A 144,179-nucleotide genomic window follows, 5' to 3' on the forward strand; every position below is an offset into this window, starting at 1 on the left:
ATCAGTGGTGTCCAAACTTTTTTCAAAGAGGACCAGATTTGACGAAGTGAACATGCGTGAGGGCCGACCATTTAGCCTGACATTTGAACCATTAAAATTAAATATATATATATATATATATATATATATATATACATACATACACACACACATACATACACGTACATACACATACATACACACACATAACACACATAACATATACTGTACATACACACACACACATAACACATACACACACACAAATACATACATACATAACACATACATACATACATACATACACACACATAACAGATACATACACGCATACATACACACACATACACACATACATACATACATCCACACACATAACACATACATACATACATACACACACACACACATACATATAAACACACACACGCACACACATATACATACATACGTGGGACTCAGCGGGACTCAGGAGCAGCCGAGCTGCTGAGGGAGGCCAGAGGCCCCGCGCCGCGAGCCATCGCATCGGGGAAGGGATGTGAGCAGTCTCAGAGAGAAAGGCATTGACTAAAGTCAGCAGTGTCTCAGGGGGCTGTATAAAACTAAAGGACGGGCCGTAACTGGCCCGCGGGCCGGACTTTGGACATGACTGGCTTACATGATATGGGGGCTCAACTGTGGCCCCTGACATCACCAAAGGGAACATCATTTGCTAAAGGAATATTGAAGACTGGGGATATGCTTGTGGATGGTGAAACGGATGTATCTTTGCCGACTACTCCAAGCTGTAGGCTCACAGGTAGTGCATGGGGTCACTCGCCCTCCACATGGGGTACCCTTCTGTGTGTGCATGTGCTCACGAATGTCCGGGACAGGCAAACCCTGTGTTCAGGTGAGATCACCCTTACTAAGAGGTGAGCAGTGCACTGTGTGCAGCAAAGTGCTCCTCTGTGAAGCACTACGCCCCATGTCACTGCATATCTTGACTATAACTGGTGCCAGGACTGCTGTTAGAAACGACCCCATACAGCCAACATGACTACCCCCCCTCCCCACAAATAATCACAGTTTACTATGCTTAGTTATGAATGGACACAGTGAGTTATCAGTACTGATCACTCATTGTGTTCATTCAGGAAAGGAAGTGGCTGGTAAATATGGCTTGTTTTCCAGACCCTTCCATTCTGAAGGATCTTATTATGTGCAAAGAGTAAACCAAGCCTAACAGGGAAAAAATAAATCATGGGGATCAAAGAAAACATGGGGATCAAAGAAAACATGGGGATTTTAATGTGCCATAAAAACATCAGATGGAAAAAACAAATTATAAAAGATTTTGTGTCAATTTTATTAAAGCCATAATGAAAAAAAACAAAAAAAAAAACAAAAAAACAAATAACAATGCAACATCTAAAAGGTGTATCATATAAAGTAACACATCCTGTAATGTGATGGATCGACGCGTTTCGCCCACACTTTGGGCTTTCTCAGGATCCGGATATGTAGCACACTTTTCCAGAGATAATATATACACCTTATAATAAATAGAATAATATAAATGATCAATACACACATATATATCAATATGCATAGAATCTTTATCTACATATTGTAATGATATACAAATAACATCATCATATACATTTAGCAAAAGGGGAGCAACCCAGGAGGAGAAAAAGAAAAAATCCTATTGTGTGCTTGCAGCTAACAGCCGAAAGGAGAGGAGGGAAGCCTAAAGCACTGCGGGGGTAAAGGGGGTCACACAGGAGGGTCTGGGCAGCAGAGGGAAACATATGGTGCACAGGGAGGGGGATCAGTGCACCGGGGGGGGGGGGGGAATTACTGGAATTGATCCCCTGTATGGCTCTCTCTATAGCAGCTGAAAGTAGGCGGGAGGGAGTGGAGAAGAAGCCAGTTTTCAACTGATGTAGAGAGCCATACAGTGGATTTGTTCCAGTAATTGGCCGCCAGCGCACCGATCACCCTCCCTGATCACATCCGAATCACCATGCTGCCTGGGCCTCTCTACTGGCATGGGCGCTATACAGAAGGTACTGGTGGTACCCCCTTATCCACAGCCCTGACTGTTGCATTTAGGAGCCTGTTGGTTCTCCATCTGTCCAGTGTACCTCTGCCACCTCACTCCCAGTGACAGAATAGAGTACCACTGAACACTTTCATGGACCTCATACATGCACTTTATTACCTTTGTACTCTTTCCTGTACCATACGTCCAGGCCTGGGTCTCCATAACGTGGGTTCAGTCCAAATTGCTACAGGAAACCAACTGCTGGGGAGAGAGCCTGATCACTGCCCCCCTCACTACAGGAGAACCTTCTGTCATGTCCACGCTTCAAGACAGGCTGCTGAAAGACTTTACACCAGTCCTTGGTTACCCGTAGCAACTGCTTGCTTCCCTCACTCTTGGAATTAATCCTTTGTAACGATCTTTATTCATACCCCAATGTGCTTTACTGACCCACGTTCTTTTATTTGCCTTTCACCTTCATGCACGCCTTTTTAGTAATTTCAGACCAGGTTTAGGAAATAGTTACCGAACCCAACTGAACTTTTGTAGTGCAAATACATAGCGTGAACATCACAGTCCAATGTATCCCATCACTAACTCACTATGCTAGTATGTGGCTGCCCAGGCATACCTTACAAGGTGAGAGTTCATAACTAGTGAAAGTCCATGATGTGGCAATTCTCTGTTAAGCCAGTGTCTTTGGGCAGACTGCAGGACCAGCGGTCCTCTTCTGCAGCACGGTATTACAGCACCTTCCAAAGTTCAGAACCCAAAAGACAGAGCAAGCCCTGGGAAACTGGCCCTCCCCCATTTATATATGCCTCACAAGACGGGTAGGCTGGGTCCAAAAAGATCAAGAACAGTACCAAAATAATTGAACCCTTTGCCCTGCCTGGGCCAAGCACTATCTAACTGACTAATGTAGGCAACCTGCCTACATTCTACAGAAGACTCCCGGAGATGGGAGACTGCTAGAGATCCACCCCTCTATAAATAAATACTTCTACATGTTTTGCTCCCACAGCCCCTTAGAATTGCCAAAGGACCACATATAGCCCCTGAGCTGCCAGCTGGACAGTAGGGTGTTAGAGGAAGGAGAGGGCATCATCTGATACCCATACCAAGAACTACCCAGTAGTTTTATTTCTTCCTGGCTGCCTGGAGCCCATAGCAGGGGACAATTAGTTCTTAATAGACTCTTGCCAACCTGTAATGGCACAGTGCCCCCTTCAGGTTAGTGGATTTCCTGCAGCACATACCTGCTTACACACTATTTAAAATCCCCTTTCATTTAATTCAAGTAAAAAAAAGGCCAACTATATAGAAGCCCAATTTGTAGGCAGGGCCTAACCTGTGTACCCAAAAAATGCGTAAACATACAATGATACCTCAACTTTCAGAAATTGACTGTTCACAGAAATAAGGCAACTTACCGCAATGACACCACATATGTTGCAAGTCATATACTTCTTCAGGCAGAAGAGGGCGCTGTTTATCCCAAAGCCCTTTCCAATAGTAATATATCAGCCACCAGGAGGCTGGCAGAGGGGACATCCTGAAAGGGAAAACTTACTTTTCTGTCCTTGACAGATGCCTCTTCCTAATACTATTCCTACTCTCTCTATACAGCAGGACTCTGTCCCTATCTCACTCCCACACTGCAAGCACACACAATTATGCAGAGTCACTTATTTATATTATTCTCTGTCAAGATTGCTGCCCAAATCTTGTACAGTTTTGGCATCCAATAAGATATGCCATCCTCCCCAAGATGGCTGGCTGGAGCCCATAGCAGGGACAATTAGTCCCCAATGGTCTCCAATCTGAAGAAAGGGCACAGTGCCACCTTCAGGTGGGGGATATACTGCAGCCCACACCTGCCTACAAAATTTATACGAGCCGCTTTTATTTCAGGTCAAGCTTCAAATTTATTTTATTCTTCAATTCTGCCAACTCAATTACCGAAAGGTGTCATCAGTGCAACAAGGTAGCTGAGAGCTGCAGTGGGATTGGCTGATCTGTGAAGGGTGGAAGGTGGACTTATAAAATTTAACTAATGTCAATCTAATCATAAAACTCCCATATAAGATTTAACCACTTCTGGACCGGAATGATTTGCCCCCTTAATGACCAGGCCATTTTTTGCGCTTCGGCATTGTGTTATTTTAACGGAAAATTGCGCGGTCGTGCGACACTGTACCTAAATAAAATTGATGTCCCTTTTCCCCACAAACAGAGTTTTCTTTTGGTGGTATTTGATCACCTGTACGATTTTTATTTTTTGCGCTATAAACAAAAATAGAGCGACAATTCTGAAAATAATATATATATTTTTCACATTCTGCTATATAACATTCCCTCCCCCCCCCAAAAAAAAAAGAAATTAAAAATCTAAATTTTTTAAAATTTTAGGCCAATTTGTATTCTGCTACATATTTTTTGTAAAAAAAAAATGCAATAAGCGTATTTTAATTGGTTTGTGCAAAAGTTATCGCGTCTACTAACTACGGGAAAGATTTATGTCATTTTTATTGTTTTGTTTTTTTTTAACTAGTAATGGCGGCGATCTGCGTTTTTTAGCGGGACTGCGACATTGCAGCGGACAGATCGGACCCCTAACTGACATTTTTGACACTTTTTGGGGACCAGTGACACTAATACAGTAATCAGTGCTAAATATTATGCACTGTTACTGTAATAAAAAAACACTGGCAGAGAAGGGGTTAACACTGGGGGTGATCAAAGGGGTTAATGTGTACCTAAATGTGATTACTAACTGTGTGGGGGAAGGGTTCTGTGACAGGCACAGAGAGATCTGGGTTGTAGCTTAGCTGAAACTTCTGATCTCTCCCTGCCTGTCTCACAGAAAACTCGCCTGCTTTGTTTACATAAGCAGGCGGGTCTTCTGTCATTTTATCTCTCTTCCTTCCGCGGCCCATCTAAACACCGAAGGCTCGTGCATGAAATCACGTAGTACTACGTGATTTTGCGTAGCCGAGCTGCCCTGCTGCAGTAATACTATGGTGGGTGGTCGGCAAGAGGTTAAACAGCTTGTCTGAGAGTTCAGAAAAAAGGGGGCGGAGAACTAAAATTACACGCAGCAGAGATCAGTGAGGAGAGCTCTGGGAGCTGATTGGAGGGAAAAGACACACCCCCTCCACTCAGCTAACAGGAACAGAGCTGAGGCTATCAATCTGCTGGAGGTCCCTCCTCTGTCATTATTTTTCTTTTGATGTCAGGAAAGCTTGCAAGAAGAGATTCAAGCAAATAGCACAGGAATGAAGCAGCAGACAGAAATTACACTTAGTGCTCTGGATTGAGACAAGTATGCACTATAGAGCGATATGGTTTATTCATATTTCATGTCTGAGGTTTACAGGTTAAATGTAGGATTATATATTCATCTTCAATCCATCTTGTATTTCAATTATTTATAGCCTATCCCTATTGATCTAAACAATCTTGAAGTTTGTAAACTTAATTGTAAAGATTCCCCACACATTTCCTTCCTTAAAATTCTGTGACACGTAGTCACTATGCCCTGTGAATAGGCACTGCTGTTTCAAACATTTCACAGAGCCTGCCTTCTGAACTACAGAGGAGCTGAGAAGAGGAGTTTCAAGAGGCGGAGTCAGTATGGAACCATGGGATATGTAGTCCTTAGAAATTAAGGAGAAACTGCAAAGCATGCAGGGATTCCAGGAAGTTGTGGGAAGAGATGGCCGGCAGACAGGCAGAACTCAGGAAATTAGATTTTTCATGTAAAGCTATTGTTGGATTGCCAATACAATGGTGATGTTATAAAAGTGGCAAAAAAAAAAGTATGTGAACCCCCTGGAATTAACTGGTTATCTGCAGTAATTTACTATAAAGTGTGATCTGATCCTCATCCAAGTCACATTAACCACTTAAAGCGGAGTTCCGGGCAGAGAAACGTTTTTTTTTTTAACATACCCCCGGGACAGTCAGGGCTAGCACATTCCACAATGGCTAGCCTCTGATCTGTCCCGGTTCGCACTTACCTGCAAGAAGAAATACTTACTTAGAAGTTTTCTTCCACAGCGTTTCCATCTCTCTTGTGGGCAGCTGAAGCCGGCGCGGTCCTCTTCTCTGTCTTCTTCCGCGTCTTCGTGTCCCAGAATGCGCTGCACCGGCCCCTCTCGTCACTTCCGGTGCGGCGCCGCATTCCTAAACAGCTTCTGGGCATGCCCGGAAATGACGAGCGGGGCCGGTGCGGCGCATTGATTCCCGGGAGCTATGACGTTCAGCTCCCAGGAATCATAGCGAGACAGGAAGTGACGGGGTGAGCCGCGGCTCCGAGGGAGGAAGCTGTCATAGGTGAGTATTTACGATCGTCAATTACAAGGTGAGTTTTAAAAAAAAAAAATCTAACTATCCAATTCCTTTTCAGGTTAGGTTAAGTTAAAACCAGTATTTTTTCCTAGAAAACTACTTAGAACCCCCAAACATTATATGTATATATTTTTTAGCAAAGACTCTGGAGAATAAAATGTCGGTCATTGCAATATTTTTTGTCACGCGGTTTTTGCGCAGCGGTCTTTAAAACGCCATTTTTTTGGAAAAATTTTGAAAAATCACATTTCCCTGCATTTAAAAAATACTAAACAGTAAAGTTAGCCCATTTTTTTGTATATTGTGAAAGAACATGTCACGCCGAGTAAATAGATACCCAACATGTTACGGTTTAAAATTGGGCCCCCCGTGGGATGGCGACAAACTACGGTCAATAGAGATCTCAATAGGCGACGTTTTAAATTTATTTAACGGTTACCAGTTTAGAGTTAGAGTGTAGCTCTTTTTTTTAAATTATTGCTCATGCTCTGGCAATTGCGGCGATACCTCACATGTGTGGTTTGAACAGCGATTTCATTTGCGGCTCGACTTCCGTATACTTTTGTTTTGTGCGCGAGCTAACGGTGACGGGGCGGCTCAATTTTTTTTTTCCCATTTATTTTATTTATTTTTTTAACTTTATTACAGTTTTTTAAAAAAAAATAAAAATCTGATCACTTTTATTGCTGTTACAAGCAATGTAAACATCCCTTGTGACACCAATATGCAGTGACAGGTACACTTTATGGAGGGATCGAGGGTCTAAAAGACCCCAAACCCCTCCACTGCACTTCCATGTATTCAAAACGCTGAAAACTGCATTTTTGCATACAGTCGTTTTTTAAATTTGCCGCCTTTTGCAGCACAGTAACCCGGAAGTGACGTCATGGACGCCGCCTCTGGGTTACGTCATCGGAGACCCGATCTAAGCCGTTTCCGGCATTGATCGGGACTCCATCCAGCCGGCGGACGTGCCGGCTGGGTGCTTGGGGCTCCAGGTGGGACAGGAGCCCCTGTAAAAGCCACGGAAGGCTGCGGGAGGGGGGGAGGACGTCCCCTCCCGCCCCACCCCCCCGGGTACCGATCGAGCAGCTCCCGAGCCGCATCGGTCGGTACCGACGGAAAGCCAACCGTCGGCTCTAAACAACGGTACCGGGATGATGCCTCTAGCTAGAGGCATCATCCCGGTATAACCCCGCGAAGTCTGCCGACGTACCTCTACGTGCGGTAAGTGGTTAATAGACAAACACAATGTGCTTAAGCCGATAACACACAAACAATTCTAAATTCCCATGTCTTTATTGAACACACCCATTAAACATTCACAGTGCTGGAGGAAAAAATAAGGGAATCCTTGGAGTAAATAGCTGATCAAATGTCATTTGGCAGCAATGACTTCAAGCAAGTGCTTTGGGTAGCTCTGGATGAGACCTGCACAACGTTCAGGAGGAATCTTCAAATTTTCCTTTTTACAAAACTGCTGCAGCTCAGAAACATTTGTAGGATGTCTGGTGAGAACAGCACTCTTGAGGTCATTCCACAGCATCTCTATGGGGTTAAAGTCTGGGCTCTGTCTGGGTCACCATAAAAGGTGCATTTTCTTTTTTTGAAGCCAGTCTGGGTTACTTCGATGCTTGGTGTCAAACTTCTACTAAGCTTCAGCTGGTGCACAGCCACCATGACATTATCCTGTAGGATATTTTGGTTCACTTGGGAATACATTTTCCCCTCAATGATGGGAAGTGGTCCAGGCCCTGAGGCAGCAAAGCAAGCCCAAACCACCATACTTCACCTTTGGGATGAAGTTTTGATGTTGGTAAGATGTGCCCTTTTTGCGCCATACATTGTGCTGAGTATTCTTTCCAAACAATTTAACTTGTTTTCGTCAGTCCACAAAACATTTTCCCAGTAGCATTGCATTTTGCCAAGGTGACACTTTGCCAAACTTCAGGCATGCAGAAATGTTTTTTTTTGGAAAGCAGCCACTTCCTTTATGAAGTTCTGCCATGGACACCCTGCTTGTCAAAGATTTACATATGGTAGATGCATGAACAGTGATGTTTACCAGTTCCAGTGATGTCTTTAAGTGTTTAACCACTTGCCGACCGCTCACGTTGCTGCTACTGCAGCAGAGCGGCTCGGCTGGGTCCAGCGTCGTAGACCTACGTCGCTGGATCCTTCCACCTCTCGGCGGCGCACGCGCGGCGCCGGATGCTCACTTCTGCTGTATTCAGACACAGCGGGAGTCAGCCAGGGGAGGAGAGACGTTGATCACCACCGCTCTTCCCCGATCGTCGGGGAAAGACTGAGGAAATCCGCCCGCTTGTGTAAACAAAGCGGGCGGATCTCCTATGTGACAGGCAGGGACAGATTAAAGGATTCAGCATAGCTGAACCTGCGATCTCTGTCTGTGTCACACAACCCCTTCCCCCCACACAAGTCAGTAAGCATGAGGCACACATTTAACCCCTTGATCACCCACAGGGTAAACCCCTTCCCTGCCAGTGTCATTATTACAGTAACAGTGCATATTTCTAGCACTGATTACTATAGTAATGTCACTGGTACCCCCAAAAGTGTCAAAAATGTCAGTCAGGGGTCCGATCTGTCTGCGGCAATGTCACAGTCCCGCAAAGAAAAATTGCAGATCGCCGCCATTACTAGTAAAAAATAAATAAACAATAAAAATGACAAATCTTTCCCGTAGTTAGTAAACGCAATAACTTTTGTGCAAACCAATCAAAATACGCTTATTGTGATTTTTTTTTACCAAAAATATGTAGCAGAAAACAAATTGGCCTAAAATGTTAAAAAATTTTAATTTATAAAAAATGTTTGGGGAATGTTATATATCAGAATGTGAAAAATATTGTTCTTTTTCAAAATTGTCGCTCTTTTTTTCAAAAATTAAAAATCGCACAGGTGATCAAATACCACCAAAAGAAATCTCTATTTGTGGGGAAAAAAAAGGAACATAAATTGCATTTGGGTACAGCGTCGCACGACCGCGTAATTTTCCGTTAAAGTAACGCAGTGCCGAATCGCAAAATATAGCCTGGTCAGGAATGGGGTAAAATTTTCCGGTCTTAAAGTGGATAAAAATACGCTCATTGAGAATTTTTTTGTCGAAGACATGTAGCTAAATACATTTTGGCTACATATTACATACTTACATACATATTTATACATATATATATATATATATACACATATAATACATATTTAGATATATGACAAAAATTTAATATATTGGATATTTTTTAACTGTCAAAGTAGAAAATGTCAATTTTTTTGCCAAATTTTTGCTCTTTTTTTATTAATATCGCCAAAAATGAAAAGCGCAGAGGTGATCAAATACCACCAAAAGAAAGCTCTGTTTGTGGGGAAAAAGGACGTAAATTTTGTTTGGGTACGGTGTTGCATGACCGTGCAATTGTCAGTTAAAGTCGCGCAGTGCCAAGTTGAAAAAAGTGGCCTGGACATTAAACAGGAAAATCCTCCGGTCCTAAAGTGTTTAACTGTTACTTGGAGGTTCTTCTTTACCTCATTGAGGATTTTGCGTTGTCTCTTGGGAGTCATCTTGGGTTGGTCACACAAGTGGCTGCACAGAATCACAGATCTATCGGCAGGTTTAACAGTTCCCATATATACTCTTCATTTGTACATTAAAGTGGTTGTAAACCTCAGACATGAAATATGAACAAAGCACATATCCCTCTATAGTGTGTACTTGTCTAAGTCCAGAGAACTAAGTGTAATTTCTCTCTGCTGCTTCCACCCCGCTGACGAAGTCGATGACGCAACGCGTACGGGAGAGGAGCCTGCACGTCACTACGCCGGTCCGGAGGTTCCAGGAAGTGTTTGGAAGGCTTATGTGAGCTGGCACGGCTGAAGTGCCAAACAATGTAAGTGCAATTTCTATGTATACCAATAAATAGCCCCTTTACAAATACAGAGAGCACTAGATCTCCTTTAGTATGTTTTTCATCCACCACGTGCTTGAGACCTGAGGGATTGGTTGGAGGTGAAGGCAGAGGGGATCACCAGGCGACCGTGGATGTTAGCCTTTGTGCCCATTTTGACTCATTTGAGTCTCTGTCTGAGGTGAGCTGCTAACCTCACTATTTGTCACTGGAGTACCTGGAGTGAAGCATGCAGCACGTTTTTGCACAGATGAAGATTGTTTTATTTATCTGTCACTGAGATTGCACTGTGTATTGGGACTTTTTCACATACAATATTAAGTCACTTTATTTTTATTGGGATATTTATTATCTTGGTTTTGTTTGATTCATATTAATTTATGATCATCACCATATTTGTATATTACTTGTCACAATTTTAAGCGATAGTGGTTAACAGTTATTCACTTAGCGCAGCAATATTATTTATTGATTATAGTGTGTACTTGTCTAAGTCCAGAGAACTAAGTGTCATTTCTCTCTGCTGCTTCCTTCCTCTGCTATCTGCATGAGTCACTTCTGACAAGTGTCCCTTCCCTCCAATCAGCTCTCAGAGTTCACCTCACTGAGCTCTGAAGAGTGTAATTTCGAACTCTCCACTCCCTTTTTTCTGAACTCTCAAACAAGCTTTATAAAGTATGTAGAGAAAAGAGGAAAGTCATATCACTGGGTATACTGTATGTAACGGTTTACACAGGGGCGTAACTACAGGGGTTGCAGGGGTCTCAATCGCTACCGGGCCCCATGCTCCAGGGGGCCCGGTAGCAAACCAGGATCGCAAAGGTCACACTTGCGACCGGACGCTGGCATTGCACCACTGTGGGGAGGCCCCAAGATTGCAGGAAGGGGGCCCACAAGATTGCAGGAAGGGGGCCCACTGCAGAACCTGTGAAAGAATCCTGCTGCGGGACCGTAATAAAAGGCCATGCAACGAGTGTAAAGAGCCCCAGGATTAGTGGGAAGAGCCCTGGGCTTGAAGGTAAGGGCCCCGGCCAGGGGTCTGGGGGGCCCTTCATGGTTTCTTGCATCAGGGCCCTGAAGGTTCTAGTTACGCCTCTGGGTTTACAACCACTTTAAGTTCTTTGCTGGGATTTGGGCTTTACATATTTGATACTTTTTAATTGTCTTGCTGTGATGCAGATAATGATAGTAAGATTAACCTGGCATAGAACAGGCAGGAACTTCAGATTGCACAACAGAGAGTAAATAGTTACAAAAATGTCATAAATTCCCCTTCCGTGTTACCAGAATTGTTTTTTGAGGAAGTCAGTTCAACAGGAACATTTCATACTATGAGTGTTCTAATATCTGGATTAGGAAACTTTAACCACTTATGCTCCGTAAGGTTTTACCCCCTTCATGACCAGGCTATTTTTTGCTATTCAGCACTGCGCTACTTTAACTGGCAATTACACAGTCATGCAACACTGTACACAAATTACATTTATAATTGAGCTTTCTTTTGCTAGTATTTGATCACCACTGTTTTTTTTTTATTATTATTATATAAACATAAAAATAATTAAAACAATAGTTTATTTTTCTTGTTATAAAACATATCCAATAGAGCTTTCTTTTGCTGGTATTTGATCACCACTGTTTTTTTTATTATTACAGTAGGGCCTTATAAGAGCAAATGCTGGTTAAAAGTGGTAAAAGTGCGGACATGGTACAGGAGGGGGTCAGAGGCTGTGTGGACATGGTACAGGGGATGCCAAGGCTATGGACATGGTGTAGGAGATGCAGGGGCTGCGGACATAGTACAGGAGATGCAGAGGCTGCGGACTTGGCACAGGAGGAGATGTCAGAGGCTGCAGGCATAGTACAGTAGATGCAGAGGCTGCAGAAATGGTACAGAAGGAGATGGTCAGAGGCTGCAGACATGGTACAGGAGATGTCAGAGGCTGCGGACATGGTACAAGAGGACATGTCCGATACTACGGACATGGTACAGGAGATGCAGAGGCTGCGGACATGGTACAGGAGATGCAGATGCTGTGGACATGGTACAGGAGATGCAGGGGCAGCGAACATGGTACAGGAGGAGATATCAGAGACTGAGGGCATGATACAGGAGATGCAGAGGCTGCGGGCATGGTACAGGAGATGCAGAGGCTGTGGGCATGGTACAGGAGGAGGCTACAGGCATGGTACAGGAGATGCAGAGACTGTGGGCATGGTACAGGAGATGCATAGGCTGCGGGCATGATACAGGAGATGCAGAGGCTGCAGGCATGGTAGAGGAGAAGCAGAGGCTGCGGGCATGGTACAGGAAATGCAGGGGCTGTGGGCATGGTACAGGAGATGCATGGGCGGCAGGCATGGTACAGGAGTTGCAGAGGCTGCAGACTTGGTACAGGAGGAGGCAGAGGCTGCAGACATGGTACAGGAGGAGGCAGAGTAAGCAGGCATGGTAGAGGAGATGCAGGGGCTGTGAGCATGGTACAGGAGATGCAAAGGCTGTGGGCATGGTATAGGAGATGCAGAGGCTGAGAGCATGGTACAGGAGATGCAGGGGCTGTGGACATGGTACAAGAGGAGGCAGTGGGCATGATACAGGAGATGAAGGGGCTGCAGGCATGATACAGGAGATGCAGAGGCTGCAGGCATGGTACAGGAGGAGGCAGCGGGCATGGTACAGGAGATGCATCGGCTGCGGCCATGGTACAGGAGATGCAGAGGCTGCAGGCATGGTACAGGAGATGCAGGGGCTGTAGACATGGTACAGGAGGAGGCAGCAGGCATGGTACAGGAGATGAAGGGGCTGCGGGCATGGTACAGGAAATGCAGAGGCTGTAGGCATGGTACAGGAGGAGGCAGCGGGCATGGTACAGGAGATGCAGAGGCTGCGGGCATGGTACAGGAGATGAAGAGGCTGCGGGCATGATACAGGAGATGCAGGGGCTGTGGACATGGTACAACAGGAGGCAGTGGGCATGGTACAGGAGATGCAGAGGCTGCGGGCATAGTACAGGAGATGCAGGGGCTGCGGTTATGGTACAGGAGATGCAGGGGCTGTGGGCATGGTACAGGAGATGCGGGGGCTGCAGACATGGTACAGGAGGAGGCAGTGGGCATGGCACAGGAGGAGACAGTGGGCATGGTACAGGAGATGCAGGGGCAGTGGGCATGGTACAGGAGATACAGAGACTGCAGAGGGGTCTTAATGGGCTGTGATGAGGCGCCGACGGAACACCACTGCTGCCTTACATTTAGAAATGGCGCCGCCCGGCGCCACTACTTCACTGCATATGCTCCTGCCTGCCCGAGAATGGTCGAGCGTGTACGGGCTTTCCCGAGCGGCATTTGACATGTGTGCTTGTGCAGTTGACATGTCAGCTCGGACCCAGCCGCAGCCATATTTTTTATGCGCACTGCTTCCCTCAAAGCAGCCCCAGGGCAGGCGGCCGCGCCGGTCTACCAAGAAATTTCCCAGCATCCTGGTAGGCCAGTCCGGCCCTGTGTACAGCTTGTATAACAGTGTAAATTTGCTGTCCCCTCAAAATAACTCAACACACAGCCATTAATGTCTAAACTGCTGGCAACAAAAGTGAATACACCCCTATATGACAAAGTCCAAATTGGGCCCAAAGTGTCAATATTTTGTGTGGCCACCATTATTTTCCAGCACTACCTTAACCCTCTTGGGCATGGAGTTCACCAGAGCTTCACAGGTTGCCACTGGAGTTCTCTTCCACTCCTCCATGGTGACATCACAGAGCTGGTGGATGTTAGAGACCTTGCGCATCTCCACCTTCCATTTGTGGATGCCCTACAGATGTTAAATAGGGTTTAGGTCTGGAGACATGCTTGGCCAGTCCATCCCCTTTACCTCAGCTTCTTTAGCAAGGCAGTGATCGTCTTCAAGGTGTGTTTGGGGACATAATCATGTTGGAATACTGCCCTGTGGCCCAGCTTTCGAAGGGAGGGGCTCATGCTCTGCTTGAGTATGTCACAGTATATGTTGGGATTCATGGTTTCCTCAATGAACTGTAACTCCCCAGTGCCAGCAGCACTCATGAAGCCACAGACCATGACACTCCCACCACCATGCTTGACCCAAACACTTACTCTGACACTGACCTAGATCAAATGTTGATCTAGGTATTATTATTTCTTTTTTTTTTTTTTTAAACACTTTATATGTCTTTTCAAGGAGAGAGAGAGAAATATACTAAGTATCTCTCTCCTACATTCACAGAGAACAAAAACACAGGGGCGGGCTTCACAGTGCCTGATCACTGTGACAGCCAATCAGAGGCTATCACAGCGATCAGGTGACCTGGAATCTGGAGACCCAGGTCTCAATTGTTAGTATGGGACCCAGGGGTCCCGCTGAGACCCGGTCTCTGTGCTGGGAGCATGCCATGCGTCAGCCTCCCAGCACAAAGGGAATATGCGGCCCCACGGAAAAAAGTCCAGTCCAATGGGGCCGCATATTTGTGTACGGTCGGCGTCAAGGGGTTAAAGTAATGTTTGCCTGTGTTTTGGTTCCATGTATAGTTCAATTTGCATGTAAAGACCAAACTGATGCTCCCAAGAGACACTGGCTCCCAGTATCGTTGACCTCATTCTGTTGTTCTACAGAGGGTGTTTCAGATCTAATTATACCTAACCAAAGAGTCTTAGGGTATTGTTGAAGATGGGCTGGAGTATCTTAGTATGCTCAGGAGGGCCATAATAGTAGAACACAGCAATGCACCCTTCAACAGGAGACAGTTCTCCATTTCATTAACTTTGCAAACAAATTGTCAAACTCATGATCTCTTTGCAAGAGATGTAGACATGGTATTTCACCCTGAGGGTCACCTTCAGCCCTTGTCCAGTTCAGCTATGCCTCCGCACTGGTCCATTAGCGGCTCCAGCCTTATCCTCTTCAACCACTATGGAGCCCAAGGTACTTTTACTAGATTGTTTTTCCATAACAGATTGGTGCAATGTCTCCTGCATTTTGGTGCTGATGGTGGACCTGTGGATTAAATGGCATGTGGAATTCCATCGCTGATCAGTAGATTAAAACCTTTTTTTAAATTAATTATAATTCTAACTCTCACTTTTTTGTGATCTCTTAAATGCACGCCAGAGTAAACAGGACACAGATGTAACAGGGAAGTCATGCTTTCAGAGAAAGGATGCAATTACTCAAGATGCGGTGTCCAAACCAACATCCTATTGTGACATACGCTGTATATATAGAATGTGTGTTAGCAGCTAGAGTTCAGACCAAGGACACAACCCAACATATCGACTGACCCGTAACCAGGACACAGCCCAACATATCAACAGACCCAGAACTAGGACACAACCCAACATATCAACGGACCCAGAACCAGGACACAATCCAACATATCAATGGACCCAGAACCAGGACACAACCCAACATATCAACGGACCCAGACCTAGGACACAACCCAACATATCGACTGATCCAGACCCAGAACAAGAAGAATACAATCCAACATACCGACTGACCCAGATCTAAAATCAGGACACAAGCCAACAAACTGATTTATAGAGTCTCACACAAGTTGCAGGACACAAATTTAAAGGAAACTACACTTTGATTTCTGTGAGTATTTACAGTTATTTTTGCCATTATTGGCTACCTTGAGGACTGGCACAATACTAAACGTTTCATTTCTTACCAGGTTAAAGATGGGTTTAAGGAGGTCATTTCTCACCCCTATTACTGTGTTCTTCATCATGCACATAGCCTACCAGGCTGCTGAAGAGGTGCCAAGGAACCAAGACAGAAGTATGTGAAATTAGATATTTATGATATGGTCTTTATTACATTTGCCAGTATCTCCTTTAAACATTTGCTGCCTTCAGTTTTTAAATAAGCCGTGTGTAACATGGCTGATATTCTAAAACTGAACACCCACAATCATGTTGTCTATGCTTGTTACATTTTTATACCCAAATCCAGCTACAACTATAGAAAAAGCCCCATAGCATCTCAATAGGGGTATTTTTTTAAACTGTATGTAAAGCCAACATTTACACTTTAACAAATGGTTTCTGTTTCTCAGGGTACAGCTTATGTACAATAAACGTTTCAAATGTTCCATATAACTCGGCAAAATTCACTTTTTGAGTTGAGGTCTACATTCATGCATTCTGCATCCTCTGTTTCCAGTTAATATTTGTTCCGAAAGTTGTTACCCCCATGACTGCTCTGATGTGTGGGCTCAAGATCTGAAGGCAAATGGAGTATATCTCATCTACCCCGGGGGACTCAAAACCCCCATACCTGTGTACTGTGATATGACGGGAAAAGATGGACCCTGGACGGTGAGTACTCACTAACCCAACTCTGATCCCAACCGTTATCATCCTCTCAACTATTTTGAATTGTGTTGACTTTGTTGGATGTCTTTGAAGTTTTCATTCCTCTAGATCCCAGTAAAGCTAGCAGTGGTTATTCCAATTCAACTAGACTTGTTCTGTAATGTTGAAGACAATTCCCTGCTCATCCAAGCGTTTTCCTTGGTGCTAATGAGTGTCCAGTTCCTCTCAGGTTGAATTCTTGTCCTCGCATTGGTTTAAATGATGCCACCAGTCACTTTTATTTTTGAAGGTCTTTTTGGGTTTGAAGGTTTATTGCACATGTGCACAGTGGCGGCTGGTGCTAAACATTTTTTTTTTGGGGGGGGAGGGGGCGCAAACAGAAAAATGTAATAGGCATTGCTTTGCGGCAAAAAACGCTGTAAAGAATTGCGTGACTTTGAGGTCACAAAAGTGTGAAAGGGGCCCTCAGTAATTAAGGTATAGTATTCCCCTTTCAATGCAGAGTGACCAGCGTGCCCCCTTTCAATTTAGAGAGACCAGCGTGCCCCCTTTCAATGCAGAGTGACCAGCATGCCCCCTTTCAATGCAGAGTGACCAGCGTGCCCCCTTTCAATGCAGAGTGACCAGCATGCCCCCTTTCAATGCAGAGTGACCAGCGTGCCCCCTTTCAATGCAGAATGACCAGTGTGTCCCCTTTCAATGCAGAGAGACCAGCGTGCCCCCTTTCAATGCAGAGAGACCAGCGTGCCCCCTTTCAAAGCAGAGAGACCAGTGTGCCCCCTTTCAGTGCAGAGAGACCAGCGTGCCCCCTTTCAATGCAGAAAGACCAGCGTGCCCCCATCAATGCAGTGACCTGCGTGCCCCCATTCAATGCAGAGTGACCAGCGTGCCCCCCCCTTCAATGCAGAGTGACCAGCGTGCCCCCATCAATGCAATGACCATCATGCCCCCTTTCAATGCAGAGACCAGCATGCCCCCTTTCAATGCAGTGACCAGCGTGCCCCCTTTCCATGCAGTGACCAGCGTGCCGTGCCCCCTTCAATGCAGAGAGACCAGCGTGGCCCCATAAAGTCAGTGACCAGCGTGCCCCCATCAATGCAGTGACCAGCGTTCCCCCATCAATGCAGTGACCAGCGTGCCGTGCCCCCTTCAATGCAGAGATACTTACCTGCAGCCGCGGCTTCTCCTCAGTCCCCCGCGTCTCCTCAACTCCTCCCGCCTCCTCCTCGGCCAATGGCATGTGTTCGCATTTCGGCCAATCAGGAAGCGGGTCTCGGACCCGCTTCCTGATTGGCCAGGAGGAGGATCCGTGTGACAATAGCGAATTTTCATTCGCTATTGTCACACAATGGGTGGGCTCGGGCGCACTGCTCTGCGCCCCGGGTCCACCCTTTTCTGAAGCCTATTAGAGCCTCTGGCTCTAATCAGGTGATTAAAAAAAAAACCATTGAACTCCATGCGTCCAGCGCCCTGCATGTAGATTAGGGGGCCGGACGCATGGATAGGGGCGCCCCCAATGTACCAGCAGCCACTGCATGTGCATGTCTCTGATCTTCTTGACTTTCTAGCTTTCTGGATCTCATCATCATTAGGCGATATTGGCTGGTTACTGAGGGGTTGATTTACCAAAGGTAAAAAGACTGCAAGTGCAGCTGTTCCAGAGCTTAGTAAATGAAAATGAAAAATGAAATGAAATGAAAAAAAAAATGAAAAAGCTCTAATGACTTCCATCATCCAATAATTTGAAAACAAAATGCTGTTTTTTTTTTATTTTCCTTGTACGTGATTTGCAAAGTGAAGCCTTACCTCATTTACTAAGCTCTGGAGCAACTGCACTTGCAGAGGGCATCTGCACTTTGCAAATTGCACAGTCTATTTGCCTTTAGTAAATCAACCCTTGAGTCTTTGTTTGGCTCCTTGACATGTGAAGTTCTAGTGGTATCTCAGAGGCAGGACAGCAATAGAGAGGTTCCTGTGTTACTCTTCTACTCAGTCTCTCAGCACCTGTATATGGGGGACCTCTGCAGTCTGCATCCAACAGGCCTCTAGCACACCACCACAGCAGCAAATATCTTCAGGAAGGCCTCCCATAAGGGGAGATCCCAGTAGCTCTCTACACCCTTGACCCCAAGGCCTAAATAAAGACTGGTGTCACAGCAGCAACCCTGGAGGAGAAGAATCTTTGCCAGGAAGTGCCTCCGGTACTTAATAGCTCTCCCAACATGCACAGCAGGCTCTCCAAAGCTTGCTGATGGGCCAAGTGTTAAATATCCTTAACACAGAAAGTTAACTCTAGCACACCCTGCCATAGGAAGCTCAATACAGCTTGTGATTGAGTTAAAGTAGAATAGAGTAAGGAAGGAAAAGGTTGTTTTGTTGTCAGTAGGCTGCCCACATCCCAGAAACTCGGAAAAATTGTAAGGTTTGTCCCCCTTGGGGTGGGATTTTCAGGGCAAAAAAAAAAAAAACAATAGTTTAAAAATTTACAAATTTTATTTCATAGATAGCACAATGTACAATCATAAAAACTGATGCGGTATGAAGCTTGATGGTACAACCATTTCTATATGGGCAACCCGGTGACTAGAACAGGCAGGGGAAAATCCAACGCGTTTCGATAATTTTTGTTGGGTTCAATCTCTTCATCAGGGGTACCAGACTACCTTATACATTAAGTCTGTCCGGGACAGAGCAAAATTCAATTACATATTCATTATATTCACATTATATTCACATTGTGTAACATGTATCACATTTACCAAAACATGATATGCACAAGGTTGTACTAACCAATAGAGGGAGTACCAAGCAGAGAACCGCATACTGTTAGAAACAATATTGCTGATCCTTGGCCACACACCACACCATGAAAAAACAGCCCCCCGGATGGAACACCAGCGACCGGTGAAAACCTGGCCCACAAGGGGTACAAAAAGGGACCCACACCACCTGGTATAATGAAGAGAAAACTTAGCTGTAATCAGGGCATATTTTCTCCGAGAATAGGTGCAGGAACTCCCCCTTTCAGAGTCACCCCTTGTCTCCACCCCCTATCCACCTCCGAACACCGTCCCTTGGTTCCAACCCCTACCCACCTTTCAATACTGCCTCTTTTAGAGAATACAAACATTTGTGGTGCTAGGTAATTTGTATGGAATTTGTCGATGAGCAGCAAGCAACAATATACCCCCCCCCCATCAACAATAGATCCCCCCAGCAACTATGGACCGCTTGCAACAATATACTCCCACCCCCCAGCAACAATAGACCCCAAGCAGCAACAAAAAATATACTCACAGAGAGCATCAATAGACCCCCAGCAGCCAGCAACAAAAGACCCCTACCTCAACAGTAGATTCCTCCTAGCAACAACTGACCCCGCAGCAACATAAGACCCACCTTCAGCAACAATAGATCCCCCCACCAGCAACAATAGACCTCAATCAATAGACCCTGCAGCATACCCCAGAAAACCTTGCCATTACATGCATTCAGTGCTGGAGGTGCCGGAACTGCGTCCCCCTGCGTTGCCGCTGAAAAAAGGCCCTGGCTGTAACAATCAAATTACATGGATACTCCCAACATCCTCTCTAAGGAATCTGAATATAAATCCAAAATCTCTGAAGTGAAAATGGATCTAAAGCTGGGTATACCACAGTAACAGAGTATAGAGAATGGTGCAGCCTTTCTAGAAATAAAGATAATGAAGAATGGCAAGAATGAGCATAGAAAAAGTCGATTGTATAAGCCACTGTCAGCAAAACCAGCAGGGGTTGGGTATCTTCTACCCTAACGCACAATAGGAAAAGGTGCTCATTCTTGGCTTATTCTTGGCATTCTTCATTATCTTTATTTCTAGAGAGACTGCACCATTCCCTGTACTCTGTTACTGTGGTATACCCAGCCTTAGACCCATTTTCACTTCAGAGATTTTGGAGGTGGGTTCTTTTATTCAGATTCCTTATAGAGGATGTTGGGAGTATCCATATAATTTGATTGTTACAGCCCAGTTTTCTCTTCATTATACCAGGTGGTGTGGGTCCCTTTTTGTACCCCTTGTGGGCCAGGTTTTTACCAGTCGCTGGTGTTCCATCTGGGGGGCTGTTTCTCCATGGTGTGGTGTGTTGCCAAGGATCAGCAATATTGTTTTTAATAGTATGCGGTTCTCTGCTTGGTACTCCCTCTATTGGTTAGTACCAGGGCTTTTTTTCAGCGGGAACGCGGGGAACGCAGTTCCGGCTCCTCCAATGGGTGCTGGAGGGTCTACTGATGCTGGCTGCTGGGAGATCTATTGTTGCTGGAGGGGATCTATTTTTGCATGGCAATCTATTGTTGTTCGTGGAAGATCTTTTAATACTGAGGGTTAATTGGTGCTAGAAGGGATCTACTGTTTAGGGAGGGGTCCACTGTTGCTGGCTTCTAGAGAGTCTATTGATGTTGGCTGCTGGGAGATCTTTTGCTGCTGCTGGGGGGTCTATTGCTGCTGGGGGGGGGGGGTCTATTGCTGATGGCTGTGGGGGATCTATTTTATTGCTTTTCTTGTTATCATAACCTAATCCTATACATTCCAATACAAAATTATACTTGCCTCTATATTCTCTAAAAGTGGCTGTACTGGAAGCTGGGTAGGGGGTGGAACCAAGGGTCAGTGCTCGGAGGTTGGAAGGGGTGGAACCAAGGGTCAGTGCTCGAAGGTTGGAAGGGGTGGAACCAAGGGTCAGTGCTCGGAGGTTGGAAGGGGTGGAACCAAGGGTCAGTGCTCGGTGGTTGGAAGGGGGTGGAACCAAGGGTCAATGCTTGGAGGTGTGAAGGGGGTGGAACCAAGGGTCAATGCTCGGAGGTTGGAAGGGGTGAAATCAAGGGTCAATGCTCGGAGGTTGGAAGGGGTGAAATCAAGGGTTAGTGCTCGGAGGTTGGAAGGGGTGAAATCAAGGGTTAGTGCTCGGAGGTTGGAAGGGGTGGAACCAAGGGTCAGTGCTCGGTGGTTGGAAGGGGGTGGAACCAAGGGTCAATGCTTGGAGGTTGGAAGGGGTGAAATCAAGGGTTAGTGCTCGGAGGTGGGTAGGGGGGCGGAGACACAAAGTAACTTAAAAGGGGGAGTTCCTGCACCTATTCACTGAGAAAAAAAGCCCTGGTTAGTACAACCTTGTGCATATGATGTTTTGGTAAATGTGATACATGTTATACAATGTGAATATAATGTGAATATAATGAATATGTAATTGAATTTTGCTCTGTCCCGGACAGACTTAATGTATAAGGTAGTCTGGTACCCCTGATGAAGAGATTGAACCCAACAAAAATTATCAAAACGCGTTGGGTTTTCTCCTGCCTGTTCTAGTCACCGGGTTGCCTGTGGTAACCAGTCATATAGAAACGGTTGTACCATCAAGCTTCATACCGCATGATTGTACATTGTGTTATCTATGAAATAAAATTTGTAAATTTTTAAACGATTGTTTTTTTTTTATGAGTCCATCCTAATCCCATCCTGTGTTGAGCCCCAATGAAGGGGGAGGGGTGGTCTTGCTCCTAATAAATGCTGACTGTTTTTTTATTACTTTTTTTACCAACAATTAAAACAATCTTGGACTCTTTTATCTGGTTTTGACCTGGTGCGCCTTTCTGTATTACTATGGTTTGGGCTACAGTCTGGTGTCAATTGAGGAAAGCCGTGTTGTTTGGGAGCCGCCTCACCAGAGCTATTGAGCTTGTTTAAATTTTTCCTTCATCTGACTACACATGCAAGTTTAAAAATGCTCAGCACCTCTTTCAGTACGTTGTTCTGGAGATTTGTATTGCCGTATGTGTCCCTGTTGCAGTTTTTCCCCTCATTTTCTGTCTAGTAAAACTATTGTCATCAGAAGTGAGGGGAAATCTCTTTGAAGGAGCCCCATGTAAAAACTCAGCTGGAATGCTAATCCTTCTTCAACTCATAGGTGTGCGCACAGGGTGTGCCAGGTGTGCCTGGGCACACCCTAATCATTCTATGGGGCGCAAATTCCCCCTGTTTAGACTCTAAAAATAATAAAAATAAATAAAACTAAAAAATTATTTTTAAAAAATTAATAAAAAAACTACAGTCACCATCCACTGCCCTACTGACACCAATCTCTGCCTACGGACACTGTCAGTATATATACACATGCACACACACATATGTGTTTGAGCTTTGGGGTGCACACCCTAATGCCATAGGCTGCGCACACCTATGCTTCAACTATAAAATTATAATCCATCTATCTGCAGCTAAAAAAAAGTTTTTTTTTGCTTAAAATCTACTTTTATGCCCATGTGTTGTTGCAGGTCTTTCAGAAGAGGTTTGATGGAAAGGTGGACTTTTATAGAGGTTGGAAAGACTATAAAGCCGGGTTTGGAAAAGCGGATGGAGAGTATTGGCTGGGTAAAGACTAAAGTCTTAATCTTTTAGGTTGCTTAAAGTAGAGTTCCACCCATTTTTAATATGTTGGATTACATAGCTGCATGTAATCCCCTTTAAAACGACTTTTACCAATGGAAACTTTTTTTTTGCTAGTAAATACCTTATTTTCTGGTTTATTCCTCCTCACCTCACTTCCGGGTCCGATCGGCGATGACGTCATTTGGCGATTCGCAGTGTCTGCTGGGATGTATTCCATGCCAGAAATCTCGCAGTATTACACAGGAGCTGAGCTGTACTGTGCGTATTCAGGCCGTTCTCTGCCCCGCCTCCGCCCGCCTCCTCTCAGTGAGTTGTACTGTATGTATTGTATTCAGGCCTTTATCTGCCCCGCCTCCGCCCCGCCTCCTCTCAGTGAGCGAGGACTGAAAGCATTATATCCTCACTGAGCTCACTGAGAGGAGGCGGGGCGGAGGCGGGGCAGAGAAGGCCTCAATGCACACAGTACAGCTCAGCTTCTGGGTAATACTGCGAGATTTCTGGCATGGAATACATCCCAGCAGACACTGCGAATCGCCGAATGACGTCATCGCCGATCGGAGCCGGAAGTGAGGAGAGGAGGAATAAACCAGAAAATAAGGTATTTACTAGCAAAAGAAAAAAAAAAAGTTTCCATTGGTAAAAGTCGTTTTAAAGGGGATTACATACAGCTAAAGTTACGAAAATGGGTGGAACTCTAACATTCCTATGCATCATAAAGTATCTGAGCTGACATAGACAAATTTTAGGTGCTTGGTTCCATTTAAACAATGACTTTAGGTAATAAAAACATTCAGCTTCAAAATCATAAATTTCTGTTGAATTTCTGCTGCCTTTCCTTCTCCATCCACCAATAACTTCTGACATCATGGGGTCTATTTATGCAACTGTCACAAATAATTCCTGCAGAGTGTGTAAAATATTATTTCCTATGATTGTTAGCCCCATCGAGTGACCAAAATTTGATATTTTCTTGATAGAGATGTAGCACTGCCCCTTTGAGGACTGCTGGATATTACACCTTCAAATTCCCCTGGGTTACCATTGCAGCATGCACAATTTAAGGGCTCTTTCACACGGGCGGTCCGATCAGATCCGCCTGTCAGTTTTATAGGCGGATCTGATCGGATCCTCCATGCAGCTCTATGGGGCAGCGGGTGTCAGTGGAGGTCACCTCCGCTGACACCCGCTGCCATCCGCATCCGATCCTGTGCTGAAATCTGGACGGATGGAAACCCTATTTTTCCATCCATTCAGTAATCGGAGCGGAGCAGATCTGATGAGAGCGGACAAGCGGTCCGCTCTCCTCCGATCCCCCATAGAGGGCAGCGGGTGCTGAGACACCTCCCTCTCCGCTCTGCAAGCGGAGACGGAGCTCTCATCCGCCCGGCTCAGCGGGGATCGCGGATCGATCCCCGCTGAGCAACACGGATCCGCCTGCGGAGGCGGACCGTGTGAAAGAGGCCTAACTCTTTTCTTCTGGCTCAGTCAACAAACAGTCTAGGGCAGTGATGGCGAACCTTGGCACCCCAGATGTTTTGGAACTACATTTCCCATGATGCTCAAGCAGAGTGCATGAGCATCATGGGAAATGTCGTTCCAAAACATCTGGGGTGCCAAGGTTCGCCATCACTGGTCTAGGGGTTGTAGTTGTTTTTGTGGTTTTATTTTAAATAGGGATAGGAAAAGGGAAGAGTAGGATGCTCCAGAATTGAACTATTCACAAAAGATGAGTACTCCTATCTGTAGATGCAGCCAGGCTGCTGGTTCACCTTGCCACTAGATTAACTTTAAGATTAAGACTTGATTAGATAACTATCTTCAGGGTACTCGCCTAGCACCCCCTTTCACTCCACCAGCTGACACCTGCCCTCTGACTATTCCACTCTAGGGTGGCCCCCCTCTCAGGTCAGGCCCATAGAAACGATCCCCCTCTACTCACGATACTGTTTTTCCAGGGTCTCCAGTGTATCAACCCCTCCAGTCAGTTCTCCTGGACCTCTGGGTTCAGCTCCTTCCTTCTGGTCCACCAGGCGGACTGCCTGCGACCACACACCAACAGCTACAGAGGAGGAGGCAGCCACCACCCTCCTTTCCGGGACTATACATGAATGCACCTAGACAACCAGTCTGTGCCAATCACTGAGGCTGTATCAAAGCCTGTGTACTAGTGATCGACCGATATCGGTTTTTAGTTTCCGATACCGATATTTTGGCCAATGCATATCGGTATCGGCCGATATGCGCCGATATTTTCGTACATTTAAAAAAAAAATGTTTTTAATATTTTTTTCCTGACAGGTACTCTTGTGGAGGGATCTGGGGGTCTAAAAGACCCCCAAACCCCTCCTCTGCACTTAAAAGCATTAAAAATGCCAAGTTTGGCCGTTTTGAATACTGTGATTTTTTTAAATCTGGCGCCAGACAGTACCATGACAGTCATGACATCACTTCCAGGTTTTTGCATGGAGACCCAATCAGAGCCGAATGCGACTTTGATCGGGTCTTCAGCGGCCGTGCAGGCTGGTTGCCCGGATATCCCGGTGGGATGGGAGACCCGCTCCTTGTAATGACAGCCGAGTGGCTTCTCAGCTGCATCAGTTGTCATTAAAAGGCAGCCGACCCTCGGCTATGGTCACCGGTACCGGGGTGATGCCTCTAGCTGCAGTCATCACTCCGGTACATGCACTTTCCCAAAATATCGGCAATATCGGTAACCTCTGGGGCTGATTCCGATATATCGGGGAAAGTGCATATCGGCCCTCGATATATCGGCTTTGCCGATAACCGGTCGATCCCTACTGCGTACCCATTGGCCTGGTTCCTTTCACTGTCCAATATGCCTCCCTATTGGACCAGTGTGGACACTCCCCTAGACCAGAGGAATCACACACTGAGCACCATGAGCAGACCTAACTCACAGATCCTGGTCCCTGTTAAGCAAAGAGCAATTTAGAATTTGCCTGCTGCTCCTCTGATAAGCAGACAGAGCCAAATACTATACTCTCTCTCTCTAGCACCTACCTAGGAAAGTGCTACAGAGATAATTAAGAAAAATATCACATTATGGCCACTAGTGGAAGCTGACCATTTTAGGAATTAAACATTTGATAAATAGACACATTACAGTGGTTATTTGCAACAGCTGCATAAAGTTTAAATTAAGGGCTGTCAAATCATTAACTTAGACTATAAAGTCATTAGCTTGTGGACACCTGACCATAACACCAACTGTATATGAGCTTTTTGAACATCCCATTCCAAAACAATGGACATTAATATGGAGTTGCCCCTTGCCCCTTTAACAGCCTCCACTTTTCTGGGGTGGCTTTTACAGAAGTGTGTCTATAGAAATGTGTGCCTGTTTGTGAGGTCAGGTACAGATGTGGACAAAAAAGACTTGGCTCACCATCAGTTCACCAATTCCTACCAAAGATGTTCAGTAGGGTTGAGGTCAAGGTTCTGTAGAGGCCATTCAGGTTCCTCCACATCAGTCTGATCAAACCATGTCTTTATGGCCCTGGCTTTGTACAGGAGGACACTGTCATGATGGAACAGAAAGAGCCTTCACCAAACTGTTTTCACAATTTTTTACCATGTCTTTGTATATTGTAGGATTAACAGTACTCTTCACTGTACACACCTGAACTCCGTGTAGTCATGGGCCAAGTAGTCCAGAACAATAAGTACAATTCCTAGACGTGTAGGCTGGGCAACCTCACGTGTTTTCAGACCACAATTCTCAGGGTAACTGCTTGTGTTTTTCCACTTCAGGTCTGCAGAACATTTACCTCCTAACCCTGAAGAAATCCTATCGTCTTAGGATAGAGCTGGAGGATTGGGACAATGTCACTCGCTATGTAACCTATGACAACTTCTCCCTCTCCCGTCTGGCCATCAATCCAGAGGAAGATGGCTACAAACTGCACATTGAGGGATTTACAGAGGGAGATCCAACCAAACCTATTGGTATAGAAAATACTTTTTTATGATTACATTCTACATTGTTACTGTTTCCGCAGTTCAAATGGGGCTCAACCAATATTTGGATACATTTCTACCAAAACACTGGCTGAATGGAGAGTATTCTTTTGCATGGAGAGTGTTCTTTTTATATGCATAATAGACATCACCAGATATACAATACATTTCAAATGGGGCAGGGAACCCCTATATATTATTGCACAGATTTCAACCTAAAAGCACTTTTTTCGGTTTTAGAATGAATGTGTAAGTCTTGCTTGTATCTTTTCAGCTACTTTTCAGTAAAGCAAGGGAACAAAAAACCCTGTAGCTTATTCGTGTGCTTTTACTAAACAAGAATGTTGCTTATACAAATAACTTACAGTTGTAGGAAAAACAATAGGGGATATACAGAGTCTCGCAAACATGCATACACATACACAAGTTAACTAGTCTTTACTAGCAAATGAACATTGTGTAAGTGGTAGGGGGACACGAAAATCACGTAGCTTCTGTTATAGCTGGTCCACAATCACCTCCTTATACAGGACTCCAGGCATAAAGCATTCCAAAGAAAGCGGTATGTTGACCAGGTTCTCTTATAGTGTGGATTTGGGATCATTCCCAGGTAAAATCAACCTTCCAGTTGGTGCTGCTGGCTTCTTAATGTTAGCATTTGTCAGCCATTCCCATATTGGCATAGCCCTATCTATTTTCATCATCTTCTTACATCAGTTTCTTTGAGGAAATCTGTTTCTAACTGCAAACCCTAGATGGCACTGTATTATCATACATGCCATAGGCTGAATGTGTTAAAAGATCACGCTATTGTTTGTCCCTATTGACAGAGCTTGGGTCCCATGTTTGACAAGAGATCCTGTAAGGCCACATTCAAACTTATGCTGACAACGTTTACATGTGAGAATCCCAGCAGGGGTTCCGGCGATAAGCTGCAGGAGGCAGCCCCACTGAAAGCAATGGGAGGCTGCCAGCTCCGGCAGCTAATCGTGGCCACTTCCATGTGATCGTTCATACAACAATCACCTGTGAGTGATTGCATCTCGTACTTGGTAGCAGAGCCTGATATGATGAAAAAGGCATCTGTTACACCTCTGACTTGGTGCCCCTGATAGTGTGAACACAAGGCGTAGGAGTGCAGAGTGGCTCCAGTGCTAGCAGAGTGTCCACACCAGGCAATGGTAGTCATCAGTGGTCCTTGCATTGAGAAAGCATAGGAAGTATATCGTTCTCACCCAATTCAAAGTAATGTAGACCCTGTCACTGTATCAGCCAGGGGCGTAACTACAGGGGTTGCAATTGCAACCGGGCCCCATGCTCCAGGGGGCCTGTGTGGCTCCCCTATACACCTGGATAGGAGGGACGGTGGGGGCAGCATGTCGAGAAATCACTGTCCTCCTTTTTCCTCCTGTACCTGAAGGAAGAAAATGAAGGAGATTGGTTCCTCTGTATGCTGCCCCCGCCACTCCTCCTATCCAGTTCACTTGTGTTCTGCTGTCTCTGGGCCCCTGTGTGAAATAAAATATATAAGGCTGCTTGTTTTGTCCTTTCTTCCACTATACTTTTAGAAGACAGGAGGGAGTAACCGATCATCAGCCTGTAAAACACTGAGCAGCCCTAGATAATCAACCCCTGCTCCTCTGATTACAGGAGAGCCAAACAAAGAGGGTGCTACATGTGGAATCCTGTATCTTTGGGAGGTATGCTCTACTGTACAGTGCATTTGGGGGAAGGGGGGGAGGGCAATCTGAATTAATTGTACTGCAACACACTACACATAGAGCTGCACATGTGTGAGTGGACCACAGAAAATGTTTTGATTGGCCTGCTGGTATATCTGCATCTACTGATCATCCTAATTTGCGCTTTGCACCAAAGTTAAGTTTACTCATTTGTTCCATCACATAATTTCCTGGAATAGGTGAGGTTTATTTATTCCATCACATAATTACCTGGAATAGGTGAGGTTTATTTATTCCATCACATAATTACCTGGAATAGGTGAGGTTTATTTATTCCATCACATAATTACCTGGAATAGGTGAGGTTTGAGACAGGACCATTTTGTCTTTTCAAGCATGTTTTTTAAACGTTGCATTTTTTTTTCTGCAGGAAATGCAATGCATAGTCACATTGGCATGAATTTCTCCACATATGATAATGACAGAGATATACACACTATCAACTGTGCAGAGAGGTATCATGGAGGATTCTGGTACAGCAATTGTCACGGTGCCAACCTAAATGGAAAATATCAGAATGGCACCACCACGGAGTACGCTACGGGCCTGGTTTGGAACAGTGCTAAAGGATACTACTATTCCTACAAGAAGACAGTGATGAAGATAGCGCCATCTGTGCCGGCAGCCTGAAATGGTTCCGTCCATGGAGAGGTTTCAAGTTGGCGCTGCTTGTGTCATCGTTATAAAATCCAGTGGAATTTGTGTCAACAAAATCTGGTTAATGGTGTAAATAAATAAATAAAAAAAACGCTCATATGACTTCTATTTACGCCTGTCAACAAACAACTCCACGCATGGAGCTTACATGTGTCTGACTGAGGACCCTTCCCCACCTCCATGTGAAAGAGGCCAGAGCTGTCTTGATAGAGCAATTGGGGTCAACTTACTTGATATGGGGCCTCAATTGAACCCCCTAACATCACCTAAAGGCACATCATTTTTAGTTATACTAACAAAAGTTGTCAGCAACTGCAGAAATACTATAGGAATATTGGAGACTGGGGATAAACTTCAGAGACTCATAGACTGGAGACTGCCAGAGATAATGACTATTACCACCCCTTTACAGATCAATGCTTCCACATTGTTTGCTCCCAAAGCCCCTTGGAATTAGGTGCCAAAGGACTGCATGTAGCCCCTGAGCTGCCAGTTTGACAGTAGGGTGTTAGAGGATGAAGAGGATATTCATACCAAGAAGTACCCAGTATTTATATTTCTTCCTGGCTGTCTGGAGCCCATAGCAGGGGACAATCAGTCCTCAATGGTCTCCTGCCAACCTGTAATGGCACAGTGCCACCTTCAGGTTAGGGGATTTCCTGCAGCACATACCTGCCTACACAATATACACAATATAAAAGCCTCTTTTAATTCTATTCAAGTGGAAAAAAAAGGTCATCTATATACAAGCTACCTATACTCATTTTTTAATGTTTTACTCGAGTATTGATACCCATACCTTTTTGCTGGCTATCAATTTTCTCCTTGCCATGCATCCTATTATGACATATAAAACCTACCCTTTTTACTTGTAGATTGGAGATATATATTCAGACTATCACCTTCTTATGTCCCACATCTACTCCCCGCCTGGTCTCCAGTGGGGCAATGGTTTGGTTACGTCCCTTTGGCTTCTGAACCGGACACGTTCACTGCCGCCATGTGTTAGCGCTGTTCCAGCACAGATGGTCCAACTGCGGTGTAAGTATGGTTTTCCCCATATGGGCTCTTTTGAGTTACCATGCATCACTCGCTACCATTCCACTTTACATATACCCTTACATCTTTTTCAGATATATGCATCTACTCCTGATGAATGGGCATACTACGACCCATGAAACGCGTAGAGTTCTAACAATGCTTTTTACCCCTGTACCCATCATTTTCTATTGCTACAATGGCATACTAAATCTCTATATCGAGTTGTGATGTTACTTTTACTAATTACGCTATGTACTTTTATTACTATATGACATGACTACTATGTATTGTTTATGGTGCAGAATCTACGTAATTCTCTGCATCATTGCTACAGTGACAATTATTTGTGATATATTTTCAATTAAACATATATTTTACAACTTAAATGACTCATGTGTGCACCTCATATAAAGTCCCACAGGGCAACCTTTCTCTTTTTGTTATATATACAAGCTTGTAGGAAGGGCCTAGACAGTGTACCCAAGAATAAAGTAAACACACAAGGATACTTAAACTTTGAGAAACTGACTGTTCACAGAAATAAGGCATTTTACCGCAATGACACCACATATACAGGTCAAACACTTCTTCAACTGGTAGAAAAGACAAAAAAAAAGAAAAAAGAGGGGCGCACCGACCTAGTGCATTACCATAAAACCATTTATTTAAAAGAATGTACAAAGTACTCACAAAGCTGGTGTGATACAACACACATCAACATAGCATATACAATCTCCAAGGTAGCCAAGGTCCCAAATGTAGCGAATGGACATGCAGATGGTCGCATGGGGCTGCTGTGTCTGGGCTGACGCGTTTCAGGGGCGAACCCCCTTCCTCAGAGCCAGAAAGAATGCTGCTGGTTCACATGCCGGACGGCTGTAGACTAAATGGGAGCTGACCCCACCTCTTCCTGCTCCGCCCCAGACCCAAAGGTGGGACAATGGGAATAAAGGGAGGGGAAGGGGGAGGGGGAAGGGGAGGAAAAGATGGAACACATAGAAAAGAAAAGAAAGGAAAAGAAGGCAAAAGGGGAAGGGGAAAGGGGAGGGGGAGGGGGGGGGGGTTATGGGACAAGGGAGGAACATGGGCGAGGAGGGCAGGGACATTTGTCCAGCCCGGGCCAAAACCACCCATCATCCCAGGCCAGCCCGGACTATGTGATCAGCAAAAATATATACAGCAAATGAAACACTTGTTAGAACACAAAAGGGAGGATAAAAAACAAACAAAAGTTTGTTCTGGATACCCTTGATCCTGAAGGGGGCAGCAAGACCCATAGCTCTTTCAACATCTTAGTTTGTAGTGCACCTCTTTTTACTCCATCAAGATTTTACTCGAGCGCAGGAGATTTGGTCTTACTACCCAAACACTTCTTCAGGCAGAAGAGGGCACTGTTTATCTACAAGGTACTTTCCAATAGTAATATATCAGAAACTTAAAGATTGCTAAATGCCAGAGGAGCACTTCTCCATACTGCTTGGTCACATTAAGATCCTCACGTCACGTGTCCTTACAGATATCTGGCTGCCAATTTGAGACTATTCCATTAGGCTGGCAGAGGGGACACCCTAAAAGGGAACAAAACACTCTCTCTCCACGACGGGTGCCTCTTCCTAATACTATTCCTACTCTCTCTATACAGTGGGGCTCTGTCCTTATCGCACTCCCATGCTGTGAGCACACAAAATGACACAGAATCAGGTATTTATATTATTCTGTGTCAAGATGGCTGCCCAAATCTCATGGGATTTTGGCATCCAATAAGATATGCCATCCTTCCCAAGATGGCTGCCTGGAACCAATACCAGGGGACAATTAGTCCTCAACGGTCTCCCGCCAACCTAAAGAAAGGGCACAGTGCCACCTTCAGGTTGGTGGATATCCTGCAGCCAACACCTGCCTAGAAACTTTATACAAGCTGCTTGCTTTTATTTCAATTCCAGCTTCAAATTTATTTTATTCTTCAGTTCAGCCGGCTAAGTTACCCAAAAGTGTCATCAGTGCCACAAGCCAGCTGAGAGTTGCAATCAGTCTTGTAGTGGAAGTGGCTGTTCTGTGAAGGGTGGAAGGTGGACTTATAAAATATGATTAATGTCAATCTAATCATAAAACCCCCATATAAGCTTTAACATGTCAATGGCAATTTTAGAAATCAGTTTTTAATATTTTTAAACCTGCATATTTCATAAAAAAATCTCTGCTGATCCTGCGATGAAGGACCTCGTTCAGGACTTCCTGTAATGCGGTGATAACGCTGTGGCCCTTTCTCCTGACTGCGCTTCTGTATTCAGCATGTCCAATGCAATGCATTCTAGCACATTATGCCTTTACCTTGCAGGCCAGAAAAAACAAAAGTAACCAGCGGTTTACAACCGCTTTAACCACTTGCCGACTGCTGCACGACTATTTACGTCGGCAGTCAGCCCCTCACAGGCAGAGCGACGTAGGGCTACGTCGCTAGCCTGTGAGGGTCTAGGGAGCAAGTGCGCGCCACCGGAGGCGCGCTCCCGCGTGGTCACGGACCCCCCCGCGCGTGTGTCACGGACCCCCCGCGATCGTCCGTTACACCGGGAGAAAGGCAGGCGGCTAATGTAAACAAGCCGCCTGTCATTCTCCCCTGTGTATGAATGGTGATCACACGGTTCTACTATGTAGGACCGTTGATCACTGTTCTTACACCTCAAGCCACAGCCAATCACAGTTAGAATCACGCCCCTAGAGACACACTTAACCCCTCCCTCTCAAAAAAAAGTTAACCCCTTCACTGCCAGTGTCATTTTTACAGTAACAGTGCATATGTATAGCACTGATTACTGTAGTAATGTCACTGGTAACCCCAAAAGTGTCAAAAATATCAGTCAAGGGTCCGATCTGTCCGCCGCAATGTCGCAGTACCGCAAAAAAAATCGCAGATCGCCGCCATTACGCGTTAAAGAAAAAAAAAACAACAAAAATGACAAAAATCTTTCCCTTTGTTAGTAAACGCAATTACTTTTGCGCAAACCAATCAAAATACGCTTTTTGCGATTTTTTTTACCAAACCTATGTAGCAGAAAACAAATTGGCAGAAAATGTTAAAAAATTTAGATTTTTACATTTTTTTTGGGGGGAATTTCATATAAAAAAAATGTGAAAAATTTTATTATTTTTGCAAAATTGACGCGCTTTTTTTGTTTATAGCGCAAAAAGTAAAAATCGCAGAGGTGATCAAATACCACCAAAAGAAAGCTCTGTTTGTGGGAAAAAAAGGACGTCAAATTCGTTTGGGTACAGCGTCGCACGACCGCGCAATTGTCCGTTAAAATCACGCAGTGCCGAATCGCAAAATAGGCCCTGGTCAGGAAGGGGGTAAAATCTTCCGGGGCTTAAGTGGTTAAAAGGCACAAAAAAAGAGTGACTGTATTTTGAATATTCAGTGCACTCTATAAACAAGGATATCACCACATGCATCGAATATCAGTATATAATCAGCTTAATGCCTTCAGGGATCAGATTGCTATAGTATGAACATGCAATGCAAGTGTAGCACCCTCCTAGATAGGCGCTAGGTAAGGAGTGTAATTGCTCTGCCTGCTTATCAGGAGAGTGGCAGGTAAAACCTAGTTGCTCTTACTGCTTATCAGGTGAGCAAAATTTCTAGTCAGGCCTGTTGCATGTGTGATTTATCTGGTCTGAGGGAGTGTCCCCACTGTGTCCAATAGGGGAGCCTGTTGGACAGTGGAGGAAACCCAGCCAGTGACACACAGGCTTTTGTGGTTGTCCCAGTGGGTTGGCACAGACAGTGGTGCATCCTGGGATATGTTATGAAAGCCAAAGGCACATGTGGCAGGGGGTCTTTGGGCGGGAAGCCAGGTCGCAGGAGGAGAGTACGGCTGTTTTTCCTTCTGCAGCTGGGAAAGGTGGTCACAGGCAGTCGGCCTGGTGAATCTGAAGGCGTTGCTGAAGCCAGAGGTCCAGTGGATGCTGACAAGTGGAGTTTGGAGGCAACGGTGACTCTGGAAAAACAGTGTCCGTGAGTACAGAGGAACTTGCCCAGGGGTCTGCCCAGGAAGGGGACCACTCCAAAAGCAAGGGTCAGCGAACAGGTGTCAGCACACCAGTATTGAGAGGATAGGGGGTGCCAGTTTCAGAACCCTGAAGAGAAAAATTAAAGCAGGAACCTTTCAAACTATATTTACTTCGGTGACAAGGTGAAGCAGCGGCCTTGCCGCACACTACAGCTAGTTGTCCCAAAGATTGTGCATAGTTACTAGCTGGAGTATTCCACTCATCCCTTTTCCTATCCAAGTTGTCAATAAAAACACAAAAACCAACATCCCCTGACTGAGCCAAAAACTTTCAATGCCATTTTTCTGCTATCAGTAGCTAAGGGTAACCCAGGGGAATCCAGAAAGTTTGAATCTCAGCAGCTCTCTAGGGGGCAGTGCTACATTTGGGGGCTCATCCGGGATATCGCCCTGGGTTACTGGAATTGTTGCTAACGGCAACAGCCGAAGAAAAATTCCAAAAATGTAATTTTTCTCTCTGTTCTAATGCTCAAGAGAAGTGTGAGGCCTGCTCTACAGGAGATAGGGAGAGTTGGATGAAGAATCAAATGCACAGTGATGGTTGCCAACGGCAGCAGAAGAACCTTTGTCAGAACTGTATATTGTCTACTTAAGTTATGTGCTGGAGAGCGGGAGAGTTGCATCTTACTGTGAAAATGGACTGTGCCTGCTTAACAGTAGATGGTGCAAGTGTGGACGAAGAAAATGGCGGCCCAGGGCACGTGGATCGGTATGCCGGGAGTGATGTGTGTGCCAGAGCTATACAGGAAATGTTGACCGTGCATCCAATGACAGCGGGACATTCTTCCAAAGTAGTGGCAGTGAGCATGCTGTGAAGAAACTTGTTGACTGTGCATTTAATGACAGCGGGACATTTTTTCAAGACAGTATGGCAAGTCTTGCCTGTACAAGTGCTAAGAAGAGAAATGTCGGCCGTGCATCTGACAGCGGGACAATTCTACTGAATAACAAAGTTGGCTCAGAGTGATGGAGGCGCAGCTGGAGCCCTAGTACAGGCAAGGATTGGATGCGTGCACATTGAAGAGCACGGTCCACTTTGCAGTAACTTCCATGCAGGCTGAGATGGAGCGGTATTGAAAAGGTTACTGTACTTCGCGGTAAAGCGCAAGCTGGAGAAATCTGCCTAGCAGGAGGAGCCACTGCCAATCCAAAGTCGTGGGCGGAGATGCCGCCTACGCACAGCCAATTCGGAAAGAGGTAGGGAGTCCATAAATGACTTCGGCATTTGGGTGGGGTTGAGAGGGAGACACATGTGAGGAGGAGCAAGATGGCGAGTACCGGAGTGAGCCGAGCATGGAGGCTATCCCATGTGTTGGTGGAGATCCTGCGGCGCATACCGGAAAGCCGACATCGACCCTGTGGGATACAGGGGTGCAGATGGTGCCCAATGGAAGATTAACATTGTGCACCGGAGGAGGCGTGGAGCACTTGGACCTGGTATGTAGTCAGTGTCTGAGTGTTACCATGCGGATGCAAGTTTGGGGCCAGGGCAGGCACTGCGGCAATCTGCTGCTGCTGGTAGAGAGGAATGAAGGTCAACCCAGAAGATTGAGTGTGACATGGGAGACCGGGGTAACTCATGCCCTGTCAGCTGCGGGAGCGGGACCCTTTGTGGGCAGAGGAAGAGGAATCCTTAGAGTGCTACGGGAACTAGGCTCTATGCAATCTGCCGGTGATATAGTGTGCAAAGTGAGGGAAACCTGAACTTCCGAGTCTGTGTGCATGCAGGTAGTGCGGGCCGGGGAGCGGCCACCTGATGTACAGAAAGCTGCAGTGGCAGCAACAAAGTCTGCTCAATCAAGGCAGAGGGGAATAGATGGCCTGCGGTGACCGGGGCTGCAAGTGTGAGCAGTGAGGAAGAGGCTAGGGTCATCAATGTGGGGTCTCCCAGTTTCCAGCATCAGTATGGATCCTTGGAGGAAGGGTTGGATGTGTGGAAATCAGAGGAAGAGACCGAATGGGACTGGGGGTCAAGTGACCGGAGCAGTTCAGCCAGTCCAAGTGTTCCTGATGAGGAGACCAGGGATTCCGTGGTGCGAGGACAGTGCGCCAGGAATCTGGGGTTCTGTGAGGCCTATGCTAATCGGGTCCCAGACCTATCCCCACCTCAAAACTATGCCCTGGCTCAGGATCAAAATGAGGCCTATGCCTCCCTCATCAAAAGAGAGGAGACCCTATATTCTCCATCTGGGAGAGGTAACCGGAAATTTCTCCCCAGATTCTCCAGAATGCAAAGATGGATATAGCGGAAGGTGGCCTTAGAGTATGGGTATGACTATCCCTATGCACCACGGGAGGTCATGCTAGAGATAGAGGCCAAAAGAGAAGCCTGGTGTGATGAGGCTGTATGGGACTTTCTCTTTGTCCCCAAACCCTATCGCAATCAGTCTAAGCTGGACTTGTGGAAGACCTTCCTGTCGGTGAAGGGGCAGTGGAATCATGGGCGGGCTATCTACATAGACCGGATAGAGGTCCGCCGCCCAGACGGATCTGGCCAGGCCTGGTCAGTCAGAGTTCAGGATGAGGAGGGGAAAGTTGTGCGGATCCCCCATCTAGATTTCTACTGTTGAGAAGAAACTGTTGAACCAAATTTAGGCTGGATAGCCTATGCTCATTGGCTGAGAGACATACAGAAAGAACAGTTCCAAGTTCAGTTGTTGCTGGGGCTTATGCCCTATTCCCGTTATCCCCTCCCCTTCTATTCTTACAGAAGGGGCTGAGGAAGATAAAACACACCACTGGCTAGTGGACTCATTCCAGGTGGCCGACCCTCTAATTTTCCAGGAGAAAAGGACTGCATGCTGCTCAAAAGATCCCTTGGGCCATCGGGCCATGATCACTGATTTCAAATGGTACAGAGTTCTAAGTGAACTACCTTGGGCCAGTGACAGAACTTTGTGAGGGGCTACCCGGAAGAAGTGGGCAGCAACCTGAGAGTCTTTTGGTAGGGGGTGTCCTGGTGCCAGGGACCCCTAAGGAAACTACTAACCTCTACAGGACTGATGGGTTGCTCGGGCTTCGGCAATGAAGTTCCTGTTGGAGGGGAAAACTGGGTGCTGAGTGTGCCAGGAAAGGGACACTGCATAGTAGGTAGTCAGTGGCAGGGTTTAGGGTCCCCTCGGAGGAGCGATGCTGAGCGCCAGGTTAAGACTGACGGATGGAGTACCTACTGGATCGCCTAGTTAGGGATGCTGGGTGAGAAGGCCGCCCACTCGGAGAGGGTCTTCTCACCGCAATAAGCTAGACCTGAGGTTATTCCAATATGTATTTGCAGAAGTGTCTAACCCTTTCCTTTTCAGGTTGCTTAGGACTGTAGTTAGTCAGTCAGGATGATGTGTCCGCCCACCGGTGCAGAGTTTTGCTTGGTGGGGGGTGCATTGCTTTAAATGCACCCAATATGTATTATGTTTGTACAGCAGAGATACTTATATTTTTTCATGTAATTTATTTCATGTACATTTGTTCTTTCCTTTTCCCCCATTCCAAGTTAGTGGGATACTCCGTGGATTTTTTACGGTAGGAAATGTTTTCAGGGGGCGGCTGCCCCAGAGCCAATGGGACATGGCTCATTTTTGGTGGGGGGTGGATGTAGCACCCTCCTAGATAGGTGCTAGATAGCGAGTGTAATTTGCTCTGCCTGCTTATCAGGACAGTCGCAGATAAAACCATAGTTGCTCTGTCTGCTTATCAGGGGAGCAGGATTTCTAGTCAGGCCTGTTGCATGTGTTCATGTGTGATTTATCTGGTCTGATGGAGTTTCCACACTGTGTCCAATAGGGGAGCCTGTTGGACAGTGGAGGAAACTCAGCCAGTGACACACCGGCTTTTGTGGCAGTCCATGTGGGTTGGCACAAGCAGTGGTGCATCCTGGGATATGTTATAAAAGCCAGGGGCACATATGACAGGGGGTCTTTGGGTGGGAAGCCAGGTCCCAGGAAGAGGGTATGGCTGTTTCTCCTTCTGCAGCTGGGAAAAGTGGTCACAGGCAGTCGGCCTGGTGAACCTGAAGGTGTTGCTGAACGCAGAGGTCCAGTGGATGCTGACAAGTGGAGTTTGGAGGCAATGGTGGCTCTGGAAAAACAGTGTCCGTGAGTACAGAGGAACTTGCCCAGGGGTCTGCCAGGAAGGGGACCACTCCAGAAGCTCCGGTAGAGAAAAGGGGGTTTCTACCCGCTGAATAAGAGTACCATATGCGGTATTCTGGTTCCGAGCCCGGGCATAGTTTGTAGGTGGGGACAAGTCAAGAATCCTTTTTACATATGCCTCGCAGAATTCCAGTCTTTGCGCCAACTCCCCTCTTTCTATGGCCTCCTTGGCCTCTTTATCGATAGCAATAATAACTTCTGGACCTGGGGGGCTGCTCCCAGCATCTGACCCCCAGTCATCGATCCCTTCCTCAATGGATCCATATTTGTGTTGAAATGATGGGGATCCTAGATTAACAATTCCAGCTTCTTCCTCACTACTAATATTGGTAGGTAAGTCCGCAATGGCGGCAGGCCGCACTGGTTGTGGAATTGTAATAAGGGCAGACCCTGCTGCAGCTGTGACTGATGCACCCCCTGGCCATCTCCCGGCCGCTTGTACCGGCATGCATCCTCTTCCCAGAGCTCCCAGTGACCCAGTCCCTCTTACTGATAATACTGGCCCACTGTCAGTGTGCATGGCCTCCAGCTTCATCATGACACGTGTCATGCCCCTTCCACCCCTGCGGAGGAACCTAAACTCCGATTCGGTCACCTCCTGAGTGAACCCTGACTCCCAAGAAACACGTATCTTCTTAGGCTGCCCTTCACTCCACTCTGCCCGCAGCAGCAGATTGCCACATGGCCAACACTGAACCCACGCTTGCACCGTCATTGTGATACTGGTACATTGTGGACATTCCATTCCCAGGTACTCCAGGCCGCCACCTGTGCACAGCGTGAGTCCTCCTTCAGGCACCATCCGAATGCCTGTGTCCCATATGAGTGTCTGGCTGGGATGTTGAGCCTGCTTCGTTATCTGCCTAGCAGGTTCTCAGCTCATCGGTGAAGTAACTCCGGTCACACACTTTCTCTCATTAGCATGCTCCATGATGCTTTCTCCTACACGTGTCTCCCTCTCAGCCACACCCGAAGGGGGGGGGTGTTAAATGGACTCCCCTAGTCACTCCTGATTGGCTGGGTGCGACCGATGTCTCCACCCTCTCTCCTTGTATGGCGGTGGCTCCTCCTGCTAGGCAGTGCTGTGTGGATCATGCTTTCCCATGCGGTAAAGTAACTCTTCCCCTGCCGTGCTCTTTCTCTCCAGCCCACAGGGAAGTTACTGCAAAGCGGACCACGTCCCTCGCCAGACGTGCATCCACTCCTCTTACTTGCACCCGGGCCACGCTTGCGCCTCCCTCTCCCGGAGCCAACCGTCCCTTGCCAGGCAAGAGAATTATCCCGCTGTCATATGCACAGTCAATAGTCCTCTCCCCAACACATGTGCAAGTAAGGCCCCCCCATACTGTCTCCAAAGATAGTCCCACTGCTACCCCCAGCATTGGCCGACCGCAATCTTCACAGTATCCATGCACTCACTGTATAGAGCAAATGTCCCGCTGTCATAAGCATGGTAAACATCAATCCATATAGCTTGTAAGGACACCTGGCCCCTGGCACCTCGCTTCCCGTGCCCCTGGCCGCCATTTTCTTCGTCCCTCCCTGGACCTTTCTCCGTTAAGCAGTTGAAGCTTTTATTCACCGACATGAACCTCTTCCCTGCTTTCCAATGCCTGATAGCAGGGTACATGTCATAATCAAAATGGAAGGTTCCCACCATTTTACAGAACTGACTTGCGTTGCCACGGGCAACCTTCCATGGGCACTTCAATCCTCATCCCACTCTCCCTGCCTCCCGCAGTGCTGACCTCACACTTGGCTTGAGACTTTAACAGAAGTTCCGGGCACAAAAATTGAGATTTTTGGCATTTTCTTTGGCTGTTGCCAGGGGCAACCAACCCAGTAACCCTTGGCAAAATCCTGGACGAGCCCCCAAATGTAGCAAATTTCCCAGCATAGGTGCTGGATGTGGGTCTGCCAGGGTTACCGCTATCAACAACAGCACATTTAAGCATGTTCTCTGAGTGTGAGCACTGAGACAAGAAACAGTCCAGCATTTTTTTTTTTTTTTTAGGAACTTGGATAGGAGAAGGGAATGAGTGGGATACTCCTCTGGCTCGACTATACACAATAGATTGGGACTCTGTGAAAAATGTCTTCTTGACGCTGACTTGACGCTGGCAGAATGCTGGTCAACGCCCGTTGGCACTTGTTAACTCTGACTTGCTGTCTGTGAACTTGAACTGACTTCTGTCACTTCCTTGTGACTCAAAAGTCCTTTGTACTGCTCCCTTTAGCCTTCCTGGCTGAAGTAGCTACTTGTAACTCTGCTGCAACTCTTAACTCTTCAGGGCTCAAAGACTGGCACCCTCTTTCTCTTCAGGATCTAAATAATGGCACCCCCTTTCTAATTCTTCTGCACAGGCTAGCTGGCTCCTGGATCCCCCCCGACCTCCTGGAGTGGTCTCCTATCCCACGCAGACCCCGGGGCAGTTAACAGTACTCACAACACTGCTTTCCAAGAAACTCCGACCCCAACAACTCTGCACGGTCTTCAGCACACTGGATCCCTCTCTGCAGCTCAGCTCAACCTTCCGTCTTCAAGGCCGACCGCCAAGGACATCTTTCCTCTCGCTGACAGGAGGAGAGACAGCCGTCACCCTCCTCCTGGGACTCTGCTTCCTGCCAAAGACACAGCGATATGTGCTCCCCTCAGACTTTTACCCCCTCCCAGTATGCATTGCGGCAGAATCTGCCCTCTGGGATAGATACAATTCCCAGAGTGCTATTTGCCAGGTTTCTTCCACTGCCCAAAAAGAGCCCTCATTGGATACAGTGGGGAGACTCCACAGACACAACAGTCACCCCTGGAAACACATGACAGCCTAGCTGAACAATAAAGGTCTTTCTGATAAGCAGTCAAGGCCCCCCTCTATAGTTTGCATAGCACCTACCTAGGAGGGTGCTACAGTTATAATTATTATTATTTTTTTTTTTTTTTATGTAAAAAACAATTAAAAAAGGACTGATTCCCACAGGTTCTCTGTTATGTTTGTGCCCGCTAATAATGATTTAAATGTATTTTTAGTGAAAATAATGTCTTACTATATTCGGGGGGGCCTTGCCAGGTAGGCTGTACAGGGCCCCCTGTGATTTCTAACAGCAGGCCTGAACGTAGCCACCAAGACAGGATGAGTGTTACTGGCAGGCAGTGTTAATTTTGGGAGTAAATTTTTAATTTAGTTTTAGTTATAATCTTTTGACTAAAATGCTATTTTAGTTTTAGTCGTATTTTAGTCATCTGAATTGTTTTAGTTTTAGTCATATTTTATTCGACTAAAAATCTCATACATTTTAGTCAACTACAAATCAAATGAGTTTAGATAACATGTAATGCATTATTTAAACATTTCTCTAGAATTTCCAAACAAATCATATACTCCTGGAGTAAAAATCTAATATGTTATTATTTCTGGTTTTAAGGTTTGAACATCCACTACAGACTCAGATTTAGCCCTAGTGATATGTTACATTTTTATAAATAAAACCAAGTTTCATAAAAAAAGAAACATTTTGCTTTTTGACAAACAGAAGTGCAACTTTAAAATACGAAAACCCCAAAAAATATAAACTCTCTTGGCTGCAATGCCATTGCACATCCTATGAGAAAGTCAATTTTGACGAAACGCATCAGTACCACGTCACTTGCCATCTTACATCATTCTCACTTTCTTCTGTGCTGTTTTCATTCATGGATGTTTGTAAGTGTATATGTACTATTGATCGACCGATATTGTTTTTTTATTGCCGATACTGATATTTTGGTCATCGCACATCGGTATCGGCCAATATTGGCCGATATTTTTGTACATTATAAAAAATATTTTATTTTTTTTTCTTGTGGAGGGATCTGGGGGTCTAAAAGACTCTAAACCCATACTTGTACCCCAGTCCTCTTCACTGGTGCTTACTTGCAAAGCAGTCCTCTTCACAGCAAATTCTGGATGGACCCTCTACACACTGTTTTACACTCTTTACAGAGTCCATTTTTCCATTTTTCAGGCCCATCCAGAGTTTGTGGTGTTAGTATGTGGTCTAGAAAAAAAAAAAAAAAAGTTTTAGGCGTATTTTAGTTGACTAAAATGGTGTTAATTTAGTCAATGAAACCATTTTAATCTACGAAATTACCACTGCTGGCAGGATCACCAAGTGAAAATAAGAAAAAAAAAAAAACCTAGAAAAGGAAAGCAAATGCAACCGCCACATCTAAGGACTGGTAATCTGCAACATATTACATTTTTTTAATTTGGATTTAGATACACTTTAACTCATCAAATGAAGACAGGCTCTCTGCTAATGAGCTGTTTTTAGTTCAATTAGGCTAGCATAGATAGGGAGAAAAAAAGATGAAAAAGAAAATGATCCTACTGGTACATTTTAATCTGACCTCTGACCTTCCCTTGAGTCTTGCACAGCTCCTCTCCTGGACTGAAATCACTTCCTCTGTTATCACTGCACACTGTGAGCTTCTCACAATGTACAAACCCGATTCCAAAAAAGTTGGGACACTGTACAAATTGTGAGTAAAAATGGAATGGACTAATTTACAAATCTCATAAACTTATATTTTATTCACAATATAATATAGATTACATATCAAATGTTGAAAGTGAGACATTTTGAAATGTCATGCCAAATATTGGCTCATTTTGGATTTCATGAGAGCTACACATTCCAAAAAAGTTGGGGCAGGTAGCAATAAGAGGACCGAAAAGTTAAATATACATATATGAAAGAGCTGGAGGACCAATTTGCAACTTATTCGGTCAATTGGCAACATGATTGGGTATAAAAAAAGCCTCCCAGAGTGGCAGTGTCCCTCAGAAGTCAAGATGGGCAGAGGATCACCAATTCCACCAATGCTGTGGCGAAAAATAGCCGAGCAATATCAGAAAGGAGTTTCTCAGAGAAAAATTGCAGAGTTTGAAGTTATCATCATCTACAGTGCATAATATCATCCAAAGATTCAGAGAATCTGGAACAATCTCTGTGCGTAAGGGTCAAGGCCGGAAAACTATACTGGATGGCGGTGATCTTTGGGCCCTTAGACGGCACTGCATCACATACAGGAATGCTACTGTAATGGACATCACAACATTGGCTCAGGAATACTTCCAGAAAACATTGTCGGTGAACACAATCCACCGTGCCATTCGCTGTTGCCGGCTACAACTCTGTAGACCAAAAAAGAAGCCAAATCTAAACATGATCCAGAAGCGCAGGCGTTTTCTCTGGGCCAAGGCTCATTTAAAATGGTCTGTGGCAAAGTGGAAAACTGTTCTGTGGTCAGACGAATCAAAATTTGAAGTTCTTTGTGGAAAACTGGGACGCCATGTCATCCGGACTAAAGAGGACAAGGACAACCCAAGTTGTTATTAGCGCTCAGTTCAGAAGCTTGCATCTCTGATGGTATGGAGTTGCATGAGGGCGTGTGGCATGGGCAGCTTACACATCTGGAAAGGCTCCATCAATGCTGAAAGGTATATCCAAGTTCTAGAACAACATATGCTCACATCCAGACGTCGTCTCTTTCAGGGAAGACCTTGCATTTTCCAACATGACAATGCCAGACCACATACTGCATCAATTACATCATCATGGCTGCGTAGAAGAAGGATCCGGGTACTGAAATGGCCAGCCTGCAGTCCTGATCTTTCACCCATAGAAAACATTTGGCACATCATAAAGAGGAAGATGCAACAAAGAAGACCTAATGCCTCGTACACACGCAACGATTATCGGCCGACCGATCGTCCGACTTTTGTCCAGAGTGGTGTTTTGTTGGTTGGAATGTGCCTAGACTGCACACAAATTTTCTCGGCCAACAAAAATCTACTTCAGAAGTGATGTCATGTGCTGGTTTACTTTCCGTGTGTTTTTTCTTCTCTGAGCATGCCCAGTCTTGCTCATCAGATTTTTGTCTGCCTAAATCTGTACTGACTGACGGAAAATCGGCTGTTGTGTCGACGGCCAACAAAAATTTTATAGCCTGCACACCAGATTTTATTCGGCCGAAAAGTCGGAGTCGGTTGTCGAAAGCATCATACTAGCAAGCCGAAAATCGGCCGATCGGACGTTGGCCGAAAATTCCCGGCCAATAATCGATGCGTGTGTACGAGGCATAAGACAGTTGAGCAACTAGAAGCCTGTATTAGACAAGAATGGGACAACATTCCTATTCCTAAACTTGAGCAACTTGTCTCCTCAGTCCCCAGATGTTTGCAGACTGTTATAAAAAGAAGAGGGGAGGCCACACAGTGGTAAACATGGCCTTGTCCCAACTTTTTTGAGATGTGTCGATGCCATGAAATTTTAAATCATTTTATTTTTCCCTTAAAATGATACATTTTCTCAGTTTAAACATTTGATATGTCATCTATGTTGTATTCTGAATAAAATATTGAAATGTGAAACTTCCACATCATTGCATTCTGTTTTTATTCACAATTTGTAGAGTGTCCCAACTTTTTTGGAATCGGGTTTGTATGATCTTTTATATGCATGCCAGAGTAAACAGGACACGGATGTAACAGGACAATCATGTATCTGGAGTAAGAATGTATTTTCTCAAGGTGCGGTGTCCCAACCATTGTCTTATTGTGACATACAGGCTCACACTGTGTATATATATGATGTGTGTTACCTGCCAGATTTCAGACCCAGGACACAACCCAACATATCGACCCAGACCCAAACCAACGTACCGACTGACCCCAACCCAGAACCAGGACACGACCCAACATACTGACTTATAGAGTCTCACGCAAGTTGGAGGACCCAAATTTATTGGAAACTACACTTTGCTTTCTGTGAGTATTTACAGTTATTCCTGCCATTATTGGCTGCCATTATGACAGGCACAGTACTAAACATGTAATTTCTCATCAGGTAAAAGATGGGTCGGAGGAGGTCATTCCTCACCCCCTTTACTGTGCTCCTCGTTATACACATAGCCTACCAGGCTGCCGAAGTGGTGCCAAGGAATCAAGACAACAGTAAATAAAATCAGATATTTATGATATGGTCTTTATTAAATTTGGCAGCATCTCCTTTAAACATTTGCTGCCTTCAATTATTAAATAGGTCATCTGTAACATGTTCTAAAACTCAGCAACCGCAATCATTTGTTGTCTATGTGTGTTAAATTTTAAAACCCAAATCCAGCCCAAACTTTTTAACCATAGAAGAAGCCCCATAGTATCTCAATGGGGATATTATTTAATCTGTATGTAAAGCCAACATTTGCAAACAAGGAAATGCTTTCTGTTTCTCAGGGTACAGCTTACACACAATAAACGTTTCAAATGTTCCATATAACTTGGCAAATCTTCACTTTTTGAGTTCAGGTCTACTTTAATGCATCCTGCATCCTCTGTTTCCAGTTAATATTTGTTCGGAAAGTTGTTACCCCCATGACTGCTCTGATGTGTGGGCTCAAGATCTGAAGAAAGATGGAGTATATCTCATTTACCCCGAGGGACTCAAAACCCCCATACCCGTATACTGTGATATGACCGGAAAAGATGGACCCTGGACGGTGAGTACTCACTAACCCAACTTTGATCCCAACCATTATCATCCTCTCAACTATTTTGAAAAGTGTTGACTTCGTTGGATGTCTTTGAAGTTCTCATTCCTCTAGATCAGAGTATAGCAGTGGGTATTCATATTCTACTAGACCGGTTCTGTAATGTTAAAGAAAATTCCCTGCTCAGCCAAGTGTCTTCCTTGATGCTAATGAGTGTCCAGAACAAATCTCAGTATTTAAATCCAGAACGCTGACAAACTTCAAATGTTTTATGAGGCCATAGTGCCAACGTTGAAGCAAAACAGTAAAGAAAAACCTAATTCACCAGGTAATTGTGTTTTTTCTTTACTTTTTACAATGATTTTTTGCACTATGACCGCATTAACCATTTGAGCTTTATTGGTAGCGCACTGGCAGTTTTTTTTACTGAGCTACTGTTGGCAGACACATTTTTATCAAATGTATTAGACCCACATACTTGATGATAAATGTCCCAGGCACGTACCTCTCAGGGTGAATTCTTGTTCTTGTGTTGGTTAGAATGACGGCACCAGTCACTTTTCTTTAGATTTTAAAGGTTTATTGCTCATGTGCAGAAAAAAATGGAAAGGAGGGTGAAGGCACAGGATACTGTCATGTTTCTTCTCAAAGCACAGTCTCTGGTCTTCCTGATTGACTTTCTAGCTTTCTGTAGTCAACATTGGGCTATATTGGCTGGACACTGAATCTCTTGTTTGGCTCCTTGCCATGAGAAGTTCTAGTGGTGTGACGGGAGTCACTGTGGTTGGGGGGCCCATGGAACCCAGCTTACCTTAGAGAGGTTGAGAAATTGCTGTCTCAGCTCCTCAGGTCCCCCTTATGTGTAAGTCACCCTGTGTCTATAAGGGGCACAGGGAGACTGAGAAAATGATGGACAACTACCTAATGGACACTGAGAATATGCTTTGGATTACTTCAAATGGGACAGTATTATTTATTAACAATATCTCTCCCGAAATATATGAAGCCTATTCCTGGATTGTTTGATTCTGAACTATACATGCTCATTGAAAGAGCTGGTCACATTGGCCTCTGTTCCATGTTCTTCAATGTAAGAGACGGTCAGTCTGTTACTAGTGGTCTCCTGCTATTGTCTGTGTATTGAAGTGTTATGTGTTTTCTGCTAAGCATGTATGTCCCATTATATAAAACAATGTATCAATATCTTCAGAAGTAAATAATTGAAAAGTCCAACACATGAGCAGCGCTGATAGAGAGTGTGACCCCCTTTATATAGAATAGTCTGTGAATAAGCAAAGTCCTCCAAATACTGGATCAATACAGTGAATGCAAATGAAGGCTTCCACCACACCTCGTGACCCCTAAGGCAATGCTCACTCACCAGACATGTATGATAAAAACAGCCTTTATATCGTTAGACCAAACCAGGTAAGGACAAATCCAAACTGCTGAATCTCGATATCTCCCCATTCACAGACCAGAGAAAGGCACATAATCTATATCCCGGCTCGTCCAATAAATGTGTGTAGAGTGAAATATAAAACATAAAGGGCTCATAGGGTAGTAGTTCAAAACTATTTATTGACTAATCAACCCACAGAATCCCCCACTCTATGCACTCACATGAAACAAACTAACAAAAGGCATGTAATACAATGTATCCGATAACAGCAGCAGTGGCGCTGCCGGGAAGCTCACCGCTCCTCTCCAGCTCGTCAGCCTAGGGAGGAAGTATGGGTATGTTCTCTGATGTTTCGTCATCAAAGTTTGATGACGAAACATGTCAGGGCGTGAGCACGCGGCCACCCCGACTTCAGCATTGTGACGAGCTGCAGAGAACATTATATAAAGGGGGTCACACTCTCTATCAGCGCTGCTCATGTGTTGGACTTTTCAATTATTTACTTCTGAAGATATTGATACATTGTTTTATATTTTGTTTATTTATAGAGTAGCAGCTTTATGCATATATGCACTTTTCTATTGATTATCTCCTAAGCGCGGGGTGATTGTGGTATTAATTTGTTAATTTGGTCATTTATTATCTCAGTCCTTTGATTTTATGTATGTCCCATTGTTAATTGTTAATTGTTAATCCCAACATTGTCTGGGTGGACATTGTGTCACCTAGGCTGGTTTAAGTGCTGAGTTATTTAGCATGTTAATTACAACATTGTCTAGGTGTGGATTCCCAGTCACCTATTGTTTCTGTCCAGATGGCTAGTTAATTAGCTCAGGTTAATTATGTTTTCGGTTAAAGTTTGTATTGTTAGGGTAATCTGATTAGGAGGGGGATATCCTCCTGGTGGGGTATACATTCTGTGTGAGTTTGTTCAATAAAGAGTTACAGATCTTATACATCTATTATCAGCTGGTCTTGCATATTGCGGCTAAAATATCTGATATCTATGTTCAAGACTGGAGGAAGCGGTATACTGACGGAAGCACACAAGCATGTCGTGCATCGGTTCCGTCACAAGTGGTATCTCAGATTTGTAGTTCAAGGCAGGACAGCAATGGAGAAGTTCCTGTGCAGGGCCTGTGCAAGGATTTTTGTTAACATAGGTAAAGATACATTTTGACACCCAAAAGTGGAAGCTCAGCTTATCTGCCTCCTCCCCTCTACGGTGCCACATTTGGGACCTTTCGGGGGGGGGGGAGGGGGCGGGTACCTGTTTTTGACTGGTACCGCTGCCCACTTCCGGGAGACAGCACTATGGCGAGGTCACTCGGAAGTTTGGCCCCCCTTCCCCTGCAGCCGGGCCATTCAGAAAGCGCAGCATACTTACTGCATGCACAGTAAGGAACCAGCTGTGAAGCTGCAAGGCTTTACTGCCGGTTTCCCTTAGAAGCAATGGTGGCGGCAGCACCCGAGAGCCATCACTTTTTATGCCCACTGTGCACGGACCCTTAAATTTCCCAGCACCTCTTTGAGTATGTTGTTCTGGAGCTTTTCATATCTGTCTGTGTCCCTGTTGCAGAATTTCCCTCACTTCCTGTCTGCTAAGACCATTGTCAGCAGGACAGGAAGTGAGGGGAGCCCTGTTTAAAGGAGCCCCAGATAGAAATAAAAACCCAGCAGGAATTTTAATCCTTCCAAGTCTATCTGCAACTAAAAAAAAACATTTTTAGCTTGATATATACTTCCATGACCATTAGAATGTAATCTGTGTTGTTGCAGGTCTTTCAGAAGAGGTTTGATGGAAAAGTGAGCTTTTATCGGGGCTGGAAAGAGTACAAAGCCGGGTTCGGAAGAGTGGATGGAGAGTATTGGTTGGGTAAAGGCTTTGGTCTTCCTCTACTTTACAATCCTTTCTTACCATGTTCCTCCTATCCTATTCTACAGCAGATTGGTGGTGGTGGTGTTGGGAGAAGTGGGGGTGTATATCCATATTTAAGTAATTTTTTGGTTTATTCTGTTAACTAATTTATATCTTACCACTTCAGGTTTGCAGAATATCTACCTCTTAACCCTAAAAAAGAGCTATCGCCTCCGAATCATCTTGGTGGATTGGGATGATGTTGAGCGTTTTGTAACATATGAAGACTTTGCCCTCTCCCGTCTAGCGGTTGACCCCGAAGAAGATGGATACAAACTATACTTGGAGGGGTTTAAAGAGGGTGATCCGACCAAACCTGCTGGTAGGCAGTACATTTTTATTTTAACTTTTTTTTGTAAGGTCTTCAACTTTCACAGGTTTTCTGAATTTATCACACCATTTGGGCAGTGCTGGGATGGTATTTTACCACCATAATGCCATATGTATGTTGTTTCTCCAATTGTTGGTCATAGAGGTCACTGTATATTTTAAATGCTTTTGCTAGGACAGAGAGCAAACCAATAGACTGGTATTTGACAGAATAATATATTGTGTACTGTAAGAACCAGTTGTAACAGTTCTTAATCTTTAAGTAGAACTATAGGCAAAACTTTTTTTTTTCATTTTGGATAGAGCAAGGGAGAATTATAACCCCGGCCAGATTTTTTTTTCGCCATCTGTGTCCCATTGCGGATATTTGCCTTCACTTCCTGTTCCATAATCAAGCAGGAAGTGGTAGGAAATCCCTGCATAATGAGGGAATTCCTTGGGAACCCCCAAGTCACCAGAACTAGTGTCCTTATAGGAAGATTTCCTCCCTATTATTTTTCTGGGGACAACCCAAAATTAGGGATTTTCTTTTACATTCACTTTTAATAATAATGGTAAATAGAACAAATAGAGAAGGTGAATCTCCTTAAAGCGGAATTCCGGGCACAAAATCGACCTACTTGATTTTGTGTCCATCCGCTTGCTCTTCTTCACCTGAAAAGGAATTGGATAGTTAGGGTTTTTTTTTTTTTTTTTTTTACTTACCTTGTAATTGTAGATAGAAATACTCACCTATTTTCCACTTCCTCCCTCTGTGGCCTCGGCCCGCGCCGTCACTTCCGGTTTGCAATGATTCCTGGGAGCTGAACATCATCGCTCCCAGGAATCAATGCGACGGCACCGGCCCCGCTCGTCACTTCCGGTGCGACGCCACATTCCCTCCTAAACAGCTTCTGGGCATGCGGCGCTGCACCGGAAGTGACGACAGGGGCCAGTGAAGGCGCATTCTGGGAGAAGAAGACGCGGAAGAGGACGCAGAAGAGGAAGCGCTGGCTTCAGCTGCCCACAACAGAGATGGCAACGCTGGAGAAGAAATTTTAAAAGTGAGTATTTCTTCTTGCAGGTAAGTGCGAACCGGGACAGATCAGAGGCTAGCCATTGTGGAATGTACTAGTCCTGACTGTCCCGGGGGTATGTTCATTGAAAAAATGTTTCTGTACCCGGAACTCCGCTTTAAGGGGAGTACAGGCAGCAATAAAAGCTGACAGGTGTTCTACTCCCTCCCCACAACATCCAAAAAAAAGGTTTGCCAGCTAGAATTAGTCATCATCAGTCAAATGTCTTCCTTCGCTCAAATGAGTGTCAGGACAAGTTCTTTCTATTGCCTCCACACCACACAGCACCCACCCACAAGCTGTTTGTTGAGTGGTTGTTTGGTCTCCCCAATGTACAAGTCTTTTCAATGCTCACTACACTGAACTACATATGCAAGAATTTTGCTTTTGGCTGGATTCACATCTATACATGTGCATGTTCCTATATTGCTTTGAGAAAACGGGTTGTCTTGCTTGGACATGCACTACCTCTCCCATCAGAAGCTCCTATAATGTCCATCGACAGTTGAAAAAGGTAAAATGAACTTTTTATTACCAATCCAACGTGAGCTAGTACTTTTAAAAATATTGGCAAGCCTCTGCACATGCATAAACATATGTGGAAGTGAGGGTGCCCCTTCTATTGCAGTACCGAATAAAGCAGATACAAAGACAGCAGGCACAACCCCAAGGATTCCCGTTAGACCCAATATAATATATTTAGCATGTAGAGGTGTGTGAGCTAATTGGTGGACTGGACAGAGCTAAAAAATACCTTATATGGGATCAGATCACCTTACATGGGATCAGGGCAAATTAAAGCGGAGTTCCGGGCACAAAATCGATCTTTTTTTTTTGTGCCCGTCCGCTTGTTCTCCTTCACCTGAAACAGAATTGGATAGTTAGGTTTTTTTTTTTTTTTTGTACTCACCTTGTAATTGTAGATCGAATATACTCACCTATTCTTCACTTCCTCCCTCTGCGCCGCGGCCCCGCCGTCACTTCCTGGCTTGCAATGATTCCTGGGAGCTGAACGTCATCGCTCCCAGGAATCAATGTGACGGCACCGGCCCCGCTCGTCACTTCCGGGGCGACGCCGCATTCCCTGCTAAACAGCTTCTGGGCATGCCCAGAAGCTGTGGAGGAATGCAGTGCCGCACCGGAAGTGACAAGAGGGGCAGGCGCATTCTGGGAGAAGAGGACGCGGAAGAGGACGCAGAAGAGGATCGCGCCGGCTTCAGCTGCCCACAACAGAGATGGCAACGCTGTGGAAGAAATGTTATAAGTGAGTATTTCTTCTTGCAGGTAAGTGCTAACTGGGACAGATCAGAGTCTAGCCATTGTGGAATGTACTAGCCCTGACTGTCCCGGGGGTATGTTTACTGAAAAAAAATGTCTGTGCCCGGAACTCCGCTTTAAATCATAGCACATAGGATTGCAGCATCTTACATGGGATCAGAGCCCCTAACATGGGATCAGGGCACATAGGATCAGAGCATCTTACATGGGATCAGAGCACCTTACATGGGATCCGGGCACATAGGATCAGAGCATCTTACATGGGATCAGAGCACCTTACATGGGATCAGGGCACATAGGATCAGAGCATCTTACATGGGATCAGAGCCCCTTACATGGGATCAGGGCACATAGGATCAGAGCATCTTACATGGGATCAGAGCACCTTACATGGGATCAGGGCACATAGGATCAGAGCATCTTACATGGGATCAGAGCACCTTACATGGGATCAGGGCACATAGGATCAGAGCATCTTACATGGGATCAGAGCACCTTACATGGGATCAGGGCACATAGGATCAGAGCATCTTACATGGGATCAGAGCACTTTACATGGGATCAGGGCACATAGGATCAGAGCATCTTACATGTGATCAGAGCACCTTACATTGGATTAGGGCACATAGGATCAGAGCATCTTACAGTGGATCAGAGCACCTTACATGGATTAGGGCACATAGGATCAGAGCACCTTACATGGGATCAGAGCACCTTACATGGGATCAGAGCACCTTACATGGATCAGAGCACCTTACATGGATCAGAGCACCTTACATAGGATCAGAGCACCTTACATGGATCAGAGCACCTTACATGGATCAGAGCACCTTACATAGGATCAGAGCACCTTACATGGATCAGGGCCCATAGGATCAGAGCACCTTACATGGGATCAGAGCACCTTACATGGGATTGGAGTACATAGAATCAGAGCACCTTACATGGGATCAGAGCACCTTACATGAGATCATGGCACATGGGATCAGACCACGTTACATAAGATCAGACCACATTACATAGGATCTGGGCACATGGGATCTGTGCACATGGGATCCCAGTACCTTAAAAATCAGAACCATAAATCTAGTTCTGACATTAACGTGGATCTTCACTGCATTTGAGCACCACAAACCAAAAACGTAATTCAATTCAATTTTAATTTTGAATGCAAACTCCCCTATTCATCCCTGTCTCCATGCTTTATTTTAGTGAGAAATCACTTTAAAAACCCCCACCTAGCATTTCTGGCCCTGGCCATCTTGAGTAAGGGCAGATGATTCATGTAGCATTTACTTCCTGCCCTTAGCTCAAGTATGCATGCAGAAAAGTGTGCTTAGCGAGAAAACCCCTCCTCCTCTCTTTCCCTCCTGAAGACTCCTGGGATGTTTGACATCATTTGCCAAGGCAGGAAACGAGGAAGTAACCGAAGAAATGTAAAAAATTAAGTTTAGAACAAGTAATTATGATATACCTACTGTATTTACTAATAGTAGCAACATAATGATTAAAAATAATCACTGTTGATTGGGAAAGTGAAGTTCCACTCTAAAATAAGCCATCAACATAAGCCTTTATAGCTATTTGGAGGACCTTTCCTAGGACACGCCTTATCTTTTAGCCAGGGGTGGCCTTTCCTTGTACCAAAAAAACAAGCCTATCAGTTTTTTTATAAGCAGGTGTTGATAAAATGTCCTGGACCTATCAATGTCAATAAGCTGTAGAGGTTTTTATGACTTGTTTTTAGCTTTATTAGCTTCCCTGAGTCCAGTGTGTGAAGGTGCAGTGTGGTGCGGAGGCAGTAAACTCTCAGAGTCCAGTTGCAGAAAACAAAACTTGTATTATATCTAAAGTTCAGAAATTTACAACAAGACTGGGGGGAAGGTCCCTGACGGTAACACTCACAGTATACAGGCATACTCCGCTTTTAAGTACACAATGGGACCAGAGCATGTATGTAAAATGAAAATGTACTTAAAGTGAAGCAATACCTTTTTTCATTTCCTAGGCAAGCTGGCTGGCCACTAATAGGATATGTTGTAGTCCTGGGTCCCCTCACATCGCTCCCTAAGTTTGGTATCCCTGTCACTTATGGTTTGGGAGTAGTGCCATGTCAAGCTGACCACGATTTCCCATAGACACCAATGTTAAAAACTGGGAGTAATGCCATGCCAAGCTGACCAGGCTGTGTCCGTACTCGCGAGTGTACGTAAAGTGAGTGTATTTAAAACGGGGTATGCCTGTATAACAGCAATGTGTAGTAGAGCAGGTCTCAGATGTGCCAACAATGTGTGTCTTTAGGGGCTAAATGCAGCCTGGCCAGTCCATACCCAAATGGGTTTTCCATACTCTTCTGAAACCTCTCCCTAATGCTAATCACTGTCCCTGACAGACAGGTGACCTGTCTCCCCACTACCTACACGTGAAATGCACGAAAAGCCCAGGAGCCAGGGTCTTAAATAGACTCTGCTTGACCCAAGATGGCCAACAGAGTCACATGGGGTGGCAACATCCAATCAGATAGCTTCTGCAGTGACCCAGGAAAGAATCGAGGAACCATGTTCCTCTTGATTTCCTTTCCCTTTACAAAGCTGCTGCCTTTGAGTGCCACCTGCACTGGAGAAAGTAGACTTCACCTGCCTATGACCACTTGGCTTATATAGATAGAAATTCTAGATGTCAATGGACAAACATTTATGAGTTTTCTACACACCAGCCAAGCTGTTAGGGGAGATCGCACTGTAGGTCATTTACAGCTTGACTAAAATTTAGCCAAATAAACCCACCCCAGTGGATCAGTTTTAGTAGGCCCCAGGAATGACCAGTCCACTTTTATTGGAATGGAAAAGTTTCATTGGAACCTATATTACTGACAATCACATGACAGCTGATCTTGTTTTTTTCTTTCTAACCAATAATTTTTCTGCTGTTCCCTGCAGGGAATTCTCTAGCTGGTCACATTGGGATGAATTTCTCCACGCATGACAATGATAGAGATATCTATACCGGTAATTGTGCCACGGTGTTTCATGGCGCATTTTGGTACAACCAATGCCACGGTGCCAACCTGAATGGAAAATATCAAAATGGTACAACTACAGAGTATGCTACTGGTGTGGTTTGGGCCACTGCTAAAGGAGCCTACTATTCATTTAAGAAGACGACAATGATGATATCTCCATCTGTTCCGAAAGCCTGAAGATATCATTGTCCCCACCAAATTCCTGAAGACTGGGCCTTGTGTACACACATATTTAAGTCATCACATATGCATAAATAAAAATACTAAAACACCTATATTTACCATAAAAGTTATGGTCCTTGAATAAGAACTTTCCTTTAAGAGTCGGTTCACACTATGGCGACATGACTCTGTACTACTTCGGGGGTGACATGTGAAGTCCCGTGCACCACAACTTCGGCGCGACTTGCATGGACTTCATATAATGAATGTCTATGCAAGTCGCTCCGAGGTCGCCCCGAAGTAGTACAGGACCCTTTTTCTAAGTCGGAGCGACTTGTGTCGCTCCCATTAGAACGGGTCTTGTAGCAGTCAATGGACCGCGAGGGACCGCGACTTGTCAGGCTGACAAGTCGCCTGACAAGTCGCGGTAGTGTGAACCGAGTCTTAAAGTCATTAAATCCACTTAATTTAATGCTGAAATTTTAAAAATCAGCCTTCCAGTGAGAATGGCTCTTCTATTAGCTCATGGGTAGGAGAGGGCTGAAACTTTTGTGGGTTTACAAGGCAGAGAGAGACCTGTAGTGGTCGGTTACTAGTCTAGTCTGGTTATCATAAAAAAAATCAGCGCTGTAAGTGCAATCAAAAAATTATATAGAATTATATCTCTGTTATAAATAATACATTAACCACTTCTGGACCAAAAGGATTTCCCTCTTAACCACTTAAGTCCCGGAAGATTTTACCCCCTTCCTGACCAGGGCCTATTTTTTGCGATTCGGCACTGCGTGACTTTAACGGACAATTGCGCGGTCGTGCGACGCTGTACCTAAATGAATTTGACGTCCTTTTTTTCCCACAAACAGAGCTTTCTTTTGGCGGTATTTGATCAGCTGTGCAATTTTTTGATCATGCGCTATAAACAAAAAAAGAGCGACAATTTTGCAAAAATAACAATATTTTTCACATTTTTTATATGAAATTCCCCCCAAAAAAAATGTAAAAATCAAAATTTTTTAACATTTTAGGCCAATTTTTTACCATGCGTTTACTAACAAAGGGAAAGATTTTTGTCATTCTTGTTGTTTTTTTTTTCAACGCGTAATGGCGGCGATCTGCGATTTTTTTTTGCGGGACTATGACATTGGGGCGGACAGATCGGACCCTTGACTGACATTTTTGACATTTTTGGGGGTACCAGTGACATTACTGCAGTAATCAGTGCTATACATATGCACTGTTACTGTAAAAATGACACTGGCAGTGAAGGAGTTAACTGTATTGGAGAGGGAGGGGTTAAGTGTGTCCTAGGGGCGTGTTTATAACTGTGATTGGCTGTGGCTTGATGTGTAAGAACAGTGATCAACGGTCCTACATAGTAGAACCGTTTGATCATCGTTCTTACACAGGGGAGAATGACAGGCGGCTTTGTTTACATCAGCCGCCTGCCTTTCTCCCGCTGTCACGGACGATCGCGGGTCCACCGGGCACAAGCGCGGGGGGGGGGAGGTCCGTGACCGAGCAGGAGCGTGCCTCCGGCGGCGCGTGTTCGCTCCCAAAACCCTTACAGGCTAGCGACGTAGCCCTACGTTGCTCTGCCTGTGAGGGCTGACCGCCGACGTAAATAGTCAGCAAGTGGTTAATGACCAGGCCATTTTATGCTTATTGGAATAAAGCGCCTACTCATTTTCCTCAGTTATGTTTTATGTTTCTCTTTTTGCTGTATGTTTTTCACGAGAGATTATCTCTGTCATGCTATGTCTCTGTTTCACTATGGAAAATTCTTTAATAAAAATATATTAAACAAAAATAACCAGGCCATTTTTTGCGATTCGGCACTGCGTTACTTTAACGAAAAATTGCACGGTCGGGCGATGCTGTACCTAAAACAAATTGATGTCTTTTTTTTCCCCCACAAACAGAGCTTTCTTTTGGTGGTATTTGATCACCTGTGCGATTTTTATTTATTGCTCTATAAGCAAAAAAAGAGCGACAATTCTGAAAAAAAAAAATTTTAAATAAAAAAAAAAAAAAACAATATTTTACACTTTCTGCTATATAACATTCCAAAAAAAAAACATTTTTTTTTAACATTTTAGGCCAATTTGTTTTCTGCTACAGATTTTTGGTAAAAAAAAAAAAAAAAAAAGCAATAAGCGTATTTTGATTGGTTTGCGCAAAAGTTATCACGTCTACTAACCGGGAAAGATTTAAAGCGGAGTTCCGGGCACAAAAAAGATTTTTTTTTTTTGTGCCCCTCCGCTAGGTATGCCGCACCTGAAAAGGAATCGGATAGTTATTTTTTTTTTTTTTGTTTACTCACCTTTTTATTGACGATCGTAAATACTCACCTATGACAGCTTCCTCCTCCAGCGCCGAGGCTCACCCCGTCACTTCATGCCTCGCGATGATTCCTGGGAGCTAAACGTCATAGCTCCCAGGAATCAATGCGCCGCACCGGCCCCACTCGTCATTTCCGGGCGACACCGCATTCCCCTGCTAAACAGCTTCTGGGCATGCCCAGAAGCTGTGGAGGAATGCGGCGCCGCGCCGGAAGTGACGAGAGGGGCCGGTGCAGTGCATTCTGGGACACGAAGACGCGGAAGAAGACAGAGAAGAGGACCGCGCCGGCTTCAGCTGCCCACAACCGAGATGGAAACGCTGTGGAAGAAAATTTCTAAGTAAGTATTTCTTCTTACAGGTAAGTGCGAACCGGGACAGATCAGAGGCTAGCCATTGTGGAATGTGCTAGCCCTGACTGTCCCGGGGGTATGTTCAACAAAAAAACGTTTCTCTGCCCGGAACTCCGCTTTAAGTCATTTTTATTGTGTATATGAAATGGTGCGCTAAAACAAATGATGAATGACAAAAATCAATCAATAGGTGACATGTAAATGAAAGTGATATAAAATTTCACAAAATAAGTGACAGTGGTGAATAATTTCTTATTTACAAACCATCAAAATGTTCATAGAAGTCCATAAAAAACGGGTGATGACTCCAACTTATGAAAAATGAAACAAAGTGCTTTCCAAATCTGGTGTAAAAGCCCACCACCTGGTGAAATTCCTCCTTACCCGACGGAAAAAGTAAGGTGCCAAAATAATGCAAATTAAACTGCAGATGAAACAAACGATCCCACAGTGCTTCAAAATCTCCTTGTGAAAACACCCAAGCAAGCCTCTTACCGGACTACAATCAAACAGCGCTTGGTATTCACTCTCAGGGAACACTGTATTCTACTCCTCATCAACAATCAGGCAAATGCTTCCCAGATGTATAGATCTGACGGATTCTCTCCAACTTGGCAGAAGCTCCATCTAGCTGTTGGTTCCTGAGTAAGTAAGGTCACATGGGTGCTGTCAACGGGTGAGACATTCAGGAAGGGTAAACCAATCAGTGATTCAAACAGAGATCCACTTCTTGTTGCTCCAGATGTGGTTGGTAACCCAAAGCGTCACACTCACTAGCCCTGAATACACAGCGGTCAGCAGTCCCCGTGGTCCCCGTGGTCCGACCACATCTGGAGTATTCTGTCCAGTTCTGGTCGCCAGTCCTCAGAAGGGATGTGTTGGAGCTGGAGAGAGTCCAGAGAAGGGCAACTAAGCTAATTAGGGGATTGGAGGACCTTAATTATGAAGAGCGTCTGCAATCGCTTGATTTATTCTTCTTAGAGAAGAGAGAGGGGACATGATAGCAATTCACAAATACCTCAATGGTGATCTAAGCATAGAAAAAAAGCTATTCAGTCGCAAGGATTGCATGAGGACTCGAGGGCACACAATGCGATTAGAGGAGAAGCATTTTAACCTCAGGCAATGCAGGGGGTTCTTTACTGTTACGGCTACAAGACTGTGGAATTCTCTACCACAAGAGGTGGTTTCTGCGGGTAGTATGGTGGCTTTCAAAAGACTCTTGGACGTACATCTCAAGGCTCAGAACATTCAGGGGTATGAGAGATGATTACGCCCACACACACGTACCCAGGTTGAACTGGATGGACTATTATCTTTATTCAACCTCAACTACAAAGTACATTAGAAGCTGCAGCAAGTCAGAAAGAGCCCCGCCTCATTTCCTGTCTGGAGGAAGTCCCTTTCCCTGGCCCGCCCCTTTTATTCTTTGGATTTTAGTTCTTTATTCATGGATGCTCAGCATAACATGTGGGAGATACCTAGGGTGGTCTTCATCCAAATACAAAAAAAGGTATGTATGGAATGAGAGCGTTCCTCAGAGAAGTTCAGGGAAGTTCAGGGCATCATCCAAAAAAGTGGGATGTTCCCATCACCATGACTACTGTGACAACTTCCGGGATAACCGATTGGACATGGTAGACCACTCTGGTCATATGAGAGGATCCTGATTACCGTATCATTTATATCTGTGCTTCTCCTGATGAAGCAAATTTTAGATTTTGCGAAACGCGTTGAGATCGATACAGCACAGTGTCTGGAATAAATAGTTATACTTTTCATGAAGTTGTATTTTATGTCCTGTACTGATTCCACTGATGAAATTATATTGTAATGATTATTCATGATTTGATTTTATATGTCTCTATGTAATAAATGTATACATTTTTAACCCCTTCTGGACCGTAAGGATTTGCCCCCTTAATGACCAGGCCATTTTTTGCAATTCGGCACTGCGTTGCTTTAACGGACAATTGCGTGGTCTTGCGACGCTGTACCCAAATCAACTTAATGTCCTTTTTTTTCCCCACAAATAGAGCTTTCTTTTGGTGGTATTTGATCACCTCTACAATTTTTATTTTTTGCGATATAAACAGAAAAAACAAATTCAGAAAAAAAAAAAATATATTTTTCACATTCTGCTATATGACATTCCCAAGAAAAAAAAAAAATTAAAAAATCAAAATTTTTTAACATTTTAGGCCAATTTGTTTTCTGCTACATATTTTTGGTGAAAAAAAAATCGCAATAAGCGTATCTTGATTGGTTTGCACAAAAGTTATTGCGTTTACTAACTACGGGAAAGATTTATGTCATTTTTATTGTTTTTTTTTTTTTAAACACTTAAGCCCCGGAAGATTTTACCCCCTTCCTGACCAGGGACAATTGGGCGGTTGTGCGAAAAATGTAAAAATCAAAATTTTTTAACATTTTAGGCCAATTTGTTTTCTGCTACATATTTTTGGTAAAAAAAAAAAAATCGCAATAAGTGTATTTTGATTGGTTTGCGCAAAATTTATCACGTTTACAAACTACGGGAAAGATTTATGTCATTTTTATTGTTTTTTTTTTTTTTTTTTTTTACTAGTAATGGCGGTGATCTGCAATTTTTAGCGGAACTGTGACAGATCGGACCCCTAACTGATATTTTTGACACTTTTGGGGGTACCAGTGACATTACTACAGTAATCAGTGCTATAAATATGCACTGTTACTGTAATAATGACACTGGCAGGGAAGGGGTTAACATTATGGGTGATCAAGGGGTTAAATGTGAGCCTAGGGGAGTGATTCTAACTGTATGGGGGCGGGGCTTGTGGAATGACGATAGAGACATGTGATCCTATATAGAAGGATCACATGAGCTCTGTGATCATTCCAGGGAGAAGAACGGTCAGCTGTGTTTACAGCTGACCGTTCTTCTCTCTCAGCGGGGGGCGATCGCGGGTGTCAAACGGCAATCGGAGTCCCCGCTTGCCGAGTGGGGGCGGGAGCGTGCCGCCAGTGGCGCGCGATCGCCCCCTAGCTGCAGGTGTGTGACTGACGTATACCTACGTCAGTTTACGCAGGAGGGGCTGCCTGCCGCAGTATAACTGCGGCGGGCGGTCCTTAAGTGGTTATTATTGTTTGTGTGCCTCTTAAAAGTCCCATGGGCCATTATTTTTGTTTTTGTGTTCATCCAAATGCAGCCTGCCTAGGAACGCCCACTCCTCCAGACTGACATCCAACCATCAGGGCATTTTTATATTTGCATAACTCCTCCCAAGAGCCAACCCACTGCTTACATCAGGACTGAGGGGAGTACTGAGGCAGGGTGCTGCGATGTTTACAGGAAGCTATGTACAGCCCCTCCCACCAGCCTGCATTACATTGACAAGCACAGAGAACCAGTAATAAAATCACTGAGTTTTTAAAAAAAATAAATAATGAAAATGGAAAGCTTTTAATAAAACATTTCATTATCATATTGATGAGGGGGAAGGGGGAATCCAGAAAGGTAATATATACAAGATAATTTTCAAGTCTTGCCACAGATTTTCAATGTGATTTAGGTCTGGGCCATTCTAACACATGAATATGCTTTGATGTAAACCACTCCATTGTAGCTCTGGCTGTATGTTTCGGGTCGTTGTCCTGCTGGAAGGTGACCCTCCACCCCAGTTTTAAGTCTTTTGCAGACTAACAGGTTTTCTTCTAAGATTGTCCTGTATTTGGCTCCATCCATCTTCCCATCAACTCTGAACAGCTTCCCTGTCCCTGCTGAAGAAAAGCATCCCCACAACATGAGGATGCCACCACCATGTTTCACGGTGGGGATGGTGTGTTCAGGGTGATGTGCAGTGTTAGTTTTCCTCCAGACATAGCATTTTGCTTCTAGGCCAAAAAGTTAAATTTTGGTCTCATCTGACCAGAGCGCCTTCTTCCACGTTTGCTGTGTCCCACACATGGCTTCTTATCTGCAAATGGGACTTCTTATGGCTTTCTTTCACCAATGGCTTTCTTCTTGTCACTCATCCATAAAGGGCAGATTTGTGGAGCGCACGACTAATAGTTGTCCTGTGGACAGATTCTCCCACCTGAGCTGTGAATCTCTGCACCTCCTCCAGAGTTCCAATGGACCTCTTGGCTGCTTCTCTGATGAATGCTCTCCTTGCCCGGCCGGTCAGTTTAGGTGGACGGTCATGTCTTGGTAGGGTTGCAGTTGTGCCATACTCTTTACATTTTCCAATGATGGATTGAACAGCGCTCCGTGAGATGGTCAAAGCTTGGGAGGTTGTTTTTTTTTTTTTTAACCTAACCCTGCTTTAACCTTCTCCACAACTTCATCCCTGACCTGTCTGGTATGTTCCTTGGCATTCATGATGCTGTTTGTTCACTAAGGTTCTCCAACAAACCTCTGAGGGCTTCACAGAACAGCTGTATTTATACTGAGAATAAATTACACACAGATGGACTCTATTTACTAATTAGGTGACTTCCGAAGGCAATTGGTTCCCCTAGATTTTAGTTACGGGTATCAGAATGAATATGAATGCATGGCACACTTTTCAGATATTTATTTGTAAAAAATGTTGAAAACCATTTATCATTTCCCTTCCACTTCACATTTATGTGCCACTTTGTGTCGGTCTATCACATAAAATCCCAATAAAATACATTTATGTTTTTGGTTGTAACATGACAAAATGTGGATTATTTCAAGGGGGTATGAATACTTTTTCAAGGCACTGTAAGCAGATTAAGAACCAGCTTTGTTTCCCCGTAAAATGAAAGGGAAGATAAATTTGAGGACGTGCACAGATGTCCAAACAAACATACACAGAACATAGAAATTGTGTAAAATGCTGACGCTACACCAAAGATAAGGGATTACATCCATGAGATAATGTTGTGTAAGACATTCTCAGCAAATTGAGCAACACCGTATCCCATAATATATATAGAAGATAAGAATTCCTGTGTGGTCTCATCCCAGGAGGAAGCCGATCAAGAAAGTCCCTTATACATTCTATTAGGTATGCAAACTTCTATTATTATTATTATTATTATTATTATTATTATTATTATTATTATTATTATTATTATTATTATTATTATTATTATTATTATATTAATTATGATGATGATAATTTTTATGATGATGTTTATTATTTGTATTATTGTTATTACTACTACTGTTAGAATTATTATTATTATTTTTTTTTTTTATATATAAAATTGGTAAATTATTTTTTATCAATATTATTGATAATAATAATAATAATAATAATAATTATTATTATTTAAACAATAATAATTTGTATTATTATTGTTATTATTATTAGTATTATTCATGGCAATTTTATTTAGAATCATTTTTTTCATTATTAATAGTATCATCCTTAATAATAATAATATTATTCTACTATTACTAATATTTAATAATAATAATAATACATATTAATATTTGTATTATTATTATTATTTTAATTATTATTATCATTATTGCTATTGTTATTGTCATTACTATTATTATTTTTTCAAAAAGGTTATTTTTTTAAATCAACCTACTCAAATGTAATGTACATCACATTTTATATACTATGTTATTATCATATATTAATACTATATCTATGTATAAGAATTCCTGTGTGGTCTTATTCCAGGAAATAACTAGGCACTCCGACTGACCAAGAAAGTTCCCTGGTACGTTGTATTAGGTATGGGAACATTTATTATTATTATTATTATGATGATGATGATGATGATGATGATCATTTTTATGATGATGATTATTACTTGTATTATTGTTATTTCTATTACTGTTAATATTAATATTATTATTAGATTTTTTTTATAAAATTGGTAAATATTTTTTATCAATATTATTGATAATAATAATAATAATAATAATGATAATTATTATTACTTAAAAAATAATAATTCATATTATTATTATTGTTATTATTATTATTAGTATTGTTCTTGGCAATTTTATTTAAAATAATTTTTCTTATTATTAATAGTATCATCCTTATTACTGATGCTATTAATAATATTATTATTTTACTACTACTAATATTTTATAATAATAATAGTACAGATTATTAGCATTATTATTTGTATTATTATTATTATCATTATTACTATTGGTATTGTCATTACTATTATTATTATTTTTTCAAAAAGGTTGTTTTTTTTAATCAACATACTCAAATGTAATGTACATCAAATTAGATATACAGTGGGTACGGAAAGTATTCAGACCCCCTTAAATTTTTCACTCTTTGTTATATTGCAGCCATTTGCTAAAATCATTTAAGTTCATTCTTCTTCCTCATGAATGTACACATAGCACCCCATACTGACAGAAAAACACAGAATTGTTGACATTGTTGCAGATTTATTAAAAAAGAAAAACTGAAATATCACATGGTCCTAAGTATTCAGACCCTTTGCTGTGACACTCATATATTTAACTCAGGTGCTTTCCATTTCTTCTGATCATCCTTGAGATGGTTCTACACCTTCATTTGAGTCCAGCTGTGTTTGATTATACTGATTGGACTTGATTAGGAAAGCCACACACCTGTCTATATAAGACCTTCCAGATCAAAATGCATGTCAGAGCAAATGAGAATCATGAGGTCAAAGGAACTGCCTGAAGAGCTCAGAGACAGAATTGTGGCAAGGCACAGATCTGGCCAAGGTTACAAAAAGATTTCTGCTGAACTTAAGGTTCCTAAGAGCACAGTGGCCTCCATAATCCTCAAATGGAAGATGTTTGGGACGACCAGAACCCTTCCTAGAGCTGGCCGTCTGGCCAAACTGAGCTATCGGGGGAGAAGAGCCTTGGTGAGAGAGGTAAAGAAGAACCCAAATATCACTGTGGCTGAGCTCCAGAGATGCAGTCAGGAGATGGGTGAAAGTTGTAGAAAGTCAACCATCACTGCAGCCCTCCACCAGTCGGGGCTTTATGGCAGAGTGGCCCGACGGAAGCCTCTCCTCAGTGTAAGACACATGAAAGCCCGCATGGAGTTTGCTAAAAATACACCCGAAGGACTCCAAGATGGTGAGAAATAAGATTCTCTGGTCTGATGAGACCAAAATAGAACTTTTTGGCCTTAATTCTAAGCGGTATGTGTGGAGAAAACCAGGCACTGCTCATCACCTGTCCAATACAGTCCCAACAGTGAAGCATGGTGGTGGCAGCATCATGCTGTGGGGGTGTTTTTCAGCTGCAGGGACAGGACGACTGGTTGCAATCGAGGGAAAGATGAATGCGGCCAAGTACAGGGATATCCTGGACAAAAACCTTCTCCAGAGTGCTCTGGACCTCAGACTGGGCCGAAGGTTTACCTTACAACAAGACAATGACCCTAAGCACACAGCTAAAATAACGAAGGAGTGGCTTCACAACAACTCCGTGACTGTTCTTGAATGGCCCAGCCAGAGCCCTGACTTAAACCCAATTGAGCATCTCTGGAGAGACCTAAAAATGGCTGTCCACCAACGTTTACCATCCAACCTGACAGAACTGGAGAGGATCTGCAAGGAGGAATGGCAGAGGATCCCCAAATCCAGGTGTGAAAGACTTGTTGCATCTTTCCCAAAAAGACTCCTGGCTGTATTAGATCAAAAGGGGGCTTCTACTAAATACTGAGCAAAGGGTCTGAATACTTAGGACCATGTGATATTTCAGTTTTTCTTTTTTAATAAATCTGCAACAATGTCAACAATTCTGTGTTTTTCTGTCAGTATGGGGTGCTATGTGTACATTCGTGAGGAAGAAGAATGAACCTAAATGATTTTAGCAAATGGCTGCAATATAACAAAGAGTGAAAAATTTAAGGGGGTCTGAATACTTTCCGTACCCACTGTACCTTATATACTATGTTATTATCATATATTAATACTATATCTATGTATAAGAATTCCTGTGTGGTCTCATTCCAGGAAATAACTAGGCATTCCGACTGACCAAGAAAGTTCCCTGGTACGTTGTATTAGGTATGGTAACATTTTTTATTATTATTATTAATAATATTACTATTTTTTATTATTATTAGCGTTATAGTTATTATCATTATTATTGGTATCTTTGTTATTATATTTATTATTATTATTACTATTACAGTGGGGATCGAAAGTTTGGGCACTCCAGGTAAAAATTTGTATTAATGTGCATAAAGAAGCCAAGGGAAGATGGAAAAATCTCCAAAAGGCATCAAATTACAGATTAGACATTCCTATAATATGTCAACAAAAGTTAGATTTTATTTCCATCATTGACAATTTCAAAATTACAGAAAACAAAAAAATGACATCTGCAAAAGTTTGGGCACCCTTCAGAATTTATAGCATGCACTGCCCCCTTTGCAAGGCTGAGACCTGCCAGTGTCATGGATTGTTCTCACTGGGAAGAAGACCAGGTGATGTCAATCTCAAAGGTTTTAAATGCCCAGACTCATCTGACCTTGCCCCAACAATTAGCACCATGTGATCTTCTAAGCAGTTGTCTAGAAAACTGAAACTGAAAATAGTTGACGCTCACAAAGCTGGAGAAGGCTATAAGAAGAAAGCAAAGCGTTTTCAGATGTCAATATCCTCTGTTCGGAATGTAATTAAGAAATGGCAGTCATCAGGAACAGTGGAAGTTAAAGCAAGATCTGGAAGACCAAGAAAAATATCAGACAGAACAGCTCGCAGGATTGTGAGAAAAACAATTCAAAACCCACGTTTGACTGCACGATCCCTCCAGAAATATCTGGCAGACACTGGAGTTGTGGTACACTATTCCACTATAAAGAGATACTTGTACAAATATGGTCTTCATGGAAGAGTCATCAGAAGAAAACCTTTTCTACGTCCTCACCACAAAAATCAGCGTTTGAACTTTGCAAATGAACATATAGACAAGCCTGATGCATTTTGGAAACAAGTTCTGTGGACTGATAAGGGTAAAATTGAACTTTTTGGCCGGAATGAGCAAAGGTACGTTTGGAGAAGAAGGGGCACAGAATTTAATGAAAAGAACCTCTGTCCAACTGTTAAGCATGGGGGTGGATCAATCATGCTTTGTATTGCAGCCAGTGGCACAGGGAACATCTCACGAGTAGAAGGAAAAATGGAGTCAATACAATTTCAGCAAATTTTGGATAGTAACTTGATGCCATCTGTGAAAAAGCTGAAGTTAAAGAGAGGATGGCTTCTACAAATGGATAATGATCCTAAACACACCTCAAAATCCACAGGGGATTACATCAAGAGGTGTAAACTGAAGGTTTTGCTATGGCCTTCACAATTTCCTGACCTCAGCATAATTGAAAATCTATGGATAGACCTTAAAAGAGCAGTGCGTGACAGACAGCCTAGAAATCTCAAAGAACTGGAAGACTTTTGTAAGGAAGAATGGGCAAAGATACCTCAAACAAGAACTGAAAGACTCTTGGCTGGCTGCAAAAAGTGTTTACAAGCTGTGATACTTGCCAAAGGGGGCAGTACAAGATATTAACTCTGCAGGGTGCCCAAACTTTTGCAGACACCATTTTTTTGTTTTCTGTTATTTTGAAAGTGTAAATGATGGAAATAAAATCTAACTTTTGTGGACATATTATAAGAATGTCTAATCTGTAATTTGATGCCTTTTGGAGATTTTTCCATCTTTCCTTGGCTTCTTTATGCACATTAATACAAATTTTTACCTGGGGTGCCCAAACTTTCGATCTCCACTGTATTATTAATATTTTTATTAACATTTTTATTGTTACTCCTCAGATTATTATTATTTCTATCAACTTATTTAACTGTAATGTACATCAAATTATGTATGCCCTATATACTATGGTCTAATCATGCACTAGTACTATATTTTTGTGTGGTTGTTTTGTTTTACTAATTTTACAAATTTTGTGGAATTACTAACAATTTTAGTTTTCTATTCTCATTTCAGCATCTGAATGGATGCCAGCTAAGCCACGACGTTCCTAAAAATTAAATTTTTTTGCTTTGGTTTTTGTGTCTATATAAGGGCTGTTGGCCTTTTTAAATTCACATAACGTGTAGGAAAAAAGCTGCATCAAGCATGCACATTGAGGTGTCTATGATGGGGCTTTAGGAAGACCCTGCATGGAATTGTAGCTCCCCCCCCCCACTCCCCACATAGGCGGAAATACCAGGGCATAGCATTTGTTGCAAGATTGTGCTGCAAACACAGACTGCAGAGATATGGTACTACTTTTCCTCAACAGGGATTTATTACCATTTATTAACAAATACATTACTTTGCAATCCAGTTCTCATGGGCAAAGTTTTCAGTGCAAGCAGGGCTGCTGTTAGAAAACAAGGGGCCCCATACAGCCTACCTGACACCCAGCCCTTCCTGGTTATTCACAAACTGAAGCATAGTAAACACAGATTACTATGCTCCAGTGATGAATGGACACAGGAGTGATTGGTACTGATTGCTCGCTGGGGATTGCTATTGGGTAGGGAATCAACAGAGCTGGGGTTACTATTGAGAAGTGGATCAGCAGATTTAAGGATACTACTGAGCGGGGATCAGCAGAGCTGGTGGTACTACTGAGTGGGGGATCAGCAGAGCTGGGAGTTACTATGGAGAAGGGGGATCAGCAGAGTTGAAGGTACCACTGAGTGGAGGATCACCAGAGCTGGGGGTACTACTGAGTGGGGGATCAGCATAGCTTAGGGTACTAATGAGGGGAAGATTAGCAGAGCTGGGGGTTACTATTGAGCAGGGAATCAGAAGAGCTGGGGGTTAGTATTGAGTGCAGGGTCAGCAGTGCTGGGGGTACTTCAGAGTGGGGGATCAGCAGAGCTGGGAGTTACTATGGAGAAGGGGATCAGCAGAGTTAAAGGTACCACTGAGTGGAGGATCACCAGAACTGGGGGTAATACTGAGTGGGGGATCAGCAGAGCTTAGGGTACTAATGATGGGAAGATTAGTAGAGCTGGGGTTACTATTGAGCAGGGAATCAGAAGAGCTGGGGGTTAGTATTGAGTGCAGGGTCAGCAGTGCTGAGAGTACTACTAAGTGGGGAATTAGCAGGGCTTAGGTTACTACTGAGGGGAAGATTAGCACAGCTTAGGTTACTATAAAGCAGGGAATCAGAAGAGCTGGGGATTAGTATTGAGTGCAGGGTCAGCAGTGCTGGGGGTACTACTGAGTGGGGGATCAGCAGTGCTTAGGGTACTACTGAGGGGAAGATTAGCAGAGCTGGGGTTACTATAGAGCAGGGAATCAGAAGAGCTGGGGGTTAGTATTGAGTGCAGGGTCAGCAGTGCTGGGGGTACTACTGAGTGGGGGATCAGAAGAGCTGGTGATACTACAGAGCTGGGGGATTTCTCAATGTACTAATGAGCTAGGCATCTGCTGAATGAGGGTACTATTGAGCTGGGGATCTGCTGAATGGTAGTATTTATGAGCTGGGAATCTAATGAACGGGGGTGCTAATGAGCTGGGAATCTGCTGAACGGGGGGTACTGATGAGCTAAGGATCTGCTGAGTGGGGGTATTACTGAGCTTTGAAAATACTTCTTAAAAAAACCAACACACAGGGCATTTGCCAAGCTTCATTAATGCCTCAAAAAAGCCTGAATATATCCTTCTAGAAACACATCAAAGCTCCTAGATAGTTACAGTAAACTGTGGGTTTGATGATTTGTTTTCCAAGCAAATTTTCTAAGCAGTCTGCGTCCATTTCACTGCAAAACCCCTCCCCCATCAGTTTAAAAAAAACACTAAACTGGTCTTCTCTTGATCAGGTAGACGATGTGGATCTCTCTCACCATCCTCACCCTGTTCCTGATCCTGGAGAGGGGATGCCAGGGTGCCAGTGAGGTGCCAAAGAACCAGGAAGAGGGTAAGAAACAAAACGATGTCCACATATTGACAACTACTAAGGAAAAACTAACATTCAGAAGAACAACAGGGTTGTATAAAGGGTTCTGTAGACACCTTTTAGAATTCCGTCAGGCCCCCACACCAAAATTATTGGTGCTTGTGGACAATTCCTCTACCTGTCTCAGACAGGTACATGATGGCCAGAATGTCCATACTGGGCACTCCACAGTAAGCTTCCTCCCTCCCCACCTTCTCTGTCTATCAAACTGACAAGAACATGGCTGAGGAGTTTTGTGCTGCGGGTGTGAAAAGCCGGATGGGGAACTGAGAGATTAGTTTTCCATTACGTCCTCCATTCCAGGGGCGTATTTACAGGGGTCGCAGGGGCTGCAATTGCTGTACGCCAGGATAGAAGGAGCGGCAGGGGTGGCTGCATATAGAGGAACCAAGCTCTCCATTTTCCTCCTGAAGCTGCTGAATGCCTGTGTGAGGAAGAGGATGAGAGGGCATTCAGCGGCTGCAGGAGGAAAATGAAGAGATCAATTCCTCTATATGCAGCTGCCACCCCCCCCCCCACTGCTCTTATCCAGCTTTTTTCTGCTGCTCCCCGTGTGCTCTCCTGCTGCCCCTGCTCTGCCCTGCCCCCTCCTTGTTCTCTCCTGGCTCCCTCCTTGGCCCTCGCTGATCTGCCCACCCCCTCCTTGTTCTCTCCTGGCTCCCTCCTTGGCCCCCGCTGCTTTGCCCGCCCCCTCCTTGATCTCTCTTGGCTCCCTCCTTGTCCCCAGCTGGTCTGCCCGCCCCCTCCTTGTTCTCTCCTGGCTCCCTCCTTGGCCCCCGCTGCTCTGCCCGCCCCCTCCTTGTTCTCTCCTGGCTCCCTCCTTGCCCCCACTGCATTTCCCGCCCCCCTCCTTGTTCTCTCCTGGCTCCCTCCTTGGTCCTCGCTGCTCTGCCTGCCCCCTCCTTGTTCTCTCCTGGCTCCTTCCTTGGCCCCCACTGCATTTCCCGCCCCCTCCTTGTTCTCTCCTGGCTCCCTCCTTGGCCCGCTGCTCTGCCCGCCCCCTCCTTGTTCTCTCCTGGCTCCTTCCTTGGCCCCCACTGCATTTCCCGCCCCCTCCTTGTTCTCTCCTGGCTCCCTCCTTGGCCCCGCTGCTCTGCCCGCCCCCTCCTTGTTCTCTCCTGGCTCCCTCCTTGGCCCCCGCTGCTCTTCCCGCCCCCTCCTTGTTCTCTCCTGGCTCTCTCCTTGGCTCCCGCTGCTCTGCCCGCCCCCTCCTTGTTCTCTCCTGACTCCCTCCTTGGCCCCCGCTGCTCTGCCGATTTCCCCTCCTTGTTCTCTCCTGGCTCCCTCCTTGGCCCCCGCTGATCTGCCCGCCCCCTCCTTGTTCTCTCCTGGCTCCCTCCTTGGCCCCCGCTGCTCTGCCCGCCCCCTCCTTGTTCTCTCCTCGCTCCCTCCTTGGCCCCCGCTGCTCTGCCGATTTCCCCTCCTTGTTCTCTCCTGGCTCCCTCCTTGGCCCCCGCTGATCTGCCCGCCCCCTCCTTGTTCTCTCCTGGCTCCCTCCTTGGCCCCCGCTGCTCTGCCCGCCCCCTCCTTGTTCTCTCCTCGCTCCCTCCTTGGCCCCCGCTGCTCTGCTGATTTCCCCTCCTTGTTCTCTCCTGGCTCCCTCCTTGGCCCCCGCTGCTCTGCCGATTTCCCCTCCTTGTTCTCTCCTGGCTCCCTCCTTGGCCCCCGCTGCTCTGCCCGCCCCCTCCTTGTTCTCTCCTGGCTCCCTCCTTGGCCCCAGCTGCTCTGCCGATTTCCCCTCCTTGTTCTCTCCTGGCTCCCTCCTTGGCCCCCGCTGCTCTGCCGATTTCCCCTCCTTGTTCTCTCCTGGCTCCCTCCTTGGCCCCCGCTGCCCTGTCCGCCCCCTCCTTGTTCTCTCCTGGCTCCCTCCTTGGCCCCCCCTGCTCTGCCGATTTCCCCTCCGCGAGAAGAAGCCGGTAAGTGTGTCATTTACTGGCCCCTTCCTTTTCTGAATAGAGTCAGTGATCTGTACCGATCACTGACTCTGTCCATTAAGAACAAAAACATAGTAAACTGGGTTTTCTATGCTTCAGTTTATGAATGGATGGGAAGTTTTGTACACAGCTATTCCTGTCCAATCATTCTGTGCAGCTGAGCCTACAGTGATGGAGACTGAGGGCTGTGTTATGAAGAGCGTCTGCAATCGCTTGATTTATTCTCCCTGGAGAAGAGACGACTGAGGGGGGACATGATAGCAATTTATAAATATCTCAATGGGGATCTCGGCATAGGAAAACAGCTATTCAGTCAAAGGGATTGCATGAGGACTCGAGGGCATACAATGCAATTAGAGGAGAAGTGTTTTAACCTCAGGCAACGTGGGGGGTTCTTTACTGTTAGGGCTACAAGATTGTGGAATTCTCTACCACAAGAGGTGGTTTCTGCGGGAAGTATGGTGGCTTTCAAAAGACTCTTGGACGTACATCTCAAGGATCAGAACATTCAGGGCTATCTGAGATGATTACGGCCACACACACCTACACAGGTTGAACTGGATGGACTATTGTCTTTATTCAACCTCACCTACTATGTAACTATATATGTAACTATGTAACATTGGTGGTCAGTGGGAAGAATGTTCCTTACATTGGAGATCAGTGGGAAGAATGCTGCTATGGATAGATAAAAATGCTTACAGAACACATGTACCAAGGTTTTTGACTTATGCCCGTTCCCCGTATTTTCAGTTCTGACTTGTTTGGAGACCTGTTACCCTCATGACTGTGCAGATTTGGCCGCTCAGGGAAAAAAAGCAGATGGAGTTTATCTGATATATCCTGGAGGAAAATGCTTAAATCCCGTCCCCGTGTACTGTGACATGTCCACCAAAGATGGACCTTGGACAGTAAGTAATTGCTAACCTTAACACCAATCACTACTCTTCCACCAATCATTATCCTAATCCTACCCTATGTATTAATCCTAACCACAATTATTACCAAAATGGAAGTTTTTGGCAAAGGGAACTTGTGCCTTAAAAGCATTTTGGGAATTCTGCTATTATATAGTAATGTACCTGTTATGGACCAAATACATTTTTATATTTTTCTAAATTTTATTAAAAGAGGAGGAAAAATGTTTTTCATCGTATTTGTTTTTTACTACTGTGATCTGCAGCAATAGGGCTTTAAATGAGAAACATTGTAAAAGTCTAAGGTTACGCTCAGAGCCGTCTTTAATACTGATTGGACCCTGATCAAACATTTTCTTGTTCCCTCCCACATACCTCCCCCATCATTACACAAGACCCCCCCATACTACCCCCATTAATTCACACGACTCCTCCCCCATACTACCCCATCCATCATTACACAAGACCCATTCCCCATACTACCCCCATCATTACACAGTACCCCCCACCTCATACTACTCCCATCATTCCCCTCCCTCATGCTACTCCCATAATTGCACAGGAACCCTCCCCCATACTAGCCCCATCATTACACAGGACCCCCCCCCCATACTACCCCAATCAGTACACGGACCCCCTTCCCCATACTACCACCATCATTACACAGGACTCCTCCAGTATACTATCCCTATCATTACACAGGACCCCTCCAGTATTCTATCCCTATCATTACACAGGACCCCTCCCCATACTACCCCCCTTTGTTACACAAGACCCCCCCATACTACCCCCATTATTTCACAGGACCCCCTCCCCCATAATACCCTAATTATTACACAGAATCACCTTCCCCATACTACCCCCATCATTACACAGGACCCCCTCCCCCATACTACTCCCCCATCATTACACATGACCCATCCCCCATACTATACCCATCATTACACAGTACCCCCTTCCTCATACTACTTCCACCATTGCACAGGACCCCTCCCCCATACTAGCCCTATCATTACACAGGACCCCCCCCCATACTACCCCAATAATTACACAGGGACCCCCCCCCCCCCATACTACCCCAATCATTACACAGGACCCACTTCCCAATACTACCACCATCATTACACAGGGCCCCCCATACTACCCCAATCATTACACAGGACCCCTCCCCATACTACCCCATCATTACACAGGACCCCTCCACTAAACTACCCCTATCATTACACTGGACTCCCTTCCCCATACTATCACCATCATTACACAGGACCCCTCCCCATACTACCCCATCATTACACAGGGCCCCCCATACTACCCCAATCATTACACAGGACCCACTTCCCAATACTACCACCATCATTACACAGGACCCCTCCACTATACTACCCCATCATTACACTGGACCCCCTTCCCCATACTACCACCATCATTACACAGGACCCCCCTCCCCATACTACCCCATCATTACACAGGGCCCCCCATACTACCCCAATCATTACACAGGACCCACTTCCCAATACTACCACCATCATTACACATGACCCCTCCACTATACTACCCCATCATTACACTGGACCCCCTTCCCCATACTACCACCATCATTACACAGGACCCCCTTCCCCATACTAGCACCATTATTACACAGGACCCCTCCCCATACTACCCCATCATTACACAGGGCCCCCCATACTACCCCAATCATTACACAGGATCCCTCCACTATACTACCACTATCATTACACAGGGCCCTTCCACTATACTACCCCTATCATTACACAGGACCCCCTTACCCATACTACCACTATCATTACACAGGACCCCCTTCCCCATACTACCACCATCATTACACAGGACCCCTCCCCATACTACCACCATCATTACACAGGACCCCTCCCCATACTACCCCATCACTACACAGGGCCCTCCCCCGAACTACCACAATCATTACACATGACCCCTCCACTATACTACCACTATCATTACACAGGACCCCCCCCCCCATACTACCCTCTTTGTTACACAGGACACCTTCCTTCCACAGACCCCTGCATTGCTCCCACCCCCCCCCCCCCCAGCAGTCTCACCTTAATAGTGTCCAGAGAATGTCGGGCAAACACTAAGCACCCCCCACCAAATCCACTGGCAAAGAAGTTTTTCAGTGGGTCGATGGTCTGTGGCTTGTTGGACATGGTAAGGGAGAGGGGTCGGTGTAAATGCACCCAGGACTGACAAGCACTCTTCCTGGACAAGGTTTACATTACCTAACTGGATAATCACCCTACAGGCTGCAGACATAATACCCAAGCAATTATCAGTGCCTTCAATATTCAATTCCACTCTCTTCTCCTGAGTAATAGTCAAATCCACTTAACAACTATTTGCGGGCAGCAGGGGCTCAAGGGGCAGCTGCTTTGGGCTCCACAACAATGATTGGGCCAGGGGCACCTGCTAATTTGGACTCATGTTAAATACGACCCTGGTTAAGCTGGGTAATCATTGCCACCAATACTGCCCAGGGATCACTTCAGCAAAAGCCATTCTGAATGGCCCCTACATGTTAGACTCAGACTTTAAGTGGACATATTCTTTGCCTATACTGGGTGAAGTATCATGTTCACTCCAGTAAATAATACATAAGGTATATGGATTCCCTCCCACTTTATTACTTATTGATTTAATCTTCTACCATTAGCCCACTCAAGATTCCAGTGAAAGTTTTGGCTTGCTGAGCAACCCACCCTCCTCTCTACATCGAGATGCTAAGGGCTGGCAATTGGCCATTCATGCATTTCTGTAAAGTTTGGGTTGTGGACACATGTTTACCTATCCCTAAAAGTAGCCAGGTGGGCCAGTGCTCAAATGTAGAAGCACAAGTGCAAGCTAAAATTAGGTACCTGTACCCTTGTGCTCAAGACACTAATGTGAACATATTACCCTGCCTTGTGAGTCTTTAAGTTGGTGGGCCGACAGCAGGTCCCAGTAAGAGATTCCGCAATCATGGAAGGCTGGTGAAACTTATACAAACTTTATGGAGGCTAAGAGGAAGTCTTGCAAAACTTTTGTATAAAATAGTAAAATAGCAAATCCTGACACTGTTGCACTGATAGATCACTATTGGCACTTTTCCACTGCAAGTACTGGCTCGTACCGGCTCGGCTCTACTCGGCCCTGCTTGGCCCGGTTTGCTTTTCCACTGCTGGTACGCATGGTATAGTGTCGGAACGGTTCGGTACGGTACGGTATAGGTTTGCTTTTCCACTAAAGTAGTACTAAAGTTAAGTGGGTGGGATAACAACGGGGTGGGTGTGATTCTCTGACCAATCAGTGGCTAGTAGTGACTGCATGCAAAGGATTGTGGGATATGGTACCAGTTTGGTACCTGTTGGAACCACAATCGAGTAGGTACTGTTTTTTCAGAGCCGTACTGTACCGTACCGTTCGGTTCCATGCAGTGGAAAAGCAAACCTATACCGTACCGTACCGAACCGAACCATTCCGTTCCTATACCATGCGGTACCAGCAGTGGAAAAGCACAAAAGCGTGCCGAACCGGTACGGTTCCATGCAGTGGAAAAGCGCCATTACATATGTAGCCCAAAACAATAAAAATAGTACCGCTTGAATACCCCCCCACACCTAGTGTCAGTCAGATCGGCATGTGAAAAGTCTGGTGCAAGACAGGCAGAATCGGCTTGTCAGGCTCCAGTAGACTTCAACAAAATGGTGGCAGACTGCACACAGACACTGTCTCCATGTTGCATAAATATGATTGAGATGAGTAGAAGGTGGCTTCAGTGCCTGTTCTTCACCCGTAGAGAACTCCTCAGATGCATTTTGCCCTTTTCAGGGCTTTTTTTGGGTCCTAATTGTAGAGCCTCTAAGATTAAACCTCAAAAGGGCGAACGCATCTGAGGAGTTCTCTACAGGTGGAGAACAGGCACTGAAGGCATCTTTTACTCCTCTCATTCACATCTATGCAACAGGGAGTCTGTGTTTGTGTGCAGATGATCACCATTTTGTTGAACTCTACTGATAGATCACTGTTATGGGTACAACAAACTATCACAGGGATTTAGAAAATCAATATGACCTAATCTTCTAATTTCAGGTTTTTCAGAAGAGGTTTGATGGAAAAGTGAGCTTTTATCGGGGCTGGAAAGAGTACAAAGCCGGGTTCGGAAGAGTGGATGGAGAGTATTGGCTGGGTAAAGGCTTTAGTCCTCCTCTTCTTTACAATCCTTTCTTACCATGTTCCTCCTATCCTATTCTACAGTAGATTGGTGGTGGTGGTGGTGTTGGAATAAGTGGGGGTGTATATCCATATTTAAGTAATTTTTTGGCTTATTCTGTTAACTAATTTATATCTTACCACTTCAGGTTTGCAGAATATCTACCTCTTAACCCTAAAAAAGAGCTATCGCCTCCGAATCACCTTGGTGGATTGGGATGATGTTGAGCGTTTTGTAACATATGAAGACTTTGCCCTCTCCCGTCTAGCGGTTGACCCCGAAGAAGATGGATACAAACTATACTTGGAGGGGTTTAAAGAGGGTGATCCGACCAAACCTGCTGGTAGGCAGTACATTTTTATTTGAACTTTCTTTTATTAGGTCTTTAACGTCCACAGATTTTCTGTATTTATCACACCATTTGGGCGGTGCTGGGATGGTATTTTACCACCATGTTGCCATATGCATGTTGTTTCTCCAATTGTGGGTCATAGAGGTCACTGTATATTTTAATTACATTTGCTAGGACAGAGAGCAGACCAGCTAGACTGGTATTTGACGGAAAAGTATATTGTGTATTGTAAGAACAGTTCTTAATCTTAATCTTAAAGTAGAACTATAGGCAAAACTTTTTTTTCATTTGGATAGAGCAAGGAAGGGTTATAACCCCTGTTAGATTTTTTTTTGCCATCTGTGTCCCATTGCGGAGATTTCCCTTCACTTCCTGTCCCATAATCAAGCAGAAAGTGGTAGGAAGGGGTATTCCTTGGGGACCCCAAAGTCACCAGAACTAGTGTCCCCATAAGAAGGGATTTTCTTTTCCTTTCACTTTCAATAATTATGGTAAATAGAACAAAAAGAGAAGGTGAATCTCCTTAAGGGGAGTACAGGCAGCAGCAAAAAAAGCTGACAGGTGTTCCACTCCCTCCCCACACCATCCAAAACAAAAAAAAAAAAAAGGTTTGCCTTTAGTTATACTTTACCTCGGAACAAAGGCGTAACTAGAACCTTCAGGGCCCCGGTGCAAGAAACAATGAAGGACCACCCGGACCCTTGGCTGGGGCCCTTCCCTTCAAGACTGGGGCTCTTCCCACTGATCCTGGGGCCCTTTACTCTCATAGTGGGGCCCTTTATTATGAACCCTTTCACAAGTTCTGCAGTGGGCCCCCTTCCTGCCATCTTGGGGCCTCCCCACGGTGGTGGAATGCCAGGGCTCGGTCGCAAGTGTGACCTTTGCGATCCTGGAAGTTCACCCACTGGTGTCAGTAGTTTTTATTTTTTGATACTTTAATTGTATTATTTTTTTTATCATTTTATTTTACAATGTCACTGACTATGACTCTATGACTATGATTCAGAAAAGGAAGGAGCTGGCAAATTAAATATTTACCGACCCCTTCCTGGTTCTCTATTGTGACACATCCCCTGCAGCAGCCGGCAGGAGAGGGGAGGGAGCACAGTCGGGGGGGTCAGGGGAGAACACAGGGGCCCAGAGACAGCAGAACACAAGTGAACTGGATAGGAGGGGGGGAGGGGGCAGCATACAGAAGAACCAATCTCCTCCATTTTCCTCCTGCAGCTACAGGAGGAAAAGGGAGGACAGTGATTTCTCTACATTCTGCCCCCTCCCCTCCTCTTATCCAGGTGTACAGGGGGGCCCCCTGGAGCATGGGGCCCGGTTGCAATTGCAACCCCTGTAGTTAAACCCCTGCCTCAGAAGACTATGCGAGTCCCAGCTAGAATAAGTTAGTTCATCAGTCAAATGTCTTCCTTAGTTCAAATGAGCATCAGAACAAGTTCTTTCTATTGCTTCTGGACTGTGTGTGTGTTACTGCCTCCACACCACACAGCACCCACCCACAAGTTGTTTGTTGAGTGGGTGTTTGGTCTCCCCAATGTACAAGTCTTTGCATTCCTCGTTACACTGAACTACATATACAAGATAAGGGGTCAGAATTTTGCTTTTGGCTGGATTCACACCTATACATGTGTGTTTTTCTCTATTGCTTTGAGAAAACGGATTGTCTTGCCTGGACATGCACTACTATTCTCATCAAAAGCTCCCATAATGTCCAACGACAGTTGAAAAAGGTCAAATTAACTTTTTATTGCCAATCCAATGTGAGCTAGTACTTTTAAAAAGATTGGCAACCTCTGCACATGCATAAACATATGTGGAAGTGAGGGGGGCCCCTTCTAGTACCTGAAGAAAGCAGATACAAAGACAGCAGGCACAACCACAAGGATTCCCATTAGGGACAATATAATATATTTAGCATTTAGAGGTGAGTGAGCGACAGAGCTAAAAAATACCTTATATGGGATCAGATCCCCTTACATGGGATAAGGGCACATGGAATCAGGACACATGGAATCATAGCACATAGGATTGCAGCATCTTACATGGGATCAGGGCACATAGGATCAGAGCATCTTACATGGGATCAGGGCACATAGGATCAGAGTATCTTACATGGGATCAGGGCACCTTACATGGGATCAGAGCACCTTACATGGGATCAGGGCACATAGGATCAGAGTACCTTACATGGGATCAGGGCACATAGGATCAGAACACCTTACATGGGATCAGGGCACATAGGATCAGAGTACCTTACATGGGATCAGGGCACATAGGATCAGAGTACCTTACATGGGATCAGGGCACATAGGATCAGAACACCTTACATGGGATCAGGGCACATAGGATCAGAACACCTTACATGGGATCAGGGCACATAGGATCAGAGTACCTTACATGGGATCAGGGCACATAGGATCAGAGGACCTTACATGGGATCATAGCACCTGACATGGGATCAGAGCACCTTACATGAGATCATGGCACATGGGATCAGACCACGTTACATAGGATCAGACCACATTACATTGGATCAGGGTACATGGGATCTGTGCACATGGGATCCCAGTACCTTAAAAACCAGAACTCTAGTTCTGACATTAAACCAGATCTTCGCTTCATCTGAGCGCCAGAAACCAAAAAATTATATTCAATTCAATTTTACTATTGAATGAAAACTCCCCTATTCATCCCTGTCTCCATGCTTTACTTTGGTGACAAAATAACTTTAAACCCCCCCCCCCCACCAAGAATTTGTGGTCTTGGCCATCTTGAGTAAGGGCAGATGATTCATGTAGCATTAACTTCCTGCCCTTAGCTCAAGTTTGCATGCAAAAAAGTGTTCTTAGCGAGAAAACCCCTCCGCCTCTCTTCCTCTCTTCCCCTCCTGAAGACTCCTGAGATGTTTGACATCATTTGCCAAGGCAGGAAACCAGGAAGTAACCAAAGAAATGTAAAAATTAAATTTAGAACAAGTAACTATGATATACTTTCCTACCTATTTACTAATGATAGCAGCATAATTATTAAAAATAATCACTGCTGATTGGGAAAGTGAAGTTCCACTTTAACATAAGCCATCAACACAAGCCTTTATAGCTATTTGGAGGATCTTTTCTAGGACACTCTTTATCTTTTAGCCAGGGGTGGCCTTTCCTTATACCAAAAAAAAAAACAAGCCTATCAGTTTGTTTATAGGCAGGGGTAGATAAAATGTCCTGGACCTATCAATGTCAATAAGCTGTAGAGTTTTTTATGACTTGTTTTTGCCCAGCTTTATTAGCTTCCCTGAGTCCAGTGTGTGAAGGTGCAGTGTGGTGCAGTGTGGTGCAGAGGCAGTAAACTCTCAGAGTCCAGTTGCAAAAAACAGAACGCGTAATATATTTAAAGTTCAGAAATTTTACAACAAGACTGGGGGGAAGGCCCCTGACGGTAACACTCACAGTATATTACAGCAATGTGTAGTAGAGCAGGTCTCAGATGTGCCAACAATGTGTGTCTTGAGGGGCTGAATGCGGCCTGGCCAGTCCATACCAAAATGGGTTTTCCATACTAATCTGGAACCTCTCCCTAACGCTAATCACTGTCCCTGACAGACAAGTGATCTGTCCCCACACTACCTACACGTCAAATGCACGAAAAGCCCAGGAGCCAGGGTCTTAAATAGACTCTGCTTGACCCAAGATGGCCACCAGAGTCACATGGGGTGGCAACATCCAATCAGATAGCTTCTGCAGTGACCCAGGAAAGAATCGAGGAACCCTGTTCCTCTTGACTTCCTTTCCCTCTACAAAGCTGCTGCCTTTGAGTGCCACCTGCACTGGAGAAAGTAGACATCACCTGCCTATGACCACTTGGCTTATATAGATAGAAATTCTAGATGTCAATGGACAAACATTTATGAGTTTTCTACACACCAGCCAAGCTGTAAGGGGAGATCGCACTGTAGGTCATTTACAGCTTGACTAAAATGTAGTCAAATAAAATAAACCCACCCCAGTGGATCAATATTAGTAGGCCCCAAGAATGACCAGTCCACTTTTATTGAAATGGAAAAGTGTAATTGGAACCTATATTGCTTGCAATCACATGACAGCTGATCGTGTTTTTTCTTTCTAACCTATAATTTTTCTCCTGTTCCCTGCAGGGAATTCTCTAGGTGGTCACATTGGGATGAATTTCTCCACGCATGACAATGATAGAGATATCTATACCGGTAATTGTGCCACGATATATCATGGTGCATTTTGGTACAGCAAATGCCACGGTGCCAACCTGAATGGAAAATATCAAAATGGTACAACTACGGAGTATGCTACTGGTGTGGTTTGGGCCACGGCTAAAGGAGCCTACTATTCATTTAAGAAGACGACAATGATGATATCTCCATCTGTTCCGAAAGCCTGAAGATATGATTGTCCCCACCAAATTCCTGAAGACTGGGCCTTGTGTATGCACATATTTAAGTCATCACATATGCATAAATAAAAATACTAAAACACCTATATTTACCTTGAAGGTTATGGTCCTTGAAAAAGAACTTTCCTTTTAAAGTCATTAAATCCACTTCATTTAATGCTGAAATTTTAAAACAGCCTTCCAGTGAGAATGGCTCTTCTATTAGCTCATGGGTAGGAGAGGGCTGAAACTTTTGTGGGTTTACAAGGCAGAGAGAGACCTGTAGTGGTCACTAGTCTGATTATCATAAAAAAATATTGCAGTGCTGTAAGTGCAATCAAAAAATTGTATAGAATTATATCTCTGTTATAAATAATACATTAACCACTGGACCGGAAGGATTTGCCCCCTTAATGACCAGACCATTTATTGCGATTCGGCACTACGTTAATTTAACGGACAATTGCGCGGTCGTGCGACGCTGTACCCAAATAAAATTGACGTCCTTTTTTTCCCACAAATAGAGCTTTCTTTTGGTGGTATTTGATCACCTGTGCGATTTTTATTAATTGCGCTATAAACAAAAAAACAGCGACAATTCTGAAAAAAACATCACATTCTGCTATATAACATACCCCAAAAAATTCAAAAATCTAATTTTTTTAACATTTTAGGCCAATTTGTTTTCTGCTACAGATTTTTGGTAAAAATAATTGCAATAAGCGTATTTTGATTGGTTTGCGCAAACGTTATCACGTCTACTAACTACGTGAAAGATTTATGTCATTTTTATTGTTTTATTTTTTTTACTAGTAATGGTGGCGATCTGTGATTTTTAGCGGGACTGCGACATTGCGGCGGACAGATCGGACCCCTAACTGACATTTTTGACTCTTTTTGGGGGACCAGCGACATTACTACAGTAATCAGTGCTAAAAATATACACTGTTACTGTAATAATGACACTGGCAGGTTAGGGGTTAACACTGTGGGTGATCAAGGGGTTAAATGTAAGCCTAGGGGAGTTTTTCTAACTGTGGGGGGGGTGGGCTTTTGAAATAATCACAGAGACCTGTGATCCTATATAGAAGGATCACAGAAGCTCTGTGATCATTCCAGAGAGAAGAACGGTCGGCTGTGTTTACAACAGCTGACCGTCCTTCTCTGTCAGCGGGGAACGATCGCTGGTGGCAGGCGGCAATCAGAGCCGCCGGTCCCGTGCATCAGAGTCCCCGCTGCCGAGTGGGAGTGGCAGCGCGCCGCTGGCGCTCACCCCCTAGCAGCAGGTGCGCAACCAACATAGCGCTACGTCGGTTCGCGCAGGAAGGCCAGCCTGCTGCAGTATATTAAGTAAGTTAGTAAGTTAAAGTGATAAGTGTCCTTAATCACAAAAAAAGTGTACTTTGTATCAAATCCAAGTGTAGAGAAATAATAATCTCAGGTGTCACCCGTAGTGTCTTGCCTCCACCATATAGCTGAAATACAAACTCACCGGAACCTGTTGATGTCTAAATTATAGGACAGCAACAATGCCTCCAGCTGCTAGTGTTTGTTAGGGACTTCAGAACCCGGATGGCTGGCGCGACTCCCTACGAGGCATCGAGAACACACAGAGACACCCACACACGAGGGTAGAGTCAGAGCATGTTTTTTTATTTCAGGAAATGTCCCAAGCATATATACAATTTGAAACAGACATTGATATTCGCAATAAGGGGTTTGGTTTCAGTATGGCAGTCACATGATCATTTTTTTTTTGCATACTACACGAGTTAGATTATTCCCATAACAAATTTATGTTCTGATGTGAAACTATTTCTGCAGAGTTAGACATATCTGAACAAACAAGATGTTATGACTATGAATCAGGGATAGCTACATGAGAAATAGAGAAGAATATACAGCATGAAAACCCCACTAACCCTTCAGTGTTCTTCCTCTCTGGTTATCAATGTTAATCGATAAGATGTGGTAGATCTCCCAATCTTTATGATGAGGCCATCAGGGAACTCTCAACCGACCAGGCAGGAAAAATCTGAGAAGAAACCTCACATATAGAGGTATATCGCACTCAGCATGTATTAGCCTAGGGCCACATCAAGGTACTTCTTCTCATCTTTACCAGCCAGGACACATTTGAAGAAATAGCACCTAACGAGTGGATCTGGGTCCTGGCTGGTAAAGATGTGAAGAAGTACCTTGACGTGGCCCCAGGCTAATACACGCTGAGCGCGATATACCTCTATATGTGAGGTTTTTACTCTGTTTTTCCTGCCTGGTTGGTTGAGAGTTCCCTGATGGCCTCATCACAAAAATTGGGAGATCTACCAAATCTTATTGATTACCATTGATAACCAGAGAGGAAGAACACTAGTAGCTGGAGGCGTTGTTGCTGTCCTATAATTTAGACAGCAACAGGTTCCGGTGAGTTTGTATTTCAGCTATATGGTGGAGGCAAGACGCCACGGGTGACACCTGAGATTGTTTTTTATCTACACTTGGATTTGATACAAAGACACTTTTTTTGTGATTAAGGACACTTATCACTTTAACTTACTAACTTACTTAATATACTGCAGCAGGCTGGCCTTCCTGCGCGAACCGACGTAGCCCTATGTTGGTTGCGCACCTGCTGCTAGGGGTTGATTGCACTTACAGCATTGCAGTATTTTTTTATGTTGTTCTGATAAGTGTTGGTATATTTCAACTGATTGCATGCAGCTGTTATTTGACCAATTGAGTGCTGACATCCCATTGTTTTTACTAGTCTGAATATATTCTCTAGTAGCCCAAAGGGTAAGCAAGGGGCAAGGTAGATGAACTTGAATTTGAAGTGTGTATAATTAGGCTTTGAAAAGAGTTAACAACAACCTCTTTACTATATGGCTTTGGTGCCCAATCTGAAGAGCTGGAACCACACGCAGTTCTCTGGTGCTTGCTGTGCAACCCTTGAATCCCATCAGTCCATAGTTGTAATCGGAGCATTAATAAAAGGATTATATTTTGATTGGTAAAATGATTACATTGATTTTTAAAATTGATTTGTACCCCAGTTAAGGCATCATGTATTCAAATCAGGGGACTGCAAATTTTCTAAACAAAGGGCCAGTTTACTGTCCTTCAGATTTTAGAGGGGCCGGACTGTGGCCATTGAGAGCTTCAAAATGTCCCAGCATCAGTAGGAGTAAACAATCCTCCATCATTGGTGTCAGTCGGAGGAATTGTGCCCCAGCATTGGTGTCAATGGAAGGAATTGTGCCCACTCATTTGTACCACTGGGCCCCATTGTTGGTGTCATTGGAAGGAACTGTGCCCCATTCGTTGATGTCATTGGTAAGAATTGTGCCCTATCGTTGGTGTTATTGGTGGGAGCAATTGTACCTTTCATTGGTATAAATTAGTACATCAAGGACCAGAAAAAAGCAAACAAAGGGCTGCATCTAGCCGCCGGCCACAATTTGGAAACCACTGATTCAAGTCTCAAAGACCTGCAAAACTTGAAAGGCTAAAGACTTCAAGTCTGAAAGACCGAATCAGATTTAGGTAACATGGGTATATACCACAGGGGCAGAGTGTTCAACTGCTTGTAGTGCTACTACCATATGAGCCGCAGGAATACTGTACAGGTCTTCCCCACAGGCTTTGCCCTGAAGCCAGGTACACAGGCTCATTCACATGTTTCTTCAATTACCAGTCCAGGGTCATTTCAGTACAGCAGTCACATAGAATCAATCTTAGACAGCATGGGGTATAAAGATAGATTTACCTTCAATGAGTAGAGCGGTCGGGCTTACAAGACGGGTGAGTCACCCCATGAGTTCCCTGACTTAACATGCTTACTCATTGGTACCCCATGCTGTCTAAGATTGATTCTATGTGACTGTACTGAAATGAGTCCATCCCCCTCCAGTCTTGCTGAGGACTTTAGCCAGTATTGGGGTCTCTATCCACTATCAAGAATTTTAAGTGTTCTTTTGAACCTGGTGAATGGACTGATATGACCATGGATTCAATGAGATACCTACTGTCTAGTGATCAACCGATATTGTTTTCTCGTTGCCGATACCGATATTTTACCGATTGCATATCGGTATCGGCCGACATTGGCCGATATTTTCACACATATAAAAATTACCCAAAAAAACACAAATTTCGACACAAATCTCTTAACAAACATGTTAATCTTTATTTATTAACATTTTTAACATTAAGTGCTCGTTCTTCACACCTTAACTGCATAAAAACTGATAGGAAAACTTCGATTGCAAGAAGTTGGACATTGCATTATGTATAATAAAGTGCTGCAGTAGTGGACTCACTCACTGCAATATAAAAATTTGAATTCACTACTGCAGTGCAGTCAGCGCAAAACTGCTAGGAAAAAAACTAGGCAACAACAACAACAGCTACACAATAAAATACACAAACACACTGCACAACTGCTATAATAAAGCAAGGCAAAAGCTACACATGTCACAGTGGATTGGACTGGAGTCAGTGGAGGACTATCTGCACTGCAGTATGGCACTCACTGCAACTACTGCAGTCAGTGCAATACTGCTAGAAGAAAAGCAAGGCAACAGCTACACAGTGGATTGGACTGTGTGTACTACCGCTGCAGTAGGGCACTCACTCACTGGAATAATTTTAAATCACTACTGCAAAACAGGAAAAATAGTGGTCCCAATTCCGTGGAGTTTAAATACAGCTGACACTCAACACAGTATGTAAAAGTAATCAAAAAAGTTTATTTGTACATCTTTAAAAAAACAATCAGACAAGACATTAAGTCTAAAATACAGACATATTATACCACTGCGATCAGTCATCTGTGCTATAGCATGGTTTTACCACATACGCTAACAGGCAGGGGTGAAGCCATAAGGGTAGCATTTCGGTACCATGAAGCCCAACATGTTTCGGAAAATAAATTTCCTTTCTCAGGGGAAACAGAACAGGATATGTCTGTCTATCAAAGGATAAATATAGCAGACTCAATGGGTATACATGATATATTCAGACAAGTATATCAGAAATATCTAAAGTGATCCAATGCAACATTATAGATAAAAAAAGGGCAAAAGAATAGCAGACAAATATATGTCAATTTACAATTTCCAGAAAGGCACCTGTGCACTTGCATGTCATCATATGGCAAAAAGACTATCTTACAAAAGTTTGAATGTAATGTATTTTTACTTACCCAAGGTATATCTGTAGGGGTAAAAAAGGAATTTGCCTCTCTGACCAAAGAAGAGAATCTTCATTTCCAAACGTACCGTATTTATCGGCGTATAACACGCACCCCAATATTTGGAGAGAAATTTCAGGAAAAAAGCTTAAATTTAACATAAACAGCTTTGAACTCAGAACATTTTTTTTTTTTAAATCAAATGATATCTCACCAGTGCCCATGAATGCATCCTCATCAGCAGTGTCCATAAATGCAGCCCACCAGCAGTGTCCATATATCCAGCCTCAATATATGCAGCCCACCAGCAGTGTCAATGAATGCAGCCCACCAGCAGTGTCAATGAATGCAGCCCACCAGCAGTGTCCATATATGCAGCCCACCAGCAGTGTCCATACATGCAGCCCACCAGCAGTGTCCATATATGCAGCCCACCAGCAGTGTCCATACATGCAGCCCACCAGCAGTGTCAATGAATGCAGCCCACCAGCAGTGTCCATACATGCAGCCCACCAGCAGTGTCCATACATGCAGCCCACCAGCAGTGTCCATACAAGCAGCCCACCAGCAGTGTCCATACATGCAGGCCATCAAGTGTCCATACATGCAGCCCACCAAGTGTCCATATAAGCAGCCTCGCAAGCGCAATGTCCAAATATGCAGCATCGCAAGCGCCATTGGAACTGACCTCATTTGTTTTGAAAAAGACCGGTAAGCAGCGCCGAGAGCAGAAGGGGTGGGCCGGGCCGAGAAGGAAGGACGAGCTGTCATAAGAGCAGAAGGGGGCGGGCCGAGCCGAGGAGAAGGGAGAACAAACGAGCGCAGTCATCGGAAGTCCCGCCTCCTCTGCCGAGACGTGTGACGTCTGTCATAGGCGGGACTTCCGATGACTACGCTCGCTTGTTCTCTCTTCTCCTCGGCTCAGCCCGCCCCCTTCTGCTCTTATGACAGCTCGTCCTTCCTTCTCCTCGGCCCGGCACGCCCCTTCTGCTCTCGGCAATGCTTCCCTGACGGTTTTTTTTTTAATATCGGCGTATAACACGCACTGCTGCTTTTTCCTCCATTTTTAGGAGGAAAAAGTGCGTGTTATACGCCGATAAATACGGTATTTGATTCTTCATGAGGGGATTGAGCTTAAAATTTTTACTCTTGTGAAGGAGCACATAGAGTGTGCAGTAGTGATTTAAAATTATTGCAGCAGTGAGTGGCATTCTACTGCAGCATTAGTCCACTGGCACTGACTCCAATCCACTTTCTATGTCTTTTTTTTTTCTATCACTTTTGCACTGACTGCAGTGCAAAATAGATAGACACAAGCTAGACAGTGGATTGGACAGACTCAGTGGACTGGTGGACAAACACTATATAGACTAGCTACACTTTCAAATCAATACTCTCAGTTAAGTAGAACAATATTATAGTGCAGAAAGCATAACATTTCAGCATGTTCACCAGTTAAACGGCTTCTTCTCTTTTCATAAATTGCTGCCACTTCACTAAAAACACGCTCACTTGGTACCGAGGAAGGAGGAGCAGAAAGGTATCTTCTAGCATGAGAAGCAAGTCTTTTGTAGCGTGCCTCATTTTCTTTCCACCACTGAAGAGGATCACCACTACTTCTGTCAATTATTGGTTCCTTCAAATAGAGATGAAGTTCATCATCCAGGCTCATTATGAGGTCCCAATAAAATGCTGAACATTGCATCTATTTGACCACAATGAATTTTCTCTTTTGTCCGTTGTCTTTTGGGACATTTTTCTCCTGCATCCCTCTCTTCTACATCAGAAACCTTCTCTTTTTGTCCTTGACCTTTCTTTTCGTCAGGAGGAACCTCATGCACCTTCTGTTGAATATCTTCTGTCAGCCATTGCTTTGCCTTGGCCAATACATCAACAGAAGAGAAAGGATAGTTCTTGTATCGAGGATCCAAAAGACAAGCAAGCACAACAGTTTTATTCTCCTCATGCTTCTCAAACCTTTTGGCGAGGCTGTCCCTCATGGCCTGCCTACATGCTTTGATGCCACGTGTGTTGGGTCCTTCATTCTGTTGAAGAAGCATCTTCAGGACTCTCACACATGGGATCACAGAGGAAACAGATGAGTCATAATGACTCACCTCCAGTGTCACTTTCTCAGTGGGTACGAGCGTCTCTATAATGTTGCCTACTATGTCCCACTGATCTGCAGTAGGGCAAGAATGTCCTCCAAGTCCATATTCACCAGAATATATAGTGAGAGCTCGCTTCTGCTCCAGCATCCTCTGTAACATGTGTAGCATTGAGTTCCATTGTGTTGGAATAGCCTGTATCAGGTTGTTTTTGGGTAGGCCAAGGTCTTCCTGAATGCACCTCAGTCTCTGCTTGGCAAGAACAGAATGGTGGAAATGGCCTGCGCACTTCTTCAGCATGGTAATAATGTCCAGCAAAGCTTACTGGTGTGACAGAACATCATTTACCACCAGTTGGAGTGTGTGTGCCATGGAACTGAGGTCTGACACTTCAGCAAGTCTCATACCTTGTTCGCTCCACTGTCTGCAGCACAAGCATCACTCGGTCTTTGCTGATTCCCCATTCTTCTAGCATGCCTAGAAACTTTTCTTTAAATCTTTAATGTATTCCCCAGTGTGGAATCCTTGCATCACTTTTGTATTCAACACCAAATGCCTTCTTGTCCATCCGCTGTCAATGTAGTGGCATGTAAGACTCATTAGTGATTCTGTTTGTCCTGACCAGCAGTCCGTCGTGAATGAGAGTGAATTGCCAGCATTCTCTGGTTGCAGCATAGCCTTTACTTTCTCAATAACCTTTTAGTGAATCTTTTCCAGCATTTCAGTTCGATAAAATCTGTCACTCTTCAGTGTGTATCTTGGCTCAACTATGGACATCAACTGCTTAAATCCAGAGTCAGACACTATTGTAAATGGCTGGTTATCAGTGACCATCATCTCAGTGATTACTCTGTCCAGCAGTTGTGATCTTCCATCTCCATTGAAACAAGAAAGAGTCAGTCAGAGTCAGACACTAATTTAGGCTTACACAAAATGGCTGGCTGGCACCCTGTGGTGGCTGGCTGGCTGGCACCCTGTGGTAGCTCGCTGGCACCCGGTGGTGGCTGGCACCCTGTTGTGGGTGGCTGTCTGGCTGTCAGGAACCATGTGATGGGTGGCTGTCTGGCACCCTGTAGTGGCTGGCACCCTGTTGTGGGTGGCTGTCTGGCTGGCAGGCACCGTGTGGTGGGTGGGTGGCTGGCACCCTGTGGTGGCTGACACCCTTTTGTGGGTGGCTGTCTGGCTGTCAGACACCATGTGGTGGCTGGGTGGCTGGCTGGCACTCTGTGGTGGCTGGCACCCTGTTGTGGATGGCTGTCTGGCTGGCAGGCACCGTGTGGTGGGTGGGTGGCTGGCTGGCACCCTGTGGTGGCTGGCACCCTGTTCTGGGTGGCTGTCTGGCTGGCAGGCACCGTGTGGTGGGTGGGTGGCTGGCTTGCACCCTGTGGTGGGTGGGTGGCTGGCTTGCACCGTGTGGTGGGTGGCTGTCTGGCTGGCACCCTGTGTGGTGGCTGGCCTGGCACGTACAGGCACAGGGTCTGTGGCTGGAGAGCTGGTACAGTCAGGACGGAGGAGGACTCAGGCAGGGCCTGTGGCTGGCTGGCTGGTTATACTATGTGGGACTGGGTTGCTGGTTGGCACCGGGCAGCTGTGGGTAATGGGTGGGTGGCCGCAGCGGCTGTGTTACAGAACAGAACAGAGAGATACAGAACATGTGTCAGAGTGTTTGTTGGTCACTGTTATCATTTATCACAGAACAGATAGAATACGGAACGTGTGTCAGACTGTTGGTCACTGCACTCACTAGATGTAGCAGAATTCTTCTTGTCCCGACTGTCCTGACCGACCGCCTGTGCCGCATGCAGACTCCAGTGTGGCAGCGGTGGGTAAGACACTGTAGGAAGCAGAGGGAGGCGGCCTAAGAGCTATCCAGTGCGCGGAGGCGCGTGGCGCATCATACGCGATGACGTCACGAAAATATCGGCAATATCGGTAAATCAAAAGGCGGATTCCGATATATCGGGGAATGTGCATATCGGCCCTCGATATATCTGTGTTGCCGATAATCGGTCGATCTCTAATCTATATATGGTCAAACTCAGTCCCTTTACACCAGTCTTTCTGAAAAACCATCACCTGGATATTTGCTCCTGCCTTGGCTGTAGTGGCGGTTTCATCTCACTTTGCGCATGTACTATGTCCATGTCAGCAATTACCCATGTGCTGAATACACCAGAAAGACCTTTTGGAATTATTCCATACAGCCATCAACCAACAACAAATTATTATTTTTCCTATGCTAAATGAGGATTTCTGATTGGATTGCATGTGTGTGCGTCAGAGTCCTATTTTATGTGCTTGTCTAGACAAGGTTGTTTTGTGTTGTCCACTGGTTGTCTGGGTTGTTTTTACCACCAAATTTTTGTAAATGACACTTTATGCCAGCATTTAAATACATTTTTGCATTTTACACCGTTGATGGCCCTCATTTACAACTTTTCTTTAGAGCATTATCCCTCTGGAGATCTCTATCACTGCTAATTTGGTAGTATTCCAGTTGTTGAGGTACCCGGTCCCATAGAACGGAACGGTGCCATGCTTTGCTAGTAATACCATTCCCCTTTATGTGGAGGATCTGAATGGACTGAGGACCGCGCGTCTTTTTACTGGTTAGTTAACCAACAACATGGCCTCCCCCAAGGCGGCGACGACTAGCGGGCAGACTAACAATGTCCACTCATTATAGCGTGTACTGGAGTGTAAAGGCTGCCGGTGTTCTGTGAAAACACCAACTGGTTGCCATCATGGCACCGGAAGTGATGTGGTTGGAGGTTTCGGCAGAACACTGGCTTTGCAGCTGTGCATGGTAGCCAATCAGCTTCCAACTTCAGCTTGTTCAATTAAAGTAGAACTATAGGCAAAACTTTTTTTTTTTTTTTCAATTTGGATAGAGCAAGGGATGGTTATAACCCCGGTCAGATTTTTTTTTCCGCCATCTGTGTCCCATTGCAGAGATTTGCCTTCACTTCCTGTCCAATAGCCAAACAGGAAGTGAGAGGAAATCTCTGCAAATGAAGGGAATTCCTTGGGGACCCCCAGGTCACAGGAACTAATGTCTCCATTGTAAGATTTCATCTCTATTATTTTCTGGGGACAACCCAAAATTTAGGATTTTCTTTCAATGATAATAGTAAACAGGACAAATAGAGAGGGGGGGGGGGGGGGATCTCCTTAACAGGGGACACGGACAGCAATAAAAACTGACAGGGGTTCTAATCCATCGCCACTTTATACAAAACTGAAAAAAAAATGTTTTGTGTTTAGTTCTACTTGAACCACTTCCCACCCGCCATATAGCAGAATGATGGCCACAAAGTGGTTAAGTTATCCTAACTGGGCATTATATGACGTCCAGCAGGATAAGCTACTTGCGCGCATCCGCGAGGGCGCACGCTGAGCGGCGATCGGTGGTGCGGTGTGTCACTCTGACACACCGCATCTCCAATCCCGGTAAAGAACCTATGACGTAGGCTCTTTACCATGTGATCAGCTGTGACCAATCATAGCTGGTCACATCGTAACCAGGAAGTGCCGTTTATTGGCTGTCCTCCATTCGCGCTGACCAGGCGTGTGTAGAGGAGAGTCGATCAGAAGCTCTCCTGACAGGGGGGGGGGGAGAGGGGGGGTCTGCGCTGATAATCAGCGCATTGATTATCTGTGCAGACCAATCAGGGATGCCCACTAGAGCCCACCAGGGATGTCAATCAGTGTTAATTAAAGATGCCAATCAGTGCCTATTAGGGATTCCAATCAGTGTCCATTAGTAATACCGGTCAGTGCCTCATCAGTGTTGCCTATAAGTGCCATCTATCAGTGCCACCCATCAGTGCATCCTATCAGTGCCCATCAGTGCTGCCTATCAGTGCCACTAACAGTGCCAATTAGTGCTGCCTATGAGTGCCCATCAGTGCCGCCTATTAGTACCCATCAATGTTGCATATCGGTGCCACCTATCAGTGCCCATCAGTGCTGCATATCAGTGCCGCCTATCAGTGCCTGTCAGTGTTACATATTAGTGCCTCAGCATCAGTGCCCATCAGTGCCACCTCGTCAGTGCCCCTCAGTGTAGCCTCATCAGTGCTCGTCAGTGCAGGAGAAAACTTACTTATTTATACATTTTTAACATAAACAAAGAAAAACTTTAATTTTTTCCGTCTTTTTTTATTTGTTTAGCAAAAAAGAATAAACCCAGAGGTGATCACAGCGTAGCATGACCGTGCAATTATCATTCAAAATTTAACAGCGCTAAAAGCTGAAAATTGGCCAGGACAGGAAGGGGTGAAAGTACCCTGTATTAAAGTGGTTAAGCTTTGACAAAAACCCCCCAACCTCCTAGGGCCTGATTGTGACCCCCAGAGACCGGGAGGGCCGACATTCCTCCTTAGGGGTGCAGATCGCAAGGCATGGTGGGTGATGAAACAAGTAGAAACGATGGGCGCCAGTCACTTTTATGCTTAAACAGGAAAATAATTTATTTCTTCTCAACAGCAACAAAAATATGGGAGAGAGGGGTAGGGCACAATCAAATTGGCAGACTCCATGTACAAAAATGACATGCAATCAGTCAGCGGTACAGGAAACAGACCTTGAGGCTCAGACTGATCTGGGAGGCAACTCCTCTCCCCTGGATTCAATCTCTTTCAGCAATCTGTACTGGCTGGACAGCTGTATTCTATATCAAATAGGCAGGTAACTCACAAGAGGATGTAGGATCTCTGTGGATACTCACTTCCAGGCAGTACCCAGGCTCTCCTCAGCAGAGTCCCAGGCATGTGGCTAGGCCCCAGGCTTCAGGCCTACCCAGCAGCAGAAACAGCAGCACACCCCCACCCCAGACGGGGGTCTGGGTGGCAAGAGAGTGAGCATTGGATTTCCCCCAGATAAATAGCCTCTCCCAGCATGCTCCAGCTGCAATGTAATTGACTAGGAGACACATACATATCCATAAGCTATTTGACTGTATTTATCACTCTAATGTCAAAGGCAACAGTGCCGCCTACTGACAGAAGGGAGAACTACAGCCAAACCCGGATTAGAAGGAAATCCGATTTACCACAGTACTATAATCCAGCCAGGTTAGCTATCGCCCAGTAAACTAAATTTACCAGCAACCCTGCTTATTACAAGGGTGCTACACCTGGAACCTGATTAGTTTCTATGCACAGCTGTCCTACATTTTGCATGCTCCAGTTTTAGAAAATCAACCTCAATGACTTTCCTAAGCCCTGTCCCTGTGAAGTACTAACACTGACTGAGCGAGCATAGAAGAAATAGGGAGGGTCTAGTTACAATTGAACTAACTAGCACTAATTAGGAGGGAAGGATGGACAGGAGATGCCAAATCATATTAGTAAACATGTGGTAGTGGCTCTAAACCAGCCTTTTTCAACCAGTGTGCCCAGGGCACCTTGGGGCGCCTTGAGGTTTCTTCATGGGTGCCTTGGCAAAATTCCTAAAAATTGCCCAAAAATTGTATACAAGCTGGTGTGTAGATGAAGGCTGCCTTTTAGTTACACAAAGCCACAGGTTTTCATTGTGCACCATTACAACCTTCTAGCTGCCGGCGTCCTAATGACCAATAACATCATCAGCTGATAAGGAGGATGTCAGTAGCCTGCATAGCATCTTTGTTTGACCCTCCCCTGCCCCTCTCCGTCAGCTTTGGTGTCATATTAGCTGAGTGATTGATAAAAACTAAGAGAGAAGAGAAACAATGGAATACTAGTCTGTACCAGTGTGCAAAAGTGTATTTGCTTTGGAGAATACATCACCTATAACGTTGGGTGTCCTACTTGGACTTGTGGACCTTGCTGCATTATGTAAAACTATTAGAATCAATTTTACATTTTAGAATGAGGTGCCTCGAGAATGTCCATTATTTCAAAAGGCTGCCTCGAGATTGTCCATACTTTTTGAAGGGTGCCTTGACTGAAAAAAGGTTGAGAAACACTGCTCTAAACTGCCACTAGATGTCATAATACTGCAGAACAATAGGCTGAAACCTTTCAATACATCACAGAAAATATATATAAGAGGGACAGAACAAAGTCTTTCTGTTCAATAAGTACAAAAAATACATTTTTGATCCTGCCAGAAATCTTGTCAGCTGTACTCTTTGAATGTGCTGCACTGTTATCAGTTATGTGTTTCCCTGCTCTCTATGTGGACTAAAGAACACCACCCTTCTATGCAATGGAGATGAGGAACGGGGGAGGTATTCTACAGGCCTAACACACCCCAGTGTGACAAAACTTCCCCTCCACTGATACAGTTAGTGAGTGTTGTCACCCTCATACAGGAAGTGTGTTTCTGGAAGGATCACAAGGTAAAAATAAAGGGGGAAAAATCCAATAGAAGAAGACTGATGCAGCCACCACGTCCAAGGACTGGACATCTACAATGTATTACAGTTTTATTTTTGAGTGGAGACACGCTTAATATTATTTCTATTGCAAAGTTCTCAGGAACCCTTTCCTGTGCCGAGAAGGTGCAAACAATCTTCAATTCATACATTGGCGGCTATCTTCATTTGGGTGCTCTTCAGGGAGTATTCCTGTCCTCGCCATGAAGACCAGGTCATGCCAATGGCGTATTGCTTATTTAGGCCTCCCAGGTATAGACCGTTCAGGTTGGTGCTGTGACAGTGATTGTACCAGGATCCCGCCTTGAACATACTGGCACAGTTTTGGGGATGCTTATCCCTGTCGTGGTCGTGGGTGGAGAAACTCATGTCTTTTTGGGCCCAGAGAGAATTGCCTGTTCAAAGAAAAAAAAAAAAAAATCAGATTTCTGTTACCTAAGTATTTGTCAGATGTATGACCAAAGAGTAACCAGAAGAGGACCAAAGAGTAACCAGAAGAGGACCAAAGAGTAACCAGGAGAGTAGAGAGAGAACACCTCTGTCTGGGTATTTACCATACCAATGGAGATCAAAGCCTGAGACTGGAAGTGAGGACACCCAGGGGGCAGTGCAGCACTTCCCACATCACAGCACCTGCAACTCACCGCTAGGAAGAGTGGAGCGTCCACTCACCCTCTGCTTCCCACCGCTGATCACCAGAGGGTTGCGGGGAGAAACTGAGGGGGTCCCTTCAACAGTGAGAAGTTACCGCAGTGAAAGGGCTGTTCACCCATTGCTGATACTGCGAGCAATGACTGAGCCAGTGAGAGCAGGACACCAATGTGCCCAATCCATACCGCACCCTTACTCCACTCTGTTTTGGAACTACATTTCCCATGATGCTCACGCACGCTGCAGTTTAGTTGAGCATCATGAGAAATGTAGTTCCAAAACATCTGGAGTGCCAAGGTTTCGCCATCACTACCAATGGAGATCCAAGCCTGAGACTGGGAGTGAGGACACCCAGGGGGCAGTGCAGCACCTCCCACATCACAGCACCTGCACCTCACCGCTAGGAAGAGTGGAGCGTCGACTCACCCTCTGCTTCCCACCGCTGATCACCAGAGGCTTGCAGGGAGAAACTGAGGGGGCCCCTTCAACAGTGAGAGGTTACCGCAGTGAGAAGGCTGTTCACCCATTGCTGATACTGCTAGCAATGACTGAGCCAGTGAGAGCAGGACACCAGGGGTTCCCAATCCATACCGCACCCTTACTTCACTCTATACAGCACTTATTCTAAACCAAGACTGCACCTATACCAGTGATGACGAACCTTGGCACCCCAGATGTTTTGGAACTACATTTCCCATGATGCTCATGCACTCTGCAGTGTGGTTGAGCATCATGAGAAATGTAGTTCCAAAACATCTGGAGTGCCAAGGTTTCGACATCCCTGCCAATGGAGATCCAAGCCTGAGACTGGGAGTGAGGACACTTAGGGGGCAGTGCAGCATTTCCCACATCGCAGCACCTGCACCTCACCATTAGGAAGAGTGGAGCGTCAACTCACCCTCTGCTTCCCACCGCTGATAATCAGAGGCTTGCAGGGAGAAACTGAGGGGGCCCCTTCAACAGTGAGAGGTTACCTGTTCACCCATTGCTGATACCGCTAGCAATGACTGAGCCAGTGAGAGCAGGACACCAATGTGCAAAAACCAAACCGCACCCATACTTCACTCTATACCGCACTTATTCCAAACCAAGGCTGCACCTATACCAGTGATGGTGAACCTTGGCACCTCAGATGTTTTGGAACTACATTTCCCATGATGCTCACGCATGCTGCAGTGTAGTTGAGCATCATGAGAAGTGTAGTTCCAAAACATCTGGAGTTCCAAGGTTTCGCCATCACTACCAATGGAGATCCAAGCCTGAGACTGGGAGTGAGGACACCCAGGGGGCAGTGCAGCACTTCCCACATCGCAGCACCTCACTACTAGGAAGAGTGGAGCGTCGACTCACCCTCTGCTTCCAACCGCTGATCACCAGAGGGTTGCGGGGAGAAACTGAGGGGGCCCCTTCAACAGTGAGAGGTTACCGCAGTGAGAAGGCTGTTCACCCATTGCTGATACCGCTAGCAATAACTAAGCCAGTGAGAGAAGGACACCAAGTGTGCCCAACCTATACCGCACCCTTACTGCACTCTATACAGCACTTAATCCAAACCAAGACTGCACCTATACCAGTGATGGCGAACCTTGGCACCCCAGATGTTTCGGAACTACATTTCCCATGATGCTCATGCACGCTGCAGTGTAGTTGAGCATCATGAGAAATGTAGTTCCAAAACATCTGGAGTGCCAAGGTTCACCTTTACTACCAATGGAGATCCAAGCCTAAGACTGGAAGTGAGGACACCCAGGGGGCAGTGCAGCACTTCCCACATCGCAGCACCTGCACCCCACTGCAAGGGAGGTTGGAGCATCCACTCACCCTCTGCCTCCCACCGCTTATCACCAGAGGGTTGCGGGGAGAAACTGAGGGGGCCCCTTCATCATTGAGAGGTTACCGCAGTGAGAAGGCTGTTCACCCATTGCTGATACTGCTAGCAATGACTGAGCCAGTGAGAGCAGGACACCAATGTGCCCAATCCATAATGCACCCATACTTCACTCTATATCGCACTTATTCCAAACCAAGACTGCACCTATACCAGTGATGGTGAACCTTGGCACCCCAGATGTTTTGGAACTACATTTCCCATGATGCTGATTGCTGATGCATGCTGCAGTGTAGTTGAGCATCATGAGAAATGTAGTTCCAAAACATCTGGAGTGCCACGGGTGATCAAGGGGTTAAGTGTGCTCCTAAGGAGTGATTTCTAACTGTGTGGGGAGTGGATGTGCTAGACCAGGCATCCTCAAACTATGGCCCTCCAGCTTTTGCGGAACTACACATCCCATGAGGCATTGTAAAACTCTGATATTTACAGACATGACTAGACATGATGGGAATTGTAGTTCCTGAACAACTGCAGGGCCATAGTTGGAAGACGCCTGGTCTAGAGGAAAAGGAAGATCTGTGTTTCAGCTTAGCTGAAACACAAGATCTCTCTCTGCCTCTGTGACAAAACATGTCATTCCCCTGCACGATCGTGGGTGGTCCTGCTGATTGGCTCCGGCTGCGTCTGATCATAGCGGGAGCGGGTGCTCCGGCGGCACGCACGTGCCCTTGAGAGCCCCTGCACAAAATCAAGTACATATATATATATATATATATATATATATGCGGTGGGCGGTCCAGAAGTGGTTAAAGGGCCCCAACGTTAGCTGGCAGAAGAACATCTCAAAGGACTGCCCCACCCGTAATAATTATTCTGCAGCCCCCCCCCCTTTGTTTCCCTGCCCCCTCCACTACCATTCCTCCTTTTCTTTTGGACAGTGCATACCCAGCCGGTCTAGGGCTAGCCATAAATGTGATCTGGCAGTATAGCTCCAAACTTTACTGCTGCTCACTGCTCCACTTGAGGTGGCCTTTCCACTGTTTATGCTAATCTGTTCTCCAAATAATATCTTATGCCTAGTCCTTACTGTTATCCACTTTGTATGCTCAATTGTTTTATTACCATTGTAATTTATTTTATGCTTTCCTAATTATCAACCATATTGGGTGACAATATATTAAGTTTGCTTTTACTTCCTGGTTTGGTGCCTGTTTTCATTGATATAACACTGCTAATGGGTACCAAATATTAATGACATTGATTTACTGTGATATTGTATGTTTATACACTCAACCTGGTGTGTCAGAGGGGCTGAGGTTCTTGAGAAGGTTAAACAGAGGACCCATCCTATCCAGCAGCTCCTACGGGGGTAGTGCTATACTTCCTTCCTTCCTTGCATCCACCCACCCTTTTCATCCATTTTCTTTACATATATTCTTCTGTCCATTTGTCCATCTATACCATCCATTCATTTAACCTTTCATTAATTTTCCATCCTCGTATTCTTTCCTTTCATCCATCCATCCCATCCATCTTCTTTCCACCCATCCTTCTAGTCATCCATGCATCCATCTATCCATCCATCCATTTTCTTTCCATCTATTCCTCTCTCCATCCATCCTTTGATTTATTTTCCATCCATCCATCCATTTTCTTTCCATCAATTCTGCTCTTCACCCATGCCATTGATCCATTCATCCTTTCCTTCATTTTCCATCAGTTCATTCTTTCCTTCCATCCATCATTTTGTCCATTTTCCATCCATTTATTTATTCAGCTCCATCGTCTTCTATCCATCTTTCAATTTTCCTTCTATTCATCCATCCATTCATCCCTCCCTTAATCTATTCATCCATCCATCCATCCATCCATCTACAATATTTTCTTTCAATCCATCCCTCCCTCCCCCTTCTGTTTTTCCTCCATCCATCCTTCCACCCTCTGCTCCAACAACAGAAGTAATCATCCATCTATAATCCTGCTTTGGTTCCTCACCAGCCGGTCTGGATGGATCTCCTTCCTCAAACTCATCAATATACAGCTTGTAGTTGTCTTCCTCAGCAGAAATGGCATGCAGAGAGAGGGAAAATTTATTGTATATCACAAAACGGGAGTCATTGTCAAAATCTGTCAGGTCGATGCGCAGGCGGTAGGACCTCTGCAGGGTGAGGTGGTAGATGTTCTCCAGACCTGTGCCAGAAAAAAGGTTCCACATCTACACCAATCCATGGTTATTGATTTACACCAGTAATTTACATTCACATATATATGTAGCGCCCTCCTAGGTAGGTGCTAGAGTCAGTGTATATAGTTTTTGGTTTTTCGGCACAGTGAGTAATCTAGGCAAATTGATGTGCTGTCTGCTTAACAGAGAGCTGTGATTGATTGGTAGAGTCTGCTCAGTGTGTTCTGGAGCTGCCCATGCTGTCTTTAAAATTTCCCACTGGTCTGGTAGCTATTGGATGTACTGGACAGTGGGTGGAAACCTTGCAGATGACAGTATGGATGTCTATACATCCCTGGCCAATTAGAAGGGGATGTGTCCTAAGGCATGCTGGGTGACTGTAATTATATCTGATGAGCACATAGGCTCTGGGTCTTCCTCTAGAGAGAGCTAGGCTGCTGCCCCTCCTCAGCACAGGCTGCCATGCGGCCTCAGGTGGTTGACCCGAGGGCCTTAACCACTGAAGCTGCAACCCATGGTTTTTGTGAGAGCTGACTGAGGGAGGATGTCCGCGGATCCTTTCTGGTACTACTGAGGAAGGTTGCCAATGGTGCTTCAGGAGCCTTGTGAGTACAGACTCCCCACAAGGGATCCCTGGGACTTGTGCTGTTAGATCCCCCTCTGGGTGCTGGAAGTCAGTTACTGGGTGCAAGGTAAAGGGGACACTGGCTAGTTTCTTGAAGAGGCAAAGTTCACTGAGTTCCTTAACCACTTAAGCCCCGGAGGATTTTTGCTGCTCAAAGACCAGGGCCTATTTTGCAATTCGGCACTGCGTGACTTTAATGGACAATTGCACATACGACGCTGTACCCAAATGAAATGGACGTCCTTTTTTTCCCACAAACAGAGCTTTCTTTTGGTGGTATTTGATCACCTGTGCGATTTTTACTTTTTGCGCTATAAACAAAAAAAGAGCGACAATTTTGAAAAAATAACAATATTTTTCCCATTTTTTTGTATGAAATTCCCCCCAAAAAAATTTAAAAATCAACATTTTTAACATTTTAGGCCAATTTGTTTTCTGCTACATATTTTTGGTGAAAAAAATCCCAATAAGCGTATTTTGATTGGTTTGCGCAAAAGTTATTGCGTTTACTAACATCGTATGATCTCTGCAGTTACACCAGGGAGAATAACAGACGGCTTTGTTTACATCAGCCGCCTGCCTTTCTCCCTCTCCAGCGGGAGATCACAAGTGGCCGGCGGACATCGGAGCCGCCAGTCACTCGCGATGGGATGGCAGTAAACGAGCGGGGGCGGGAGCGCGCCTCGGGCGGCGTGCGCTCACCCCCTATTGGCTCGTGACTAGTGACGTACCTATACGTCACTTTGCCCAGGGGGGGCTGACCGCCGCAGTATATGTACTTGCGGCGGTCGGCAAGTGGTTAAGCTACAAAAGGAACTTGTTCATTCTGTACAGCTACTGCATGGTCTGGTTGATGATCAGCTACACAGTTCTTACATTGTTCTACATTGTGAAAGTTGTCCTCACCTGTGAAAAGTTAATCTGGAGTATCCTACTAATTTCCTTCTCCTATCCAAGTTCTCCAAATAAAACAAATCCCCCGGACTGGTCATTGAAGACAACGAGCGGAAGAGTGTGTGCACCTGGCTGTGTGTAAATATCCTGTAACTGGCTGTGGATTAATTAGTGGGAGGCTTGAGCACCAATATTCAAGCGGCACCTACGGGGATAGCGCTACATATAAAACCCTGAAGAAGGGGAGGTATTAAAACCTGAAACATGTTGGCTGTAATAACGTTAAGTAAAGATTTTTTGAAGGAGAACCATTATGGCATCACTTTCTGAATAAGGCTTTGGTTCTCCAGATTGGAGTACAGTCCTTACTATTATAGTGCAGCTCCACTGCAAACCGGCCACATATACATTGGACCCAGCTGGACCAATGTTAGTATGCAATACAGATAATTCCTGGAGCTTTAAATATACCATTTTATTATCTGTTCAATAAGGGCAACAAAAGTCCCGTTGATCCCACCAGAAATATAATCAGCTGATAACTTCCTGTGCTGCACTGTTATTAGTTAGCATTTGTTACCAGCTATCTGTGGGGGCTACAGGACTCCTCCCTCTATGTTATGGACTTGAGGAGACAGGTAGGTGCTCTGTAGTCCTAACACATTTCTTGTATATAGTGACTGCTCTGCTCCTTCTAAGAAGGGAGTGTTGTCACCCTAGAACAGGATGTGTGTTACTGGCAGGGAATAGCCTGAAAATTAGAAAATTAGAAAATGAATGCAGCCACCACTTCTAGCTGCAATACAGTACATTTATGTTCTTGGGTTTTAATGGAGTTTAAATGGAAATCCTGCCATATAAAAAGGCAGAATTTATCTTTTCTTTGTTTTTTTTTTTTATTATGTCTCTACATATAGGTGTATATATAATGGAACCGTCCAATAATACGGGTGGAAAAAGAAAGCCTTACCCAACCAATACTCTTTGTCGGCATGTCCGAATCCAGACTTGTAGTCCTCCCAGCCTCGAAAGAAATTCTCACTTCCATCAAACCTTTTCTGAAAGACCTGGGGAAGACGAATCACATTACTGGATTATTTTACACGGCTGATCTTTAGGCGTGAGCATTCGGGTTTTAGCATAGCTGCCAACTGTCCCGTTTTTGCTTGGACAGTCCCGGCAAATAGGACCCGTCCCGGGTAATTTACTCTGCTGGGACTAGTCCCGGCAAAGCAGTGTTGCATTGGGCTGCCCTTAAATGCCCGCCGTTACGGGCAACCGGTGCCCATAAAAAAAAAAAAATGGTGCCGGGCCGACATCGTAACTGTGCATGCGCTGTTTTGACGCCCGCTGGGCTCGGGAAAGCTCGTACAAGCTTTTTCTTATGTTGGCAACTATGGTTTTAGGTAAAGTGGTTGTAAAGGCAGAAGGTTTTTTTTTTACCTTAATGCATTCTATACATTAGGGCAGAGGCGTAACTAGAACCTTCAGGGCCCCGTGCAAGAAACCATGAAGGGCCCCCCGGACGGGGGGGGGGCAGCACAGTGGGGGGGGCCAGAGGAGCACACAGGGGCCCAGAGAAAGCAGAACACAAGTGAACTGGATAGGAGTAGTGGCGGGGGCAGCATACAGAGGAACCAATCTCCTCCATTTTCCTCCTGCAGCTACAGAAGGAAAAAGGGGACACAGATTTTTCTACATGCTGCCCCCGCCGCCCCCTCCTATCCAGGTGTACAGGGGAGCCGCACAGGCCCCCTGGAGCACGGGCCCTGGTTATAATTGCAACTCCTGCAACCCCTGTAGTTACGCCCCCGCATTAGGGTAAAAAACCTTTTGTGTGCAGCTCCCCCGCACAGCCTCCCCTTATACTTACCTGAGACCAATGGCAATCCACTGCTGTGCACAAGAGCAGTCACAGCCATCGAGGAGGGAGCGGGGGAAGGGCCGAGCTGTACTATGTGTGTCAATGGAATCAAGCATACATGAGTGCCCCCATAGAAAGCTGCTTGCTATGGGGGCACTCAGCAGGGGGGAGGAGCCAGGAGCGCAGGCGGGGGACCCCAGAAGAGGAGGATCGGGGCTGCTCTTTGCAAAACCATTACACAGAGCAGATAAGTATAACATGCTTGTTATTTATTTATTTACTTTTTTTTAATTTTACCTTTACAATTGCTTTAACCACTTCAGCTCCGGAAGGTTTACCCCCCCCCCCCCTTCATGACCAGGCCATTTTTTGCAATACAGCACTGCGTTATTTTAACTGACAGTTGCGCGGTCGTGCGACAGTGTATCCCCAAAAAAAAAAAAAAAATTGACATCCTATTTTTCCCACAAATAGAGCTTTCTTTTGGTGGTATTTGATCACCTGTGCGATTTTTATTTTTTGCACTATAAACAAAAAAAAAGGCCGACAATTTTGAAAAAAGTACAATATTATTTACTTTCTGCTATAAAACATATCCAATAAAAAAAAAAAATCTTTTAAATTTACGTCAATGTGTATTCTGCTACGTTTTTGCTAAAAAAAAAAAAAAAAAAATCCAGTATATTGAAAGTTATGGCATCTGCAAACTATAGGATATTTTTATGGAATTTTTTTTTTTTTTTTTTACTAGTGGAGGTGGCGATCAATGACAATGCGGCAGACAATTCGGACACTAATGTCGCTTTTCCACTGCATGGTACGGCTCGGTTTGGCACTTTTCCACTGCATGGTACCACATGGTACGGGTTAGAACGGTTCGGTACGGTTTGCTACAGCGGCGTATTTCCACTACATGGTACGGCGTCAGTACGGCTCGCTTAAACAGTACCACCTCAGTTGGGGTTCCAAGCGGGCCGTACCGATACCACATCCCACAATCCTTTGCATGCAGCATTGATTGTTTGTCACTACTAGCCACTGATTGGTCAGAGAATCATTGTAATCCCACCCACTTACTACTAAGTACTACAACAGTGGAAAAGCAAACCGAGCCGAGTAGAGCCTATACAGTGCTGAAACGTGCCGTCTCGTACCATGCAGTGGAAAAGCAAACTGAGCCGAGCTGGGCCAAGCAGGGCAGAGTGGAGCCGAGCCGGTACTTGCAGTGGAAAAGTGCCATAAGTGACACTTTTGACACTTTTTGGAGACCAGTCACAATAATATAGTGATCAGTGCTAAAAATATGCACTGTCCCTGTACTAATGACACTGGTAGAGAAGGGGTTAACATCAAGGGCAATCAAAGGGTTAAATGTGTTCCTAGGGAGTGCTTTCTAACTTTGGGGGAGGTGCTTTAACTGTGAGAAGACAGAGATCCGTGTTCCTGCTTAGCAGAGACACAGGATCTCTACCTCCCCTACTAACAGAACGGCGATCTGCCTTGTTTACCTAGCAGACTGCCATTCTGCCTCTCTTGGGAACGATCAGCGGGGCCCGGCGGACATCGAATCCGCCGGACCCGCTGATAGGCTCCCACTGTGTCCAATCACAGACCCAGAATTGCAAAATCACGTACCTGTACGTGATTTTGCACAGGAAAGCCACCTTGCCGCCATATATCTAAAAACCCCAAACCCAAATCATTCATGGCTCAAGAAAAATGCCAACCAATGTGTTTGGTCATGTCTACATCAGCCAATAGTCAACTGGCATCAGAACACAAAAGCACAGCGGAAGTGATTACCCCCCATTAACATGTGTGGGTTGTGGAATTGGGTCATTTTTTTTCATTCAACATGCAGATTGAATGAAAACAAAAAAGAATAATGTATGGCCACCCTTACTATGCAGGAGAAGTTCTCTCTGAGTCAAGCAGATCAATATGCTAAGTAGATATCTCTGCATAAATTCTTTCAATGTATGGGGGGGGGGGGGGGGTTAAGAAAATGGTTTTCCCCCAGATATGCTAGATACTCTACTGTTAGGGGGGGGGGGGGGGTCATAGGATAAGTGCAATATGGATCTCTACACCAGCCTTTTTCAACCAGGGTGCCCAGGGACCCTGGGGTGCCTTGAGGTTTCTTCAGGGGTGCCTTGGCAAAATGCCTAAAAATTGCCCAAAAATTGAATACAAACTGGCGTATGGATAAAGACTTCCTTTTAGTTACACAAAGCCACAGGTTTTCACTGTGCAACCTTACACTCTTCTAGCTGCCGGCGTCCTAACGACCAATGGCATCATCAGTTGACAAGGAGGATGTTGGTTGCCTGCATAACATCCTTGTTTGTCCCTCCCCTGCCCCTCTCCATCAGCATTGGGGTCACATTAGCTGAGGGATGGAGAAAAACTGAGGGAGAAGAGAAACATTGGAATACTAGTCAGTATCAGTTTGCAAAAGTGTATTTGCTTTGGAAGAATAAATCCCCTCTAATGTTGGGTGTCCTACGTGTGGATGTTGCTGCATTATGTAAAACAATTAGAATAGTTTTTACATTTTAGAATGGGGTGCCTCAAGATTGTCCATAATTTTTAAAGGATGCCTTGACTGAAAAAAGGTTGATAAACACAACTGTTTCGCTCCCATTACTTACTGTCCATGGTCCCTTTGGAGTGGTCATGTCGCAGTACACTGGGACTGGAATTGAATAACATCCTTTGGGGTATATCAAATATACTCCATCCGAGGTCATACCACTCTCATACACATCCTTGCAGTCCAGAGGTTGGCTGGTGTGGTATGGTTCACAAGTTTTAACTGTAAGTACAAAATATAGAGTATGAGTTATGTTTCCTTAAAGCTGAATTCCAGATGTTGCATTGTTTGGATTGTTTAATTGGTTTAGCTTGGACCAATATCAGTATGTGCCATACCTGTTGGATCCCCACGGAAGCTGGAAATCACTGTATTAGTCCCATTTTTCTCAATAAATGAAAAGCATTCTCTGATTCGACGAGGTGGAGACTGTGATGTCACTGCCCCGCCTCTCAACCTTGCCCAATTAGAAAACATCTTGCAATAAATAAGAATAATGGCAAGCAAGCAACTCCTTATTTTCATTCTGTGGCAGGGGAGGGGAACTGCTCAGCATGGTACCCAGAAGACAGCAGTGATCGCTGTAGTAGTGGTGTATCATGTACCTGGTGAAGACTGGAATATTGTGGAGGCCTCTCTTGCTCCTCCCACCTGACACTCCTGAAGGTGGGAACAGAGAGTGTAAGGCAAGTCCTGCCTGACACTCCTGAAGGTGGGAACAGAGAGTGAAAGGCAAGGAGTGGCACGAGTGCCGTAGTGGCTAGCTGGTGGTGTTCACTCCGTAGGTGGGTACAGCTGGTAGTCACAGTCCTTGGAACAGGGTGCAGTGGCAGCTTGGCACCAGAGCGTGGGAGCAGTAGCCAGCGGAAACCGGGCAGTGAGGTACCGAATCAGCAAGCAAGCAAGTCCAGAAGATAAGCCAAGGTCGATAACAGCCAGGCAGCGCAGTACAGGGTAAGCAGGCAGATCAGATCCATTTAAGCAAGCCAAGGTCAGGGTAGTAAGCAACAGAGCAGGAGCACGGGCAGAGGCAAAGTCCAAAGGCAGGCAATACACAGGTGAGAAGTAACAACAGATCAGGTCTCAGAACCACGGGAACAAGCTGAAGACCATTCAGCAACTGCTCACAGTACTAGAGCAGTTTAAATAGGCCACTGGGAGCCAAGTGCTAATTGGTGAGTGCAGGTATGCAATGTGCACGGGTGTGAGCGAAAGTCCGTACTGGCTTTCTGGTGGAGGAAATCCGGTTTACCTTACATGGTGATTACTACGGTGATTCTCCTCTTCCACAGCAGTCCCACAGGTATGGTATTTGCATACTAACTTTGGTCCAAGCTGGACCAATGTTACCATGCAAAAAGAAAAATCAATTCCTGGAACTCAGCATTAGGGTCTACAACCTAAAATAATATCACATGTGATAGAGAGGACCAGTAATATGTTATTGCCAGGCCTTATAGAAAAGGCTTTTTAATAGAGGCCCAACCCTATGAAAATGGTGGAGGGGGCAAATATCAGCCAAGGGAGCACAGTACAGCACTTTACCTCATGGCTGACCCCATCTTGGACCTAGACCTATTTTCCCAAAGGGGTCCAACCTCAAGCCAAGGGAACCTGGTATAGCAATTTACCCCTTGGATGACCGCTTCTTTGGCCCAGTTCTCATTTAAAGTGGAAGTTAAGTCAAAAGCTAACTAAGGCTAAACCTACTCCCACCCCCATTCTAAGCCTATTCTATCTAACCCTGTAAAGAAAAGATCTGTATACTTACCTATTTTAAAGCCAATCTGGTCCAGCCACATGATCTAGTCAACTGTGGCTTCTGTGTAGAAGAATGAGTGCCAACAATGGCTGCAAATGAGTGGGAGATGAGGTCACCTATGGGGCATCCGTTGTCAGCCTCCCATCCTTAAGATCATGGGACCAGACCAGTTTCAGAATAGGTAAGTATGCACATCTTTTCTTTACAAGGCTAGATAGAATAGGTTTAGAATGGGGGTGGGAATTGGTTTAGCCTTAGCTTTTGACTGAACTTCCACTTGGGGCCAACCTCAGCTAAGGGAGTACAGTACAGGACTGTACCCCTTGGTTGACTCCTTTTTTTGAGCTGGGCCTCACTTCACAGGGGGACCCAACCTTAGCCAAGGGAATATGGTACAGCGCTTTTCCTCTTGATTGACCCCTTCTTTGACCCAGATCTCATTAAACGAGGGAGGCAACCTCAGCCAAGGGAACATGGTACTGCACTTTACCCTTTGACTGACTACTTCTTTGATTAGACGTCCCCTCATGCGTTGGCCCAACCTTGGCCAATTGACAATGGTACATCAATTTACCCCTTGGCTAACCCCCTTCTTTGACCCAGCTGTAGGTGGGTCATGAACACTCACAGTTCTGACAGAGTGTAGAGAGCAGGATTCAGCCAAACTGATAGCACCTGTAGAAAAGTGTAGAATGCAGCCTGGCTGTCTTGTGCCCAAGCAGGCAGATGTCCAGAGACGTTGTGAATCCTATGCTTTCCCTCATCAGAAACCTTTCCTTCCTACTAGTTCTGTCCCTACCGGGAAGGGTTGCCTTTCCCTACTCTACCAACTCGCAAAATGCGCTCCAAACCTGGGATTCAGTGCCTTAAAAAGGCTCTGCCTGACCCAAGATGGCTGCCAGTGTCACATGGGGCTGCAGCTTCCAATGAGATAGCTTTCCCAGTGATCCAAGAAACCATAGAAAAACCCTGTTCTTTTTGACTTCCTCTCCAACTGCAGTGCCATTGTGGAAGAACACCCCCTACAGCGGAGAACGTAGCCTACACCTGCCTAAATCGCCCGTTCATCACAAGGGGGGAGGGCAACCTCAGTCAAGGGAGCACAGATCATGACTTTACCATTTGGCTGACTTCTTCTTAGACCCAGACCTCACTTCAAAAAGAAGGGTGCTCAACTTTAGCCAAGGAAGAAGATTTCAACACTTTACACCTTAGTTGACCCATACTTTGACCCAGGCCTCACTACACAGGGGAGGCCCAACTTCAGGCAAGGGGGAATGGTACAGCACTTTACTGCTTACCTGACCTCTTCTTGGACATGGGCTTTACCTCACAGGGGCAGCCCACCTTAGCCATGGGTGTATGATACTGGTTTGGACTTAGAGTGGAAGGTATAGCTATGTAAAACATTAAAAATGAGTGCCAATGCTGTTTAAAATCCAGTTATACACTGTCAAACCCTGCTCTGCACATGCTCAGTTGCTCTCCATTTCTGGCATTGTGTCGAAAATTAGAACTAATAAAGACCAATCTGCTGATAGCCTAAAGATTTACTGCTGTTCAGGGCTCTGGGTTTTAGCAAAATGGCAGCCTCCAGAAAAGAAGAAACAGGAACAATGCAATTTACAGCACACAATAATTTTGGTAGCATTATTGGTTATTAATATGAAATGCATGTTTCTTGCTAAAAAACATTATTTTTTATCAAGTTATTATGTGAAAAGTTCCACTTTACGTCCCTTTTTCACTAATTCTTCCACCTTTCAGACATTCAAAATACCAAAGCCAATAATAACACTAACACACACTCATGGAGTTATTATACACCAGTGCAGAAAGTAATATTTTACATTTTTATAACTGATCAGGAGAGGAGACAAGAGAGGACATTTTTACTCACTCCGATTCTGGTTGAGAGGTGCTGCAAAAACAGGAGCCGAGCAGAACAACAGGAGCCAGGCCAGGTCCACAGACAGGGACTGAGTGATGAAGGAAGAATGGTTAGTGACCTTTTACAGTAGTTGTATCTCTGGATATAATTGTAGCGTTCACTCCCGTAGAGCCACTGGAATATTCCCCAATAGGGATGATCGAACTTTTGAAAAGTTCGGTTCCACCAGAACACCCAAATTTCCCGAAAGTTCGGTTTGGATTCCAGAACCCCAATGAAATCAAAGGGACCCGAACTTCTGGAATCAAAACACACCATTTTGAAGCCCTAAAACCCAATAAATGCCCCTAAAAAGTGCCTAGGGTTCTGGGTCATGCCCCAGGGACTATGAATCAGGCAAAAAAAAAGTTCTTAAAAATTGTCATTTTTGATATATATATATGTATACCCCTAACCCAGAATCTGCATTGTGGGGTCACCCTGACATGGCAGAGTTCGGTCACCCTGACATGGCAGAGTTCAGTCACCCTGACATGGCAGAGTCAGGTCACCTAAACTACACTACTGTCACCCTGACATGGCAGAGTCGGGGCACCCTAAACTACAGTACGGTCACCCTGACACTTAAAGCTATCCCTACAAAAACTAGATTATTGAATCTAACTATAGTGGTATATAGTACCCTAACTACCCTGCATATCCCTTTTCTCACACTAATAATTGCAAAATGACACTGGAGCAACACAAATGCTTCCACTCTCTTCCACAGCCCCTGTATCACAGTGCTAGAGTTTTGGCGGGGCTATGTTATATACTGGGGGGTGTATGGGGGGCGTATTCACTCCTGATTGGCCTCTGGACCCCGTAGTCACTCCAATCACATTTTACTGATGTTTCTGGGCCAATCATGGGCTTTTAAAGCCCAGTTCCTGTCCCATTGCATTTTGGGCGGTTCTGGTGGCCGAATTCCGAACTTTTACCACAAAAAGTTCGGAATTCGGCAGAATTTCGAACACCCAACCGTTCGATCATCCCTATTCCCCAATCCCCAGGTTCTTTCCCAGTGTATTGCCCCACAGCCAGGCACACAATCTCAGCCACACTTTTCCTCAAAAACCAGTCTAGGTGTGTTTTCGTTGTTTTTATTTTTGAAGAACTTGGATAAGGTTTAGGGAATTGAATTGGATACTCCAAAAAACAGAAACTATGTACAAATTGAGGACAGTGAAAGGTGTGAAAAGCTGAAGCAGAAGTTCTTACGTATACTGTAGCAGATCATGGACTTGGCTTGTAGTAGAAGCAGTTGCCAGCACACAAGCTTCTTCCTTTGCAGGGGTCTCTAAACCATTGCCCTCAAGTTGTTCAGGAGCTATAATTCCCACCATGCCTTGTCATGTCTGTGAATGTCAGCATTTTACAATGCCCCATGGGACATGTAGTTCAGCAACAGCTGGAGGGCCATAGTTTGGAGATCCCTGCTTTAGAGCAGCAAGAGCAGAGTCCCTTAACAGAGAACTAGATATTCTAAGCTCTTCTGGACACCAGCCAATGCCCCCCTTTAGCAAACACACACCTGACTCTCTGGCAAAAGAGGGATGGCAGCAGCCCAAAAGTATCTAAGATCTCTCAACAGTCCAGTCACGGCCCGTCCATTGGGAGCGCAGGGACGCCGCCCCCCCCTATCAATGCGTCTGGCCCCTAATCTACATGCAGGGCGCCGGATGCATGAATTCCAATCAGGGATTTTTTTTTTTTTTTTTTAAGCCAGAGGCTCTAATAGGCTTCAAAAAAGGGTGGGCTCGGGGCGCAGAGCACTGCACCCTGAGCCCACCCAGCCCACCCCAGTTGCTGGCAGAAGCTGCAATGAATACAGTGAGCAACTCAATTTTAGGTCAAATAACATAAGCACAGTGGTTAGTCAAACCCAGATTTTTGGTAAAAAAAAAATAAAATACACTGAAGGTAATTTTAGTGCACAAAAACATAGTCTATTACCTAATTTTTCTTAAACATATAAAAGATGAGGTTGTGCCAAGTAAATAGATATCCAACATGTCAAGCCTTAAAACGGCATATATACATGGACAGATAGACTAATCACCTCTGCGATTTTTATTTTTTGTGCTATAAACGAAAAAAACGCGACAATTCTGAAAAAAAGAAAAAAAATATATATATTTTTTCACTTTCTGCTATATAACATTCCCCAAATTAGCCTTTTAGCCTTTTAGGCTAATTTGTATTCTACTACATATTTTTGGTAAAAAAAAAAATCCCAATAAGCGTATTTTGATTGGTTTGCGCAAAAGTTATCGCTTCTAAACAAGGGGAAAGATTTATGTCATTTTTATTTATTTTCTTTTTTTTACTAGTAATGTCGGCAATCAGTGATTTTTAAGCGGGACTGCGACATTGCAGTGGACAGATCTGACCCCTAACTGAAATTTTTGGGGGGTACCAGTGACATTACTACAGTAATCAGTGCTAAAAATATGCACTGTTACTGTAATAATGACACTGGCAGGGAAGGGGTTAACCCAGGGGTGATCAAAGGGTTAAGTGTGAGCCTAGGGCAGTGTTTTCTAACTGTATGGGGGAGGGACTTGTGGAATTAACACAGAGACCTGTGATCCTAAATGTTCACTCCAGAGAGAACAACGGTCTGCTGTGTTTACAAAAGCAGACCGTCGTTCTCTCTTCATGGGGAGCGATCGCAGGTGCCCGGCAGCAATCACGGCCGCCGGCCCCATGGATCGGCATCCCCGCTGCCAAATGGGGGCGGGCACATGCCTCCGGTGGTGCGTGCGCGCCCCCAGGAGTGTTCCCGCGAGCCGCTCCCATGACCTGCTGTACAGGTACGGCGATTCGCGCAGCCAAACCAGGCTGCCGCAGTATATCTGTGGCCGGCCTTTGGCAAGTGGTTAAGCACTGATTTTAGATCACAACACAGATTATTTTCTTTGTTTGGGATTTTCTTTTACTTTCATTCTCAGTGATACCAGACTACTGTACAAATAGAGAAGGTGAATCTCCCTAACGGGGACACAGACAGCAGTAAAAATCTGATGGGGTTTTTAATCCCTCTCAACTCAACTTTAGTTATAATTAAATCCCTTCCCGCCAACCCCTAGTGTCCCTTTAACAGGGTCTTCATTAAATGAGGGTTGGATTCCCATCGTTGGATTGTCTAGGCCAGGGATCCTCAAACTACGCCCCCCCAGCTGTTGTGGAACTACACATCCTATGAGGTGTTGTAAAACTTTGACATTCACAGACATGGCTAGGCATGATGGGAATTGTAGTTCCTGAACAGCTGGAGGGCCATAGTTGGAAGACCCCCTGGTCAGAGATGTATAGTAACTAAGTAGAACTACTTCACTACTGTACTTAAGTACAGAAAGGCGATATCTGTACTTTCCTAGAGTAGAATTTTTTTCTCCTACTTCCACTTTTACTTCACTACATTTTTTCGATGATTTCAATACTTCTACTCCGATATTTTTTTTTTTTTTTTGTGCTGCATAGTTACTCGTTACTATTATAAAAATTACCACTGCCAGAACAGTAGATGGCAGGTTTCATGAAGCTCAAAACATGTGTATTATCAGCGCATACGAAAATAAATGCTACTGTATGTATAAATAAAAGCTGCATTTGAAATAATAAAAAACAATATGATGTTCAAACTTTTGACTTCTTTCTTTAATAACTACATAACACAGTACTTGTACTTTTACTTTCAGTACTTGAGTAGCAATTTTTGTTTTCAAAACTACTGGTACTTTTACTTTCAGTACTTGAGTAGCAAAACTTTAAAAAAAACTACTTTCAATACTTAAGTACAAAAAATGTTGAATACTTTAGTACTTCTACTCAAGTCACTTTTTGATCGAGCACTTGTACTTTTACTCAAGTATGGGTTTTGAGTACTTTATACAACTCTGCCCCTGGTCTAGGCACACACCATATAATAGGCATTGGAGTTCTGTGGGATAATATCCCTGCAATGGTCTGACCTGATAACCTACATATAGCAATACAAGCTTGCTTTAAATGTATTTTCTGGAGATGGAATTAAACGCCATTCAAACAGCTACAGAGACAATTGAAACTCATAATAAGTGAATTACTAACCCAAGGATTTCTAATTGTGCTCAGCCCGTCCTGTGACTCAAACATGTAGCAGGCTCTTGTACTCACCTGCATTGTTCGTCCTCCCAGTGGTTCAGTCCTCCATAGTGGTTCTGAATGTGGGGGGGATGTTTATATAATCCGTCTACACAAGGGAATTGCTTAATCACCCCATTGTTAGAAGGATTTCATCATCTGAGCCAAAAACAAATATTAGAGAGAACACCAACAGTTATCTATACTGCTGCAATACTGGAAACGTAGCTGAACCTTCACCTGGGCATGGATTTCCCAGCATTCTGTACACTGTGCAGCATGTTACATAATCTGGACTTCTCCACACTTTAGAAATACTGGCAGCTACACAGTATGAGGGTCTTCCTCCATGCATATTGACTAGTGATCGACCAATATTTTATATAATAATATTTTGGTCATCGCATATCGGTATCAGCCGATATTGGCCGATATTTTAGTACATTTTTTTTTTTACTTGGCAGGTACTCTTGTGGAGGGATCTGGGGGTCTAAAAGACCCCAAACCCCTCCTCTGCACTTAAAAGCATTCAAAACGCCAAGTTTGGCTGTTTTGAATGCTGAAATTGTTTTTAATTTGGCGCCGAATACTCGGAAGTGATGTCATGACCTCACTTCTGGGTTTTTTACATGGAGACCCGATCAGAGCTGAATGCAGCTTTGATCGGGTCTTCTCTTCGGTGGCCATGCAGGCTGGTTGCCCAGGTCTCCCGGTGGGACAGGAGACCCGGGCGAGCTGCGTAAGGTGGCGGGAGGGGGGGGGGGGTGACATCCCCTCCTGCTCCTTGTAATGACAGCCGAGCGGCCTCTCAGCTGCACCGGTTTTCATTACAAAAAAGTCGACCGTCGGCTATGGACGCTGGTACCGGGGTGATGCCTCTAGCTGCAGGCATCATTGCAGTACAAGCACTTTACCAAAATATCGGCAATATCAGTAACCTCAGGGGCCAATTCCAATATATCGGGGAAAGTGCTTATCGGCCCCCAATATATCGGTTTTGCCTTTAATCGGTCGATCCCTAGTATGTACCCATTGAAAATATTTGGGTAGGCTGCAGGTTCTTGGACTCCATCGTTGTTGGAAAATGTAAAGGAGATTATGGGGAGTTTGTACAATAAGACTGCAACAAATGTGTATAGACTGCATCTACCTCACTGATAGCAATGAACTATTCCCAATGTACACGTTCCTGTAGAAATGGCTGTGTATGTAAGTGGATGCTGCAGTGATCACCGGTCAAAACCATAGATAATCCGAGCAAGAAAATGTCACCAGCACACCATGGATCTCCAGAATGGGTCCAAAACTTTATTCAAAAATCACATTGTTGCCGTAGAAGCAACATATCGGAGCCTCGTAGGACCCCTTCATCAGGCACGTGACCATCACATGCCTGATGTAGGGGAGCAGCAGGGCTCTCAAACCTTGCTTCTGCTGCAACAATGTGATCACTGAAAAAAGTTTGGATCCATTCTGAAGATCCATGTGCTGGTGTGCTTATGACATTTTCTCGCTTTACCTCTCTGATAGGCCACATGTCCAAATATATGGAGAATTGAGATAATAATTGGGCCAGTAGCAGTGGAGGTGGGACTAATATTTGGTGTGGTGCATGGAATAAATGTTAGAGATTGTCCCACATGTGTTGAAGACTGAAGGGTGCTGATGAGTTATTACACATTTGCTGGGGTCTGGCCACTGAAAGGGTTACCACACAAAACAAGCAGACTAGGTGCTTAGATAATAAAGTACATAGGTGGAGTACAGGGTGCTGGGGGTTAATGTACATTAACCGGGGACTGAACACTGAGGAGATAACATACATGGGCTGAGGACTGAGTGCTGAGGAGATAACACACATGGGCTGAGGACTGAGTGCTGAAGAGATAACACACATGGGCTGAGGACTGAGCTATGAGGAGATAACACACATGGGCTGAGGACTGAGCTCTGAGGAGATAACACACATGGGCTGAGGACTGAGCTCTAAAGGAGATAACACACATGGACTACGGACTGAGCTCTGAAGAGATAACACACATGGGCTGAGGACTGAGCTCTGAGGAGATAACACACATGGGCTGAGGACTGAGCTCTGAGGAGATAACACACATGGGCTGAGGACTGAGCTCTGAGGAGGTAACACACATGGGCTGAGGACTGAGCTCTGAGGAGATAACACACATGGGTTGAGGACTGAGCTCTGAGGAGATAACACACATGGGCTGAGGACTGAGCTCTGAGGAGATAACACACATGGGCTGAGGACTGAGCTCTAAAGGAGATAACACACATGGGCTAAGGCCAGAGTTCTGAGGAGATAACACACATGGGCTGAGGACTGAGCTCTAAAGGAGATAACACACATGGGCTAAGGCCAGAGTTCTGAGGAGATAACACACATGGGCCAAGGACTGAGCGCTGAGGAGATAACGCACATGGGCTGAGGACTGAGCGCTGAGGAGATAACACACATGGGCTAAGGACTGAGCACTGAAGAGATAACACACATGGGCTAAGGCCAGAGTTCTGAGGAGATAACACACATGGGCTAAGGACTGAGCGCTGAGGAGATAAAACACATGGGCTGAGGACTGAGCGCTGAGGAGATAACACACATGGGCTGAGGACTGAGCTCTGAGGAGGTAACACACATGGGCTGAGGACTGAGCTCTGAGGAGGTAACACACATGGGCTGAGGACTGAGCTCTGAGGAGATAACACACATGGGCTGAGGACTGAGCTCTGAGGAGGTAACACACATGGGCTGAGGACTGAGCTCTGAGGAGATAACACACATGGGTTGAGGACTGAGCTCTGAAGAGATAACACACATGGGCTGAGGACTGATCACTGAAGAGATAACACACATGGGCTGAGGACTGAGCACTGAAGAGATTACACACATGGGCTGAGGACTGAGCACTGAGGAGATAACACACATGGACTGAGGACTGAGCTCTGAGGAGATAACACACATGGGCTGAGGACTGAGCACTGAAGAGATAACACACATGGGTTGAGGAATGAGCACTGAGGAGATAACACACATGGGCTGAGGACTGAGCACTGAAGAGATAACACACATGGGCTGAGGACTGAACTCTAAAGGAGATAACACACATGGGCTGAGGACTGATCACTGAAGAGATAACACACATGGGCTGAGGACTGAGCACTGAAGAGATTACACACATGGGCTGAGGACTGAGCACTGAGGAGATAGCAAACATGGACTGAGGACTGAACTCTGAAGAGATAACACACATGGACTACGGACTGAGCTCAGAAGATAACACACATGGACTGAGGACTGAGCTCTGAGGAGATAACACACATGGGCTGAGGACTGAGCGCTGAGGAGATAACACACATGGGCTGAGGACTGAGCACTGAGGAGATAACACACATGTGCTGAGGACTGAGCTCTGAGGAGATAACACACATGGGCTGAGGACTGAGCTCTGAGGAGATTACACACATGGGCTGAGGACTGAGCTCTGAGGAGATAACACACATGGGCTGAGGACTGAGCACTGAAGAGATAACACACATGGGCTGAGGACTGAAAAGATACCTGCCAGGAACCATGTATCAGACTGAGACAGTAATCAGATGGGCCAGTAATCAGGGAGCCAGAAATCAATGTAGTCGGAAGCAGAAGATCGGGATCAGGAACCAGAAGGGATGTCAGCCAGGCAAAGTGTTTAAAGGAGTTATAAAGTCAGAAGGTTGTTTTATCCTAATGCATTCTATGCTTTAAGTTAAAAAACCTTCGATGTGCAGCAGCCACCCTCCAGCACCCTCTAGTACTTACCTGAACCTGATCTTCCTCCAGCGATGTCCATGAATTCATCGGCTGTCCGGGAATCTCCTCCTGATTGGCTGAGACACAGCAGTGGCATTATTGGCTCCGGCTGCTGTCAATCAAAGTCTGATGGAATGATCCAACTGTTGTATTCTCTCTTTTATGCACACGCTGTCTAATAACGCTTTTTGTGAAAAAAAAAAATGGCACAGGTGATCAAATACCACCAAAATAAAGCTCTATTTGTGGGGAAAAGAAAGAACATCAATTTTATTTGGGTACAGCATCGCACGACCGCGCAATTGTCAGTTAAAGAAACGCAGTGCGGAATCGCAAAAAAATGGCCTGGTCATTAAAGGGGGCAAAACCTTCCGGTCCAGAATTGGTTGATAATGTTTTTGTTACAAAGCTCTCATCCCTGTGCTTCGAACATACAGTAGATGCAATCAGAAATTTACAGCTTGACTGCTATCTTCATCTGTGTGGTCTTCATGGAGTGATAATATCCTCGCTATGTCTCCCAGACCATGCCAGTGGCGTACTCCTCGGTGGTGTTGCCCAGATATAAACCATTAAGGTTGGTGTTGTGGTACTGTTCATACCAGAATCCTCCTTTGTAGTAACTGACACAACTTCCATAAGGCCACGCATCTCTGTCCTGATCGTAGGTGCTGAAAGCCATGTTATTGTGCCTTTTCAGCGAGTCGCCTGTAGGAGTATGTATTACAGTTATACAGAATAATTGTATGATGTGACTGTAAAAAACAAGTATAAAAAAATACATATATATATATATATATATATATATATATATATGTATATATATATCATTTTCTGAGCTATTAACAAGATTAACCTTTCTGACATTTCTCTCCACGCGTAAAAATCATCAATTTTTATTTATTTTTTTGCTAGAAAACTACTCAAAGCCCCCAAACATTACATATGTGTATATATATAGATATATATATATCTAGCTATATATATATATATATATATATATATATATATATATATACAGTATATATAGATATATATATTTCACACAGGGACCCTAGAGAATAAAATGATGGGTGTTGCAATTTTTTATGTTACACAGTATTTACGAAGCAATTTTTCAAGCACAATTAAAAAAAAAAATACACTTTAATGAATTTTAAAGCAAAAGAACACAGTATATAACCCAATTCTTTGGAACAATATAAAAGATGATGCTACGATGAGTAAATAGATACCTAACATGTCACGCTTTAAAATTGCACAAACTCGTGGAATGGCGCCAAACTTTGGTACTTAAAAATCTCCATAGGTGACGCTTTAAATTTCTTTTTTTAACCGGTTACGGTATTTTTTGCAGGACTGCCACATTGCACTAGGGGAAAGATTTGTCCATTTTATTTATTTTTTACTAGTAATGGTGGTGATCTGCGATTTTTTGTGGGACTACGACATTGCGGCGGACAGATCGGACCCCTAACTGACATTTTTTACACTTTTGGGGGTACCAGTGACATTACTACAGTAATCAGTGCTATAAATATGCACTGTTACTGTAATAAAGACACTGGCAGGGAAGGGGTTAACCCTATAGTTGATCAATGGGTTAAATGTATGCCTCATGCTTACTGACGTGTGTGGGGGGAGGGGGGTTCTGTGACAGAGACAGAAATCACAGGTTCAGCTATGCTGAATCCTGTGATCTCTCCCTGTCTGCCACAGAGAAGATCCTCCTGCTTTGTTTACATAAGCAGGCGGGTCTTCTCACAGTTTTCCCCGATGATCGGCAGGGAAGGGGTTAAACCTATAGGTGATCAATGGGTTAAATGTATGCCTCATGCTTACTGACGTGTGTGGGGGGAGGGGGTTCTGTGACAGAGACAGAGATCACAGGTTCAGCTATGCTGAATCCTGTGATCTCTCCCTGTCTGTCAAAGAGGAGATCCGCCTGCTTTGTTTACATAAGCAGGCGGGTCTTCTCACACTTTCCCCGATGATCGGGGAAGGGAGGCAGTGATCGCCGCCTCTCCTCCTCCGCCCGACTCCCACTGTGTCTAAACACAGCGGGAGTGTGCCTCCAGCGGCGCGCACGTCGCCAAAATCACGACGTCGCTGGACCCAGGGAAGCCGCACTGCCGCAGTAGGGTTACTGTAAGCAGTCGGCAAGTGGTTAATCAATAAATTGCAGAAAACTGGATGGATCATTTCTGCAAGATTTATTGAAAGGGAAAAAGGTGTGTGTGTGTGGGGGGGGGGGGGGGGGTTAATATGTGCAGTTTCACAAACACATGTCAAAGTTGCAAAATTGTGCTTAGGCATTAACATTTGTTTTACCCTTAGGTGCGAAGGGTTTAAAAAAACATCCAATATCAATAAAAGTCCATGAATAAAGGCCTGTAAAGAAATCAATCAGGTGTCCGGTTTTCTAAAACACCACTTATTGTTTTCACCCCCACCGTACCCCAGCGAAATGCCCTTCTCCGAATTGACTTGCCCCTCAAAGAAATACACAACTAAATTATGAATTGGCCCGGCAATGCGGAGCGAGGTAAGCAGTTGCACAAGGTGCCTAAATTCATTGGATTTTTGGTTGAACATTTCTAGAAAAATCACACATCAGAACATTCTTTCTTGCCATCAAGTCAACTAATTATACCTTTCAAAGGTCTTAATATTTCATCTAGACCTGCTACTTGAATGGAATTACGATTGTATTAAACAAATTTTCTTACATGTCTTTGATAACGCCCAAGTGGGAGGGCGAAACACGTTGAGATACTTCCGGTGCGCTACCTTCTGACGTCACTTCCTGGTCATTTCCTGGTTCTCCATGGAACGCACACGGCCGCGGCGTTCCTGGAACCATCTTTGATACGTTTTATCTGCTTCTTATAAGTATTATTTACGGTGATAAAAAAAATTGGTAAAAAGGCGCTGGTGACCTTGGATGTTAAATGAATATAATTAGATATATCAAACCCTTTTTCCTGAAGTGATAAATTGTATAAATTATTATAACTAGGAAGGTATCAAAATACAAAATCACATAAAATGGTATAAGTGCTGGTGGCACATAGTGTGCTGTGTTGTGTACACGTAAATATCTAAAAATAATAAATAACTGTAAAACAAATATTATTTAAAGTGCTAGTGACACACAAATGTGCTGTGCAAAATTGATTAACCACTTTACCTCCAGTCACATTGCTGCTACTGCAGCAATGTGGCTCGTTCCCGTCCAGTGACGTAGACCTACGTCGCTGGACTCCTCCCCCTGTAGGCGGCGCTCGCGCGCCGCCGGAGGCACGCTCCCGCTGTTTTCAGTCACAGCGGGAGTCGGTCCAGGGGAGGAGCAGCGGCGATCGCCGCCGCTCTTCCCCGATCGTCGGGGAATCGAGCGAGGAGATCCGCCCGCCTGTGTAAACAGAGCGGGCGGATCTCCTAATTGACAGTGACAGACAGATCGGAGTGTTCAGCATAGCTGAACATCCGATCTGTCCTTCTGTCACATAGTCACCTCCCCCCCCCCCCCCCCACGTCAGTAAGCACCAGGCATACATTAACCCCTCCCTCTCCAATAAAATTAACCCCTTCACTGCCAGTGTCATTTTTACATTAACAGTGCATATTTATAGCACTGATTACTGTAGTAATGTCACTGGTACCCCCAAAAGTGTCAAAAATGTCAGTCAAGGGTCCGATCTGTCCGCCGCAATGTCGCAGTCCCGCAAAAAAAATCGCAGATCGCCGCCATTACGCGTTAAAAAAAAAAACACCAAAAATGACAGAAATCTTTCCCGTAGTTAGTAAACGCAATAACTTTTGCGCAAACCAATCAAAATACGCTTATCGTGATTTTTTTTTACCAAACATAGGTAGCAGAAAACAAATTGGCCAAAAATTTTTAAAAAATTTGATTTTTACATTTTTGGGGGGGGAATTTCATATAAAAAATGTTAAAAATATTGTTACTTTTTCTAAATAACTGTTCTTTTTTTGTTTATAGCGCAAAAAGTAAAAAGCGCACAGGTGATCAAATACCACCAAAAGAAAGCTCTGTTTGTGGGGAAAAAAGGACGTAAATTTTGTTTGGGTGCAGCGTCGCACGACCGCGCAATTTTCAGTTAAAGTCACACAGCGCCGAATCGCAAAAAGTGGCCTGGACGTAAGACAGCAAAATCCTCCGGTGGTAAAGTGGTTAAAGTGCTTACTAGTGCAAAAATACCATATATTGCTTATTATTAACTAAATTATACAATGAATAAAAATAAATATTTAATAAATTATTTGTGTTATAATAAATTGGTGCATATAAAGTGCTTCAATAGTGGACTGTGATCCAAGCTGTAATAACAGTTCATGCAAAAAAATGTTGCTTGGATATCAAGTTCTCCAGTGATTAGATGTGCCACTCTTTGCTTCTTACCAGATGCAGGTAGGTCGCAAGGACCCCAAACGCCTGCGATCCCTTTTCTTAGGTGGATCAAACCATAAACACTCCTCCTCTTCACTTTGATTTAAGTGTAGCTTTCAACAGAATATTATGCTCCTTTTTCCTCACTCCTCCATTAATTTACCTCATATAGATGTAAGTTAAGCCCATATGCAGGAAGACAGATGAGAAGCCAACATAGTGTATTATTGCTAATTTATTAACCACTTAAGCCCCGGAAGATTTTACCCCCTTCCTGACCAGGGGGTATTTTGCGATTCGGCACTGTGTGATTTTAACGGACAATTGCGCGGTCGTGCGACGCCGTACCTAAACAAATTTGACGTCCTTTTTTTCCCCACAAACAGAGCTTTCTTTTGGTGGTATTTGATCACCTGTGCGATTTTTTGATCATGCGCTATAAACAAAAAAAGAGCGACAATTTTGCAAAAATAACAATATTTTTCACATTTTTTTATATGAAATTCCCCCAAAAGAAATTTAAAAATTTAAATTTTTTAAAATTTTCGGCCAATTTGTTTTATGCTACATATGTTTGGTAAAAAAAAATCAGAAAAAGCGTATTTTGATTGGTTTGCGCAAAAGTTATCGCGTTTACTAACAAAGGGAAAGATTTTTGTCATTTTTGTTGTTTTTTTTAAAACACGTAATGGCGGCGATCTGCGATTTTTTTTGCGGTACTGCGACATTTCGGCAGACAGATCGGACCCTTGACTGACATTTTTGACACTTTTGGGGTTACCAGTGACATTACTGCAGTAATCAGTGCTATATATATGCACTGTTACTGTAAAAATACACTGGTAGTGAAGGGGTTAACTTTATTTGAGAGGGAGGGGCTGTGTGTGTCCCTAGGGGCGTGATTCTAACTGTGATTGGCTGTGGCTTGAGCTGTAGGAACAATGATCAACGGTCCTACATAGTAGAACCGTATGATCAGTGTTTCTACTCAGGGGAGAATGACAGGCGGCTTGTTTACACTAGCCGCCTGACTTTCTCCCTCTGCAGCGACGATCGCAGAGTGACCGGCTGACATCGGGTCCGCCGGTCACACGCGCGGGGGGGTCCAAGACGGCGCGGGAGCAGGAGCGCGCCTCCGGCGGCGCGCGCTCGCTCCCCAGAGCCTCACAGGCTAGTGACGTTTATATACGTCACTTTGCCTGTGAGGGGCTGACCGCCGCAGTATATCTACTTGCGGCGGTCGGCAAGTGGTTAATACAATGTATCATTCACAACAATTGGCTGCTTACTCTTAGTTGTGCCCTCCTGGCACTGGGCAATCGGCATTGGTTACTTGTGGGTAGCAGGATTGGGAGTCAGGATCTGCAGTGTCCTCCTTCCTGGTTTCCCCTGTAGCATGCGGCGGTCCGGCGTGCGTCCCAGCCTGCGTTCCAATGCGATCAGAGGTTTCCTCTTTCCTTCAACTTCTGGGTTTAGCAAAGACCACAATGCATTTCGCTATCCTAGCACCATCAGGTGGTGCGGCGCCTAATGACGCTAGGATAGCGAAATGGATTGTGGTCTCTGCTAAATCCGGAAGTAGAAACAAAGAGAATACCTCCTATCGCATTGGAACGCAGGCTGGGACGCACGCCGCACCGCCGCATGCTAAAGGGGAAACCAGGAAGGAGAGCACTTAGGATAATGCAGATCCTGACTCCCAATCCTGCTACCCACAAGTAACCAATGCCGATAGCCCAGTGCCAGAAGGGCACAACTAAGAGTAAGCAGCCAATTGTTGTGAATAATACATTGTAATAATAAATTAGCAATACAATTATGTATTTTTTACATGTAGGAGAGGAACGCCAGAATTGTCCCGGAGTGGAAGAGGTTACAGAGGAATCCTCACAAAAGAAACAAATGCGTGAGGTCCCCCTAAAAATCCATACCAGACCCTTAATCTAAGCACGCAACCTGGCTAGTAAAGGTGGGGACGAGTGTGCGTTCCCCCCAAATCATACCAGGCCACATGCCCTCAACATAAGGGCAGTGCTGTATTTTGGCCTAGGCCAACAAGGCCCAGGCCTAGGGCGGCACTTTGCAGGAGGGCAGCAAAGAAGCTGCCCCCCCCCCTCCACCTGAGGCTGTATTGGCCACTAGTTGCTAGAGCCGCCTCTCTCATTCCCCCCTTTCTCTCATCCCCCTCTCTCTCACAATCTCCCCCCCTCTCTCTCACCGTCCCTCTCTCTCTCACCCCCCCTCTCTCTCTCTCTCTCTCCATCCCCCCTCTCTCTCTCTCTCTCTCACCCCCCCTCTCTCTCTCTCTCTATCCCCCCTCTCTCTCACCGCCCCTCTCTCTCTCTCACCCCCCCTCTCTCTTTCACCCCTCCTCTCTCACCCCTACTCTCTCACTCACCCCTCTTCTCTCTCTCTCTCACCCCCTCTCTCTCACCCCCCTCTCTCTCACCTCTCCTCTCTCTCATCCCCCCCTCTCTCTCTCTCATCCCCCTTTCTCGCTCTCTCCTCCCCCCTCTCTCTCTCAACCCCCCCTCTCTCTCTCTCCTCCCCCCTCACCCACCCCCCTCTCTCTCTCCCTCACCCACCGCCTTTCTCGTGAGATCTCAGGGGTTCATGCTGGGACTTGTAGTCCTTAAATTTTGGAGGGAACCACATCCATTAAAAAAGGAGTAGGGCAAAGTTACATAGGTGGGGGGGAGCCCAATTTTAGTCTTGCCTAGGGCAGCACAAAAACAAAATACACCACTGCATAAGGGGGGGTGCCTATGTTGATAATGACAAGAACGTCATCCCCACAACCCTAGCCAGTGGTTGCGGAGTTCTACAGGTAAGGAAGCCCCTTTAATAACAAAGAGGACCAACAAATACCACCCCTCACATGAATGAGTATGAGTCAGGCCAGTCAAGTTCTTCCACACCAAATTCGCTCATCCATGTCTTCCATGTGCACTGGTCCAAATCATTTGGTGGAGGGGGGATTATGGTGTGTGGTTGTTTTTCAGGGGTTGGGTTTGGCCCCTTAGTGAAGGGAACTCCTAAGGCTTCAGCATACCAAGACATTTTGTACAATTTCATGCTCCCAGCTTTGTGGGAACAGTTTGGGGATGGCCCCTACCTGTTTCAACATGACTGCACACCAGTGCACAATGCAAGGTCCATAAAGACATGGATGAGCGAGTTTGGGGTGGAGGAACCTGACTGACCTGCACAGAGTCCTGACCTCAACCCGATAGAACATCTTTGGGATGAAGTCACGTGATCGTGACGTAACGCATAGGGTCGCACGGAGGTTACCGGAATTGACGTTTTCATGGACACGAGACAGTTGTGAGAGCTCGCTGAAGATTTTGTTTTTAATGTGAATTTTTGTTTGTAATAAAAGTGTTTACATACTGCACCATGAGCGTATTCTTTTGTACCCCTATTACTATTATATGGTAATAAGCCTAATAAGCATCCCTCGAGAGGAACAGCCAGGAATAGGGCTTGCAAAGGATGGAAATTTATGCACCGAGGACATCTAGTGACGGATATTATTATTTCCATTCCTATAATGGCCTATTCTGAACGAGGTTTTCAAGTTTGGGTGTACTTTTAATAAACAGAGAAAAGCCGTGATCCTCAGGATCATGACTGATCTCTGGTGTGTACCGGTTTAGGTAGCTGAGATGAAGAGCAGAGAACATTTTCTTCTCTTCTCATCACAGTACATGACCGTTCTGTCACAAACGGCCAGTTTAGAAAAGTGAGATCTGAAGATCTCACAGCCGTTACTCTGAAATATCTCCATTCCAGATTCTCCAGCTCAGAGGTGGAGAATCAGGGGGAGAAGCTGTGTGATTAGAGGAAGAGGACTTATTTCTTCCTATATATCAGCACCAGTGGGTTCAAAATTAAAACAAAAACTGTATATATATGTATATATACGGTATGTACAGTGGGTACGGAAAGTATTCAGACCCCCTTAAATTTTTCACTCTTTGTTATATTGCAGCCATTTGCTAAAATCATTTAAGTTCATTCTTCTTCCTCATGAATGTACACATAGCACCCCATACTGACAGAAAAACACAGAATTGTTGACATTGTTGCAGATTTATTAAAAAAGAAAAACTGAAATATCACATGGTCCTAAGTATTCAGACCCTTTGCTGTGACACTCATATATTTAACTCAGGTGCTTTCCATTTCTTCTGATCATCCTTGAGATGGTTCTACACCTTCATTTGAGTCCAGCTGTGTTTGATTATACTGATTGGACTTGATTAGGAAAGCCACACACCTGTCTATATAAGACCTTCCAGATCACAATGCATGTCAGAGCAAATGAGAATCATGAGGTCAAAGGAACTGCCTGAAGAGCTCAGAGACAGAATTGTGGCAAGGCACAGATCTGGCCAAGGTTACAAAAAGATTTCTGCTGCACTTAAGGTTCCTAAGAGCACAGTGGCCTCCATAATCCTCAAATGGAAGACGTTTGGGACGACCAGAACCCTTCCTAGAGCTGGCCGTCCGGCCAAACTGAGCTATCGGGGGAGAAGAGCCTTGGTGAGAGAGGTAAAGAAGAACCCAAAGATCACTGTGGCTGAGCTCCAGAGATGCAGTCAGGAGATGGGAGAAAGTTGTAGAAAGTCAACCATCACTGCAGCCCTCCACCAGTCGGGGCTTTATGGCAGAGTGGCCCGACGGAAGCCTCTCCTCAGTGTAAGACACATGAAAGCCCGCATGGAGTTTGCTAAAAAACACCTGAAGGACTCCAAGATGGTGAGAAATAAGATTCTCTGGTCTGATGAGACCAAAATAGAACTTTTTGGCCTTAATTCTAAGCGGTATGTGTGGAGAAAACTAGGCACTGCTCATCACCTGTCCAATACAGTCCCAACAGTGAAGCATGGTGGTGGCAGCATCATGCTGTGGGGGTGTGTTTTTCAGCTGCAGGGACAGGACAACTGGTTGCAATCGAGGGAAAGATGAATGCGGCCAAGTACAGGGATATCCTGGACAAAAACCTTCTCCAGAGTGCTCTGGACCTCAGACTGGGCCGAAGGTTTACCTTCCAACAAGACAATGACCCTAAGCACACAGCTAAAATAACGAAGGAGTGGCTTCACAACAACTCCGTGACTGTTCTTGAATGGCCCAGCCAGAGCCCTGACTTAAACCCAATTGAGCATCTCTGGAGAGACCTAAAAATGGCTGTCCACCAACGTTTACCATCCAACCTGACAGAACTGGAGAGGATCTACAAGGAGGAATGGCAGAGGATCCCCAAATCCAGGTGTGAAAGACTTGTTGCATCTTTCCCAAAAAGACTCCTGGCTGTATTAGATCAAAAGGGGGCTTCTACTAAATACTGAGCAAAGGGTCTGAATACTTAGGACCATGTGATATTTCAGTTTTTCTTTTTTAATAAATCTGCAACAATGTCAACAATTCTGTGTTTTTCTGTCAGTATGGGGTGCTATGTGTACATTCATGAGGAAGAAGAATGAACTTAAATGATTTTAGCAAATGGCTGCAATATAACAAAGAGTGAAAAATTTAAGGGGGTCTGAATACTTTCCGTACCCACTGTATATATATATGTATATGTATATATATATATATATATATATATATATATATATACACACCAGTACATACAGTAGTTATATATATATATATATATATATATATATATATATATATATACACACCAGTACATACAGTATATGTATATATATATATATATATATATATATATATATATATATATACAGTGCCTTGCAAAAGTATTCGGCCCCCTTGAACTTTGCGACCTTTTGCCACATTTCAGGCTTCAAACATAAAGATATAAAACTGTAATTTTTTTGTGAAGAATCAACAACAAGTGGGACACAATCATGAAGTGGAACGAAATTTATTGGATATTTCAAACTTTGTAAACAAATAAAAAACTGAAAAATTGGGCGTGCAAAATTATTCAGCCCCTTTACTTTCAGTGCAGCAAGCTCTCTCCAGAAGTTCAGTGAGGATCTCTGAATGATCCAATGTTGACCTAAATGACTAATGATGATAAATAGAATCCACCTGTGTGTAATCAAGTCTCCGTATAAATGCACCTGCACTGTGATAGTCTCAGAGGTCCGTTTAAAGCACAGAGAGCATCATGAAGAACAAGGAACACACCAGGCAGGTCCGAGATACTGTTGTGGAGAAGTTTAAAGCCGGATTTAAATACAATAAGATTTCCCAAGCTTTAAACATCCCAAGGAGCACTGTGCAAGCGATAATATTGAAATGGAAGGAGTATCAGACCACTGCAAATCTACTAAGACCTGGCCGTCCCTCTAAACTTTCAGCTCATACAAGGAGAAGACTGATCAGAGATGCAGTCAAGAGGCCCATGATCATTCTGGATGAACTGCAGAGATCTACAGCTGAGGTGGGAGACTCTGTCCATAGGACAACAATCAGTCGTATACTGCACAAATCTGGCCTTTATGGAAGAGTGGCAAGAAGAAAGCCATTTCTTAAAGATATCCATAAAAAGTGTCGTTTAAAGTTTGCCACAAGCCACCTGGGAGACACACCAAACATGTGGAAGAAGGTGCTCTGGTCAGATGAAACCAAAATCAAAAGTTTTGGCAACAATGCAATACGTTATGTTTGGCGTAAAAGCAACACAGCTCATCACCCTGAACACACCATCCCCACTGTCAAACATGGTGGTGGCAGCATCATGGTTTGGGCCTGCTTTTCTTCAGCAGGGACAGGGAAGATGGTTAAAATTGATGGGAAGATGGATGGAGCCAAATACAGGACCATTCTGGAAGAAAACCTGATGGAGTCTGCAAAAGACCTGAGACTGGGACAGAGATTTGTCTTCCAACAAGACAATGATCCAAAACATAAAGCAAAATCTACAATGGAATGGTTCACAAATAAACATATCCAGGTGTTAGAATGGCCAAGTCAAAGTTCAGACCGGAATCCAATCGAGAATCTGTGGAAAGAACTGAAAACTGCTGTTCACAAACGCTCTCCATCCAACCTCACTGAGCTCGAGCTGTTTTGCAAGGAGGAATGGGCAAAAATTTCAGTCTCTCGATGTGCAAAACTGATAGAGACATACCCCAAGCGACTTACAGCTGTAATCGCAGCAAAAGGTGGCGCTACAAAGTATTAACTTAACCTCCCTGGCGGTATGATTCTTTTGGATTTTAGGTGCTGAAAGCGGTACCATTATTTTAGGTGCTGAAAGCATGTAATTCTTGTGAATGAGCAGCCCAAACCAACTGTATACATTTATTATACATATTATATATATATATATATATATATATATATATATATATATATATATGTATGTATGTATACATATATTATGTATACATATATTATATATATATATACGTATATATATATATATATATATATATATATATATATATATATATATATATAATGTATACAGTTGGTTTGGGCTGCTCATTCACAAGAATTACGTGTGTATATATATATATATATATACATATATATGTATATATATATATATATATATATATATATATATATATATATATATATACATATATATGTATATATATATATATATATATAATATGTGTGTGTGTGTATATATATATATATATATATATATATATATATATGTATATGTGTATATATATACGTATATATATATATATATATATATATATATATACTGTATATATATGTATATATATATATATACATATATTTACATAAAAAGTACAGTAAAACTGCAGGAAAGGGCACAGGGGGGCAATGTAATGTGATTTTATTTTGAACGATATCAGTGTGTTTGGTGCATTTTACATTCGAATTTGCCGCCGGTTCCACCCCCCGGCGGACGTCACGTCGCCGGAGACGGAAGCCGGGGCTCGCAGACGATCGGGAGAGAGCTCCGCCGCCGCACACCGCTCGCAGACATCGCTGGATCCCGGAGAAAAGGTAAGTAAAACCTCCTCCAGCATCCAGCGATCTTCCTAGCGCTACCCCGAGTGTGACTCGGGGTTACCGCTTTTGGCACTAAAATCTTACCCCGAGTCACACTCGGGAATACCGCTAGGAAGGTTAAGGAGGCTGAATAATTTTGCACGCCCAATTTTTCAGTTTTTTATTTGTTAAAAAAGTTTGAAATATCCAATAAATTTCATTCCACTTCATGATTGTGTCCCACTTGTTGTTGATTCTTCACAAAAAATTACAGTTTTATATCTTTATGTTTGAAGCCTGAAATGTGGCAAAAAATTCAAGGGGGCTGAACACTTTCGCAAGGCACTGTGTATGTTTATGTATATATATACACTGTATATATATATATATATATATATATATAGATATAGATAGATATATAGATATAGATAGATATATATATATATATATATATTATTCTTTATTTTTACAATTTTTCAACACGGTGATTTTCACAGATGTGAAATTGGCACATTTGCTTTACATATAGAGGATTTATGTGATTTTGTTTTTTCTTTTCCCATTTCACACACATTGATATGTTATGTTGCACGGTGCACTTTTATATTTTTATATATTTCCATTTAGACTTGGCACTTTATGACGATGTACTTTATATGAATTAATTTTTTACCTATTTATTCATCAGATATATGCATGCTGTGTTGTACCATTTGGTTTATGCACTTTAGGGTCCTTTCACACGGGCGCTCCGTATGTCCGCAAATCATCCTATTTTTTTTTGCGGATGATTTGCGGACATAATGTAAGTCTATGGCATTGCGGATGTCAGAGGAATACCATCCGCTGACATCCGATTTTCTTCCTTTCAGTTCTGTTCCGTTTTTTGGAACGGAACAGAACCCTATTTTTCCTCCGTTCAAAAAACGGAAAGGAAGGAAAATCGGATGTCAGTGGTGTTATCCGCTGACATCCGCAATGCCATATACTTACGGAGCGGATGACACAAATGTCATCCGTGTCCATGAAAAAAAAAAGTCCCGCAGCGGAGAAGAAATCCGGGAGCGGCCGTGTGAAAGAAGCCTTAATCATAGATGTGTGTGTACAATTTATTCATGTGAAGTTATTATAATATCTGTTTAGTTCAAGGGTAGCGTAACATTGTCACCTACTATTTTTATACTTTGTATTGCTGAGGGTAAGCATTGATTGGTAGCAGCAGCCCTATTTTATTATTTTTGGATCCCACTTGTTTTTTTCGATCGTTTCACCAACAATTTACAAATTTTTTACATAGTTTTATTATTTGATACCACGAGAGTTTCACTCCTTTAGCACACCTTTTACCTACATCAATATTTAGGTCTGATGGTATTTATTCCCCTGCCGTCAGCAGAACCTTCTCTCCATGATTAAGCCCCCCGGAGGCAGGGTGAAACATGATATATATCTCTAAGCTCCTGAAGAAGCGCGTGACGCATAACGGCCGTAGAGTGGAGGTACATGCTGGAGGTCCATAGCCGCCATTCTTATATCCAAGTTTGGTGGCTTCATATGTAAGTGCACCTATCTATATTGCACTGTATGGATCTTCATTGAAGTGATATGTTCAACTTTGATCAGCTGTTTTATATGGTTTTTAAATAAATAATACAATTGTTTCCTCTTATGTCTGATGATTACTTCACCGATTGAGTGGAATATCTGGAGAGTGGTCATCCTTCTGGTGAATATTCTTCGCATTCAGCTTGATCAGCCTGGCTTGGTTCAAGACCTGATACTTATACCCAATACGCTTTAGCTGTCCTAATAGAGACAGCATATTGGTCTGGTGAGTGTGCATTCTTAGCTGTCCTAATAAAGACAGCATATTGGTCTGGTGAGTGTGCATTCTTGCTTTGGTGGAGGATCACATGGCGGTGACAGTTTAATCCACAGTAACACTGATTATTATCACGCTTTTTGGATTCACCTTATGGATTTACTTTGATGGATTCACATGTTCTTTGTGGACTTGATTGATTTAGCTGTTTCACATATGGTTTTTGGATCAAGTTTACATTATGTTATTATTTTAGCGCTGCAACCTCATTTATTTATATTACGCTGGTGTTTGTATATTCACACTGTTTGCATGCTGATGTTATAATTAAGGCGCTGACATATTTTTTGCAGGGGGAAACATGCTGAAACTGTGGTCTGGATGAATCGAGCTGAGGCTGCTTTTACTTACTTGCTTACCACTCGGGCCGGGTTAGGTGTGCGGTGGTTGGACTATCTTTTTCTGTTTTGCAGTATGCTTTGGGTCTGGACGGACCTTTCTTCAGCCTGCACCCTAACTGGTCAGTGGCATCCAACTAACCAGACTTTGACAGCCTGAGAGACAGGGACCCTAAAGCATTTATCACAGGTAGGGGGGCAGAGGACACTGCTGGTGACAGTGGGAGGAATAGTGCCCCATCATTGGTGTCAGTGGGAGGAATAGTGCCCCATCATTGGTGTCAGTGGGAGGAATAGTGCCCCATCATTGGTGTCAGTGGGAGGAATAGTGCCCCATCATTGGTGTCATTGGGAGGAATAGTGCCCCATTGCTGGTGACAGCGGGAGGAATAGTGCCTCATCATTGGTGTCATTGGGAGGAATAGTGCCTCATCATTGGTGTCAGTGGGAGGAATAGTGCCCCATTGCTGGTGACAGTGGGAGGAATAGTGCCCCATCATTGGTGTCATTGGGAGGAATAGTGCCCCATTGTTGGTGACAGCGGGAGGAATAGTGCCCCAACATTAGTGTCATTGGGGGGAACAGTGTCCTATTGCTCCCATTGGGGGGGGGGGGATAGTGTCCCATTGCTCCCATTGGGGGGGAATAGTGTCCCATTGCTCCCATTGGGGGGAATAGTGTCCCATTGCTCCCATGGGGGGGAAGAGTGTCCCATTGCTCCCAATGGGGGTAATTGTGTCCCATTGCTCCCATTGGGGGGTAATAGTGTCCCATTGCTCCCTTTGGGAGGAATGGGGCCCAAAGGACCAGATAAAGGCAAGCAAAGGGCTGCATTCGGCCTACGAGCTGCAATTTAGAGACCACTGCTTAAGTTAGCACTCCCTGAGAAATGGCCCCTTCAGCTATGTAATATTTTGTGCACATTGTATATACACATACTCATTTATTTTTGCTTTCAGTTAATACTTTACATTGCAAAACCTTTCAATAAATAATATATTGAATAAGAAAAAGAACAAGACACACACAGTTTAATATAAATTAGATGTATGTCAACCCAATCACTAGGTTTAACACTTTAATATTATGGCAAGAATAATTTTCAATATTTTTGAATCTGAAGCTTTCACCAAAATAATCCTTGGTGATCCTGCCATGAAGATCCTTACTCAGGCACTTCCTGTAATATGGTGACAACCCTGCCCCCTGTCTATCAATTGTTCACTGTTGAGTTAGCCCTAGAGCTCTCCAATCAACAAAGCTCATGCTCCCTATTGAACTCTAGATGTGACTCACAAAGGGGTGTGTTTGGACCTCTGTAGAGAGACCACTGCTTCCTTATAGAGAGCAAGGGTCCTTCTCTGCAGCATAATGACAGGGGGCAGGCTTGTCTACTGTCTGTGGCTGTTTTCTACATAAAAAGCAACTGTAAGGCATTGCACACATTTTGTTTTTTGTTTTTTTGCAACTGACATATATTTAGCGGTTTTATGCTGAAAGTTCAGTTTGGCTTTAATAATGTTTTTGGGTTGGAAGCTCTCATCAGTTTCATTTCTTAGTAGTAGGAATGTGGATGTTACCAGAAATTCTCTATTTCACTGCTATTTTCATCTGGGTGGTCTTCAAGGAGTAATGATATCCTCGCCATGGTTCCCAGACCATACCAGTGGCGTACTGCTCGGTGGGTCCTCCCAGATATAAACCATTTAGGTTGGTGGAGTGGCATTGGTTGTACCAGAATCCTCCTTTGTATGTACTGGCGCAGTTTACGAGGGACGACGTATCTCTGTCACTATCATAGGTGGAGAAAGCCATGCCATGGTGGTACGTAAATGAATCGCCTATTGGAATTTTTATTACAGTTACATAGAATAATTGTTTAACAAAACAAATATAAAATAACATAATTTCTTAGATCCATTAGCAATATATATATTAAAATAAATATCTAAAGAAGCATGGTAGCCTTCTCCTTTCTAGGTGAACCTGTTTCTTAGTGGGGTGGGTAACTCTCAAATTTAATACATTAAGAGAGAAAAAACACCAAAAAATGCCAAATGATCCATCTGTCTACCAATCCACCACCAACTAACCATCCATCCTTCCAATGACCAGACTAACCTTCCATTCACCCACCTACCCATCTACCCTTCAATCCAATGTGCCTAATCATCTATCTTTTAACCTCCCTCCTAGCCATCCATTAACCCATCCATCAATCCACCCACCAACTAATCTAAAAATAAAATCAGCCAACAACCCACCTAACCTATCAATCTATTCATCAACCATTCATACAGTCTATACATCCACTGACCAACCCACTTATCCATCCAGCCATTATACACTGGCCAAACCATCATTACATAAACTCTTCTATCAATCCACCTAAAACCTGCACATCCATCTGTACGCTTATTGGACATACCATTCAATATTCCACAAAACCCGCTAATAATTTATCAGTCCACAAACCCAAATAACCATTCATTTACCCACCTAATCATCTAGACTATATTGTCAAAATAATTGAAACGCCTGCCTTTACACACACATGAACTTTAATGGCATCCCAGTCTTAGTCTGTAGGATTCAATATTGAGTTGGCCCACCCTTTGCAGCTATAACAGCTTCAACTCTTCTGGGAAGGCTGTCCACAAGGTTTAGGAGTGTCTATGGGAATGTTTGACCATTCTTCCAGAAGAGGATTTGTGAGGTCAGGCACTGTTTTTGGCAAGACGGTCAGGCTCGCAGTCTGCGCTCCAATTCATCCCAAAGGTGTTTGAATGGGTTGAGGTCAGGACTCTGTGCAGGCCAGTCAAGTTCCTCCACCCCAAACTTGCTCATCCGTGTCTTTATGGACCTTGCTTTGTGCACTGGTCCAAATCATTTGGTGGAGGGGGGATTATGGTGTGGGTTTTTTTTTCAGGGATTGGGCTTGGCCCCTTAGTTCCAGTGAAGGGAACTCTTAAGGCATTACCATACCAAGACATTTGGGACAATTTTATGCTCCCAACTTTGAGGGAACAGTTTGGAGATGGCCCCTTCCTGTTCCAACATGACTGTACACCAGTGCACAAAGCAAGGTCCATAAAGACATGGATGAGCGAGTTTGGGGTGGAAGAACTTAACTGGCCTGAACAGAGTCCTTACTTCAACCTGATAAAACACCTTGGGGATGAATTAGAGTGCAGACTGTGAGCCAGGCCTTCTCGTCCAACATCAGTGCCTGACCTCACAAATGCGCTTCTAGAAGAATGGTCAAACATTCCCATAGACACACTCCTAAACCTTGTGGACAGCCTTCCCAGAAGAGTTGAAGCCGTTTTTTTCGATTAGATGAAAAATAATGAATATACTGGGCTGCAAACCTTCTGTAAACAATGATCAAAATGACTTACCATATCTTCACTAGGGATGATCGAACGGCTCGGGTCGACCATCGGTTCGACCCGAACATTGGGTGTTCGAAATTCGGCCGAATTCCGAACTTTTTGCGGTAAAAGTTCGGAATTCGGCCACCAGAACCTCCCAAAATGCAATGGGACAGGAACTGGGCTTTAAAGCCCATGATTGGCCCAGAAACATCAGTAAAATGTGATTGGAGTGAATACGGGGTCCAGAGCCCAATGAGGAGTGAATACGCCCCCCAGTATATAACATAGCCCCGCCAAAACTCTAGCACTGTAATACAGGGGCTGTGGAAGAGAGTGGAAGCATTTGTGTTGCTCCAGTGTCATTTTGCAATTATTAGTGTGAGGAAAGGGATATGCAGTGTAGTTAGGGTACTATATACCACTATAGTTAGATTCAAAAATCTAGTTTTTGTAGGGATAGCTTTAAGTGTCAGGGTGACCGTAGTGTAGTTTAGGGTGAACTGACTCTGCCATGTCAGGATGACCGTAGTGTAGTGTAGGGTGACCTGACTCTGCCTTGTCAGGGTGACTGTAGTGTTGTTAAGGGTGAACTGAAGCTGCCATGTCAGGATGACAGTAGTGTAGTTTAGGGTGAACTGACGGTGCCATGTCAGGGTGACCGAACTCTGCCACGTCAGGGTGACCCCACTATGCAGATTCTGGGTTAGGGGTATACATATATACATATATATATGATAAGCAGGATTAGATGGAGGCTCATGTGCTCATGTGCTCAGATAGACCCAGTACAGTACTAGGGCATTCAAATGTTCAACCAAAGAGAAAAAGATCCGGCACCAAACTATTGCTCACTCCTAGAGATCCTATTATTTGAACTTCCAGAAAAAAAACACCTAAATGGTACAATGATCAACGGAAAATGTACTGCCATTTCAGAGGACAAACAAACTCAATTTGTGAAAATTTGGACCCCACAGATAAATTACTCCTAACCTGATCAGAGAGTGTTGGATTCTGTGATCCTGGGGATGGGGAGCTTATCACTTTCTCTCCTTTGCTAAGAATCCCTTACCCACTTCCTCCCCTCCCTTTTCTCTATTTCCATCTCCACCTTTTTTGTTTTGACTTTTTCTTCTTTCTCTTAAATTTCTTCCCTTTTTTTCATTGCTGAATGCCTTTTGTTCTTTTTTTTTTTTTTTTTTTTTTGTGGAGAAAATTCAGTGACTTTGCAATTTGTCCACAGAGAACCTTTTGACAGTCTGCAGTGAATTTACTTTCTGTCATCCCTCCCTTTTTATATATATATATACAGTCCGGTCCATAAATATTGGGACATCAACACAATTCTAATCTTTTTGGCTCTATACACCACCACATTGGATTTGAAATGAAACAAACAAGATGTGTTTTAACTGCAGACTTTCAGCTTTAATTTGAGGGTATTTACATACAAATCAGGTGACCGGTGTAGGAATTACAACAGTTTGTATATGTGCCTCCCACTTTTTAAGGGACCAAAAGTAATGGAACAGATTAACAATCATAAATCAAACTTTCACTTTTTAAAACTTGGTTGCAAATCCTTTGCAGTCAATTACAGCCTGAAGTCTTGAATGCAAAGACATCACCAGATGCTGGGTTTCATCCCTGGTGATGCTCTGCCAGGCCTCTACTGCAACTGTCTTCAGTTCCTGCTTGTTCTTGGGGCATTTTCCCTTCAGTTTTGTCTTCAGCAAGTGAAATGCATGCTCAATCGGATTCAGGTCAGGTGATTGACTTGGCCATTGCATAACATTCCACTTCTTTCCCTTAAAAAACTCTTTGGTTGCTTTCGCAGTATGCTTCGGGTCATTGTCCATCTGCACTGTGAAGCGCCGTCCAATGAGTTCTGAAGCATTTGGCTGAATATGAGCAGATAATATTGCCCGAAACACTTCAGAATTCATCCTGCTGCTTTTGTCAGCAGTCACATCATCAATAAATACAAGAGAACCAGTTCCATTGGCAGCCATACATGCCCACGCCATGACACTACCACCACCATGCTTCACTGATGAGGTGGTATGCTTTGGATCATGAGCAGCTCCTTTCCTTCTCCATACTCTTCTCTTCCCATCACTCTGCTACAAGTTGATCTTGGTCTCATCTGTCCATAGGATGTTGTTCCAGAACTGTGAAGGCTTTTTTAGATGTTGTTTGGCAAACTCTAATCTGGCCTTCCTGTTTTTGAGGCTCACCAATGGTTTACATCTTGTGGTGAACCCTCTGTATTCACTCTGGTGAAGTCTTCTCTTGATTGTTGACTTTGACACACATACACCTACCTCCTGGAGAGTGTTCTTCATCTGACACACATACACCTACCTCCTGGAGAGCGTTCTTGATCTGGCCAACTGTTGTGAAGGGTGTTTTCTTCACCAGGGAAATAATTCTTTGGTCATCCACCACAGTTGTTTTCCGTGGTCTTCCGGGTCTTTTGGTGTTGCTGAGCTCACTGGGGCATTCTTTCTTTTTAAGGATGTTCCAAACAGTTGATTTGGCCACACCTAATGTTTTTGCTATCTCTCTGATGGGTTTGTTTTGTTTTTTTCAGCCTAATGATGGCTTGCTTCACTGATAGTGACAGCTCTTTGGATCTCATATTGAGAGTTGACAGCAACAGATTCCAAATGCAAATAGCACACTTGAAATGAACTCTGGACCTTTTATCTGTTCCTTATAAATGGGATAATAAGGGAATAACACACACCTGGCCATGGAACAGCTGAGCAGCCAATTGTCCCATTACTTTTGGTCCCTTAAAAAGTGGGAGGCACATATACAAACTGTTGTAATTCCTACACCGTTCACCTGATTTGAATGTAAATACCCTCAAATTAAAGCTGAAAGTCTGCAGTTAAAGCACATCTTGTTTGTTTAATTTCAAATCCATTGTGGTGATGTATAGAGCCAAAAAGATTAGAATTGTGTCAATGTCCCAATATTTATGGACCTGACTGTATATATTTTGTTATACAAACATTTTCTTGTTGACCTGTAGTATCTTGACTTCTCCATTATGTGGCTATTCAGTTTACATCTGTTGATGTACATATTTTGGTTTTCACAACTGGGCCTTCAATCCTTTGGATTACGGGTCTTCAAATTTTCTAAACGAAGGGCCAGTTTATTGTCTTTCAGACATAAGGGGGGCCGGTCTGTGGTCCCTGGGTGTCAAAAATGCCCCAGGATCAGTGGGAGTAATCAAAAAAGATATAGCACCATCTTTGTCCAGTTCTGGACACCGGTCCTCAGGAAGGATGTGCTGGAACTGGAGAAAGTCCAGAGAAGGGCAACAAAAATAATTAGGGGAATGGAGGACATCAGCTATGAGGAAAGACTACAAGCACTGAACTTATTCTCTCTGGAGAAGAGAAGATTGAGGGGGGATATGATATCAATGTACAAATACTGTACTGTCGACCCTAGCATAAGGAACAAACTATTCAGAGAGAGGAGATACAATAAGACATGTGGCCACTCACTAAAACTAGAGGAAAAACGGTTTAACCTTAAAATACGTAAGGGGTTCTTCACTGTCAGAGCAGTAAGGATGTGGAATTCTCTTCCCCCTTCAGCTTTGTAATGTTTTGTGCACATTGTATATATGCATACTGATTTATTATTGCTCTCAGTTTATACTTCTGCTTTACCTTGAAAAACCTTTTAATAAATAATATATAGGGAAAAATATTGCCCCATTGTTTGGGTCATTGGGAGGAATAGTGCTCCATCGTTGGTGTCATTGGGAGGAATAGTGCCCCATTGCTGGTGTCATTGGGAGGAATAGTGCCCTGTCATTGGTGTCATTGGGAGGAATAGTGCTCCCTCATTGGTGTCATTGGGAGGAATAGTTCCCCATCGTTGGTGCCAGTGGGAGGAATAGTGCCCCATCATTGGTATCAGTGGGAGGAATAGTGCCCCATCATTGGTGTCAGTGGGAGGAATAGTGCCCCATCATTGGGGTCAGTGGGAGGAATAGTGCCCCATCGTTGGTATCAGTGGGAGGAATAGTGCCCCATCATTGGTGTCATTGGGAGAAGTAGTGTCCCATTGCTGGTGACAGTGGGAGAAATAGTGTCCCATTGTTGGTGTCATTGGGGGGAATAGTGTCCCATTGCTCCCATTGGGAGCAATGGGGCCCCAAGGACCAGACAAAGACAAGCAAAGGGCTGAATTCGACCTGCGAGCTGCAATTTAGAGACCACTGCTTTAGTTAGCACTAATGGCCCCCTCAGCTATGTAATGTTTTGTGCACATTGTATATACACATACTCATTTATTTTTTCTCTCAGTTATTACTTCTGCTTTACATTGCAAAACCTTTCAATAAATAATATATTGAACAAGAAGAAGAACAAGACACACACAGTTTAATATAAATTAGATGTATGTCAACCCAATCACTAAAATCTCATATTAGGTTTAACACTTAATATTATGGCAAGAATAATTTTCAATATTTTTGAATCTGAAGCGGTTGTATTTAGCGGTTTTATGCTGAAAGTTCAGTTTGGCTTTAATAATGTTTTTGGGTTGGAAGCTCTCATCAGTTTCATTTCTTAGTAGTATGTGGATGTTACCAGAAATTCTCTATTTCACTGCTATTTTCATCTGGGTGGTCGTTAAGGAGTAATAATATCCTCGCCATGTATCCCAGACCATACCAGTGGCGTACTGCTCGAAGGGTCCTTCTAGATATAAACCATTTAGGTTGGTGTGGTGGCAGTTGTTGTACCAGAATCCTCCTTTGTATAAACTGGCGCAGTTTGCGGGCGACGGATCTCTGTCGCTATCGTAGGTGGTGAAAGCCATGCCATGGTGGGGCGCGAATGAATCGCCTATTGGAATTTGTATTAGAGTTACATAGAATAATTGTATAATGTGACTGTTTTAACAAAACAAATATAAAACTAGAAAAAAAAGTTTGTCGAGACAAACTTTAAGTTGGCTTGAGAAAGCCTGACCAGAAAGTTTGAAAAGTTTAGAAAGTTTAGAAAGTTTGAAAAGTTTGAAAATGTGAAAAGTTTAAAAAGATTTAAAAGTTTAAGAAGTTTAAAACATATTGCTAGCATTACAAGCAAGTGACTACCATCATTAGTATGATTAGCAAGGTATCTAGCATGTCGCTAGCATGATTAGCAAGTTACTAGCATTTCTCTAGCATGTTTCTAACATGATTATCATGCGGCTAACATGTTGCTAGCATGATAAGCATGTCACTAGCATGTTTCTAGCATGATTAGCATGTTGCTAGCGTGTCGCTAGCATAATTAGCAAGTGACTAGCCATGTCGCTAGCATGATTATCAAAGTTACTAGCATGTTGATTGAGTCTAATGGGATTTGGAGCTTGGGTCATCTGAACATCCTGTCAATGAAAGTCTATGGGCATTTTTATGATTTTTAATATTAATTTTTAAGAAAACCGTAACTCAAACCAGTCTGAAAAGATATAGCACACCGAGTCAGAACAGTATGAAGTTCTGTGCCGAGTTTGGAGTATGTAGCTTGAACGGTCTAGGAGGAGTTAGTGTCCAAAAATTTTGCGGCCAGAAAAATAAGAAGAAGAAGAAGAAGAATACGTTTAAATAGGATTTCAGTAAGTTGGCTTTCTCAAGCCAACTTAATAATATAATTTCTCAGATTCATTACCAATATATATATTAAAATAAATATCTAAAGAAGCATGGTAGCCTTCTCCTTTCTAGGGGAACCTGTTTCTTAGTGGGGTGGGTAACTCTCAAATTTAATACATTAAGAGAAAAAACACCAAAAAATGCCAAATGATCCATCTGTCTACCAATCCACCACCAACTAACCATCCATCCTTCCAATGACCAGGCTAACCTTCCATTCACCCACCTACCCATCTACCCTTCAATCCATTGTGCCTAATCATCTATCTTTTAACCTCCCTCCTAACCATCCATTAACCCATCCATCAATCCACCCACCAACTAATCTAAAAATAAAATCAGCCAACATCCCACCTAACCTATCAATCTATTCATCAACCGTTCATACAGTCTATACATCCACTGACCAACCCACTTATCCATCCAGCCATTACAGACTGGCCAAACCATCATTACATAAACTCTTCTATCAATCCACCTAAAACCTGCACATCCATCTGTACGCTTATTGGACACACCATTCAATATTCCACAAAACCAGCTAATAATTTATCAGTCCACAAACCCAAATAACCATTCATTTACCCACCTAATCATCTACACTATATTGTCAAAATAATTGAAATGCCTGCCTTTACACACACAGGAACTTTAACCACTTAAGCCCCAAAAGATTTTACCCCCTTCCTGACCAGGGCCTATTTTGCGATTCGGCACTGCGTGATTTTAACGGACAATTGCGAGGTCCGCTGTACCTAAATGAATTTGACGTCCTTTTTTTCCCCACAAACAGAGCTTTCTTTTGGTGGTATTTGATCACCTGTGCGATTTTTTGAGCATGCGCTATAAACAAAAAAAGAGCGTCAATTTTGCAAATTTTTTGATGTGTCATGGGTCAAAGTTCTCTCCAATGTAAACTAATATGGCCATCGCGAACAACGCCATGTGTTCGCAAAATTGGCGGGTAGCGAAAAAGGAAAATTTGCCACAAACCGACCACTGGGCGAACCGCTAGGCCACCTCTACTCATAAGTGCTATTCCTTAAATTGTTTAGGTACATTTGAGATTGCTTTGACATTGGGGTTCAATGAATCACAGAAATGTTCAGAAGTTCTACTCTATAGGGAACGTAATGTGCAGCCTACGTATTGTAAACAACATGTTTTGCATTCTGCTACATAAACCACATACTGTAGGTTGTATTAAAATGTATATAATGCTTGATAAAAAAAAATGCTCCCCTGTAACTAAAGATTTAACAGTTTTGGAGAGAACATTTAGGTGGCAATATCTACAAGACATGTGGCGACATGGGAAAGAGCCTGGAGTATGACGCCAGGTGGGGATGGGATGAGTGTCTAATAAAAGGAAACTGGGAGACAAGAGACTTCCTAAGGTTGGAGCCCTGCGACTGACAAACCTACATCCTTGTTGAAGGATAGTTAGGAGATCCTTATCTCAATATAGGATGTGTAGGTTCCTCCTAATGATTTCAACTATTCTATTATATTCAGAAGAGAAGCCAGTGACAAAAGTGACCATACTGTAAAGTATTGGAACTTGTCATAATCTCTTCCTTCTACTGAAATAATTTTTGGTAGAGTTCAGGAGAGTCCCTGAAAGAGTGTATCAATGTGCCTTAATGAAATATTAAATGTCATGATACCAGAGAAATATATTTCAGCTAGTGCCCACTTTACAATGGAATGTAATCCCTTGCAATTACCTTAAACACATCTCAGTCATTCATCCTGGACACTTAACAGTTAGGCTTTGCATATGGATGATAGACGACACCTGAACACATTGACAATTACTTACATATTAACACATCAGACAGCTGAGCAGAGACGGAACGGCCCGTCCACAAACGCAATTTCAGACACACTACACCCCACATTTACAGCAATGTATAGGGAAAGCAAAAGCCTTTTCATGTATTGTTTTAGTAGATATATTCTATTGTTAAACTGACCCATGGATTGTACACTAGTTTGAACTGGTTTTTCCCTCTCAAATGGCCCATAAATATGTGAGCCGAAATGTAATAAATCAGATGTATCCTCATGAAGCTTAAAGCGGAGTTCCGGGCAGAGAAACGATTTTTTTCTGAACATATCCCCGGGACAGTCAGGGCTAGCACATTCCACAATGGCTAGCCTCTGATCTGTCCCGGTTCGCACTTACCTTTTAGAAGAAATACTTACTTAGAAATTTTCCTCCACAGCGTTTCCATCTCTGTTGTGGGCAGCTGAAGCCGGCGCGGTCCTCTTCTCTGTCTTCTTCTGCGTCTTCGTGTCCCAGAATGCACTGCACCGGCCCCTCTCGTCACTTCCGGTGCGGCGCCGCATTCCTAAACAGCTTCTGGGCATGCCCAGAAGCTGTTTAGCAGGGGAATGCGGCGTCGCCCGGAAATGACGAGCGGGGCCGGTGCCGTCGCATTGATTCCTGGGAGCGATGACGTTTAGCTCCCAGGAATCATCGCGAGGCAGGAAGTGACGGGGTGAGCCTCGGCGCTGGAGGAGGAAGCTGTCATAGGTGAGTATTTACGATCTTCAATAAAAAGGTGAGTAAACAAAAAAAAAAAAAATAACTATCCAATTCCTTTTCAGGTGAGCTCTACCTAGCGGAGGGGCACAAAAAAAAAAATCTTTTTTGTGCCCGGAACTCCGCTTTAAGTGCTGTATGTCTTTACATCTCCTGGCCAGCAGAAGGAAAATTCACTACACAGGGGAGTTAGGACTGAAGGGTCGTAAATCATCTTGCAATTGCCTCCTGACGTAAATGAGCTAACAGTCCCCCTATCTTTTTAATCTGC

The 144,179-nt window shown here is 44.4% G+C and overlaps 3 protein-coding genes across 6 annotated transcripts; 2 read left to right on the forward strand and 1 right to left on the reverse strand.

Moving 5' to 3' along the window:
- Positions 1–15,595: 15,595 nt before the first annotated feature.
- On the forward strand, positions 15,596–55,473 carry LOC309558484 (uncharacterized protein). The gene is made up of 11 exons (XM_082261555.1): positions 15,596–15,892; positions 15,972–16,078; positions 16,463–16,617; positions 22,921–23,017; positions 26,807–27,001; positions 29,126–29,379; positions 45,561–45,660; positions 46,048–46,202; positions 49,375–49,471; positions 49,641–49,835; positions 55,116–55,473. The coding sequence occupies exons 2-11, from the start codon at positions 15,979–15,981 to the stop codon at positions 55,373–55,375; spliced, it is 1,608 nt and encodes a 535-aa protein (XP_082117681.1). The 5' UTR covers positions 15,596–15,892; positions 15,972–15,978; the 3' UTR covers positions 55,376–55,473.
- Positions 55,474–63,692: 8,219 nt separating this feature from the next.
- On the forward strand, positions 63,693–81,894 carry LOC309557323 (microfibril-associated glycoprotein 4-like). 4 transcript variants are annotated; one of them, XM_082259986.1, is made up of 6 exons: positions 63,693–63,749; positions 69,814–69,911; positions 72,638–72,795; positions 76,906–77,002; positions 77,175–77,369; positions 81,535–81,894. In XM_082259986.1, exons 2-6 carry the CDS (start codon positions 69,821–69,823, stop codon positions 81,792–81,794), a joined length of 801 nt encoding a protein of 266 aa, XP_082116112.1. In that variant the 5' UTR covers positions 63,693–63,749; positions 69,814–69,820; the 3' UTR covers positions 81,795–81,894. The 4 variants fall into 4 exon arrangements, with proteins under 4 accessions (XP_082116112.1, XP_082116114.1, XP_082116113.1 ...); XM_082259988.1 differs by having other exon boundaries at positions 63,693–63,735; XM_082259987.1 differs by lacking the exon at positions 63,693–63,749 and adding an exon at positions 66,000–66,039.
- Positions 81,895–95,473: 13,579 nt separating this feature from the next.
- LOC309557325 (microfibril-associated glycoprotein 4-like) lies at positions 95,474–113,957 on the reverse strand. The gene is made up of 6 exons (XM_082259992.1): positions 113,942–113,957; positions 109,751–109,829; positions 106,147–106,310; positions 102,602–102,698; positions 99,923–100,117; positions 95,474–95,840 (listed from the first exon to the last, which is right to left on the reverse strand). The coding sequence occupies exons 1-6, from the start codon at positions 113,945–113,947 to the stop codon at positions 95,590–95,592; spliced, it is 792 nt and encodes a 263-aa protein (XP_082116118.1). The 5' UTR covers positions 113,948–113,957; the 3' UTR covers positions 95,474–95,589.
- Positions 113,958–144,179: the final 30,222 nt, after the last annotated feature.

Source organism: Pelophylax lessonae, assembly GCF_965119305.1.
Source record: "Pelophylax lessonae genome assembly, chromosome: 6".
In the NCBI taxonomy this organism is placed as follows: Eukaryota; Metazoa; Chordata; class Amphibia; order Anura; family Ranidae; genus Pelophylax; species Pelophylax lessonae.

Excerpts from the sequence above, each read along its gene's own strand:
- LOC309557323 (XM_082259986.1), top strand. The coding sequence starts at position 69,821 with ATGTGGATCTCTCTCACCATCCTCACCCTGTTCCTGATCCTGGAGAGG. Across the intron at positions 72,796-76,905 it reads CCAAAGATGGACCTTGGACA|GTTTTTCAGAAGAGGTTTGA; the intron begins GTAAGTAATTGC and ends TTCTAATTTCAG. Across the intron at positions 77,003-77,174 it reads GGATGGAGAGTATTGGCTGG|GTTTGCAGAATATCTACCTC; the intron begins GTAAAGGCTTTA and ends TTACCACTTCAG.
- LOC309558484 (XM_082261555.1), top strand. The coding sequence starts at position 15,979 with ATGGGTTTAAGGAGGTCATTTCTCACCCCTATTACTGTGTTCTTCATC. Across the intron at positions 27,002-29,125 it reads AGATCCAACCAAACCTATTG|GAAATGCAATGCATAGTCAC; the intron begins GTATAGAAAATA and ends TTTTTTCTGCAG. Across the intron at positions 49,836-55,115 it reads TGATCCGACCAAACCTGCTG|GGAATTCTCTAGCTGGTCAC; the intron begins GTAGGCAGTACA and ends TGTTCCCTGCAG.
- LOC309557325 (XM_082259992.1), bottom strand. Across the intron at positions 100,118-102,601 it reads CGACAAAGAGTATTGGTTGG|GTCTGGAGAACATCTACCAC; the intron begins GTAAGGCTTTCT and ends TTTCTGGCACAG. Across the intron at positions 95,841-99,922 it reads AGATCCATCCAGACCGGCTG|GCAATTCTCTCTGGGCCCAA; the intron begins GTGAGGAACCAA and ends TTCTTTGAACAG.